Genomic DNA, 144,179 nt, shown 5'->3' on the forward strand with positions numbered 1-144,179 from the left:
AGATATACCCGGATGTCCACCTGTTGTCATGCTTCAAAGGTCACCTTACCTTCTAGTGAAACTTTGACTTCAACTTAATCTCTTTGGAGGAAATGTGCTGCCAGCAAGCAGTCATTCATAAATATCTCCAGAGAAGTATGCTGTGTTTGTGTGAAATCTATTGAAAGATTGATGTTACAGTAATAGCAAAAGCTTGCAATGTAACATAAAATAATGTGTCCTGGACAAGAGAAATTTTAGACAATTGTCTATATTTATGAAAGAATTTTGCAAAGTTATTGAATAAATTTATTGGTAAAGTAAAGTTTTAAAGCAACGCTCCAGCATTTTTTTATTTAGTTTTGGAGTAGTGCAAATAATCTAAATTCACTGCCGTTAGGTTTATACTTGCCAGCCACCGTCTTCAGCCCTTCCCAGGTCTGGTTCAGCACAGTAGCTGGACCCAGACCCCTTTCAGGCATTGGCTGTACGTACTACTTCCATCAGCCTTCACCTGCCTGTGCCTGATAACAGTAAGAGCAGGCGCCACACATGGGAGTATTCATCAGCTAGAGCTTGTGCTATAAAAATATAAACTGACAGCTGCAGGCTGCAACCATCAGCTGTTTGCCTTAACATGGCTAGCTACTAAGAATAAAAAAAACATGTGGAGTCCCCCCCATTATTGGCAACCAGCCAAGCTAAAGTAGACAGTTGAGGGCTGGTATTCTCAGGCTAGAAAGGAGCCATGGATATTGGCCCCCCTCAGCCTAAAAATTGCAGCCCGCAGCTGCCCCAGAAAAGCTACATCTATTAGATCTATTTGCCAGGCTCTTACCACTTGCCCTGTTGCGGTAGAAAGTGGGGTAATATTTGTGGGGTTGACATCAGCAGTTTTATTACCGCTGACATCAAGCCCACAAGTTAGTAATAGAGAGGCGTCTATAAGACGCCTCCTCATTATTAACCCCATAGCAAGTTTTGAAATAAACATACAGCCCAAATAAAGACCTTTAACTGAAATAAATGACAAAGACTCCTTTTATTTGTAATAATAAAAAACAAATTTATACTTACCATACACCCATTCAATTGAAGTCATCGTCACCTGTAGAAAGCAAATAATAATAAACAGCAAAAATACTCACCTTATGCCTAATCCACCGATGCTCATGTCTCCTGTAAAAAAAGAATAATAATAATAATAAGCAACTTTATGTCTCATCTGTCCAAAGTGCAGCTAATCCATACTATCCAACGACAATTCTGATAATTTGGAGAGCAATCACATTAGTGAACACTCTCCCCATCATCTGGTTTAGACTGGCAGGAGCGTAAGCACTCCTGCAGTGTACAGTGCGATGCTCCTGTGAGAGAGATCACCAAAGTTCATAGGTGAACCCTAGTGAACGCACTTAAGGCACCACTGCGTGATAACTTTTTCATGCAGTGAGCGGTGCCATAAGTAAATTCATTGAGATTCAGCTATGATCTCCGATGAACTTTCTCACTGTGGGAGCTCAGTGCTAGACCCTGACCAGAGCAATTACACTCCTGTCAGTATGTTCCGACTGGTGGAGAGAGCAGTCACTAATGTGACTGCTCTCCAAATCATCTAAATCATTGTAGGAAAGTATGACTAGCTGCACTTCAGATAGGTGAGGGATATGGCTGTCTATTATTCTTTTTTTTACAGGGGATATTGGCATCGATGGATTAGGTATAAGTTAAGTATCATGCTTATTTATTCCTTTTTTTTACAAGTGACAATGGCTTCAATGGAGTAGGCGTAAGGTGAGTATAACTGTGTTTGTTATTTTTAAATAACTTTGTTAAGCAGAGTCTGGATTTTTATTTCAAATAAAGGACTTTATTCTGGGTGTTTTCTTATTTACAATATGACTATGGGGTTAGTAATCGAAAGCCGTATTATAGATGCCTCTCAATTACTAACTCCTTGGCTTGATGTCACCTGACATTTTAAAGGTGACATCAACCCCACAAATAGGGGGAGCTGTTTGGTTTGGACTCCAAACTTTACTGTTTGGGTCTGCCCATCACTAGTCAACAATATTTGATTTATAGGGGTTTGAAATCTAGGCAAGCACCTTTTCACTTTCTTCTGGAAAACTAAACCAAAAATTGCAAAATATCAATTTTTTTTATACACACTACACTTAAAATGCTCTCAACTTATGTTCTTCTTTAGAAGTTACAACCAAGATAAGTTATAGCTTTTTGATCAGTAAGGATCTTACTGTTAGGAACGCCTCCAATTTTGAGAATGGGACTTTGCAGATTCCCATCTGAGTTTAGCCTTGACTGGAGATGTGTACCATCACTCCGTTCCTCCTCTATTGGAATACTGGAGATTGCTGAGTACATTATTCAATTTTTTGTCGGAATACCATAGAAAATGAATGGAGCAGTAATTTACATATTTGGCCACTGCTTGATTAAGGGAAAATTCTGCAAAAGCCCATTCTCAAAATGTGGGGGTCTCAGTGATCGTACCCCCAGAGATCAGCAAGTTATCAACTATTCTATGCACAGGTAGTCAATTCGAAATAATTAATAACCATTTCAATCCCTCTAATTAAGAATACTACTGTGTACATGACTACTTTAGCAGTTAAAAAAAATAATTAAGACAACTTTAGTTCCCAAGATTATTTTAAACAAATCCCTGGAATAAATGAATATTCTTATCTTAGAAATCTCTGACATTTTGCCAATATGACATAAAAATCTGATAAAAGGGGCCCCAATTTCAGGTTTTGCCTCTGGTTTGATAACATGGGTTAATCAATAGTATAACGTGGCACAGCTGTGGCGGTGCACAAAAGAAGGTTCCCACACCAGTATAGAATAATCAAAAAATTTTTGGCACTCAACTCGTTGCAAAGATGAAGAATTTTTATTTGCAGTCACAAATATAGACGTTTTGGCTGTATCAACTAGCCTTCATCAGTAAACAAGACTGCTCCTATCTCTATAATTTTCTGGACATTATTAGATCTGTGACTTTGAAAAGCTCCAAAGGTTGCACCAACCAGAAGTTGGCATAAACATCCTATGGCTATGCCTGAAGGGAATTGTCCCAAAGGGGATTACTTGTGGGATTGTTTCACATGTCTGTTGTTGGTGGGTGGCAGCAGGACCTGTGTGAACACGGCATCCACCGCTGGTGTGGCAGGTCTTCATCCAGCGGTGGATGCCGTGTTCACACAGGCCCTGCTTTCACCCACGAACAACAGACATTTGAAACTACAGCCAGCTGCTGTTCTTACAGCGTGAAATTGGGGTTTTCTATGAGTCACAGGATTTAACAATCCCACAAGTAATCCCCTTTGGGACAATTCCCTTCAGGCATAGCCGTAGGTTGTTTATGCCAACTTCTGGTTGGTGCAACCTTTGGAGCTTTTCAAAGTCACAGATCTAATAATGTCCAGAAAACTATAGAGATAGGAGCAGTCTTGTTTACTGATGAAGGCTAGTTGATACAGCCGAAACGTCTATATTTGTGACTGCAAATAAAAATTCTTCATCTTTGCAACGAGTTGAGTGCCAAAAATTTTTTGATTATGATAACATGGGTTGTCCCCATTAAGGACCGACTGGTCTGTAAGGCCACTGGCACATGTTGAGTATCTGGTGAGTTTTTTACTCAGTATTTGCAAGTCAAAACTAGGAGTGGGTGATAATACAGAAGTCGTGACGTGTTTCTATTATACTTTTCCTCTGATTGTTCCACTCCTGGTTTTGGCTTTCAAATACTGAAGTAACATAAACACCAAATCCTCAACTTGTGCACATGGCCCAAACTAATTTTTCTTTTCCTTATGTAGTTGCATTTCGTCATAATTGGTCCTCCATCTTCCCCCTTGTTTGTCATTGCACGTATTGATGCCTGGTAATTGCACATTTAGAAATAAAAACACAACTTTTTTTTTCTTCAATGCACAAGAAAAAAAAAGAAATATTGCTTAACATTTAGGCTGTGGGCCCACGTAGCGTTTTAAAACGCTCACTAAAAACCGCACTCCTTCCCAGAAATCGCGCGTTTTTTTCTGCGCGATTTCACCGCGATTTTAACGCGATTATGTTCGCGATTTTGCTGCGATTTTCACGTGCGATATTCAAGCACTTTCCAAGCTATTTGAAGCATCGCTTGGAAAGTGATTGACAGGTTGGTCACACTCGTCAAACATAGTGTTTGACGAGTGTGACCAGGTTTTTACTTTTGAGGCCCCCTATGCGGCATCAATAGTAAAAGATAGAATGTTAAAATGCTAAAAAAAAATAAAAAATCGGGGTATATCTACCTTCCGGCGTCCCGCGCTGCCATCCCGGGCCTCAGCGTTCCCAGTAATGCCTTGCGAGACCTGTGATGACGTAGTCTCGCGTTACTATAGCGATCTCGCGAGACCGCTAGAGTCATGCGAGACTACGTCATTACAGGGCCTTGCCGCAAGGCATTACTGGGAACGCTGAGGCCGGGATGGCAGCGCGGGACATCGGAAGGTAAATATACCCCGATTTTTTATTTTTTATTCTTTTTTTTACAGGGGTATGGTACCCAGGGCCTGGAGGACAGTCTCCTCTCCTCCACACCGTGGGTACCAACCGCACATGAGACGCTTAACTTCCCGCATGGTAGGCATAGCCACATGCGGGAAGTAAGCGGTTCTCATGCATTCCTATGGGTGCGGAATCGCGGCAATTCTTTGCGATTCCGCACAAAAGAATGAGCATGCTGCGATTTTTTCCGCGATGCGATTCCGCCGCGGAAAAAAGCACAGCATTAGCACAGCATGTGCGGAATGCCATAGGAATGCATGGGGGGGCGTTCTGTACATGATTTTTAAACGTTTTCGCGCTGAAAATCGCTGCAAAAAACGCTTAAAAATCGCTACGTGGGCACATAGCCTTAAGAATAAAGATGTATCGTCATGGTGACTTGGCTTCTCTCACTTTAAAATTACTCAGCAATGCATTGTAAATCTATTTAAATTAGAGGAAAAAATAAGTTTGAGGGTGAATAAAAACAATATCAGAAATGCAGACAATTAAAAATTGCATTATGGGACCGTATTTGTATTGTAAAGTAAAGGACAATGATTTATGTCAGTGGTTTCTTTTTGTTAAAGCAAGCTTGCCAGGTCTCTCAGGCCTCCATAATTATTTCCAGCTTTAATCCAGCAATACAATCATATCCTTGTTTTACAAGTAACATACAGCTGTATGGAGAAATGTCTTCTATTGCCCTTACTCACTTATGTGAATTACCTCTGACAAGTCCGGCAGGGCGTTGTTTTCACAGAACAGTTTGGAATCACTGTCACTAATTACACTCCCATAGGCTCCATCGACATTTTCCACGTGGCTCACATCATGTCTTAACTTGTCACTTTGGATAATGCCATTTACCTGCAGATGTTGGGTTAATACAGTATATCGGTAAATAGTATTAGAAAGGAGGTGCCTGGCCACTATACTGAAAGCGCATCTATCGGGAGAAAATGAACGTTATACCTCACGGTAGGTGCCAGATTTCAGTGTTACAGATGTGCAGGTGCGATTGCAGTCACTGCTCGCGGCACAGTGAGTGGCGGCTGTACGCACGCATTGGCACTTTGACTCACAGCCAATTCTACATTTATCAAGTTGTCAGTCAAAATCCCTGGTCATGCCAGTACAACTAAATGGCCATTTTTGCACATTCAGTATTTGGTCAGTATTGTGCATAATTATTTGTAAGCCAAAACCAGGAGTAAGTGATAAATACGGAAATGGTGACGTGTTGCTATTACACTTTACTTCTAATTGTTTTGCTGTTTTGCTCCTGGTTTTGAAATACTGATGTAAAATACTGACGAAATACTGAACGTGTAAAATGTGACATATGAATAAATGTTTGCAGCTCCCAGCAGGAAGAAGTTTAATTTCTACAGTACCGGTGCTTTCAGTAGAGTGGCCGGGCACCTTTCTATGGCTATTTACCTGCAGATTAACCCTAAATTTGGAGGTAAATAACACTATCCGATATGACAGGTTCCCTTTAAAGGGAATCTGTCACCCCTTTTTTGAGATATCATATAATGATATCATTCAATTGTGTGTCACATAAGGATTCCCTTAGTACTTTTGCTTCCCCCTGACCCCGCACCTTTCATACATAAATACCTTTCTTATATCGGTTCAGATGTATATAAACTGCCGCTGTCCGGTCCGCTGGGTGGAGCTTATTCACCTGCTCCCCCCCCCTGTCTTGCTGTTGGCATTTCTTCTTGTGTAGAGCAAGACATGGAGGGGGGAGCAGGTGAATAAGCCCGCCCATCGGACTGGATCACGGCAGTTTACATGCATCTGAACCGATATAAAAAAGGTATTTACGCATGAAAAGAGCGGGGTCAGGGGGAAGCAAAAGTACTAAGAGAATCCTTATGTGACACAAAATTGAATGATGTCATTATATGATATCTCAAAAAAGGGGTGACAGACTCCCTTTAAGACTTAATTTTTCCCGGGACAGATTAAATTAAGTAAGGTGCACTTTCTTCGGCGTACTGCATCTGATCCGAGTGAAGTCTTGTGAAAGCACAAGATTGAAATCAGCTGAGACATGAGGTGAGCCATGAGCACAATGTTAATCTCAGCTGGGGAGAGCGATTAGTGACTGTGATGAGGAAGCATTAATATTTTTCTTGGTTCTATATTTTATTTAATACTAGCTGAAGAGCCCGGTGCTGCCCGGGCATAGTAACTAACTGTGGATAGTTATAGCAAATTATAATTATCCTCCATCCCATAGTCCCGTGCCCATATACCCAACATACCTATCCTCCATCCCAAAGGCCCGTGCCCATATACCCATCATACATATTCTCCATCCCATAGTCCCATGCCCATCATACATATTCGCCATCCCATAGTCGAGTGCCATATACCCATCATACATCCTTCATCTCATAGTCCCATGCCCATATACCCATCATACATATCCTCCATCCCATAGTCCCATGCCCATATACCCATCATACATATCTTCCATCCCATAGTCGAGTGTCCATATACCCATCATACATCCTTCATCTCATAGTCCCATGCCCATATACCCATCATATATATCCTCCATCCCATAGTCCTATGCCCATATACCCATCATACATATCCTCCATCCCATAGTCCAGTGCCCATATACCCATCACACATCCTCCATCCCATAGTCCCATGCCCATATACCCATCACACATCCTCCATCCCATAGTCCCATGCCTATATACCCATCATACATATTCGCTATCCCATAGTCGAGTGCCCATATACCCATCACACATCCTTCATCTCATAGTCCCATGCCCATGTACCCATCATACATATCCTCTATCCCATAGTCCCATGCCCATACACCCAACATACATATCCACCATCCCATAGACTCGTGCCCATATACCCATCACACACATCCTCCATCCCATAGTCCTGTGCCCATATACCTATCATACATATCCACCATCCCATAGTCCTGTGCCCATATACCCATCATACATATCCACCATGCCATAGGCTCGTACCCATATACCAGTCATACATATCCTCCATCCCATAGTCCAGTTCCCATATACCCATCACACATCCTCCATCCCATAGTCAACCATTATGACATCATAATGAGCGGCAGGGCTTGCAACCTATGATGAATCAGCATCGCCATGGCAACCATTATGACATCATAATGAGGGGCGGGGCTTGATGCACACACACTTTTTCCCCATTATGTAGATAGGGGCAAAATTGTTTGGTGAATTGGAACGCGCGGGGTCACAACATAGCTTAGGACGCTCTCGGGGTCCAGACGTGTGACTGTGCCAAATTTTGTGGCTGTAGCTGCGACGGTGCGGATGCCTATCCCGGACATACACACACACATACACACATACACACACTTGAGCTTTATATATTAGATTAACTAGCCTTATGGTTTCATATTATGTTTAAGATTTTTCAAGGTTTAATATTTGGTCTAATATTTTCTTATCTCTTCCGCAATGTTCTGAGAAAACTGTGTTATGGGTAGAACACTGGGAAAGGCATGATAGCAAAAAAATTTAAGAAATCTTATCTTTTTGTCAACTTTGTGGAATCTAATAATAAAAAAATGTAGAGAAAAAAGGCACCAAAGTCAGAAAGCAAGAGTAAAACAGCAACTCTGTTTGTTAAGAAACTGTTTCTTTTGAGGAACAAGATCACTACATTAGGAATTAGATATAAGAAGGCGATAATCGAGAATCAGCAAGAAACTCATAAAATTAATATGAGTAAAACTGAGAACTGCCTTGGAGAGAAATAAGTACTTTCCTTTCCGTATTCCTTTAGTTAAAGCTGAATTATTTATTACAGTTGGATTGTATCTTTGCCGTTTTATTGCATTTTGCATTTGAAGCATTTATCAAACATTTGTTCTAGATCGCATAACAGGATTTCCCACTGGGACGCTAAACAGTTCTATTATGTGAGAAAGTTTGTTTAATTTCTTGTCTGGATTGTATCGTCCATGCAGTATGGCCGTACACTGGAATTCCTATATTGTGAGACAAAAGTCTTATTTGAAAAACATTTATTTAAATTGCTGCCCATGAACATTGAAGAGATTTTTTTCTTAGATTACAGAGGCATGTAAAAGTTTGGGCACCCCTTGTCAAAACTACTGTTATTGTGAACAATTAAATTAAGCAAGTTGAAATAATCTGTAAAATGGCTAAAGTTAAAGATAACACATTTCATTTGTATTTTAGGCAAAAAAAATATATATTTGCCATAGAACTTGAAGAATTTGCCAAGGAAGAATGTATGAAAATCCCTCAAACAAGTATTGAGTGACTCTTGTCTGGCTGCAAAAAGCATTTACAAGCTGTGATACTTGCAAAAGACTACGCTACTAGATGCTAATCATGCAAGATGCCCAAACTTTTACATCGGCCCATTTTCCTTTATGTAATTTTTAAAATGTAAAGAATAACAATGTATATTTTTTTTGCCGAAGATGCAAAGGAAATCTATCTACAAGGTGGGCCATTTATATGGATACATCTAAATAAAATGGGAATGGTTGGTGATATCAACTTCCTGTTTGTGGCACATTAGTATATGGGAGGGGGAAAGCTTTTCAAGATGGGTGGTGACCATGGCGGCCATTTTTGAAGTTGGCCATTTTGGATCCAACTTTATTTTTTCCAATGGGAAGAGGGTCATGTGAAACATCAAACTTATTGAGAATTTCACAAGAAAAACAACGGTGTGCTTGGTTTTAACGTAACTTTAGTCTTTCATGAGTTATTTACAAGTTTATGACCACTTATAAAATGTGTTCAAAGTGCTTCCCATTGTGTTGGATTGTCAATGCGACCCTCTTCTCCCACTCTTGACACACTGATCGCAACACTGCAGAAGAAATGCTAGTCTAAGGGGGTCAAATTCCTTGTAGGAATGCTCGGACTTGACACCCATAATGTGGAGTTGCACCATCTTGCTGGAAAAACTCAGGGAACGTGCCATCTTCAGTACATAAAGAGGGCAACACATCATCATGTAGCAATTTCAGATATCCAGTGGCATTGAGGTTTCCATTGATGAAGAATGGCCCCACTATCTTTGTACCCCGTATAAGACACCATACCATCAATTATGGGTGGCAGGTCCGAGCATTCCTACATGAACAGTTTGGATTGGTCATCGTGGGCCATTTGAAAGGCCACCAAGGTTTCCCGATCTGACCCCCATAGACTTTTGTCTTTGGGGTCATCTGAAGGCAATTGTCTATGCTGTGAAGATACGAGATGTGCAGCATCTGAAGCAAGGGATACTGGAAGCCTGTGCTAGCATTTATTGTGCAGTGTGGCTACCAGTGTGTCAAGAGTGGGAGAAGAGGGTTGCACTGACAATCCAACACAATGGGTAGCACTTTGAACACATTTTATAAGTGGTCATAAACTTGTAAATAACTCATGAAAAAATAAAGTTATGTTAAAACCAAGCTCACCATTGTTTTTCTTGTTTTCTTGGGAAATTCTCAATAAGTTTGATGTGTCACATGACCCTCTTCCCATTGGAAAAAATAAAGTTTGATCCAAAATGGCTGACTTCAAAATGGCCACCATTGTCACCATCTTGAAAAGTTTCCCCCCTCCCATATACTAATATGGCACAAACAGGAAGTTGATACTACCAACCATTCCCATTTTATTTAGGTGTATCCATATAAATGGTTCACCCTGTACTTTAACCCTTTTTGAGATCATTTTGTTCTCAACTTGCTTAACTGTTCATAATAACAGTAGTTTTGACCAGGAGTGCCCAAACTTTTACATTCCTCTGTACATTACAAACTCACATCTCATTGGCTTGTCAAGTGATTGCCCCATTTTGTGACTCCACAGGAAATGGGACAGATAGGTGGCATTATGTAAAAATTCATTATGATTGATCAATACCATTATCACTCTATAGACTAATTAAGGAAAATGCTCTGAAAATCCAAAAGAATGTATCATAACTTAATTTTAACTTAAAAAGTGCTGGTTACCTTCAACAAAGTTTAAATTTCTGGTATTTTAACTGCTTAGTGACCAAGCAAATATTAGCAATTCTGACCACTGTCACTTTATGAAGTTATAGCTCTGTAATGCTTCAACATATCTCACTGATTCTGAGTCTGTATTTTCAAGACGTATTGTACTTCATGTTAGTGGTAACACTTCTTTGATAAGACTTGTGCTTATTTATGAAATAAATGGAAATTTGGCAAAAATTGTGAACATTTTGCAATTTTCAAACTTGTAACTTTTGTGCTCTTAAATCAGAGTGATGCATCACACAAAACAGATAATTACATTTCCCACATGGCTTCTTTACATGAGCACAATTTTGGAAACATAATTTTTTTTGTTAAGAAGTTAGAAGAGTTAAAAGTTGACCAGCGATTTCTCATTTTTCCTACAAAACTTACAAACCTTTTTGTAGTGACCACATCACATTTGAAATCACTTTGAGGGGACAATATTACAGATGAGCGACTTTGCCTTTTTTAGGGTCGAGTCGGGTTTCATGAAATCCGACTTTCGCAAACGTCGGGTAGAACGAAATCGGCCGACTATATGGAAAAGTCAAACGCCGACTGAAACACGAAACCTAATGCAAGTCAATGGGGAACCAAAGTCGGCAGGGAGTGGAGGACAGTAAACACACCTACAATGCCCATTTCAATGCCAACGACATCAATTCTTATTACTGAAGCTTGTCAACCTTAATCTGCTTCATAATAATAGTTACGCATTGAAAACTGGTGGTTATTTGGCTAAAGTTGTGGGGGGGTAGGGCTGGCTCCAGGTTTTCGTGTGCCCTGGGCCGAAGAGTGTCAGTGTGCCCCTTTAACACATACAACAACTCATGATGCTCCGATACGGCACTGAAATATAGGTATAGTACAATGACAAATACTTCTCTACTTACATGAAATGACTGATCTATTTTAAATTGTACAGTAGCTCAAAAAAAGGACAGTATATTACTCCGTAAAGTATTATGGCCACCACATTGTGCGCCATACAGAATAATGAGCCTCATATATTTCTCCATACAAAATAATTGGTCACATATAATGTTCCATACAGTATGTGATGAGCTCCACATAATGCTACAATATATGATGATCCCCATGGATGATGCTCCAGTGTCTTATGGGCCCAAATAATGCTCCATATATAATGGGCTCCATTTCTAATGCTCCAGTGTATAATGGGCCCTGTAAATGCTGCTCCAGTGTCTGATGTCCCCCATTTGGAATGCTCCAGTATATGATGGGCCTCATGGATGATGCTCCAGTGTATGATGGGCCCTAATAATGCTCCATATATAATGGGCTCCATTTCTAATTTTCCAGTGTATAATGGGCCCTGTAAATGCTGCTCCAGTGTCTGATGTCCCCCATTTGGAATGCTCCAGTATATGATGGCCCTCATGGATGATGCTCCAGTGTATGATGGGCCCTAATAATGCTCCATACATAATAGGCTCCATTTCTAATTCTCCAGTGTATAATGGGTCCCATAAATGCTGCTCCAGTGTCTGATGTCCCCAATCTGGAATGCTCCAGTATATGATGGGCCTCATGGATGATGCTCCAGTGTATGATGGGCCCTAATAATGCTCCATATATAATGGGCTCCATTTCTAATTCTCCAGTGGATAATGGGCCCTGTAAATGCTGCTCCAGAGTCTGATGTTCCCCATTTGGAATGCTCCAGTATATGATAGGCCTCATGGATGATGCTCCAGTGTATGATGGGCTGCTCCATATATAATGGGCTCCATTTCTAATTCTCCAGTGTATAATGGGCCCTGTAAATACTGCTCCAGAGTCTGATGTCCCCCATTTGGAATGCTCCAGTATATGATGGACCTCATGAATGATGCTCCAGTGTATGATGGGCCCTAATAATGCTCCATATATAATGGGCCCCATTTCTAATGCTCCAGTGTATAATGGGCCCCGTAAATGCTGCTCCAGTGTCTGATGTCCCCAATCTGGAATGCTCCACTATATGATGGGCCTCATGGATGATGCTCCAGTGTATGATGGGCTCTAATAGTGCTCCATATATAATGGGCCCCATTTCTAATGCTCCAGTGTATAATGAGCCCCGTAGATGCTGCTCCAGTGTCTGATGTCCCTCATTTGGAATGCTTCAGTATATGATGGGCCTCATGGATGATGATCCAGTGTATGATGGGCCCAAATAATGCTCCATATATAGGGCTCCATTTCTAAATCTCAAGTGTATAATGGGCCCCATAAATGCTGCTTCAGTGTCTGATGTCCTCAATCTGGAATGCTCCAGTATATGATGGGCCTCATGGATGATGCACCAGTGTATGATGGGCCCTAATAATGCTCCATATATAATGGGCCCCATTTCTAATGATCCAGTGTATAATGGGCCCCGTAAATGCTGCTCCTTTGTCTGATGTCCTCAATTTGGAATGCTCCAGTATATGATGGGCCTCATGGATGATGCTCCAGTGTATGATGGGCCCTAATAATGCTCCATATATAATGGGCCCCATTTCTAATGCTCCAGTGTATAATGAGCCCCGTAAATGCTGCTCCAGTGTCTGATGTCCCCCATTTGGAATGCTCCAGTATATGATGGGTCTCATGGATGATACTCAAGTGTATGATGGGCCCTAATAATGCTCCATATATAATGGGCTCCATTTCTAATGCTCCACTGTATAGCGGGCCCCGTAAATGCTGCTCCAGGGCCTGATGTCCCCCATTTGGAATGCTCCAGTATATGATGGGCCCCATTTTTAATTAACCCAGGCATGGTATGTGAAAAGAGCTCCATGGAGTAATCTGATGTGTGTGCTGCCGCATCCTTCACTTTTGGTGTGGGTGAAGGACACAAGAAAAGGGGTTGCTCCTGACCAGAAGCCTGCACTGACGACTCAGTGCTTGCATTTTTTTAAACTTCAGAAGAGGAGGCAATAGAGCTGGAGGCTGTTTCAGTATTGTAAGCCAAAAACAGTTCCTGATGCTCCGGCTTTAAAAGCAGTCTACCTACTCCCAGAAAAGGGAACCTTACAGGCCTTCCAGATCTACACCATGATGCAGGCTCAACTACTCCTGCCTTAGCTGCTATTGTGTTTTTGGCACTACCAGCAGATGCACCACCACCACCATCAGTACCAGGTGGCCCCCCACACCCACGTCCGCATCCTCTTCCACCATACTTCCTCATATTTTGGAAAATGGACCCAAAATACCAGCAGATATATTTTACTGTATCAGAAGTGTACAGATCTATACAGTCTAGGGATAACAGTAAATCTCCGTATATATTTCATGAGTCATGCAGACGCTCACAGGCTCAGTATGGATTACACAGTAAAATAAAAAGTTGAAAAAGGGTACAGTATCACCAGATACAAGGTATATATAGTATAGTGAAAACATTATGAATCTCCGTATATATTTCAGGAGGCAGACTCAAAAGCTCTCCGGACCAGTATGGATTGCACAAGAATATGAAAAGCTGTAAATGGGTAATGTAACACAAGTGTACAGCTGTATACAGTGTTGGTGTAATCTTAAAGCTCCAAATATAATTCAGGAGTAACAGACAGACGTTCACAGGCTCATTATGGATTACACAAGAATCTAAATAGCAAAAAAGGTTACTGTATCAGAAGTGTTGGCGAAATTTGAAATTTCCGTATATATTTCCGGTGTCACCCTCAGACGCTCACTCAGTCTGGGTTTGACCATAATAAAAAATGTTGCAAAAAAGGTACTGGATAACACGATAGCAAGTATATATATTATAGGGTACAATTTAAATCTCCATATACATAGTCCCGTAGTCACTCTCAGACGCTCACTCAGTATGGATTTGACCATAATACTAAATGTCGAACAAAGGTACTGTATAACAAGATACAAGCTGTATCGAGTATAGGGTAAAAATTGGTATCTCCGATTCACCGTATATATAGAAGGCATAAACCACACATGCTCACTCACTATGGATGATACCGTAATAAAAAATTTTGAACAAATCAGCACATACCAGGTGTGTCCAGTCTAGGGGTAATTGTAAATTTCCGTCTATACTTCCAGAGTCAGACATAGACACTCACAGGCGCACTAAGTATTACACCAGAATTTAAAAAGTAGAAAAAGGGAAAGGTATTTGAAGCGTACAAAAGTATACAGTGTTGTGGTACTTTTAAATCTTCGTATATATTTCTATCTCGGTAAGCCAGTCCAGACTCTCCGCTACTGGAAACTACATGGATACAAGTACAGACGGAAAGTCGAGTGTTAGCAGAAATTTGGGAATTACTCATCGTGGGAAAACCTCCCGGTAGATGTTGCAGAGGCGATGCAGACCCTCAAATACTGTGTCTGTGGAGAAAGCAAAAAAGGTTCTTTGTGAAGAAAGGATTGCTTTATCGCACTAGCGTGGATCACATCACCGTTACTCGTCTCCATCAAATTGTGATCACATGGAGAGATGTAGACATGGTCCTCACAGCTTATCATGATGTGTCTGGTCATTTTTGAGTGCAAAAGACAGAAGCCAAAGGCCATAGGTGATTCTATTGGATTGGCATGAGAGGAGACATTGAAAAATGATGGCAGGAATGTCACATGTCTGTGACTATCACAACTGTGAAAGGTGATCATAAAGCACCACTGCATCAGCTTGTAAGTTGACGTCCATTACAAATGGTAGCCATTGGTCATCTGAAGGTAGAGGCTAGCAGGACAGGCCATAGCTACATCTTAACCATCATCAATCAATGCACCAAATTTCTAGTGGCCATCCCTGTGAAGGATTTAACTGGCCAGACTACAAAGCAGTGGAGCAGGGAGAGGTAAGTATTGCAACTTGCAAGTGCTCTGGCCATGACCCAGCATGGGGGCACAATCGTGGGCGACGGTACTGGCACAGGGCCCCTATAGTACGCTGGTGTGTCTGACAGTGAGTAGGCCCCCCCCACTGTATTGTACTATGAGTGGCCCTGTGCCAGTGCCGTCGTCCATCAGTGGGCCCATCCACCTGTTCAGAGCAGCGGCACTTGCCCGGGTGTGCCAGGTGTTGACCCCAGCCCTTGGGGGGTGGGCAGCCCAGTTAGGGATGTTTAAAAAATGGCATATGTGGATGTGTAGGCTGGACATTCAGTTGCTGCAAATGGCGGAATTGGGCAAGTCCGAGGAAGAGGAGGACAAAAGCGAGGCAGTTTTCTGGCAACCTCTGTGTCATCTGGGGAAGGTGGGACAAAATCCTTTGAAACCCATGCATGGCTCATTTTAATGAAGGTTAGATCATCAACATTTTGGGCTGACAGACGGGTCCTTTTTTCTGTCAGGATTGACCCAGCAGCACTGAAGACTCTTTCAGATAACACACTAGCAGCAGGGCAAGCGAGCTCCTGTAAGGCATAGTGTGCCAATTCAGGCTAGGTATCTAGTTTAGAGGCCCAATAGTCAAAGGGGAATGACCTGTGAGGGAGAACATCGATATGGGAGGAGAAGTAGTTTGTAACCATAGTTGACAACTGCTGTCTCCTGTCACTTGTAATCGATGCAGTATTAGCAGTCGTGTGAGCGGTACTTGAGAAATCATTCCACAACATAGTCATTAAACCCCTGTCTCCAACGCCACTTCAGCTGTGTGCACCATGAACACCTCTTCCATTGTGCCCACTACGGCTCGTGGAAGAACCAGCACTGCTGCTGTGTGCTGGGAAAGCCTCAAGCAAACGGTTTACCAGAGTTGCTTGTTTGTTAGCCAATATTATCTCTAGGTTCTCCTGTGGCATGATGCTGTGTAATTTGCCTTTGTAGCGTGGATCAAGGATGCTGGCCAGCCAGTAGTCGTCATTAGAGTTGAGCGAAACGGGTCGAAAAAATTCAAAAGTCGCCGACTTTTGGCAAAGTCGGGTTTCATGAAACGAAACCCGACCCTAGGATGAGGTTGGCCACGAGGCCGGCGACTTACGCGCCAAAGTCGCGTTTCAAAAGTTTGTTTTGCGCTCTTTTTCAGCCAATCAGGATCCACGGACACTGTGGGCAACGTGATGACATAGGCACGGGTCACCACCATCTTTCAGAAGGGCATGCAAGTGATTGGCTTGCTTTGGTGGGCGTCACAGGGGGTATAAAAGGGCGTGCACGCCGACCGCCATCTTACTTCTGCCGATTTTAGCATAGGGAGAGGTTGCTGCTGATTCTGTAGGGAGAGCGTTAGGCAGGGAAGAAGACAAAAAAACTGCTTCTGCTGCTAGCGATTTGGCCTGCACAACACACCAGTCACTGTGTGTGCAGTGCAAGGGGAGGCTATATAGTGGTGTATCAGTGGTGTTGGTTGTTGGGCTGCCTTCTAAGGCTTCCTGACAGGCTGGCATTGCTGTTTACCCACTGCTCCGCAAACTGCTTTTTTAAAAGCAATCCAATCTCCCTTATGCTCTAGTCACTTTGGTCACAGCTGCGCCATCGAGCCTGTCACATAGCGCTCAGATATTCATTGGGCCTCAAACTGCTTAAGCAATCCCAATTTTTTTTTTTGTCCTGCTGAGAAGAAAAAAAAACTGCTTCTGCTGCTGATAGCAATTTGGCCTGCACAACACACCAGTCACTGTGTGTCCAGTGCAAGGGGAGGCTATATAGTGGTGTATCAGTGGTGTTGGTTGTTGGGCTGCCTTTTAAGGCTTCCTGACAGGCTGGCATTGCTGTTTACCCACTGCTCCGCAAACTGCTTTTTTAAAAGCAATCCAATCTCCCTTATCCTCTAGTCACTTTGGTCACAGCTGTGCCATCGAGCCTGTCACATAGCGCTCAGATATTCATTGGGCCTCACACAATCCAAAAGTGTCCAGTGTCCAAAAGTGTGTGCAGACATTCAAAATCTCACTTATCCTCTAGTCACTTAGGTCACAGCTGTGCCATCGAGCCTGTCACATAGCGCTCAGATATTCATTGGGCCTCACACAATCCAAAAGTGTCCAGTGTCCAAAAGTGTGTGCAGACATTCAAAATCTCACTTATCCTCTAGTCACTTAGGTCACAGCTGTGCCATCAAGCCTGTCACATAGCGCTCAGATATTCATTGGGCCTCACACAATCCAAAAGTGTCCAGTGTCCAAAAGTGTGTGCAGACATTCAAAATCTCACTTATCCTCTAGTCACTTTGGTCACAGCTGTGCCATCGAACCTGTCACATAGCGCTCAGATATTCATTGGGCCTCACACAATCCAAAAGTGTCCAGTGTCCAAAAGTGTGTGCAGACATTCAAAATCTCACTTATCCTCTAGTCACTTAGGTCACAGCTGTGCCATCGAGCCTGTCACATAGCGCTCAGATATTCATTGGGCCTCACACAATCCAAAAGTGTCCAGTGTCCAAAAGTGTGTGCAGACATTCAAAATCTCACTTATCCTCTAGTCACTTAGGTCACAGCTGTGCCATCAAGCCTGTCACATAGCGCTCAGATATTCATTGGGCCTCACACAATCCAAAAGTGTCCAGTGTCCAAAAGTGTCTGCAGACATTCAAAATCTCACTTATCCTCTAGTCACTTTGGTCACAGCTGTGCCATCGAACCTGTCACATAGCGCTCAGATATTCATTGGGCCTCACACAATCCAAAAGTGTCCAGTGTCCAAAAGTGTGTGCAGACATTCAAAATCTCACTTATCCTCTAGTCACTTAGGTCACAGCTGTGCCATCGAGCCTGTCACATAGCGCTCAGATATTCATTGGGCCTCACACAATCCAAAAGTGTCCAGTGTCCAAAAGTGTGTGCAGACATTCAAAATCTCACTTATCCTCTAGTCACTTAGGTCACAGCTGTGCCATCGAGCCTGTCACATAGCGCTCAGATATTCATTAGGCCTCACACAGTCCAAAAGTGTCAAGTGTCCAAAAGTGTGTGCAGACATTCAAAATCTCACTTATCCTCTAGTCACTTAGGTCACAGCTGTGCCATCCAGCCTGTCACATAGCGCTCAGATATTCATTGGGCCTCACACAATCCAAAAGTGTCCAGTGTCCAAAAGTGTGTGCAGAGATTCCAAATCTCACTTATCCTCTAGTCACTTAGGTCACAGCTGTGCCATCGAGCCTGTCACATAGCGCTCAGATATTCATTGGGCCTCACACAATCCAAAAGTGTCCAGTGTCCAAAAGTGTGTGCAGAGATTCAAAATCTAACTTATCCTCTAGTCACTTAGGTCACAGCTGTGCCATCGAGCCTGTCACATAGCGCTCAGATATTCATTGGGCCTCACACAATCCAAAAGTGTCCAGTGTCCAAAAGTGTGTGCAGACATTCAAAATCTCCCCTGTCCTATAGACACCTTGTACCTTGTTTTACATACTATATAGTTTGTTGGATTTTGTCTACATTTCTACCAAAAATGAGGAAGGCTGGTGGAAGAGGCCGTGGAATTGGGCGGGGGTTGGCAGCTGGTAATGATGGTGTTGGTGGTGGATCTGATGGTAGTGGCAAGAGCAAAATAGGACCGAATGCAGGAGGTGTTGAGCCTGCATCATCGTCTGGCTACATAAGGCCTCGAACGCTTAGTTTTCTAGGAGTTGGCAAACCGCTTTTAAAGCCAGAGCATCTGGAAAAAGTTTTGTCTTACATTGCTGACTCAGCCTCCAGCTCTATCGCCTCCTCTTCTTCAGTTGTAAAAAGTAAAAGCACTGAGTCATCATTGGAGGCTCATGTTCATGAACCACACCTTTCCTTGTGTCCTTCACCCCAACCAAGATTGAAGGATGATGCAGGCCATACTACTGATTACTCCATGGAGCTGTTTTCACATACCATGCCTGGATTATCAAGTGAAATGGTGAATTACCCAGGCCAAGATGAATCTGACATGGAGTGCACTGATGCACAGCCGCTGATGGATGATTCTGCTGGTACATTCACTCAGAGCACTACATTGTCCTCGCAGTGTACAGAGCCAGATTCTGACCCTGATGAGACTCAGGTGCCCCTTCCCGCACACTATACCACCATGCACGGTGACACAGAGGAAGGTGCACATGACATAGAAGAGGAGGTGATGGATGACCCAGTTGTTGACCCAGATTGGCATCCATTGGGGGAAGAGGGTGCTGCTTCCAATAGCTCAGATGAGGAGCATCCACAGCAGACATCGACATCGCAACAGCTGTTATCTGGCAGGCCCGGAGCACTCCAAAGACAGGTTCCAAACATCAAAAGAGTTGCTGGACAGCTTGTCCAGAGGGTCAAAAGATCACAGCGTGCTAGGCCGCAATATGTCTGCCAAAGTAGGAAGAGTGCAGTGTGGCACTTTTTTGAACAAAATCCTCATGATCAGGCCAAGGTTATCTGTAAGAAGTGCGCAAAGACCTTTAGCCGAGGGAAAAATCTGAAAAATTTGAATACCAGTTGCATGCTTAGACATTTAACCAGCATGCACTTGCAAGCGTGGACACAACACCAAACCTCAAGTGCCACATGTGCAACTGATCACAACGAAGGTAGTCATCAACGCTACATTGTTTCCCCCACTGTAAGCCCACCGGTTAGCACAGCAGCAAATGTTGAGGTGTCGTTGCAAGGCGACAGCAGTCAGGGAATCCCACTGTTATATCAACGAAAGACTGATTCTAGGCCATCAGAAAGAACACCAACTCCATCACCATCATCAACCCTCTCTCAGTCCGCCCTGTCCACCGCTACTTCCACCATATGCAGCTCTCAAGTCCAGCTCACCCTCCCAGACACTATGAGTAGGTCAAGAAAGTACTCAGTCTCTCATCCGCGTACACTGGGTTTGAACGCCCACATTGCCAAACTAATCTCGTTTGAGATAATGCCCTTTCGGTTGGTGGAAAGCACAGCTTTCCGCGAACTCATGGCCTATGCAGTACCACGCTATGACCTACCCAGTCGCCACTTCTTCTCTCGCAAAGCCATCCCAGCCCTCCACCATCATGTGAAAAACCGCATTGTCCATGCACTCAAGCAGTCAGTGAGCGGAAAGGTGCACCTCACAACTGATGCATGGTCCAGTCGGCATGGCCAGGGCCGTTACGTGTCCATCACTGCGCACTGGGTTAATGTGGTGGATGCAGGGTCCACAGGGGACAGCGGTGGTGGGACAGTGCTGCCTAGCCCACGGTATAGGAAACAGTTGGCTGTAGGCGTTCCACCCTCCTCCTCCTCCTCCTCCTCCTCCAGAAGCGAAAGCTCGTCCACAGAGCGCAGTCGTACGAGCACTCCATCTGCAGCTGCCACTGTTGCACACGATGTGTCCCCCTATCGAGCAGCTAGTGGAAAGCGTCAGCAGGCTGTGTTGCAGATGATGTGTTTGGGCGACAGACATACCGCCGAGGTGCTGGCCGAGTACTTGAAGCGACAAACTGAGTCATGGCTGGGCAGTGTACATCTTGAGGCAGGCAAAGTAGTTAGTGATAACGCCCGTAATTTTGTGGCAGCCATAGCCCTTTCAAAACTCAGCCACATACCTTGCTTAGCTCACACCTTGAACCTGGTGGTGCAGTGCTTCCTCAAAAATTATCCGGAGTTAACAGCCCTGCTCCAGAAGGTGCGAAGACTGTGCGCGCACATCCGCCGGTCGCCTGTACATTCCGTTCGTATGCAGAAGCTGCAGCGATTGCTCCACCTTCCCAACCACCGCCTCATTATCGACATTGCAACAAGGTGGAACTCCACCCTGCACATGGTGGAGCGGCTGTGCGAGCAGTGGCAGGCCATAATGCATTTGTGGGAGGATACACGGCCAGGCACTTTGAGAGCAGACAAGGAGTTGACAGGTGTGCAGTGGTCGAAGCTGAAAGACCTTTGTAAAGTCCTTCAGTGTTTTGAGGAATGCACACGGCTGGAAAGCGCAGACGACGCCATCCTAAGCATGAGCATCCCACTTATGCGTCTGCTCATGCAAACTTTGACGCACCTTAAGGAGCAGGCGTCTGCAGCCAATGTTGATGAGGAGGAAGAGGAGGAGGGAATCCTTGATGACATTCAGCCATTGTCTGCTCAGGGACCTCTCCTGGACGAGGTGGAGGAAGAAGAGGAGGAGGAGGAGGATGATGGGGATGATTACTTAGGGGAGGAGGATGCATCTCGTGGGGCAAGTGAAAATGTTGGCGTGGCAAGGTCTGGTACAGGGTTTGTGCGTGACTGGAGGGATGTGGATTTGCCAGAAAGTGCTCCTCCACCCAGCACTCGCAGTGCATCATTGACACCGGGAACATTGGCCCACATGTCAGATTATGCCTTGCGGATCCTAAAAAGGGACCCCCGCATTGCCAAAATGATGAACGATGACGACTACTGGTTGGCCAGCATCCTGGATCCACGCTATAAAGGCAAATTAAAAAACATCATGCCACAGGAGAACCTTGACCTAATATTGGCTAATAAACAAGCAACTCTGGTAAATCGGTTGCTTGAGGCATTCCCAGCACACAGCAGCGGTGATGGTTCTCACACGAGCCGTACGGGCCGGGGGCAGCTTGGCAGAGGTGTTCGTGGTGCACACAGCAGAAGTGGCGTTGGAGACAGGGGTTTCATGACAATGTTGTGGACTGATTTTTCAAATACCGCTCACACAACTGGTAATACTGCATCGATGGAAAGTCACAGGAGACAGCAGTTGTCAACTATGGTTACAAACTACTTTTCCTCCCATATCGATGTTCTCCCACACAGGTCATTCCCCTTTGACTATTGGGCCGCTAAACTGGACACCTGGCCTGAATTGGCCAAATATGCCTTACAGGAGCTCGCTTGCCCAGCTGCAAGTGTGCTATCGGAAAGAGTCTTCAGTGCAGCTGGATCAATCCTGACAGAAAAAAGGACCCGTCTGTCAACCCAAAATGTGGATGATCTAACCTTCAGTAAAATGAACCACGCATGGGTTTCCAAGGATTTTGTCCCACCTTCCCCTGATGACACATAGGGTGACAGAAAAATGGCTTGCTTTGGTCCACCTCTTCCTGGTACTTCACCTATTTCGCCTTTTGCATCAGCTGAATGTCCAACATCAACATATGCCACTTTCTAAAACTCCCTAACTGTGCTGCCTCCCCCCCCATGGCCGGGGTCACCACCTAGCGCACGACACCGTGCGAGTGCCGTTGCCCTGGACAGGTGGGTAGGCCGACTCTTGGGCGCGGGCACTGGCACAGGGTCCCTCATAGTGCAATCAAGTGTCTCTGACTGTGGTGGTGCACACCCGCCGTCAAACACACCGCTGTACTATGAGGGGCCCAGTGCCAGTACCGACGCCCACGAGTGGGCCCCCCTTGCTTGGGCAGGGCCCCAGCATTTGCAATCTTTACCTCTCCCTGCTCCTCCGCTGTGTAATCTGGGCCGTCAAATCCATACTGTGCCTGACACCGTCTGAGCCTGCCTCCTGATGTATAGACATATATTTTGAATGTGTACGCTATCCATACATGTTATCCGGGGATACGGTACCCTTTCTAACCTTTGTGCAATCACGTGCAATCCATACTGGGCCTAACACCGTCTGAGCCTGCCTCATGCTGTATAGACATATATTTTGAATGTGTACGCTATCCATACATGTTATCCGGTGATACGGTACCCTTTCTAACCTTTGTGCAATCACGTGCAATCCATACTGGGCCTAACACCGTCTGAGCCTGCCTCATGCTGTATAGACATATATTTTGAATGTGTACGCTATCCATACATGTTATCCGGTGATACGGTACCCTTTCTAACCTTTGTGCAATCACGTGCAATCCATACTGGGCCTAACACCGTCTGAGCCTGCCTCCTGAGACATATATTTTGAATGTGTACGCTATCCATACATGTTATCCGGGGATACGGTACCCTTTCTAACCTTTGTGCAATCACGTGCAATCCATACTGGGCCTAACACCGTCTGAGCCTGCCTCATGCTGTATAGACATATATTTTGAATGTGTACGCTATCCATATGTGTTATCCGGGGATACTGTACCCTTTCTAACCTTTGTGCAATCACGTGCAATCCATACTGGGCCTAACACCGTCTGAGCCTGCCTCCTGAGACATATATTTTGAATGTGTACGCTATCCATACATGTTATCTGGGGATACAGTACCCTTTCTAACCTTTGTGCAATCACGTGCAATCCATACTGGGCCTAACACCGTCTGAGCCTGCCTCATGCTGTATAGACATATATTTTGAATGTGTACGCTATCCATACATGTTATCCGGTGATACGGTACCCTTTCTAACCTTTGTGCAATCACGTGCAATCCATACTGGGCCTAACACCGTCTGAGCCTGCCTCCTGAGACATATATTTTGAATGTGTACGCTATCCATACATGTTATCTGGGGATACGGTACCCTTTCTCACCTTTGTGCAATCACGTGTAATCCATACTGGGCGTGAGAACGGCTGGCGAGCTGTTAAGCAAGCTACAGCACCTGTCCAGACAAGTACAGGGATTCCCTAGCGAGGAGACTTATTTGATTGTTTTCAATGTTGGGACAGCAATTTTTGGGGAGCACTATACTCTGGAGAATGATAGATGGGGCCCACCATACACTGGAACATTCCAAAGGTGGACATCAGACACTGGAGCAGCATTTACAGGGCCCATTATACACTAGAGCATTAGAAATGGGGCCCATTATGTTTGGAGCATTATTTGGGCCCATAAGACAGTGGAGCTTCATCCATGGGGACCAACATATACTGTAGCATTATGTGGAGCTCATCATATACTGTTTCAAACATTATATGGGACCAACGATTCTGTATGGAGAAATAGATGGGCCTCGTCATCGGAGCATGATGAGTTGTGGTATGTGTTAAAGGGGCGCTCTTTCGCCCAGGGCACATGAAAACCTGGAGCCAGCCCTCCCCCCCACAGTTTGTAGCCAAATAACCCCCATTTTTCAGTGCGTAACTTGTATTATGAAGTTAATTAAGGTTGACAAGCTTAAGAAAGAAGAATTGATGCTTTTGGCATTCAAATGGGCACTGTAGGTGTGTTTCCTGTCCTCCTCTCACTGCCGACTTTTATTCCCCATTGACTTACATTGGGTTTCGTGTTTCGGGACGACCCCGACTTTTCCCTATAATCGGACGATCTTGCTCGACCCGACTTTTGGAAAGGTCGGGTTTCACGAAACGAAACGCGACCCTAAAAAACCAAAAGTCGCTCAACTCTAGTCATCATCCTTCATCATTTTGGCAATGCAGGGGTCCCTTTTTAGGATCCGCAAGGCATAATCGCACATGTGGGCCAATGCTCGAGGTGTCAATAATGCACTGCCACTGCTGAGTGGAGTAGCACTTTCTGGCAAATCCACATCCCTACAGTCACACACAAACACTGTACCTGACTTTGGAACGCCAACATTTTCTCTTGCCCTCTGAGAAGCATCCTCCTGCCCAAAATAATCATCCCCCTCATCCTCCTCCTCCTCTTCTTCCACCTTGTCCAGGACAGTTCCCTGACCAGACAATGGCTGACTGTCAGCAAGGCTTCCCTCCTCCTCCTCCTCCTCCTTTTGTTCCTCCTCCTCTGCTGCAGACACCAGATCCTTAATGTGCATCAAACTTTGCATGAGCAGACGCATAAGTGGGATGCTCATGCTTATGATGGCGTTGTTTGCACTTACCAGCCGTGTGCATTCCTCAAAACACTGAAGGACTTTACAGAGGTCTTTCAGCTTTGACCGCTGCACACCTGACAATTCCATGTGTTCCCTCAAACTGCCTGCCCGTGTATCCTCCCACAAATGCATTACAGCCTGCCTCTGTTCGCACAGCCTCTCAACCATGTGCAGGGTGGAGTTCCACCCTGTTGCAACGTCTACGATTAGGCGGTGCTTGGGGTGGTGGAGCAATCACTGTAGCTTCTGCATACGAGTGGAGTGGACATTTGAACGATGGATGTGCGAGCACAGTCTTCGAACCTTATGGAGCAGGGATGTTAACTCTGCATAATTAATAAGGAAGCACTTCACCACCAGGTTCAAAGTGTGAGCCAGGCAAGGTATGTGTGTGTGAGTTTTGCACGGGCTATGGCTGCCCCAAAATTACGGCCGTTATCACTGACTACCTTGCCTGGCTCAAGATGTAGAGTCCCCAGCTATGACTCAGTTTGTCGCTGCAAGTAGTCAGCTAGTACCTCCGTGGTGTGTCTGTTGTCGGTCAAAGACATAATCTTTAACACAGTGTGTCTGGAAAAATGGAAAATCTCCTCAGTTTGTTTTTCCAGAGTCACACACAGATAGCTTGTATTTGTCCATGATACCAGTCGGTACATGGTAGTGTGGGAGAAGCGTACACCGCTATACGGTGTCTGTAAGGAAAATTGTCAATCTCTGTCTGTTTTTATACGGATTGACTCACGCTGTCTCTGTATAGTTTTGACCGTGATCAAACAGCAGATATATGAAACTGTTTGAAAAGCGGACAGCTCTATAACGTTTAGGTCAGGAAAAATGGAAAGTCTCCTCGGTTTGTTTTTCCAGAGTCACACACAGATAGCTTGTATTTGTCCGTGATACCAGCTAGTACACGGTAGTGTGTGTGGAGAGTACACCGCTATACGGTGTGTGAAAAATGAATGCTCGGTAACTCACCAGGACAAAAGAATAAAAGTTGGAGTGCGTAGAAATAAGCAGTTTGAACAGCAGTGTGCACACAGCAATGCAGCTATCAGGTAGCCTTAAAAGGCAGCCTAATCACCACCAGCGCTGCTGCACACAGCAAAAATCCTCCCCTTTCACTGCACACTAACTGTACAGTGAAAAGCGCTACCAGCAGAAGCAATTTTTTTTTCTTCCCTGCCTAATGCTCTCCTTATTCAGAATCAGCAGCAGCACCTCTCCCTATTCTAAGATCGGCAGAAGTAAGATGGCGGTCGGCGGTCACGGCCTTTTATAGCCACTGTGACGCCACACAGAGCCAGCCAATCACTTCAATGCCCTTCTCTAAGATGGTGGTGGCCGCTGCCCATATCAGCGCGTTGCCCACAGTGTGCGAACTCCATCATTGGCTGAGAAAAGGCGCTGGAAGCATTATTTGAAACGCGACTTTGGTGCTCGGTGACCTCATGGCCGACCTTACGCTATAGTCGGGTTTCGATCGGCGAAACCCGACTTTAGCTAAAGTCGGCGATTTTTGAATTTGACTGACCCGTTTCGCTCAATTCTAGTCAATATGACAAAAAATACCCAAAAGTGACACCATTATAAAAACTGCACTCCTCGAGGTGCTCAAAATCACATTCAAAAAGTTTATTAACACTTCAGGTGCTTCACGAGCACTAAAGTAATGTTTAAGGAAAAAAAACATTTAATTTTTTTCACAAAAAATTTACTTTATACCCAAACTTTTTTATTTTCACAAGGATATCAGGAGAAAAAGGGCTACAAAATTTGTTGTGCAATTTCTCCAATACCCTATATGTGGGGGTAATCCACTATTTGGGCACATAGCAGGGCCTAGAAAGGAGGGAGTACAGTTTGACATTTTGAATGCAAAATTGTCTGGAATCGATGGTGGACACTATGTCTCACTTGGAGACCCCCTGATGTGCCTAAACAGTGGATTCACCCAATTTTTACTCCAAACCTAACACAGCCCTAAACACAACACTAACCCCAACGCACCCCTAACCGTAATCCCAACCCCAATATAACTCTAACCACAACACAATCCTAATCCTAACACAACCCTAACCCTTACCACAACCCCATCCCTAACACAACCCTAACCCCAGCTGTAACCCCAATCCTAACCCCAACACAACCCTAACCCTTACCACAACTCCATCCCTAACACAACCCTAACCCCAACCCTAACCCAACCCTAACCCCAGCTCTAACCCCAACCCTTGCCCTAACTCTAACTTCAAAGAATGGAAAAAATTATATATTTTTTATTTTATTATTTTTATCTAATTGAATTGGTGACAAAGGGGGGGGTTTGATTTACTATGTTTCTTTATTTTGCTCACTGTGATGGGGTCTATCACAGTGTTCAAAATGAACCAATAGGAAAAATCTCCTACTGTTGCTGAGTACCGTCTGGCAGCTTTTGGCAGGCGCTCTGCGCATGTGCCTGCTATTTTCTTCCAGGAAGATGACGCAGAGGACAGATCAGGAGAGTCCGAGGATGACCCAAGTACCGGGGGTGACTTGGGAGATCCCATTTCTCTCTCCTCTAGTATGCTAGATGATATCAGAGGAGAGAGAAATGAATGGATCTGACTTTTTTGTGTGATCGCCATTATTTAGTGAATAATGGCGATCACGTAAGAGGGGATGGTAAAAACTGACCCGAATTATGTTCTCCAAGACCCCGGAGATTTTCTGACACTGGAGGACACTATACACTTATTTCTCAGCACCGTTAAATAATGGCGCTGAGAAATAAGGCCCCTTAACTGCCACCGTTAAAAGGTATATTGGCTGTAGTTAGGGGGATAAGCCAAGTTTTCAAGTGGATCAAACATTCAAGCAATCAGTCAGGTCACAAACTGCTGGAGAACAACCAGAGCGGCGTTGATTATTTATGAAGATGGCAGCTTGTAAGTGTAAGACTAGGGGCAGGGAACTTAGATTAGTTGCACCATTCCTGCACTGAAATTAGAAAAAGCAACTCTGGATTGGTGCTTTAGAATCCAAGCATTTCTGCACAAAAAAAATGCACCATATCAGTGAAGCTTCAAATCTTCACCAAGCATGCAAAAAACACAGCAAAAGCGCAATAATCTGAGCAGATTGTTATTGCATGTTTTGTTGCACTTGCCACAAAAATGTAGTGGAAAAATATAATGTCTCTTCATATGGGAACATTGTCTTAATCTGTACAAAAGGGTTTACATTTTAAAATAGCTTTGTTTATATTTAACAACATTTTCTGTGGGGACTTTTAGTGGGATTTGTAGGTCAGAAATGGTACTTGCACACAATCAGAAAGAGCAGCATTTTGGATGTAGCTCACCCGTGCTGCGTCCAAAACACTGCATTCTATATTGGAATCCTAGTGGATGGTTTTTATAGAAATTCCATGCCCACTGTGCTTCTATAAAATGCTGTATAAACTCACCCGCGATTCAGGTTTACGAGCAGCAGCATGTCAATAATCTGCAGTGGAGACTTTAGTCTCCCTGCTTAGTCTCACCCATAGCCATTGATTAGATTAGGTGAATCAGCATGGTTCAGTGAAAAACATGTGGATTTAAATGAGTGAATAGAATGCAGTGTTTTGGATGCAGCAAAAATAGCCTGTGTCCATAATGCTGCTATTTCCTGATCTTGGGCACATAGCCAAAGAAAAACACTAAAATAAAAACACACTAATCAGAGAAAGTTTCAGTTAAACACAAAAAAAATACCGTTGTAACAGAAGAACACAAAAAAAAGAGAGAAATAAAATGCACTAAAGTGGCCTTTTATATTGTTCTATATTCTTCAGAAAAAGACCTGGCATTATATGAAAAGGTAATTAAAGGGATTCTGTTAGTTGGGTCAACACTCCTAAGCCATCCACATGTACAGTATATGCAAGTCAAATAAGTTCAGTACAATGATACCTTGATGTCTGCAGTCCGATACAGTCATATGTTAAAGTTTGGGCACCCCTATTAATGTTAACCTTTTTTCTTTAGAACAATTTTGTTTTTTGCAACAGCTATTTCAGTTTCATATATCTAATAACTGATGGACTCAGTTATATTTCTGGATTCAAATGAGGTTTATTGTACTAACAGAAAATGTGCAATCTGCATTTAAACAAAATTTGGCCGGTGCAAAAGTATGGGCACCCTTATCATTTTCTTGATTTGAACACTCCTAACTACTTTTTACTGACTTCCTGAAGCACTAAATTGGTTTTGTAACCTCATTGAGCTTTGAACTTCATAGCCAGGTGTATCAAATCATGAGAAAAGGTATTTAAGGTGGCCACTTGCAAGTAGTTCTCCTATTTGATTCTCCTATGAAGAGTGGCATCATGGGCTCCTCAAAACAACTCTCAAATGATCTGAAATCAAAGATTATTCAACATAGCTTTTCAGGGGAAGGATACAAAAAGTTGTCTCACAGATTTAACCTGTCAGTTTCCACTGTGAGGAACATAGTAAGGAAATGGAAGAACACACGTACAGTTCTTGTTAAGCCCAGAAGTGGCAGGCCAAGAAAAATATCAGAAAGGCAGAGAAGAAGAATGGTGAGAACAGTCAAGGACAATCCACAGACCACCTCCAAAGACCTGCAGCATCATCTTGCTGCAGATGGTGTCACTGTGCATCGGTCAACAATACAGCGCACTTTGCACAAGGAGAAGCTGTATGGGAGAGTGATGCGAAAGAAGCCGTTTCTGCAAGCACGCCACAAACAGAGTCGCCTGAGGTATGCAAAAGCACATTTGGACAAGCCAGTTACATTTTGGAAGAAGGTCCTGTGGACTGATGAAACAAAGATTGAGTTGTTTGGTCATACAAAAAGGCGTTATGCATGGAGGCTAAAAAACACAGCATTCCAAGAAAAACACTTGCTACCCACAGTAAAATTTGGTGGAGGTTCCATCATGCTTTGGGGCTGTGTGGCCAATGCCGGGGATCGGGAATCTTGTTAAAGTTGAGGGTCGCATGGATTCAACTCAGTATCAGCAGATTCGTGACAATAATGTGCAAGAATCAGTGACGAAGTTGAAGTTACGCAGGGGATGGATATTTCAGCAAGACAATGATCCAAAACACCGCTCCAAATCTACTCAGGTATTCATGCAGAGGAACAATTACAATGTTCTGGAATGGCCATCCCAGTCCCCAGACCTGAATATCATTGAACATCTGTGGGATGATTTGAAGCGGGCAGTCCATGCTCGGCGACCATCAAACTTAACTGAACTGGAATTGTTTTGTAAGCAGGAATGGTCACAAATACCTTCATCTAGGATCCAGGAACTCATTAATAGCTACAGGAAGCGACTAGAGGCTGTTATTTTTGCAAAAGGAGGATCTACGAAATATTAATGTCAATTTTATGTTGAGGTGGCCATACTTTTGCACCGGTCAAATTTTGTTTAAATGCAGATTGCACATTTTCTGTTAGTACAATAAACCTCATTTGAATCCAGAAATATAACTGAGTCCATCAGTTATTAGATATATGAAACTGAAATAGCTGTTGCAAAAACCAAAATTGTTATAAAGAAAAAAGGTTAACATTAATAGGGGTGCCCAAACTTTAACATATGACTGTATCTTATTCCAGAGAAATCCACATTTTACTAAGGCTACGTTCACACTTTAGTACCGGGGCTCTGCGGATGGCTGCGTACTTCCTCCCTGAAGCTCTGACCACTTCCGCACTTCTTATGTTTAGGTCCACCTACTTCTGCATGCATCCTGCGTACCTATCTTTAACATTGGGTATGCATGACATGCTGATGTATACAGATATATGTGGATGCATCATTTTGACATGCCCGCTGACCGCTAGGGAATGCAGCTTTTTGCCTTCCCGTGCGGTCGGCCGGGGTCATCAAAACGACGCATCAGCATAAATCTGCATGTCTTGCATGCCCAATGTTAAAGATAGGTATGAAGGACGCACGCAGAAGTAGGCAGATGTAAAAAGAAGAAGTGTGGAAGTGGGCGGAGCTTCAGAGAGGAAGTATGCAGTCGTCCACAGAGCCCCGGTACGCAAGTGTGAACTTAGCCTTAACATTTAAATAAAATGGTAAAATCTATGGGCCAGATCTCCCCGAGTATCTGCCTCCAGAGCTTATTCTAAATCACAGGGGGTTACAGTATGAGACAAGTAATGACTGACAGATTGCTCTCCTGCACTCATTCCAGAGATGGACTTTATCTCATTACAAACACATCTGCAGTTGTAGTTCTCATCTCACATTGCTGTCAGCATAACTACTTTCCCTCAAATATTACTAACCATAATAACTGTCAAAGTAGGTAACTCTTTAATTATACAACATCAATGTTGTTAATTAACAACTTCAATGTTTCCAAATGATGGTGTGGCACCCCCAGGAGTATGGTTGCCACAATGGCCTTGCTTCCCTCCAGGGAGAGTGATGTCATGCCTGGAAGCAGTGAAAGGATCTCTTTATCAGGTAATTCCAGCACACAAGACAGTTCCTACTCCAGGCCAGCATACGGAGCTCTGAACCTAACAGCTGGGGACTGGAGCTAAAGCAGAGCTCACCCCTAAGCTGAAGCGCATTGGCTGGACACCGGAGTCCGAGGCTGTGTGGATACTAACGGTTCCACAGCAGAAACCGGAGGAACAGAGACTGTAAATGCTCTGTGCCCAACTGAGACTCGACGACACAGTAGCAACGTGTGAGCCAGAGACGCCAATAAGGGCAGTTGATGAACACGGCTACAGCTACCTGTCATGCGAGTGGAGTTCTAAGTAACAGACAGAAAGAGGAACTTGTGTGGAGTTCAGAGCCGCAAGCACTTCAGAATAGCGCTAGAAAGGAGACCTCACAACCCGTCTGCATAGAGAGATTCCCAAATTGCTCCCAGGCTGATCAACTCCTGTACCATCTGTAATCTGAATCCTGGACTGTGCCTACAAAGCCCAGTAAAAGGTAAAAGAAACTTCACTCTGTTGTGTCCTTTGAATTCCTCCTGCATCACCTTCTCAGCACTGCTAGATCCTTGCTCCACACTACATCACCATCTAAATTCTTCAACATCTTTCACCTGCTCTGGAACTCAGCTCTGCCTGTGGGGAGCTTTACCAACTCTGCTGCATCATTATCAATCCCAGTGGTTATACATTGCTGCGCTGGTCCCTTCTGACCAGATACCACAGGTGGTGTCATGAAACCTATTCCAAAAATTCTTTATTTTTCCATTCCCTTGTAAATATATCCCTTTTATTGGACACCCAGAGCCACAGACCGGGTCACCGCTGCTGTGACACTGCCCCTTTAAGAAGCGGCCTGGTACCGAGCACCCCACTGCCCTGGCAGGCACTCAAACTTGGAATCACGAACAGAATATTGAAGCCCGGTGACTGTATTGGATTGTGCAATTACGGCCATTACCATGCCACATGGCATGCAGGAAGCAGAAAGGGGTGTGCCGTTGTGGGCGGAGCCTGAGAGAGTGTGAAAAGTGAAGGGCTGCGCGTGAAGATATCAGCTGGCGGGAAGCAAGGCGCTGAGGCCTGGAATCCCGGCGTGCACTGTTCATCCAGCCTGCGGAGCTATAGCCTGGTAAGCCAGAGGGAATTCAGAGCCTGGCTAAAGTTAATTAGGGGGGGGAAGAGAATGTCTAATGTGTTAGAAGATGCAGCGGTGGACACCGCCGTAGCCCCCTTAGCGCCGCAAGATGCAGGAACAGGTGCAGCTGCAGCCTCAATCGCTCAGCAGAATCCAGTGGCCAGCGCAGCTCCCAGAGCGCAGCAAGATCAAGCGACCACCGCCGCAGCCCCCATAATGCCGCTATCAATGACATAGATACCGGGAGTGGCCTGGCTACTGCAGTACTCAGGGGAGTCATATACCCTGAATGATTTCAAGGAGAGACTGTGCAGTTTTTGTGAAGTGTATCCTCTGTCTGAAATCAAAAAGTAAACATCCTTATTGGACAGCTAACTGGTGCAGCTCAAAGAGAAGTAAAGTACTAGCAGTACACTGATAAAGAGACTGTTAAGGCTGGATTCACACTTGCATTTTTTGCGCTGTGTTTTTGCGCAAAAAAATGCATGCATTTTTTTTCCTATACTTAACATGGGTGCGCATAGACATGCGATTGTACGCGTTTATATGCGCATGCGTTTTTTTGTAGTGTGCGCCCGGGTGCACAAAAAGCATCCTGTTGCATTTTTTGTGCGTCCGACCTGTCAAAAAAACGCATGTGCACGCAGTGCGCACAAAATTCACCCAAAAACACATTATCGTCTATGGGAGCGCTGACGTGCGCATGGTAATGCGCACGTCAGCGCAAAAAAAGCATGCATTTTTAAAAAAAAAAACCATGGGCAAAAAAAGCATACAAATGCATGATGCGTTTTTTATGTGCGTTTGCACTGCTCACGCAGTGCAGCGCAAAAAAAAGCAAGTGTGAAAGTAGCCTAAGAAAGTTCTGGCTAAGCTGAGGAGCACCTTTGACACCAGCACAGCAGCAAAGCAGGCCACATCTCAAGATTCTGTTATTTAAACGGGCAACCCCTGGGGCAGAGGGCCAACCCCCAGGAGTAGGACATGCAGGCCCAAAGAATTGGCAAGCCAAGTACGTTGGAGGGCGACCGGTCCTCCCGGTGGTGATTGATGGCATCCCCCTGAACACTTTACTGGACAACGGCTCTCAGGTGACTACTAGGACATATATTCTCTACCAATGGTATTAGGCTGATTCTGAACTTACTTGTGACCCAAGTGATGAGCTGACAGTAGTTGCCAGCAGTGGTCAGTCTTTGCCACAAGTGGGATGTAAAGAGATGACCATTAAGGTGGGGCGAGTGGAATTAAAATCTCATGGTCAGATAGTTGTAGAAATTGATCGACGAGAATGTAACTCAATGGTAACCTTAGGTACTAATGTAATAGAAAATTGTCTTGCCGAGGTTATTGTTATGTTGCAACAGGTCGCTGAGAATGCTGGTTCCAGTGAGCAACTAGTCCTGAAGAAGGAGATCAAGGCCCTGATGCAAAGACAGCAGGTAGAGCTATCTGGCGGAGAAGTTGGTTGTGTCAGAGTGAATGATTCATTCCCCATTGCAGTACCCCCAAGAAGTGAAATGTTGATTTGGTGTCGGGCAGCCATTGGCCTCAGAGGAAGAGATTACCAAGCCCTGGTAGAACCAGTGTACTCTGATAGCTGGCCCACTGTCCTGGCAGCAAGAGGGGTAGTTGATGTCCACAAGGGGAGAGTACCTGTACGCATCTTAAATTGTGGGGAGGAGGAGGCCACAATACCTCGGTATGCCACAGTTGCTAAGCTGTTCACCATCAATAACAACACAATTCAGACAGCAGAACCCTTGGTCTCATCCGACCAGGCAGAGGACAATGGCTCTGCAAAACAGCTGGAGTGGTGCCAGCAGCTACATGTGGGCACTGACTCCACCCCTTCACACCAAAAGGATGGGTGGCTCAAGAGTATGAATGAGTATTATTCAGCAAACATCCTCTAGACTTTGGGAAGGCAAAAGGGGTCCAACACCATATCCCCACTGGAAATCATCCACCCATTAAAGAGAGGTACCGGCCTATACCCCCAACACAATATAAATGAGCCTAGAGTATGTTGCGAGAGATGAAAGAAGCTGGGGTGATCAGAGATAGTTGTAGCCCCTGGGCAGCTCCAATAGTCTTTGTGAAAAAGAAAGATGGTACCATGAGAATGTGTGTTGATTACAGGAAAATTAACAGCATTACACATAAGGATGCCTATCCATTACCCAGAATTGAAGAGTCATTAGCTGCACTGAAAGCTGCTAACTTTTTTCCACCTTAGATCTCACTAGTGGGTATTGGCAGGTTCCCATAGCAGAGGCAGACAAAGAGAAAATAGCGTTTACTACACCACTGGGCCTCTGTGAGTTTACCTACATGCCGTTCGGGCTCACCACAGCCCCAGGGACATTTCAACGGTTAATGGAGTGCTGTCTTGGACACAAGACCTTCGAGACAGTTCTGTTGTACCTTGATGACGTCATTGTTTTCTCCAAGACTTATGAACACTAGAGTTGAGCGACTTTTGTTTTTTTAGGGTCGCGTTTCGTTTCGTGAAACCAGACTTTTCCAAAATTCGGGTCGAGCAAGATCGTTCGATTATAGGGAAAAGTCGGGGTCGTCCCGAAACACGAAACCCAATGTAAGTCAATGGGGAATAAAAGTCAGCAGTGAGAGGAGGACAGGAAACACACCAACAGTGCCCATTTGAATGCCAAAAGCATCAATTCTTCTTACTTAAGCTTGTCAACCTTAATTAACTTCATAATACAAGTTACGCACTGAAAAATGGGGGTTATTTGGCTACAGACTGTGGGGGGGGGAGGGCTGGCTCCAGGTTTTCATGTGCCCTGGACGAAAGAGCGCCCCTTTAACACATACCACAACTCATCATGCTCCGATACGGCAGAGAAATAGCGGTATAGTACAATGAAAAATACCTCACTTTTTACATCTCATGACGAGGCCCATCTATTTCTCCATACAGAATCATTGGTCCCATATAATGTTTGAAACAGTATATGATGAGCTCCACATAATGCTACAGTATATGTTGGTCCCCATGGATGAAGCTCTACTGTCTTATGGGCCCAAATAATGCTCCAAACATAATGGGCCCCATTTCTAATGATGTAGTGTATAATGGGCCCTGTAAATGCTGCTCCAGTGTCTGATGTCCACCTTTGGAATGTTCCAGTGTACGGTGGGCCCCATCTATCATTCTCAGACTGTGTTAGGCCCAGTATGGATTGCACGTGATTGCACAAAGGTTAGAAAGGGTACCGTATCCCCATATAACATGTATGGATAGCGTACACATTCAAAATATATGTCTCAGGAGGCAGGCTCAGACGGTGTTAGGCCCAGTATGGATTGCACGTGATTGCACAAAGGTTAGAAAGGGTACCGTATCCCCAGATAACATGTATGGATAGCGTACACATTCAAAATATATGTCTCAGGAGACAGGCTCAGACGGTGTTAGGCCCAGTATGGATTGCACGTGATTGCACAAAGGTTAGAAAGGGTACCGTATCCCCGGATAACATGTATGGATAGCGTACACATTCAAAATATATGTCTCAGGAGGCAGGCTCAGACGGTGTTAGGCCCAGTATGGATTGCACGTGATTGCACAAAGGTTAGAAAGGGTACCGTATCCCCAGATAACATGTATGGATAGCATACACATTCAAAATATATGTCTCAGGAGGCAGGCTCAGACGGTGTTAGGCCCAGTATGGATTGCACGTGATTGCACAAAGGTTAGAAAGGGTACCGTATCCCCAGATAACATGTATGGATAGCGTACACATTCAAAATATATGTCTCAGGAGGCAGGCTCAGACGGTGTTAGGCCCAGTATGGATTGCACGTGATTGCACAAAGGTTAGAAAGGGTACCGTATCCCCGGATAACATGTATGGATAGCGTACACATTCAAAATATATGTCTCAGGAGGCAGGCTCAGACGGTGTTAGGCCCAGTATGGATTGCACGTGATTGCACAAAGGTTAGAAAGGGTACCGTATCCCCGGATAACATGTATGGATAGCGTACACATTCAAAATATATGTCTCAGGAGGCAGGCTCAGACGGTGTTAGGCCCAGTATGGATTGCACGTGATTGCACAAAGGTTAGAAAGGGTACCGTATCCCCAGATAACATGTATGGATAGCGTACACATTCAAAATATATGTCTCAGGAGGCAGGCTCAGACGGTGTTAGGCCCAGTATGGATTGCACGTGATTGCACAAAGGTTCGTAAGGGTACCGTATCCCCGGATAACATGTATGGATAGCGTACACATTCAAAATATATGTCTCAGGAGGCAGGCTCAGACGGTGTTAGGCCCAGTATGGATTGCACGTGATTGCACAAAGGTTAGAAAGGGTACCGTATCCCCGGATAACATGTATGGATAGCGTACACATTCAAAATATATGTCTCAGGAGGCAGGCTCAGACGGTATTAGGCCCAGTATGGATTGCACGTGATTGCACAAAGGTTAGAAAGGGTACCGTATCCCCAGATAACATGTATGGATAGCGTACATATTCAAAATATATGTCTCAGGAGGCAGGCTCAGACGGTGTTAGGCCAAGTATGGATTGCACGTGATTGCACAAAGGTTAGAAAGGGTACCGTATCCCCGGATAACATGTATGGATAGATTACACATTCAAAATATATGTCTCAGGAGGCAGGCTCAGACGGTGTTAGGTCCAGTATGGATTGCACATGATTGCACAAAGGTTAGAAAGGGTACCGTATCCCCGGATAACATGTATGGATAGCGTACACATTCAAAATATATGTCTCAGGAGGCAGGCTCAGACGGTGTTAGGCCCAGTATGGATTGCACGTGATTGCACAAAGGTTAGAAAGGGTACCGTATCCCCAGATAACATGTATGGATAGCGTACACATTCAAAATATATGTCTCAGGAGGCAGGCTCAGACGGTGTTAGGCCCAGTATGGATTGCACGCGATTGCACAAAGGTTAGAAAGGGTACCGAATCCCCGGATAACATGTATGGATAGCGTACGCATTCAAAATATATGTCTCAGGAGGCAGGCTCAGACGGTGTTAGGCCCAGTATGGATTGCACGTGATTGCACAAAGGTTAGAAAGGGTACCGTATCCCCGGATAACATGTATGGATAGCGTACACATTCAAAATATATGTCTCAGGAGGCAGGCTCAGACGGTGTTAGGCCCAGTATGGATTGCACGTGATTGCTCAAAGGTTAGAAAGGGTACCGTATCCCCAGATAACATGTATGGATAGCGTACACATTCAAAATATATGTCTCAGGAGGCAGGCTCAGACGGTGTTAGGCCCAGTATGGATTGCACGTGATTGCACAAAGGTTAGAAAGGGTACCGTATCCCCGGATAACATGTATGGATAGCGTACACATTCAAAATATATGTCTCAGGAGGCAGGCTCAGACGGTGTTAGGCCCAGTATGGATTGCAAGTGATTGCACAAAGGTTAGAAAGGGTACCGTATCCCCAGATAACATTTATGGATAGCGTACACATTCAAAATATATGTCTCAGGAGGCAGGCTCAGACGGTGTCAGGCACAGTATGGATTTGACGGCCCAGATTACACAGTGGAGGAGCAGGGAGAGGTAAAGATTGCAAATGCTGGGGCCCTGCCCAAGCAAGGGGGGCCCACTCGTGGGCGTCGGTACTGGCACTGGGCCCCTCATAGTACAGCGGTGAGTCTGACGGCGGGTGTGCACCACCACCGTCAGAGACACTTGATTGCACTATGAGGGACCCTGTGCCAGTGCCCGCGCCCAAGAGTCGGCCTACCCACCTGTCCAGGGCAACGGCACTCGCACGGTGTCGTGCGCTAGGTGGTGACCCCGGCCATGGGGGGGGGGAGGCAGCACAGTTAGGGAGTTTTAGAAAGTGGCATATGTTGATGTTGGACATTCAGCTGATGCAAAAGGCGAAATAGGTGAAGTACCAGGAAGAGGTGGACCAAAGCAAGCCATTTTTCTGTCACCCTATGTGTCATCAGGGGAAGGTGGGACAAAATCCTTGGAAACCCATGCGTGGTTCATTTTAATGAAGGTTAGATCATCCACATTTTGGGTTGACAGACGGGTCCTTTTTTCTGTCAGGATTGATCCAGCTGCACTGAAGACTCTTTCCGATAGCACACTTGCAGCTGGGCAAGCGAGCTCCTGTAAGGCATATTGGGCCAATTCAGGCCAGGTGTCCAGTTTAGCGGCCCAATAGTCAAAGGGGAATGACCTGTGTGGGAGAACATCGATATGGGAGGAAAAGTAGTTTGTAACCATAGTTGACAACTGCTGTCTCCTGTCACTTTCCATCGATGCAGTATTACCAGTTGTGTGAGCGGTATTTGAAAAATCAGTCCACAACATTGTCATGAAACCCCTGTCTCCAACGCCACTTCTGCTGTGTGCACCACGAACACCTCTGCCAAGCTGCCCCCGGCCCGTACGGCTCGTGTGAGAACCATCACCGCTGCTGTGTGCTGGGAATGCCTCAAGCAACCGATTTACCAGAGTTGCTTGTTTATTAGCCAATATTAGGTCAAGGTTCTCCTGTGGCATGATGTTTTGTAATTTGCCTTTATAGCGTGGATCCAGGATGCTGGCCAACCAGTAGTCGTCATCGTTCATCATTTTGGCAATGCGGGGGTCCCTTTTTAGGATCCGCAAGGCATAATCTGACATGTGGGCCAATGTTCCCGGTGTCAATGATGCACTGCGAGTGCTGGGTGGAGGAGCACTTTCTGGCAAATTCACATCCCTCCAGTCACGCACAAACCCTGTACCAGACCTTGCCACTCCAACATTTTCACTTGCCCCACGAGATGCATCCTCCTCCCCTAAGTAATCATCCCCATCATCATCCTCCTCCTCCTCTTCTTCCTCCACCTCGTCCAGGAGAGGTCCCTGAGCAGACAATGGCTGAATGTCATCAAGGATTCCCTCCTCCTCTTCCTCCTCATCAACATTGGCTGCAGACGCCTGCTCCTTAAGGTGCGTCAAAGTTTGCATGAGCAGACGCATAAGTGGGATGCTCATGCTTAGGATGGCGTCGTCGGCGCTTACCAGCCATGTGCATTCCTCAAAACACTGAAGGACTTTACAAAGGTCTTTCAGCTTCGACCACTGCACACCTGTCAACTCCATGTCTGCTCTCAAAGTGCCTGGCCGTGTATCCTCCCACAAATGCATTATGGCCTGCCTCTGCTCGCACAGCCGCTCCACCATGTGCAGGGTGGAGTTCCACCTTGTTGCAATGTCGATAATGAGGCGGTGGTTGGGAAGGTGGAGCAATCGCTGCAGCTTCTGCATACGAACGGAGTGTACAGGCGACCGGCGGATGTGCACCCACAGTCTTCGCAACTTCTGGAGCAGGGCTGTTAACTCCGGATAATTTTTGAGGAAGCACTGCACCACCAGGTTCAAGGTGTGAGCCAAGAAAGGTATGTGGCTGAGTTTTGAAAGGGCTATGGCTGCCACAAAATTACGGCCGTTATCACTAACTACCTTGCCTGCCTCAAGATGTACACTGCCCAGCCATGACTCAGTTTGTCGCTTCAAGTACTCGGCCAGCACCTCGGCGGTGTGTCTGTCGCCCAAACACATCATCTGCAACACAGCCTGCTGACGCTTTCCACTAGCTGCTCGATAGGGGGACACATCGTGTGCAACAGTGGCAGCTGCAGATGGAGTGCTCGTACGACTGCGCTCTGTGGACGAGCTTTCGCTTCTGGAGGAGGAGGAGGAGGAGGAGGGTCGAACGCCTACAGCCAACTGTTTCCTATACCGTGGGCTAGGCAGCACTGTCCCACCACTGCTGTCCCCTGTGGACCCTGCATCCACCACATTAACCCAGTGCGCAGTGATGGACACGTAACGGCCCTGGCCATGCCGACTGGACCATGCATCAGTTGTGAGGTGCACCTTTCCGCTCACTGACTGCTTGAGTGCATGGACAATGCGGTCTTTCACATGATGGTGGAGGGCTGGGATGGCTTTGCGAGAGAAGAAGTGGCGACTGGGTAGGTCATAGCGTGGTACTGCATAGGCCATGAGTTCGCGGAAAGCTGTGCTTTCCACCAACCGAAAGGGCATCATCTCAAACGAGATTAGTTTGGCAATGTGGGCGTTCAAACCCAGTGTACGCGGATGAGAGACTGAGTACTTTCTTGACATACTCATAGTGTCTGGGAGGGTGAGCTGGACTTGAGAGCTGCATATGGTGGAAGTAGCGGTGGACAGGGCGGACTGAGAGAGGGTTGATGATGGTGATGGAGTTGGTGTTCTTTCTGATGGCCTAGAATCAGTCTTTCGTTGATATAACAGTGGGATTCCCTGACTGCTGTGGTCTTGCAACGACACCTCAACATTTGCTGCTGTGCTAACCGGTGGGCTTACAGTGGGGGAAACAATGTAGCGTTGCTGACTACCTTCGTTGTGATCAGTTGCACATGTGGCACTTGAGGTTTGGTGTTGTGTCCACGCTTGCAAGTGCATGCTGTTTAAATGTCTAAACATGCAACTGGTATTCAAATTTTTCAGATTTTTCCCTCGGCTAAAGGTCTTTGCGCACTTCTTACAGATAACCTTGGCCTGATCATGAGGATTTTGTTCAAAAAAGTGCCACACTGCACTCTTCCTACTTTGGCAGACATTTTGCGGCCTAGCACGCTGTGATCTTTTGACCCTCTGGACAAGCTGTCCAGCAACTCTTTTGATGTTTGGAACCTGTCTTTGGAGTGCTCCGGGCCTGCCAGATAACAGCTGTTGCGATGTCGATGTCTGCTGTGGATGCTCCTCATCTGAGCTATTGGAAGCAGCACCCTCTTCCCCCAATGGATGCCAATCTGGGTTTACAACTGGGTCATCCATCACCTCCTCTTCTATGTCATGTGCACCTTCCTCTGTGTCACCTTGTATGGTGGTATAGTGTGCGGGAAGAGGCACCTGAGTCACATCAGGGTCAGAATCTGGCTCTGTACACTGCGAGGACAATGTAGTGCTCTGATGAATGTACCAGCAGAATCATCCATCAGCGGCTGTGCATCAGTGCACTCCATGTCAGATTCATCTTGGCCTGGGTAATTCACCATTTCACTTGATAATCCAAGCATGGTATGTGAAAACAGCTCCATGGAGTAATCAGTAATATGGCCTGCGTCATCCTTCAATCTTGGTTGGGGTGAAGGACACAAGGAAAGGTGTGGTTCATGAACATGAGCCTCCAATGACGACTCAGTGCTTTTACTTTTTACAACTGAAGAAGAGGAGGTGATAGAGCTGGAGGCTGAGTCAGCAATGTAAGACAAAACTTTTTCCTGATGCTCTGGCTTTAAAAGCGGTTTGCCAACTCCTAGAAAACTAAGCGTTCGAGGCCTTATGTAGCCAGACGATGACGCAGGGTCAGCACCTCCTGCATTCGGTCCTATTTTGCTCTTGCCACTACCATCAGATCCACCACCAACACCATCATTACCAGCTGCCAACCCCCGCCCAATTCCACGGCCTCTTCCACCAGCCTTCCTCATTTTTGGTAGAAATGTAGACAAAATCCAACAAACTATATAGTAATGTAAAACAAGGTACAAGGTGTCTATAGGACAGGGGAGATTTTGAATTTCTGCAGACACTTGTGGACACTGGACACTTTTGGATTGTGTGAGGCCCACTGATATCTGAGCGCTATGTGACAGGCTCGATGGCACAGCTGTGACCAAAGTGACTAGAGGATAAGGGAGATTTTGAATCTCTGCACACACTTTTGGACACTGGACACTTTTGGATTGTGTGAGGCCCAATGAATATCTGAGCGCTATGTGACAGGCTTTGCGGAGCAGTGGGTAAACAGCAATGCAGGAATGTCAGGAAGCCTTAGAAGGCAGCCCAACAACCAATACCACTGATACACCACTATATAGCCTCCCCTTGCACTGCACACACAGTGACTGGTGTGTTGTGCAGGCCAAATTGCTAGCAGCAGAAGCAGTTTTTTTGTCTTCTCAGCAGGACAAAAAAAAAAATTGGGATTGCTTTTAAAAAAGCATTTTGCGGAGCAGTGGGTAAACAGCAATGCAGGAATGTCAGGAAGCCTTAGAAGGCAGCCCAACAACCAACACCACTGATACACCACTATATAGCCTCCCCTTCACTGCACACACAGTGACTGGTGTGTTGTGCAGGCCAAATCGCCAGCAGCAGAAGCAGTTTTTTTGTCTTCTTCCCTGCCTAACGCTCTCCCTACAGAATCAGCAGCAACCTCTCCCTATACTAAGATCGGCAGAAGTAAGATGGCGGTCGGCATGCACGCCCTTTTATACCCCCTGTGACGCCCACCAAAGCAAGCCAATCACTTGCATGCCCTTCTGAAAGATGGTGGTGACCCGTGCCTATGTCATCATGTTGCCCACAGTGTCCGTGGATCCTGATTGGCTGAAAAAGAGCGCAAAACAAACTTTTGAAACGCGACTTTTGGCGCGTAAGTCGCCGACCTCGTGGCCGACCTCATCCTAGGGTCGGGTTTCGTTTCATGAAACCCGACTTTGCCAAAAGTCGGCGACTTTTGAATTTTTTCGACTCGTTTCGCTCAACTCTAATGAACACCATTTGGAGCACCTGGCTGAGGTGTTTGAAGCCCTGTTTTGTCAAGCTTTGGCCTGAAAGTGAAGCCATCCAAATGCCACCTCCTGAAGTCCAAGGTGCAGTACATAGGCCTTGTAGTGAGCTCAGAAGGCGTGGCACTGGACCCTGACAAAGTCACTGTCATCCGGGACTGGCAGAAGCCCAGCAATGTCCTTGAGGTATGTCAATTCCTCGGGTTGGTGGGCTACTACCAAAGGTTCATCAACGGCTTCACTGAGATATCAGCACCTCTGCAAAACCTTCTCGTGGGCCAGCCCAAGAAAGTCAGAAAGAAGAGTCCTACATTTGAATGGAATGAGGAACTGGAAAGGTCCTTCACTCAATTGAAGTTGGCTCTCATAGGAGATGAAGTTCTTTCCTACCCAGGCTATGACCAACCATTTTTCCTTTATACTGATGCTAGCAACATGGGACTTGGAGCGGTACTGTCACAGGTACAAAATGGCAAAGAAAAGGTGATCTCCTTTGCCAGCAGGAAGCTTCATCCCACTGAAAGGAACCCTGACAATTACAGCTCCTTTAAACTGGAGTTCCTTGCCATAGTCTGGGCGGTAACTGAACGATTCAAGCACTACCTAGCTGCGGCCAAGTTTACCATCTTCACGGACAACAACTCATTGACTCACTTGGAAGCCGTAAAGCTGGGTGCGCTGGTGCAGAGATGGATGGTCCGGTTGTCTATCTACGAGTTTACCATCAAGTACCGAGCGGGGCACAAGAATGTCAATGCTGATGCACTGTCCAGAATGCCCAATCTGCCAGATGGGGGAGAAGATCCTGAAGCACTCGAAGAAATCTAGTTACCTGCCTTTCACCAGCCAATTGCAGCCCAACGCTCTCAAGGAGTGAAAAACAAGTGCTACATCGTGAAAGAGGCCACACTAAACCCATTGCCTCATCATGAGTGGGCAGATACTCAGGATAGTGATCCAGCTGTCTGCTTGTTAAAGGAGCTACTGACACAAGCTGACTCACGCCCGGTCCAGATGCTCCTGAAAAGACTCAACAGTTGTGGAAGGAAAGGGGCAGGCTGTTCATCTATGAAGGAAAGCTGTGTGAGAGGATTGTCAATGCCCGAACGCATGAGCTGATCTGGCAGGTGGTAGTCCCAAAGTGAGATGAATCAATGGTCTTGAAAGCATACCATGATGGAGCAGGACACTTCAGATGGAAAAGTTGGAGACCCTACTCCGAGAGAGATTTTACTGGGCTGGTATGAGGAAGGCCATTGAAAATTGATGCAGAGAGTGTGGAGCATGCAACCTGTGCAGGAAGGACCGTAACAGCCAGTAAGCTCCATTACAGCCAATAATAACCAAACAGCCACTTGAGTTGGTAGCCCTAGATCATGTGAAGTTGGTCCCAAGCCGTTCAGGCTATGTCTGTGCCCTCACCATCGTTGACCACTACTCAAGTTTCCTGTTATTTGTGCCTGTCAAGGATCAAACAGCCAAGACAGCAGCTAAAGCATTCCAACAACACTTTTGTTGCCCACACAGTTACCCTGAGTGAGAGCTTACAGATCAAGGCCCAGCCTTTGGGGCAGAAGTGTTCTAGGAGTTCTGTAACTTGCACGGCTGCAAGAAGATGAGGACAACGCTGTATCATCCACAGACCAATGGCATGTGTGAGAAGATGAACCAAGTGGTAATTGACCAATTGAAAACCTTGCCCTTGGAAGAAAGAAATCTGTGGCAGAGAAGTTGCTGGATTTAGTAGATCTCTACAGTCACATTCCTGTAAGCTCCACCAACTGTACTCCAGCCTACTTGATGAGAGCAAGATCTGGCAAATTACCAACTGATTTGGATATGGGAGTCCTGACACCTTAGGTGACATCACCAGATGCTGACTGGGATACAGAGCTGCAGCAACAGTACCGTAAAATGCAAGAGTGCATAGAGAAGAGTCTAGCTCAGGCAAGACAGAAGCAGGAAAAGAACTACAATCAGCATGCACCTGCAGTTCCCTTGTTGCCAGGAGAATAGGTCCTAAAGAGAAAGAGGAGAATGCACAAACTAAATGACCAATGGGAGGCTTAACCCTGCACCATACTACCTTCAAGTTTTGATAATACCAAGGTATACCTTATAAGTAAGGATGGGGGAGAAACCTCAGCAGCAGTCGAGGGATCATGTGAAGCTGTGCCCTGACCAACTAAAGGAAAGGATGGGAGAGCAAAACAACCTTCAGCCCATAGAAGAAAAAGAAAAAGTCTGCACTGTGCTCAGTGAATTCCCTGCAAATTAGGCAAGAGTGAATCAGGCCATAGTTGTGCCCGTTATGACATTTCCCCAACTGGTAATGCAAGAAGAAGATATGACTCAAGACCACCCTGAAAATCTACAAGTACAGGCAGCGGATGCCATACCAGCAGTAGAGCAAGAGAATCCTCATCCTGCCATTGGTGAATCTGCCGTGCCCACAGTGAGTAGAAGTGGTCCTAAGAAATCAGGTATCCCTGTGCTACATAGAGTCACCCGTAGCATAGCCAGTAAAGAGCGCACTACGCCAGTGGTAGTTAGCACAGAGAATCCTCTAAGGTCACCACCAATGCTTGTGCTACATAAGTCTACCCGTAGTGCTCAAGGTATACCACCCATGAGGTTCCATATATAAATAAGCTATGTAAATGGTAAATGTAAATATGAAATGTAAATACGTAACTTTCAAGAATATGTGCCTACAAAGTCTCTGTAAGAACTTTTGAGCAATCTTATTTTATGTTGATGGACAATTGGGCCACAGGACTATGGGTAGCCTGGACAATAATTGTATATAATTACCAATTTGCTCATGAGTGGACCATCGACAATGACACATGGACTACTCATCACACTGACTATTTTTGAGCTATGGTTTTTGTAATTTTTCATTTTTTAAATCTTGTAATAGCTATATTGTTCATTTGTTTATATGTTTGTTTATGTTTCCTCAGTCCGGGAGTACTGAGTTGCACTAGGGGGGAATTTGGTGCCCCCAGGAGTATGGTTGCCACAGTGGCCTTGCTTCCCTCCAGGGGGAGTGATGTCATGCCTGGGAGCAGTGAAAGGATCTCTTTATCAGGTAGTTCCAGCACACAACACAGTTCTTACTCCAGACCAGCAGAGGGAGCTTTGAAACTAACAGCTGAGGAGCTGCTCTCTGTGGTCAGGAATAGGAAGTTAGGTTAGTTAGAGTGTAGACAGGAAAGAGTGTGGACTTGTGGAGATGGGCTGGGGACTGGAAATAGAGCAGAGCTTACCCCTAAGCTGAAGCGCATTGGCCGGACGCCGGAGTCCGAGGCTGTGCGGATACTAACGGTCCCACAGCAGAAACCAGAGGAACAGAGACGGTAAATGTTCTGTTCCCAACTGAGACTCGACGACACAGTAGCAACGTGTGAACCAGAGACGCCATTAAGGGCAGTTCATCAAGAAGGCTACAGCTACCTGTCAAGCGAGTGGTGTTCTAAGTAACAGACAGAAAGAGGAACTTGTGTGGAGTTCAGAACTGCAAGTACTTCAGAATAGCACTAGAAAGGAGACCTCACAAGCCATCTGCATAGAGAAATTCCCAAATTGCTTCCAGGCTGATCAACTCCTGTACCATCTGTAATCTGAATCCTGGACTGTGCCTACAAAGCCCAGTAAAAGGTAAAAGAAACTTCACTCTGTTGTGTCCTTTGAATTCCTCCTGCATCACCTTCTCAGCACTGTTACATCCTTGCTCCACACTACATCACCATCTATATTCTTCAACATCTTTCACCTGCCCTGAGACTCAGCTATGCCTGTTGGGATCTTAACCAACTATGCTGCATCATCATCAGTCCCAGGGGATCTGCACTGCAGCGCTGGTCCCTTCTGACCAGATACCATAGGTGGCGTCATGAAACCTATTACACAAACTCTTTATTTTTCCATTCCCTTGTAAATGTATCCCTTTTATTGGACGCCCAGGATGACGTACCGCATCACCGCCGCTATGACACTGCCCCTTTAAGAAGCGGCCATGGACCGAGTTCCCCCCCTGCCCTGGCGGGCGCTCCAATGGCGAAACATATAGGTAGAGAGCTCAGCCAATTGTGAGGTTAATGATTGTACTGAACAGTATTAATAAAAAAGGGTTTTAGTCCTAATAACATGTCACCAACTCCTGTATTGTGCATTTGCTTCCACTCATAGATTTATGGATCTTACTGGTGTTACATTGCAACTTCTATTACATTGGAACCTTACACTAATATTTTAAAAACAACATGTCAGCCTCTGTAACTGGCCAAAATCTCTAGAGCATTTTTGGCAGTGAGGAGAATGTTAGTTGAAAGGGGAATATAAATCAATGTATAAATTATCAGTGGAAGCCATGGATGATTGGTTGCATTCTTATCAGTATACAGACAGTCATTAATGAAGCGCACGGTGAAGATGGATATGTACTCATTTATATGCTCAAGCCACATAATTTTGCTTGGATTCATGTTTTCGTTAACACATATGTACAGGAACAAAGGGAGAATGTCGGAAGTATCTCTAATTAATCACAGTAAGCGAAAGATGAGCAACGAGAAAGAAGTGCCCCAGCTAACAGCTTTCAGGAAAATCTATCTCTGTGACAAATGAGATCCAGTCCTTTGGAGCAAAGAGTTCTGCCTCAGCAGTACATTAGGCACAAACATTCATTGCTTGGATGGAAAGGATGAGACAGTGAGGCCAAGGAACCAGAAGAAGCAATTATTCATGTCATGAAGACCAAGAGCCATATGATGAAGTCAACTCTGGCAGAGCCACCATTTACAGCATGATGATATGTGAAGATTGCATATTTTCTGCTCTTCATGGAATATGATTTACCATCAGGTTACTGTCACCTTCTAATAATAGAATATATTCATTGTTGAGCAGAGTCTTCACAAGCAGGTGGCCAATACCCATGGATTTAAGCACCGAAGGCACCATACATCACAACCCAAACTTGACCTAAATAGCAAAATGCTACATTTTTCTATAGATATTATGGAAACGTTTGATGTAATGTTACAGAACATATAATGAAACTTATGTCTATCTATCTATCTATCTATCTATCTATCACTAGATTTCACAGTACAAGCTTCATACATTATTATATAGATCTATTACACCTGTTTAGACTGGTCTATTTGCTTGGAAAATGCTTGCCAGAATGGCAGTATAAGTTTTGATATTAAAACAAGCGTTTACCAGAATAGTAGCTATTGATTGAGAGAGCTCATGAGTCCAATGCTATCCATGATTTACCTGCTCATCCTGACTGATCTCTGCAGCTTATAATGAGTCATGTGAGATCTTAGCAGGGAAGAGGGGCATTAAGGAGCTGGCTATCAATCTAGATGGATGAAGGTTGAGTTTCAAGTTTCAAAACTCATAAGGTCATTCTAATATCAATTATCAATGTAAGAACACCAGACCTATTTGATAATGTTTGCAATATTTTAATAATTGACATAACAGATTTGTATTTCAAGCGGAGAGTCACTTTATCTTTATTTTATCAAATGTGTTTGGGAGATGTTTATACAGGTGTTTACCATATAAACCAAATCACACGGAGAAAAATCATTTCAGAACTTTTTCCACTCTTAATCCCATAATCTGTACAATTCAATTGAAAGAATAATTGGAATTTTTTCAGGTGAAAAAAGATAAATAACAAATAGAGATAAGTGAGTACTAAAATGAGCTGATGCTCGGTACTCAAACCGAGCAATTCATAATGTGCAGATACTCATTTCAAGTAAGAAGTATTATGGGAGTCAACTGGAAATTTGAGCATTTTTTCGGCAGACCCTACATGAAGGTTTGGGGGGGCAGTGAAAATGTTGAAATGAATGGAAAAAGTGCTGACTGGAAGGAGAACATCATGGGGAAGACCTCTGGAAGCACATCTGACTCCCAGATATCTTCTAAGAACAATGGTGCCACACTTATACTCCACTTTAACCCCTTTACCCTGGAGGGTAATTTGCACGTTAATGGCCAAGCCAATTTTTACAATTCTGTTGAAAGAATCCCAATGATTCTGAGATTATTTTCTTGTGATATATTGCACTTCATGATAGTGGTAAAATTTATTTGATCTGACTTGCGTTTATTTGTAAAAAAAAATAGAAATTTGGAAAAAAATGTGAAAATTTTGCAATTTCCAAACTTTTAATTTTTGTGCCATTAAATCTGAGTTTCATATCGCACAAAATAGTAAATAAATAACATTTCCCATATGTCTATCTTGCATCAGCACAATTTTGGAAACATTTTTTTTTTGTTAGGAAGTTATAAGGGTTAAAAGTTAATCAGCGTTTTCTCATTTTTACAACACCGTTTTTTTAGGGACCACATCACATTTGAAATCACTTTGAGGGGTCTATATGATAGAAAATACCCAAAAGTGACACCATTCTAAAAACTGCACCCCTGAAGGTGCTGAAAACCACATTCAAGAAGTTTATTAACCCTTCAGGTGCTTCACAGGAATTTTTGGAATGGTTATAAAAATGAACATTTAAAGGGAATCTGTCACCTACTTTTGGCGGGCTATTTAAATAAGGTTGGTCCGGTCCGATGGGCGGTGTTTCCGATCTTTGCCGCCTCCCCATCCTTGGCCAACGTCCGCAGTTTTTTCATGAATAGGAGTAGGTGTCTGCCATTTTTTGCGCGTGCGCTAAGCTTTCTTGGCTCGCGCATGCATAGTATGCTTTGCCCAACTGCGGGAAAAGCCGAAAAACCTTACTGGGCATGCGCCGGTTAACTAGGCCCCGGAACACAGCAAAATACTTCCGGGCCTTAGTTAACCGGCGCTTGCGCAGTCAGGCTTTTCGACTTTGATAAGGCAGTTTTATTTTTCGTGTCAGTACGAATACAGAGATACCTCATTTATATAGTTTTTTTACGTTTTGGCGCTTTTATACAATAAAAACTATTTTAAAAAAATGATTATTTTTGCAACTCTTTATTCTGAGAGCTATAACTTTTTTATTTTTTCGCTGATGATGCTGTATGGTGGCCTGTTTTTTGCGGGACAAGATGACATTTTCAGTGGTACCTCGTTTATTTATATCCGTTCTTTCACTTTTTATATCATTCCACTTTTTGGTTGGCGGTATCATGACAAAGCATTGTTTTTTGCCTTTCTTTTGGTGTTCATTAAAGGGGTTAACTAGTGGGACAGCTATATAGGTCAGGTTATTATGGATGCGGCAATACCAAATATGTGTACTTTTATAGTTAATATATTTTTTTCATTCAAATATTTATTTAGACATAGAATATATATTTTTTTTATTATTTTTTTTAAATATTTTTACAATTATTTACAAAATTTTGCTTTACTTTTTCCTAACTTTTTTACTTTGTCCCAATATTGGACAATCATTTTTCACAGGCTGATCGCTTCTATAGCATGGAGATGCAGCCACCTCCCCATACTATAGAAACTGTCAGTGCTGCACTGACAGAGAGACTTGCTGATCATGCACTGCGCATGATCAGCAAGTAGCTCTAGTGACCTGGATGTCGTCATGCTGACATTGGGTCACCATGGTAACGATCGGGATCCCATATCACTCCATGGGATCTCCAATCCAAAAACATAGGGGCTATCAGCCCTCTGCCTGCTACTTTAATGCTGCAATCGTGTTCGATCACAGCATTTCAGGAGTTAAAGTGCTGAGAGCGGTCTGTGGGAATCAGCTCACACATGGCGGCAATCAGGCACATGGACGGAATATTACGTCCGATGTCAGAAAGGGGTTAAAGACTGACAATAAAACATTCAAAATTGCTGAAAAATTGGAATGTACAGGAAAAAAGTCAAGAAACACTTTTTACTATATATTGACTTCTATATAAGGGAAAATTTAAAAAGCATTAAAAAAATTTAAATTAACCAAAATTTTAATTTTTATTAAAATATTGGAAATGTCAGTATAATTTATAAAAGAAGCAACTGCCAAAATATTATAGAAGAGCGACTCAGATAAATCCTATATTAGAGATAAAGGAGGGCCTCATACATATTCTGTTCAATTTTCATGTAGTGGTACTCCTGAACTCATAAAAGCTAAACCTGCCAAAAGTTACAAGCATGGTCATCCATACACCCTTGAAGGCACCAACTGTAGTACCTCATTCAAATATTGTGAACAAAGTGTAGTTGTAGTACTTCTGCACTCATAAATGCTCTGCACACAGTGAAAGTCTGCCAAAAATTAAAAGCAAAGTCATCTATACACCCTTTAAGGCACCAATTGGAGTGCCTCATAAAAAATTAAGAAAGTGTAGTTGTGGCACTTCTACACTCATAAGGGCCCTGCACAAAGCCATGAAAAGTTGATAAAAAAGGTAATTCAGTCATTCGTAAACCCTTGAAGGCAACAACTTGAGGCCTCATTAAAATATTTTGAACATGTAGTTGATGTACTCCTAGATCCATAAAAGCTTTGCAGAAAATGCACAGCCAGGAAAAAAATATAAGGAGGGTCATTCAGTCATCCATAAACCCTTCAAGACATCAACTGGCGGGTCTCAGTCAAATATTGAAGATTGAAAACACCTTATAAGCTGTTCTCATTTAGTGATGTTTTAAAGTAGGGTTAATCTAAGCTTTGTTCATTTTTATGAGAGTGAGCCTGTCAGCACTTTCTGCTGACATGCATAGGCATCTGTCTGTTATGACCCCTCCAGTGGCACTAAAAACTCACTCAGATAAGACACTAGCAGTAGGGCAGTACAACACCTCCAAGACATAGAGGGATAGCTCATGCCAGGTGTCCAGCTTTGAGACCCAATAATACAGCCGCAGGGGAGTTAGGGAGTACACTGGTTTGGTCGGCTAGGCATTGCTTGACCATTTATAAAAATGTTTCCCTCATTGTCAAAAATTTCCAATCATCAGGCCCTGGACGCTGAAATGGTATCATGAAATTGACCCAGATCTTTGACATTGTACCCCTGCCTCTGCTGTGTGTCTCCCTTGCCTCTATTCTTTGGTTGGGCAAGGAAGCTTGCCCCTTCCACTAGCATTATCCAATAGGAATTTCTTCAACATATTTTCCACAATGGCTTTCTGGTATAGCACCATTTTAGAAGGCCTCTGTGCTTCAGTAAGGAGAAATGCAAGGTTCTCCTAGCAGAGAGGGTCTAGCAGTGTGAACAACCAGCACTCTTTTTTTGGTCAAGATAAATATAATGTGAGGGTCATGGGAAAGACAGGAGTACATAAAGTTGGCCATATATGTCAAGTTTCCTACAGCCAGCACATCTCCATCTCCACCATGATGAGGACTCTTCTTCCTCCATATTCCTCTCCTCAGCCTAACCATGGAGAAGAAACAGGACGAAGATTGTATAGGTATTAGCCTCTGTTGTGTTAGCCAACAAATCCTCATCCTCCTCCTTTTCCTCAGCCTCCACCTCCTCATTGTTGTCCAATCTGTGCTGAGCAGATGAGATGGGGCTGGGCTAAATAGTATCTCTCTGTCACATGTATGCCTTTTTCTCCACCTGGTTCGCATGCAAGGCTTCATATTTAATTTTTAGCAGCAGCGTTTTAAGTAGGCATAGAAACGGGAATGTTGTGCTGATTAGGGCGTCTTTGCTGCTCACCATACTTATGGAGTCCTCAAAGTCTTGGAGAACCACAAAAGGTCAGAAATCCATGTCTTCTCTTCAGTTGTTAATTACAGAAGCTGACCCGAATACCAACAAGCATGTTGGAGCTGTTACTGAACAACTGTTCTTTGTTGCTCACAAAGCTTTGCCAGAATGTGCATGTGAAGTGTGGAGTTCCAGCACCTGGCACATTGCACACCAGTCGGTGAACTGGCAATTGTGTGCGCTGCTGAAGCAATGCCACAGTGGTGGCAGCCGTATCCGACTTCCATAAATAAACCCTGATGTGGTGTACCTTGACCAGAAGCTCTGACAAATCTGGGTATGTTTTCATAAACCACTGAACTACCAATTTGACCACGAACTATCAAGTTGAGCATGCAGGCCAAGCATGATATGTATGTGAGCTTGTCAAGATTCACAGCTGACTCAGGTTACGCCCATTATCACACAAGACCATGCCTGGTTGGAGGTTTTGTGGCATGGCCAAGCATGATATGTATGTGAGCTTGTCAAGATTCACAGCTGACTAAGGTTACGCCCATTATCACACAAGACCATGCCTGGTTGGAGGTTTTGTGGCAAAAAGCCACATATCTGTCTGGTCTGTTAATCTTTTAAGTAATTCTGATGCTGTGTGTAGTTTGTCTCCTTTACAAATTAGCTTCAGCAGAACCTGTTGCTGCTTCCCTGAGGCAGTGCTGCAGAGCTTCCAGCTTCCGGCTGATGTGGAAAATGTGCTCTGAGATAACAGATCAGACATGTATGAAGAGGAGGAGCAGGAGGGGGTGCAGGAACTGGTGTAGGAGGTGGAGGAAACCCTGATAAAAGTATAACCAGCTATCATCAGCGTCAAGAGCACATGTGCCCTGCCATCCTTCACAATATTCACCAAGTGTGCCGATCTTGTTCACGTGTAGGTCGTTAAGTGGACAATCAAAGTAACTGCGTTGGTATGGGAATGAGTGATGTTCCTGGACATGTGCTGGTACAAGGCTGGGACGTCACATGAGTAAATATGGTGGTTAGGGCCCTAGTACCGAGGGATGGTTGCTGCCATGAGTCGGCAAGTCCTCCATGTGAACAAACCAGAGCTGCAACATTTCCAATTCAAACAGCCTGGAAATGTGCCCTTTTAGTGATTAGGCCTATGGTGGATGGCTGGAAACAGCTGAACACTACGCTGGGACAAGGATTTGGAAATGCCTGATGATGGGGCATCAGAATTTGCAAGGACAGATGCAGGGCGGGAAGCATCTGCGCCAGTGTCATGGACACAGGATTGGGAAACATCTAGCACAGGGAAAGAGACAGTGGTGTCACCTGCTGGCACTAATAATGGACCAAGGCATTCGTCCCACCAAGTCGGGTGCTTAGATGACATGTGCCTGATTATGCAGGTGGTGGTTAGGCATTTAGTGGTCAGGCCTCTGCTGATCTTGACATGGCACAGTTTGCAAAAGACCATATTTTTTGTTTGTCTCTAAACTCTCTTTAAAAAAGTCAAAGACTGGGGAACACCTCACTCGTTGACAGAAAAATTCACAAGTGTTGGTGCTATGTGGAACAGCAGACCACCTTCTCCTTATGGTCACCACACTGCCTCTTCCTGCCTTTTTCAGTGATGTTGATCCCTTTCCCTTAACGCTGCTGACCTTGCTGTACATGCCAGATGCCCAGGTTGGGTTGTTGATTTCGCCATCCACCATCTAGTCTTCCACCACCGCACCCTTGTCTTCCTGACTTGGTGACTTAATAACAACCTGACTTATCAGCAACTGTGTCTCATTATCATTTTCCTCCTTAGATAAAATTATCCATTCCCCACCATCGTCTTCTATGGCTGTGGCTGGTCTAAGTTTTGTGCATCACTAAACTGCATGTCCTTCTGTCCCTCTTGGAACATACAGGTTGAGAGGCCACAATCAAGAAATAACATTTTAAAGAGTTTCTCTGAGAGTGCTAGTCTGGGATTACTAGTCTGCTGGGACTCAATGATGGGATGAAGGAGGAAAAGGTCCAGATTTTTGGCTGCTGTGACTGGATCATGTGGAAAACTGGGTGGTGCTGCCAAGCATGATGGACGCATTATCTGCTATCCAACCGACGACCTGTTCTCTTTGCTCTTGCATGAGAAGTGGTGTACTGTGGCTCCCTGCAAAGTGGGACAGGAGCCTATATGTCAAGGATGGGCATGTTTCTTGCTCTCCAGATACATGCACATCCATGACACATAGGTTCCATAGTCACATCCTCAGTGTCTGCGTGCACCATCATCAGCACTTCCACTTCCCTGTCCCTACCGCATGCCTAACACATTTTGCAATTGCTAGGTCTCTTAAAACCAAGTTTATTTTTAATAAGAAGAAAAATTGGTCTCCTGCATCAGTAAGCATTTTTTTTAGTTTAATATAACCGTAATGTAGCACGAACCACTTAAAAGTGTAAGGATGACAAATTTCAACCAGAAAAAAAATTTAACCCTTTTTTGTAGTCTTATATACCTCTGAAATGTACCACAAAGCACGAAGTACTCCATGGATGAGTAATTAAATCAGAAAAATGTTTGAATGCTTTTTGGCAGTGTTATATACACTTGAAATGTACCACAAAGCATGTAATACTCTATGGATGACAATATAGGCATTTTTTTCTCACCCAAAAAAAAGAATGTGGGTAACTGCACGCAGCAATATACAGTATTTAGCAATGGACAGCAAAGCCCTATGCCCAGCCTAGAAACTTTATTCAGACACTCTTAATATTGCTGCAACAGTCCCTTCTTAGGCTATGTGCACACGTTGCGGATTCCGCTGCGGTTTTTTCCGCGTGGAAACGCAGGTAAAACCGCAGGTAAAGTGACCTGCGGTTTTGCTGCGTTTTGGCCTGCGGTTTTGCCCTGCGGTTTCACACCTCTACTATGTTAAAGGTGTGAAACCGCTGCGGAAACCGCACAATTGACATGCTGCAGAAAAAAAACCGCAGCAAAACCGCGAGGAAAAAAACGCAGCGTGAGCACTGCGGTTTTGAAAACCCATAGGCTAACATGGTAAAGTACCATGTCTGCGGAACTGCTGCGGTTCCACAGGGCCAAAACCACAGCGGAACCGCAGCAAAAACCGCAGCGTGTACACACAGCCTTAGGCTAATTGCAGACTGTTTATGATACAAACAGGAAAGCATAAGATTTGCCCTTGGAAGGACTGTTAGTGTGATGCTTCAGCATCAGACCAGTATCAACAGTAACCATTAATCATTAAACTAACACTAATCATTAAACTGTGCACAAACAGGCCTGGAAAAGCACTCTCTTCCTCCAATGAGAACTGTCCCTGAGCTGTGCAATGATGTCAGTCTGCTGAGCTTGGTGGCGCCTGTCCTTTTATATCCCCTGATGATGTCCTACGGCCAGTCAATCACAGTAATGTAATGCCACTACCAAGATGGTCACAGCATTACAGTGACTCGCAGCTAATTATTGCATGCTTATTGACTGTGTAACAGATGCCAAACATGCAGGGCATGAATTTGACTTTCAAATTTCAGCACGGGCTAATGCTCGCTGAGTGTCGAGCATATCCGAACATCCAGATACTCCAGTGATATCCGAGTATCACCAAGCATGTTGGCTCATCTCTAATAATGAACTAGAATAATGTTGTCACAATCCATTTTTGGATCTGTGTCAAATCTAGGATTCTCATATACAAACTTTTTTCCTTTCAGACCATCGAGGGTCAACATCAGTCCCCCCCCCCCGGTGGCCACTGGTGTAACTGCATTGCTTGGTGAGTTTGCATATGCAGGTGGTGACCACTCCAAAATTCCTTTAAAAGGTCACCTGATGCTTCAGCTAACTGTTGGAGATACACTTCCTCTTTGGAGACCAACCAAGTAGGAGTCAGGAGCTGACTGAGTGCAGTGGAACTTCAGCGATTACAGTGATCTGGTGCCTACTCCGTTGTGCAGTGCTTTACAGCAGAAAGCTAAGTGTTGTTTGTTTTACCTTGTCTGTTATATCTTCTCTTGGTGTTGTATTAGTGCAGAGGTGGGACCAGTGTAGGATGCTAACCAAACCCCTGAGCATCCAGGCCATTGACGCTGTCCCACTTAGCCAGGGGAGGTTGACCCAAGTCATGGATAATATACATCTGCATATTATAGGGACTCATCATGAAGAGTCTATGTCATACTATGTCTTGGGTGGAATGCCAACACCCATCGTTTTAGGCCTCCCTTGGTTGAAAAGACACAACCCGGTGATATATTGGCGATCCAGGAAAGTAATCAGCTGGGGTCAGTCGTGTGAAAGCTGCTGCCTGGGGGCTACTGTCTCTGCCGTCTTTCTACAACCGTCCCCTTCTTCTCCAGAGGGGCAGCAGAGGTACTGCTAGGGAGTAGGGGCAAGTCTCAGCCCTCACCGTTAGCCAACCCTGAGAGTCGGAGTCCTTTTAGGAGGAGGGGTCAGGGGAGGGTGGTGTTTTTCTCTGAGAATTGTGGGAGTGTGAGTGTAGTGACACTGTTGACGGTTCTGTGAAGAGTTCACCATCTTGTGGCAAACGTGTGTGAGGCAATAAATGTTCAGGTCTGGACCTGTATGTGAATGAGTATGTATGGGTGTCCACCGAAAACAGCTGGTGGAAGTGTGCTGCTGGGGTCTGGAGTTCTCCAATGATCGGGTCGTATCTGGTGTTGGCCATTTTTGGCCCGGGGACTTACAAGTTGGAGTTACCCCAGTAATGCCCGTACACAACTCATTCCCCAGGTCGGCGCTCTTGAGATTTGTGGCGCCTCCGGAGCATACAATGTCACCTCCATCAGTCCACGTTTGCCATAAACCTGTGAGTCAGGTGATTGCCGAGGTGAACTCTGGTGGATCGAGGCACCTCATTGTAGGTTGTTTTCTGGTGAGGTGCAGTGTTGAGGGTACAGAGGCCCCTCATTGAAGGAGGGGTATGTCACGATCCATTTTTGAATCTGTGTCTGTGTGATCTAGGATTCTCATATATAAACTTTTTTTCTTTCAGGCCATCGGGGCTTAACATCAGTTTTCCCCCCCCGGTAAACGCTGGTGTAATTGCATTGCTAGGTGAGTTTTCAGATGCAGGTGGTGACCACTCCAAAATAGCTTTAAAAGGACATCTGATGCTTCAGCTAACTGTTGGTGATACACTTCCTCTTTGGAGACCAACCAAGCAGGAGTCAGGAGCTGGCTGAGTGCAGTGGAACTTCAGTGATTACAGTGATCTGGTGCCTACACTGCTGTGCTTTACAGCAGAAAGCTAAGTGTTGCTTGTTTTACCTTGTCTGTCATATCTTCCCTTGGTGTTGTATTAGTGCAGCAGTGGGATCAGTGTCCGCACTTGCCAATTCCCTACTGAGGGATAGGTGCAGGGCAAGTGAGGGCTGAGGTATCCTGCTCGGCGATGGTTTGAAAAAAGCCATATAGGGACATCAGGATAGTCCAGGACACAGCCTCAGGAGAGTGCAGGAGGTGTCCTTTTCCCTGTTCCCTATTGCAGGGCCTACCATTGTAATTGTGTCCTCGGTGTTCTCTTGTTTGTTTGCTGCTTGGCGACCGACCGATTGCTGGGTCATGTCGCACAGGGCCAGTCATTTCATGACCAATGTAGTTGCATAAATATCCTTTAACTAATACTTTGTTGAAGTATCCTTTGAATTTATGACAGCATTCATTCCTTTTGGAAATGAGTCTGTCATCATGGCACAATAGAATTATACATTTTTGCCGATTTTTCCTTGAAGTAGTGCTCCAAATCTGTCAGATTGTGAGGGCATATTCTGTATATTGCCCTCTTCAGTATAGCCCACAGATTTTCACTAGCATTCAGATCTTGGCTGTGGTAAGGCCATTCCAAAAATTTGATCTTCTAGCAAAGCCATTCTTTTGTTAATTAGGAGGAATAATTTGGGTCGTGCTGAAAAGTGAAATTTCACTTCATCTTCAGCTGTTTAGAAAAGGCCTGAAGGTTTTGTTGCAAAAGTGATTGATAGTTGGAACTGTTTATAATTTCCTCCATCCTAAATCCTCAGCTACAGCTGTCAAAAAACAGTCCCAAAGCATAATTTTGCCTCCACCAAGCCCTACTGTGGGCATAGTGTTCTTTTGATCATATGCAGTGTTGCCTCTGTGCCAAACATACATTTTGCAGCTACAGTGGGGAAAAAAGTATTTAGTCAGCTACCAATTGTGCAAGTTTGCCCACTTAAAAGGATTAGAGAGGCCTGTAATTGACATGATAGGTAGACCACAACTATGAGAATCAAAATGAGAAAATATATCCAGAAAATCACCTTGACTAATTTTGCAAGATTTGTTTTGCAAATTATGGTGGAAAATAAGTATTTGGTCACCTAAAGCCATGCAGTATTTCTGGCTCTCACAAGCCTGTAACTTCTTCTTTAAGAGACTCCCTCTGTCCTACACTTATTACCTGTAGTATTGGCAACTTCAAACATGCAAATAAAGTCTGTGGAGCCTTATTTAAGAGTAAAAAGAGCTGGATATTGACTTAAAGGGCCACTTAATATGGTGGTAATGGTGGTTTCCGAAAGGAGCCACCCCTTGGCTGGGTCCTTCCCTGGAGGAAGATCAGGCTATTCCCGTGTTTGAGACTCTTAAATGAGGCTCCACGGACTTTATTTGCATATTCGTATTTTCCAGGGAGCATTGCACCTAGGATTTCACTGATTGAACGCCTTTGCCGGCTGCCGCAGTGTTTTCTTTGACTTGTCTCCCTGAGGTCAGTGATTGTTTCATGATGTTGGTCTACTAGGCATTGCTCCCACCTAGCCAGAATCCTACACCACACTGATGAGGGGCAACACCCCGAAACAGCTGTCTGTGGATGGATACCTGGCCTTGGTATTTCCCTTGTCATATCTGTAAACTTGTAAAGAGCTGGATATTGACTTAAAGGGCCACTTAATATGGTGGTAATGGTGGTTTCCGAAAGGAGCCACCCCTTGGCAGGGTCCTTCCCTGGAGGAAGATCTGGCTAGTCCCGTGTTTGAGACTCTTAAATGAGGCTCCACAGACTTTATTTGTATATTCGTATTTCTCAGGGAGCATTGCACCTAGGATTTCACTGATTGATCGCCTTTGCCGGCTGCTGCAGTGTTTTCTTTGACTGGTCTCCCTGAGGTCAGTGATTGTTTTGTGATGCACAACTTCAAACAGTCACACTCCAAACTCCACTATAGTGAAGACCAAAGAGCTGTCGAAGGACACCAGAAACAAAATTGTAGTCCTGCATCAGGCTGGAAAGAATTAATCTCCAATAGGCAAGCAGCTTAGTGTGATGAAATCAACTGTGGGAGCAATAATAAGAAAATAGAAGACATACAAGACCACTAATAATCTTCCTCAATCTTGGGCTCCAGGGAAGATCTCACCTCATGGGGTCAAAATGATCACAAGAATGGTGAGCAAAATTCCCTGAACAACATAGGGGGACCTAGTGAATGACTTGCATAGAGATGGGACCACCATAACCAAGGCTACCATCAGTAACACACTACGCTGCCAGGGACTCAGATCCTGCAGTGCCAGACATGTTCCCCTGCTTAAGCCAGTACATATCTGGGCTCATCTGAAGTTTGCTAGAGAGCATTTGGAACATCCATAAGAATATCGGGAGAATTTCATATGGTCTGATGAAGCCAAAGTAGAACAGTTTGGTAGAAACAAAACTCATTGTGTTTGGAGGAGACAGAATGCTGAGTTGCATCCAAAGAACACCATACCTACTGTGAATCATGGAGGTGGAAACATCATGCTTTGGGGCTGTTTCTTTGCAAAGGGACCAGGATGACTGATCCATGTACATGAAAGAATGAATGAGGCCATGTATCATGAGATTTTGAGTGCAAACTTCCTTCCATCAGCAAGGGCATTGGATAAAACATAGATGGGTTTTTCATCATGATAATGATCCCAAGCACACCACCAGGGCAATGAAGAAGTGGCTTCATAAGGAGCATATGAAGGTCCTGGACTGGCCTAGCCAGTCTCCACATCTCAGCCCCATAGAAAACCTTTTGAGGGATTTGAAAATCTGTGTTGCCCAGTGACAGGCCCAAAACATCAATGCTCTAGTGGAGATCTGCATTGAGGAATGGGCCAACATACCACCAACAGTATGTCCCGACCCCCGGAGAGGGAGACTGGGAGTATGAAGCTTGTTACTACCTGAGCTGCTGCTTATCGCCCAGACCTGGAGGCCTCAGGAGGACACGACGAAGAGACCGGCGCTGCGGCCCGCAGCCTCGTACAGGCCCAGGTGGGAGGAGTCGGCCGAGGCGCACAGCAAGCAGCCGCCCAAGGCCTACAGAGGGCAGCGGGCATACAGGGAGTCTCCTCCCGGGAACCACCGCAAGAAATCCATCAGCCCGACCCGTTCCCCCAGCCCCAGCTACAGCGGGCACTGAGCAGGCCGCCGCTCCCCCAACTATGACCGGATGGACACGTCGTCCCCGCCCGGCGCCGCTCCCGCAGCCCATACAGCCCGGCCAGCAGGTGTAATGCAAGATCCTGGAGCAGAAATCCTTACAAAGCTCGACGGTCTCGCTCTCGAAGCCGTCATAGAGTTTTCCGGTCCAGAAGCAGGCAGTCTAGCATTTCACCAAGTACTCTCACCCTGAAGAGCAGTCTAGCTGCAGGACTAAACAAGAACAAAAAAGCTAGAGAAGCCAAGGCTGCCAGGGCCTTGGCAAAAGCTTCCAGCACTTCCTCTCCCACCAAAGGGCAATCAGATGCTGTCAGTAATGTCCAGCAGGCAAACCATGCCAAGGAGCCAAAGAAAACAAAAGTGGACAGTGCACCATCTCCTACTGCAAAAAGTGACAAAGTTAGAGTCAAAGCATTAGACCATACGTCAGCTGTGGAAAGTAACCCAAAGGCTGACGAAGCCAAGACCAGTGGAAAGTCAGGCAAAGCAAACTCCGGTAGAGAGGTTGCCTCTAGTCAAAAAGATAAAGGCAAAGTCCATAAAGCGGCCTCCACAAGCAATGAGAAAGCTAAAAGTTCTGGGTCACCACCAGCACTACCTCTTCCCATAGTCCTCTCCAATGACGCCAACAGTTTCAGAAGCTGTATCTCAGGAAAGTCTGTCAAGAAGGAAATGGAGAGAAAACTTCGGCACCTGCTGTCTGACTTGCCACTGCCGCCTGTCTATACTGCATGTGGAGACATGTCTTGTAGCCCAAAGGAGAAGAAAACGCAAGTGAAGAACATAAAGAGGCCCAAGATCTGTGGTCCTCGCTGTGGTGAAATCCATGAGGATGAAATAGACTCGGGCAAACGTTGTGTGGACAAATTTGATATTATTGGAATCATCGGGGAAGGTACCTATGGACAGGTGTACAAGGCCAGAGATAAAGACACCGGAGAAATGGTGGCTTTAAAGAAAGTACATTTGGACAATGAGAAAGAAGGATTCCCTGTCACAGCTATACGTGAAATTAAGCTTCTTCGGCAGCTCATACACCAGAGCATTATAAACATGAAGGAGATAGTCACAGACAAAGAAGATGCCATGGACTTCAAGAACAATAAAGGTGCATTTTACCTGGTGTTTAAGTATATGGACCATGACCTCATGGGCAGGGGTGAACCTAGCCTCTCTGCTGCCTGAGGTGAACAGCAAAATGACGCCCCCCACACACACACAAAGTAAATTTTCATATCTATCCTGTAAAACTGAGTACAATAGTGGACATTTTGATTAAGATAAATAGAAAAAAAAGGTGTCCAAACACAAGGATGTCAGCTCCATGACACGCACATACAAGAGCAACACAGAAGTATCCAGAACAAGGGTCATTAATGGCAATGGTAGGCCTGGCACAGAGCTGGACTGGGACAAAAAAGCAGCCCTACCACACAAATCCAACCAGCCCACAATCTATAACACTCATCAGCCCCAATCAGTGAATTTTTGCTATACTTTTTCGTCCCCTCATCACTCTCTTTATTTGAAGTTATTTGAAGAGCCACATGTGAATGGCACCACAGTGCGTATGATTGACCACAGCTCCATTTACATGGTGCTCTTCAAAGCTACGTTTCCCAGGATCATGGGGCTCCCAGTGGTCAGATCCACAACAAACATAAAGTCATCCTCTATCCCCACATAATTCTCCATACAGTATTATGGACCCCATATAATGCTCCACACAGTATAATGGGCCCCATATATTACTTCATACAATATATTAGGCCCCATGTATTGCTGCATACAGTATAATGGGCACCATATATTACTTCATACAGCTTAATGGGCCCCATTTATTACTCCATACAGCACAGTGGGCCCCATATATTACTTCATACAGTATAATGGGCCCCATATATTACTTCATACAGTATAATGGGCACCATATATTACTTCATACAGTGTAATAGGCCCCATATAATTCTTCTCACCATACCCCGCTGCTCTGGTCTCCTCAGTGTATTCTGGTCCTCCGCACTGCTTGGCACAGGAACATCATTAACTTTACGTATATAATTGTCCACTTGGACTGATAGTAATAGTGATTTTTTTGTACCCTGTTGTCTGGGGCTGGCCCACTTTATGGGGGTGCTCAGGGAATATGATTATACAACAGTAAAAAGTATGAAAGGATCAATGTGACCAGTGCCGAGAGAAAAAAGAAAACAAAGAGAGAAAGAAAGAAGAGAGAGAGAGAAAGAAAGAGGGGAAAGAAAGAACAGAGAGAGAAAGAAAGAAGAAAGAATGAAAGAAAGAAACAGAGAGAAAGAAAGAGGGGACAGAAAAAAAGAACAGACAGAGAGAGAGAGAGAAAGAAAGATGGGACAGAAAAAAAGAACAGAGAGAGAGAAAAAAGAAATATGGGAAAGAAAGAACAGAGGGAGAGAGAAAGAAAGAGGGGAAAGAAAGAACAGAGAGAGAAAGAAAAAGAAAGAAAGAGGGGAAAGAAAGAACATAGAGAGAGAAAGAAAGAGAAAGAGGGGAAAGAAAGAACATAGAGAGAAAGAAAGAAAGAGGGGAAAGAAAGAAAGAAACAACAGAGAGAGAAAGAAAGAAAGGGGAAAGAAATAACAGAGAGAAAGAAAGAGGGGACAGAAAAAGAACAGAGAGAGAGAAAAAAAGAAAGAGGGGAAAGAAAAACAGAGAGGGAGAAAGTAAGAGGGGAAAGAAAGAACAGAGAGAGAAAGAAAGAGGGGAAAGAAAGAACAGAGAGAGAGACAAAGAACAGAGAGAAAGAAAGGAAGAACAGAGAGAGAAAGAACAGGGAGAGAAAGAGATTAGAGAGAGAAGGAAAGATTACAGGAAGAAAGAGGGTATAGAAAGAGAAAGTAAGAAAGAACAGAGCAAAAGAAAGAACAGAGAGAAAGAGGGGAAAGAAAGAACAGAGAGTGAGAAAGAAAGAGGGGAAAGAAAGAAAGAACAGAGAAAGAAAAAAGAAAGAAAAAAACAGTGAGAAAAAGAGTGGGCAGAAAAAAAGTCTAGAGAGAGAGAAAAAAAAAGAAAGAGGAGAAAGAAAGAATGGAGAGGGAGAGAGAAAGAGAGGGGAAATAAATAAAAAACAGAAAGAAAGAAAGAAAGAAAGAAAGAAAGAACAGAGAGAGAAAGAAATAGGGGAAAGAAAGAGCAGAGAAAGAGAAAGGATGATGGGAAAGAAAGAGAACAGAGAGAGAGAAAGAGAGGAAAGAAAGAAGAGAGAGAAAGAATGAGGTGAAAGAAAGAGAACAGAGAGAGAAAGGTAGAACAGAGAGAGAAAGAACAGAGAGAGAAACAAAAAGCAGAGAGAAAAAGAAAGAAAGATTAGAGAGAAAGAAAGAGGGGAAAGAAAGAACATAGAGAGAGATAAAGGAAGAGGGGAAAGAAAGAAAGAACAGAGAGAAAGAAAGAAGAGAGAGAAAGAGAGGAAAGAAAGAAAAGAGAGAGAGACAGAAAAAAAGAAAGATTAGACAGAGAAAGAAAGAAAGATTCTATAAAGATACTATAGCAGCCTGGCTCCCATCGTAGTGCCCACCTGAGCCTCCCGATGCAGGACATATCATGATCCGCTCACATGGCCGGCATCCCCGAATCCAAGGCAATCCCGCTGTCCGCGCTGTCAGAGGACACAGTGATGGATCTGAAGCATTCCCTGAAGTGCCTCCATGGTTCCGTCACAATCTCCTCCTGAAATTACCTCATTTCTGGTCAGCTTCTAGCACGTCACTTCCGGTGGAGCGTCATGTGCAAATTTTAAAGTGCTCCTCGAGGCTCCGCCGTGTACTCCTGTGTCCACGGGAAAAGTAAGCTTCCGGCCGGGGCAGACTCTCAAAATCGGAACTGTCCCACTGGGAGGTATGGATGCTCCCCACCATACACCTTGTACACGTATGGCTCCACACACCTCATACACACATGGTTCCGCTCTGTGCACCTCGCACACACGGCTCCGCTCTGTACACCTCGCACACACGGCTCCATTCAGTACACACATGGCTCCACTCCGTAAACCTTGTACACATGCGGCTCTGCTCCATACACCTTTACACACGTGGTCACGCTCTGTATACCTTGTACACACATGGCTCCACTCCGTAAACCTTGTACACATGCGGCTTTGCTCCATACACCTCGTACATACGCGGTTCCACTCCATACACATGTGGCTCCACTCCGTACACACACGGCTCTGCTCCGCACACACACTGCTCCATTTTGTATGCCCCATACACACAGCTCCACTCCGTACAACCCTTACACACGTGGCTCCGCTCCATACACGCCGTACACACGTGGCTCCGCTCCGTACACCCCGTACACACGTGGCTCCGCTCCGTACAAATGGGGCTCCAGTCTGTACTCCTTGCACACACATGGCTCCACTCCATAAATCTCGTCCACATGCGGCTCTGCTCTGTACACCTTTTACAGACGTGGCCACGCTCTGTACTCCTTGTACAGACACAGCTCCGCTCCGTACACCCCTTACACACACGCGGCTCCGTACACACGTGGCTCCACTCAGTACACACATGGCTCCACTACGTAAACCTCTTACACATGGGTCTCTGCTCTGTACACCTTTTACACACGTGGCCATGCTCTGTACGCCCTGTACACACACGGCTCCGCTCCATAAGCCTTGCATACATGCGGCTTTGCTCCATACACCTCGCACACATGCGGCTCCGCTCCATATAAACACGGCTCCACTCCGTACACACGCTGCTCTGCTCCATACACACACGAGCCCGCTCTGTACACCTCGCACACAAACGGCTCCACTCAGTACACCTCGTACACATGTGGCTCTGCTCCGCACACCTTTTACACACGTGGCCACGCTCTGTACACCTTGTACACACATGGCTCCACTCAGTAAACCTTGTACACATGCGGCTTTGCTCTGTACACTTCGCACACACGCGGCTCCGCTCCATACACACGCGACTCCACTCCGTATACACATGGCTCTGCTCCGCTCCATACACACGGCTCAGCTCCATACACTTCGTACACACAGGGCTCTGTTTTGTATGCCCCATACACACACAGCTCCACTCCGTGCAACCTGTACACATGCGGCTCCGCTCCGCACACCTCGTACACATGCGGCTCCGCTCCATACACCTTGCACACGTGCGGCTTCGCTCCGTACACCTAGCACACGTGCGGCTCCACTCCGTACACCTCGTACACGTGCGACTCCGCTCCGTACACCTTGCACACGCGCGGCTCCGCTCCGTACACCTCGCACATGTGCGGCTCTGCTCCGAACACCTCATACACGTGCGGCTCTGCTCCGTACACCTCATACATGCGCGGCTCCGCTCCGTACACCTCGAACACACGCGACTCCACTCCTGGTACACACGCGGCTCCACTACGTACACCTGGTACACACCTGACTCTGCTCTGTACAATCCGTACACACGCGGCTCCACTACGTACAACCTGTACACACACGGCTCTGCTACATCCACCCTGTAAACTCCTCCTGACCTCACACAGAAACTTCCCTTCATCCAGCACGGCAGAGTCCTGCATACACTGAGAGGCCCCTGATCATGTGACCTCGACTCCTCCCCTCCTGTGACCTCATCACAGGTCCTGTGGCAGAATCGATACTCCCTGCTCTGCCACAGAATCAGATACAGTTACAGGCGGCAGCGTAGCCCTGGTGGGCCCCCTCAGAGCACGGGGCCTGGGGCGACCGCCCCCTCTGCCCCCCCCCGGTAGCTACGCTACTGCTTCACACTGTCACACAACACACAAACACAATGAGTGACTCACCGCAAACAGCATTGCAGGAGCATGGCGTCGGCACCACATTATCTGATTGCAGGGGACGGCGCCGCTCTGCCGCCCCCTGTCTTCAGAGACTGAGCGTCGCCTGAGCTAACTTCTCAGATTGACTCATGGATGATACGGCCCTTCTAAGGGTCTGCTGGAATCAGGACTAGTGCATTTCACCAACAGTATATGTCAACCTTGTGAAGACTTACAGAAAATGTTTGACCTCTGTCATTGCTAACAAAGGATATATAACAAAATATTGTGATGAACTTTTGTTTATGACCAAATCCTTATTTTCCACCATAATTTGCAAAATAAATCTTGCCTGGATTTGTTTTCTCATTTTGACTCTCATAGTTGTGGTCTACCTATGATGTCAATTACAGGCCTCTCTCATCTTTTTAAGTGGGAGAAGTTGCACAATTGGTGGCTGACTAAATACTTTTCTCCCCACTGTATAAGATTCCTTTGCTATGTTGTAAGCTATTTATGGAGTTATAAGAAAGAGTTATACAAACACATTATTTTAGTTCTTAATTTTTATTTTCCCCCTCAAATGATTTCAGTTTTTTTCTCATTGACAATGCACATAATATGGGCGACATTAAAGGTGGAAAAAAGTGTGAAATCATTCTTCTTGTTATGATTTTTACATACTAAAAAATGGTATGGAGAATGTTACATGCTTTACACAACCAATACTGGCCAGAAATTCTTGCAGCTTCTTTAACTTTGCTTTAGGACTCCTTGCAGCTTCCCTCACCAATTTTCTTTTTGTTTTTCATATATTTTTGAGAGACATCCAGTTCTAGCTAATATCACTATTGTGCCAAATTTAAGCCACTTCTTGATGACTATCGTCATAGTATTCATAGTATTTCATGGGACGCCTTGGAAAAATGTTTTTACCCTTCACGTGACCAATAACTTTCAACAAACAGATCCCCATGTTATAAGCTTTTTATGTATTGTGCCTTTTGCTATAAATTGCAATAAAGAAAATGTTTGAAGAATACAACTAGAGCAGATAAAATTCATATACCCTTAATGAGAATCCCTTTAAATGATGGCAGCTGTGAACTGACTTCAATTCAACATGAGATTAAATGTGATTTGCAAATTCTGTACACAACCACTTCTACAATTATAAGAAGGTGTTTACACATTTGCAACCCAATTGTTTTAGTTCTATATTTTTATTTTTCCTCTCTAAATGATTTCTGCTCTTTTCCCAATGTATTTATACCGATGGTTCATCAGACAGCACTCAGCCCAATATTATACTATGGGGCAGTACAGATCTGCAATTATTTTCTCATGCTGCTTCTTGAGAAAACAATCATAGCATGCTGCAAGTGGCTCTGATATTCCGATCGTGCGCACCCATGCATGTCTATGGATGCTTGTGAAACATCGGACTGTACTTTGGTTGAATAAATGTGATGCAAACTGACCGACTTGTGAGGCGCTGCCCTTATTTATTCTCTGGTATTTGGACGTGTTCCGAGAAGGACTCCTAGGATGTGACGTGCGCTCCACCTTTGGGTAAGGTTGACCCTATTGCTCCATGAGGTGCTGTGAGTCTAAGGTTATGTGACTAAGTGCACTTGGATGTCATCTGAGTGCAGTGCTATGCACGCTCAAAGAGACAATGGAGAAGATGGAGAAAATAAGGCTATGTGCCCATGTATGCAGAAAATTTCTGCATGAAAACCGGACTCCTTCCCAGAAAACTCGCATTTTTTCCCACGAGTTTTTTGTGCGTTTTTTGCGCAAAAAACGTGCGTTTTTGATGCGTTTTTTTTCGACGCGTCCCCAGTCTCATAGAAAATAGCTAAAAACGCGGACTGTTCCGCAAAATTAATGAGCATGCTGCGTTTTTTACTGCAATTCGTTTTTTTAGCGGAAAAAAACGCATCAATGTGCACAAAAAGTGCAGAATGCATTAAAATGAATGGGATACTTCTTTTAAGCGATTTTTAAGCTTTTTTGCTGGTAAAAATGCTTAAAAAACGCGAAAATAAACACGTGGTCACACAGCCTAAGTTCTCCATCTTCTCCTCACCTTTACTGCGAATATCTCATGCAAGAGAATCGGGTCACAGTTAGACGACACTTGGATCAAACTCTGACTGCTTAGCATAAGCAGCCGATTCTCTTGCATTAGCTAATCAATGCCAGTGTGAACGAACCCTTTGGGTGACAAAAAATGTGAAAAGAGTTCTAAAATGCTTATTCTTGGTATCATTTTTACATGACTTTTTAACAGGGGTCTGCAGATATTTTTTATCCACACAGCTGCACACACTGCACCCGACTCTCAATATTGTAGTTGATAGAGAAGTTTGTTACCAGACCTGTCCATCAACTTCATCCAATTGAAAAACAGCATTCCCAGTGTTCGCAGTGTTAGAAAACTAAGATAGATAGGTCTGGTCACTTGCTGCTTCAGCTGCCATTTTGAGAGCGGAACAGCTGTGTAGTCTGAGGAAGCCTACTCTAAGGCCGGCGTCACATACAACGATAAAAAAATCAGTCCAATTTTTACGGACCAACATCGGACAAATGTTTCATGAAGAGTGATCCGTCTGTCATCCGAATTTCCTGCGATGATCCGATTTTATTCTCATGTAAGCATCTGTTTGATATCCATCTGGCGATATTTTCTCGGAGGCTTGCAAAATGGACAAATAACGGTTTTTAGGCCAGAAACTAATTTAAATCATGATCCAGCCCTATATTTATGGGCTCTACAACAGGTGGGAGCCTGCTACCTTTGCCATAGAGTCAGTGCTTGGATTTGGTTTTCTCTGCTTTGTGCTAAACATGATAGACAGGCTGACTTTTAACACCACTGAGCGTGTTCTTTTCTATTGGGTTATATCCCGACGTTTTGGTGAGCCATACCCTGTGATTGCCGATCCAAGGAGGCATAGACGAATGTGGGTCCATCTGCTTTTGTTGCGCAGGATATCTAAAGGCCATTTCCACCGTCTCTATACACTCACTGGCCACTTTATTAGGTACACCATGCTAGTAACGGGTTGGACCCACTTTTGCCTTCAGAACTGCCTCAATTCTTCGTGGCAGAGATTCAACAAGGTGCTGGAAGCATTCCTCAGAGATTTTGGACCATATTGACATGATGGCATCACACAGTTGGCGCAGATTTGTCGGCTGCACATCCCTGATGCGAATCTCCCGTTCCACCACATCCCAAAGATGCTCTATTGGATTGAGATCTGGTGACTGAGGAGGCCATTTGAGTACAGTGAACTCATTGTCATGTTCAAGAAACCAATCTGAGATGATTCGAGCTTTATGACATGGCGCATTATCCTGCTGAAAGTAGCCATCAGATGCCTGTTCTTAGCTGAGAGGAGTGGTACCCAGTGTGGTCTTCTGCTGCTGTAGCCCATCTGCCTCAAAGTTCGACGCACTGTGCGTTCAGAGATGCTCTTCTGCCTACCTTGGTTGTAACGGGTGGCAATTTGAGTCACTGTTGCCTTTCTATCAGCTCGAACCAGTATGTCCATTCTCCTCTGACCTCTGGCATCAACAAGGCATTTCCGGCCACAGAACTGCCGCTCACTGGATTTTTTTTCTTTTTCGGACCATTCTCTGTAAACCCTAGAGATGGTTGTGCGTGAAAATCCCAGTAGATCAGCAGTTTCTGAAATACTCAGACCAGCCCTTCTGGCACCAACAATCATGCCACGTTCAAAGGCACTCAAATCACCTTTCTTCCCCATACTGATGCTCGGTTTGAACTGCAGGAGATTGTCTTGACCATGTCTACATGCCTAAATGCACTGAGTTGCCGCCATGTGATTGGCTGATTAGAAATTAAGTCTTAACACACAGTTGTCCGGGAAGGAACAACCACGGGAAGGGCAGTCTCCAATGAAGGAAACCACCTATGCCAAAACATGGTATCCATCCACATACAGCTGTTTCGGGGTATTGCCCCTCATCAGTGTGGAGTAGGAAACTGGCTGGTAGGAGCAATGCCTAGTAAAAAGACTATGAAGAGGAGGATGAATGAACTCATGGAGATCAACATCCGACACTGCGGAGACACCATCACGTGTTTCTCAACGCAGTGATTCTAGAGCACTGCCCCCATCCCTTATGGGAAATATGCAAAACATGCAAAACAGAAGCCGCGGAGACACCATCACGTGTTTCTCAACGCAAGCAATGACCAGCCAGGTCTTTGTCCGGGAAGGAACAACCACGGGAAGGGCAGTCTCCAATGAAGGAAACCACCTATGCCAAAACATGGTATCCATCCACATACAGCTGTTTCGGGGTATTGCCCCTCATCAGTGTGGAGTAGGAAACTGGCTGGTAGGAGCAATGCCTAGTAAAAAGACTATGAAGAGGAGGATGAATGAACTCATGGAGATCAACATCCGACACTGCGGAGACACCATCACGTGTTTCTCAACGCAGTGATTCTAGAGCACTGCCCCCATCCCTTATGGGAAATATGCAAAACATGCAAAACAGAAGCCGCGGAGACACCATCACGTGTTTCTCAACGCAAGCAATGACCAGCCAGGTCTTTGTCCGGGAAGGAACAACCACGGGAAGGGCAGTCTCCAATGAAGGAAACCACCTATGCCAAAACATGGTATCCATCCACATACAGCTGTTTTGGGGTATTGCCCCTCATCAGTGTGGAGTAGGAAACTGGCTGGTAGGAGCAATGCCTAGTAAAAAGACTATGAAGAGGAGGATGAATGAACTCATGGAGATCAACATCCGACACTGCGGAGACACCATCACGTGTTTCTCAACGCAGTGATTCTAGAGCACTGCCCCCATCCCTTATGGGAAATATGCAAAACATGCAAAACAGAAGCCGCGGAGACACCATCACGTGTTTCTCAACGCAAGCAATGACCAGCCAGGTCTTTGTCCGGGAAGGAACAACCACGGGAAGGGCAGTCTCCAATGAAGGAAACCACCTATGCCAAAACATGGTATCCATCCACATACAGCTGTTTCGGGGTATTGCCCCTCATCAGTGTGGAGTAGGAAACTGGCTGGTAGGAGCAATGCCTAGTAAAAAGACTATGAAGAGGAGGATGAATGAACTCATGGAGATCAACATCCGACACTGCGGAGACACCATCACGTGTTTCTCAACGCAGTGATTCTAGAGCAGTGCCCCCATCCCTTATGGGAAATATGCAAAACATGCAAAACAGAAGCCGCGGAGACACCATCACGTGTTTCTCAACGCAAGCAATGACCAGCATAGGTCATTTTGGCATAGGTGGTTTCCTTCATTGGAGACTGCCCTTCCCGTGGTTGTTCCTTCCCGGACAAAGACCTGGCTGGTCATTGCTTGCGTTGAGAAACACGTGATGGTGTCTCCGCAGCTTCTGTTTTGCATGTTTTGCATATTTCCCATAAGGGATGGGGGCAGTGCTCTAGAATCACTGCGTTGAGAAACACGTGATGGTGTCTCCGCAGTGTCGGATGTTGATCTCCATGAGTTCATTCATCCTCCTCTTCATAGTCTTTTTACTAGGCATTGCTCCTACCAGCTAGTTTCCTACTCCACACTGATGAGGGGCAATACCCCGAAACAGCTGTATGTGGATGGATACCATGTTTTGGCATAGGTGGTTTCCTTCATTGGAGACTGCCCTTCCCGTGGTTGTTCCTTCCCGGACAAAGACCTGGCTGGTCATTGCTTGCGTTGAGAAACACGTGATGGTGTCTCCGCGGCTTCTGTTTTGCATGTTTTGCATATTTCCCATAAGGGATGGGGGCAGTGCTCTAGAATCACTGCGTTGAGAAACACGTGATGGTGTCTCCGCAGTGTCGGATGTTGATCTCCATGAGTTCATTCATCCTCCTCTTCATAGTCTTTTTACTAGGCATTGCTCCTACCAGCCAGTTTCCTACTCCACACTGATGAGGGGCAATACCCCAAAACAGCTGTATGTGGATGGATACCATGTTTTGGCATAGGTGGTTTCCTTCATTGGAGACTGCCCTTCCCGTGGTTGTTCCTTCCCGGACAAAGACCTGGCTGGTCATTGCTTGCGTTGAGAAACACGTGATGGTGTCTCCGCGGCTTCTGTTTTGCATGTTTTGCATATTTCCCATAAGGGATGGGGGCAGTGCTCTAGAATCACTGCGTTGAGAAACACGTGATGGTGTCTCCGCAGTGTCGGATGTTGATCTCCATGAGTTCATTCATCCTCCTCTTCATAGTCTTTTTACTAGGCATTGCTCCTACCAGCCAGTTTCCTACTCCACACTGATGAGGGGCAATACCCCGAAACAGCTGTATGTGGATGGATACCATGTTTTGGCATAGGTGGTTTCCTTCATTGGAGACTGCCCTTCCCGTGGTTGTTCCTTCCCGGACAAAGACCTGGCTGGTCATTGCTTGCGTTGAGAAACACGTGATGGTGTCTCCGCGGCTTCTGTTTTGCATGTTTTGCATATTTCCCATAAGGGATGGGGGCAGTGCTCTAGAATCACTGCGTTGAGAAATACGTGATGGTGTCTCCGCAGTGTCGGATGTTGATCTCCATGAGTTCATTCATCCTCCTCTTCATAGTCTTTTTACTAGGCATTGCTCCTACCAGCCAGTTTCCTACTCCACACTGATGAGGGGCAATACCCCGAAACAGCTGTATGTGGATGGATACCATGTTTTGGCATAGGTGGTTTCCTTCATTGGAGACTGCCCTTCCCGTGGTTGTTCCTTCCCGGACAAAGACCTGGCTGGTCATTGCTTGCGTTGAGAAACACGTGATGGTGTCTCCGCGGCTTCTGTTTTGCATGTTTTGCATATTTCCCATAAGGGATGGGGGCAGTGCTCTAGAATCACTGCGTTGAGAAACACGTGATGGTGTCTCCGCAGTGTCGGATGTTGATCTCCATGAGTTCATTCATCCTCCTCTTCATAGTCTTTTTACTAGGCATTGCTCCTACCAGCCAGTTTCCTACTCCACACTGATGAGGGGCAATACCCCGAAACAGCTGTATGTGGATGGATACCATGTTTTGGCATAGGTGGTTTCCTTCATTGGAGACTGCCCTTCCCGTGGTTGTTCCTTCCCGGACAAAGACCTGGCTGGTCATTGCTTGCGTTGAGAAACACGTGATGGTGTCTCCGCGGCTTCTGTTTTGCATGTTTTGCATATTTCCCATAAGGGATGGGGGCAGTGCTCTAGAATCACTGCGTTGAGAAACACGTGATGGTGTCTCCGCAGTGTCGGATGTTGATCTCCATGAGTTCATTCATCCTCCTCTTCATAGTCTTTTTACTAGGCATTGCTCCTACCAGCCAGTTTCCTACTCCACACTGATGAGGGGCAATACCCCGAAACAGCTGTATGTGGATGGATACCATGTTTTGGCATAGGTGGTTTCCTTCATTGGAGACTGCCCTTCCCGTGGTTGTTCCTTCCCGGACAAAGACCTGGCTGGTCATTGCTTGCGTTGAGAAACACGTGATGGTGTCTCCGCGGCTTCTGTTTTGCATGTTTTGCATATTTCCCATAAGGGATGGGGGCAGTGCTCTAGAATCACTGCGTTGAGAAACACGTGATGGTGTCTCCGCAGTGTCGGATGTTGATCTCCATGAGTTCATTCATCCTCCTCTTCATAGTCTTTTTACTAGGCATTGCTCCTACCAGCCAGTTTCCTACTCCACACTGATGAGGGGCAATACCCCGAAACAGCTGTATGTGGATGGATACCATGTTTTGGCATAGGTGGTTTCCTTCATTGGAGACTGCCCTTCCCGTGGTTGTTCCTTCCCGGACAAAGACCTGGCTGGTCATTGCTTGCGTTGAGAAACACGTGATGGTGTCTCCGCGGCTTCTGTTTTGCATGTTTTGCATATTTCCCATAAGGGATGGGGGCAGTGCTCTAGAATCACTGCGTTGAGAAACACGTGATGGTGTCTCCGCAGTGTCGGATGTTGATCTCCATGAGTTCATTCATCCTCCTCTTCATTAACACACAGTTGGACAGGTGTACCTAATAAAGTGGCCAGTGAGTGTACATCTCTGCATAGCCATCTGTGTTGTGAGTTCATTTTTCCCTTCACCATTGAGGTCTGATGAACTCCCTCCTCTGGTGAAGGAAGGTAGTGAGGCTGATTACTAAACACCTGGGCAGCTAGATGATGACTGGGTGGCTGGAATTGAGGACTGGATATAAGGCTGCCGACGCCCTTCTTCCTGGCTGGTGATTTTCCTGCTGGATTCTTGGAGAACAGTCTGATTCCTGCATCTCAAAGCTAAGTTTTTCTGCTCTGCTTTGTACTCTTCAGTTTTGTTTTTGTTTTGCCTTGTTTTTTGGGAGTTCTGCCATCCCCGGCTTGGGGTGAGCTGAATTCCATTTTTGTCTCTGATCTGTTGATCTTTTGCTCTGTCTTCAGAATATACCTGAGTGCTGATATAGTCTTTTGAAGCCTAGCGACTTCAGGGCCTGTTTTTCCTATCAGTCGGTTGGCTCATTTTGATAGGGTTTTTGCGGATGGCAGACAGCAGCTTTCCTATCCTGTCCTATGTAGTTAGCTTGGGCCCCATCATTTGCTCAACCTATCTTTCTATCTGTGTTAGTGTTTTCATCTTGCTTCACCGTCATTATATGTTGGGGGCTGCCTATTGCTTTGGGGTCTGCTCTGAGGCAGTTTAGTTTTTCCCCTTTCTGTCTTTAGGCTATGTAGTTCTCCGGCTGTGATTGAGGGGTCTAGGGCACCGTAGGAACCCCTCACGGCTACTGCTAGTTGTTGTGGATAGGTCCAGGGGTCTGCAATCCGATAGCTGCCAACCTCTCTGGTTTTCCTGGACTTAGCTGGTATTTTGTTTTTTCCTCCTTCGGTGACTCAACATAACAGAATCACCAGCCATACCGCAGATCCTAGGGTACTCAATAGCAGGAGAGAATTGTAAAAAAAAATAAAAAAAAAAAAGTGTCAGAATTTTTTTTTTTGTGTGCATATTTTTTCCTCTATATCTCTGAGGCCGTAGGGGGAATTTTTCTCTCAATAGAGATGAAGCAATTGTCTGATCATGTGGAGCAGATCGCTGCTGAAGTGCGGGGAATTTCCGCCTATCTTGCTCATTCACATGCTGCTGAACCAAAGATTCCCACTCCTGATGTGTTTTTTGAGGATCGGTCTAAATTCTTGAATTTCAAGAATAATTGTAAATTATTTTTTGCCTTGAAGCGTAACTCGTCGGGGAACTCCGCGCAGCAGGTTAAAATTGTCATCTCTTTGCTGCGCGGCAATCCCCAGGATTGGGCATTTTCTTTGAAACCTGATGATCCTATTCTGAATAATGTGAACGCATTTTTTCAAGCCTTGGGGTTGTTGTATGATAAACCTAATGCTATTGATCAGGCTGAAAAGACCCTGTTGGCATTAAGCCAGGGTCGGGATTCGGCACAGTTGTACTGTGAAAAATTCCGAAAGTGGGCAGTCCTTACTACCTGGAATGATGGTGCCTTGGCAGCCCTCTTTCGGAAGGGTTTGTCAGAAACTGTAAAAGATACTATGGTGGGATTTCCTGTTCCCTCTGGTCTTGACGATTCTATGTCATTAGCCATTCAGGTGGATCGGCGTTTACGTGAACGCAAAACTACACGAGAGATGTTGCCACCTGTTGAACAAATGTCTGAACCTATGCAATGTGATAGAGTTTTGTCTAGGGCGCAACGTCAGGAGTTCAGAAGGCGTAATAAGCTGTGTTTTTTTTGTGGAGATGCCTCGCATATTATTTCTGTCTGCCCTAAACGAGAGAAACGTTGTGCACACATGTTTTCTGTGGGTGGTGTTCAACCTAAGTTTCTTCTGGCAATTACTCTGATCTGCTCCCTGTCCACATTTTCCGCCAAGGCTTTTGTGGATTCAGGAGCAGCTCTTAACCTGATGGACTTGGATTTAGCTAAACGTTGTGGATTTCCTATGACACCTCTGCGGACGCCTATCCCTTTGAGGGGTATTGATGCTACTCCTTTGGCGAAGAATAAACCTCAGTTTTGGACCCAGGTGGTAATGCGGGTCGCCCCAGTCCATCAAGAAAATTGCAGATTTTTGGTGTTGCATAATTTGCATGATACCATTTTTCTGGGGTTTCCCTGGTTGCAAATCCATAATCCAGTTCTGGATTGGAAATCTTTGTCTGTGGTGAGTTGGGGTTGTCGGTGTGCCCTTAGTGATGCTCCTGTTTTCTCCACCTCTCCCCAGTCGCATGATGTTCCTGACTATTTGTCTGACTTTTATGATGTATTTAGTGAGAATGAGTCTGTGTCTTTGCCTCCTCATCAGAGTTATGACTGTGCAATTGAGCTGAACCCGGGGTGTAAATTCCCCAAGGGTCGGCTTTTCAATTTATCTGTACCCGAGCACGAGGCTATGCGATCCTATATTAAGGAGGCATTGGAGAAGGGTCATATTAGACCATCCTCTTCACCCTTAAGTGCTTGTTTTTTTTTTGTGGCTAAAAAGGATGGTTCATTAAGGCCTTGTATTGACTATCGTGCCCTCAACAAAATTACTGTTAAATATCAGTATCCGTTACCCCTGATTTCTGATCTATTCTCCAGAGTTAAAGGTGGTTGCTGGTTTACCAAGCTTGACCTCAGGGGGCATATAATCTTATTCACATTAAGCATGGGGATGAATGGAAGATGGCGTTTAATACTCCGGAGGGACATTTTGAGTACCTGGTGATGCCTTTTGGGCTCACTAATGCCCCTTCTGTCTTCCAGTGCTTCATGAACGATATATTCCAAGACTTTGTGGATACATTTTTGATTATCTATCTGGATGATATTTTGATCTTCTCCAAGAATTGGGACTCTCATGTGGAACATGTTTGGACTGTGTTCCGGATTTTGAGGGAGAATTCCCTGTATGTCAAGGGATCGAAATGCCTTTTTGGGGTACAGAGGATTTCATTTTTGGGGTTTATTTTGTCTCCGTCAACTATTGAAATGGACCCGGCCAAGGTACAGGCCATTTATGATTGGGTTCAGCCCACTTCTTTGAAGGCCCTCCAGAAGCTTTTGGGTTTTGCTAATTTTTATCGGAAATCTATAGCTAATTTTTCTGGTATTGCCAAGCCATTGACGGATTTGACTAGGAAGGGTGCTGATGTGCTGAATTGGTCTCCGGAGGCTGTTTCTTCCTTTCAGGAGCTGAAGCGAAGATTCACTTCTGCTCCGGTTTTGCGGCAACCTGATGTCTCACTCCCGTTTCAGGTGGAGGTGGACGCTTCTGAGATTGGTGCAGGAGCGGTGTTGTCCCAAAAAGATCCTGTGACATCTAAAATGAATCCTTGTGCTTTCTTTTCCCGAAAGTTCCCCCCATCCGAACGTAACTATGATGTGGGGAATCGGGAACTGTTGGCCATGAAATGGGCATTTGAGGAGTGGAGACACAAGAATTTGATTTACCTGGAGTCGGCCAAGCGCTTGAATCCTAGACAGGCTTGGTGGGCCTTCTTTTTCACACGTTTTGATTTTGTGGTCTCTTTTCTTCCGGGCACTAAGAATGTCAAGGCAGACGCCCTCTCTAGGAGTTTCCTTGCTAATTCTCCTGTTGTGACTAAGCCTGCTACCATCTTAGGCGAGGGGGTAGTTCTTTCTGCCATCTCGCCCGATTTGAGATGTGCTCTGCAAGAGTTTCAGGAGGACAAACCTGAGCGTTGTCCCGGTGGAAAGTTGTATGTTCCTGACCAGTGGAGGAAGAGAGTGATGTCTGAAGTTCATTGCTCTGCATTGGCTGGTCATCCAGGTATTTTTGGTAATAGAGATCTGGTGAGTCGGTCTTTTTGGTGGCCCGCCTTGTCTCATGATGTCAGGAATTTTGTGCAGTCCTGTGGGTCTAAACCTTGTTCTCGCTCTAGTGGCTTGTTGATGCCTTTGCCGGTGCCCAGGAGGCCATGGAAACATATTTCAATGGATTTTATCTCTGATATGCCTGTCTCTCAGAGAATGACTGTTATTTGGGTGATTTGTGATAGATTCTCTAAGATGGTCCATCTTGTACCACTCCCTAAGTTGCCATCTTCCTCTGAGTTGGTGCCCTTGTTTTTGCAACAGGTGGTTCGCTTGCACGGGATTCCTGAGAACATTGTATCTGACAGAGGAGTTCAATTTGTGTCTAGATTTTGGAGAACTTTCTGTTCCAAGCTGGGAATTCAGTTGTCCTTCTCCTCTGTGTTTCACCCTTAGACCAATGGGCAGACGGAGAGAACAAACCAGACTTTGGAGTCGTATTTGAGATGTTTTATTTCTGCCGATCAGGATGATTGGGTTTCATTTTTGCCCTTGGCCGAATTTGCTTTAAATAATAGAGCTAGTTCTGCAACTTTGATGTCACCTTTTTTTTTGTAACTTTGGTTTTCACCCTTGATTTTCTTCAGGGCAGGTGGAGCCTTCTGCCTGCCCAGGTGTTGACACTGTGGTGGAGAGAATGCACCAGATCTGGGACCAAGTAGTGAATAAGTTGTCCCTCTCCCAGGAAAAGGCCCAGCGGTTTTCCAACCAGAGTAGGACCATTGGTCCCCAGTTTAAGGTGGGTGATATAGTTTGGTTGTCATCAAAAAATATCGCTATGAAGGTGGCTTCTCCTAAGTTTAAGCCTAGATTTATTGGACCTTACAAGATTTTGGAGATTATTAATCCGGTCTCTTTTCGGTTGGCTCTTCCTGTCACATTTAAAATTCATAATGTGTTTCATAAGTCCTTGTTGAAGAGGTTTCTTGAACCAGTAGTTCCTGTGGTGGCACCTCCTGACCCTATATTGGTTGAAGGTAACATGGAATATGAGGTAGAGAAGATACTGGATTCCCGTCTGGCTAGACGGAGACTCCAGTATTTGGTTAAGTGGAAGGGTTATGGTCAGGAGGATAATTCCTGGGTCTCTGCCTCTGATATTCATGCCGAAAGATTGGTGCGTGCCTTTCATCGGGCTCACCCGGATCGCCCTGGTGGCATGGATGAGGGTTCGGTGACCCCTCCTCAAGGGGGAGGCACTGTTGTGAGTTCATTTTTCCCTTCACCATTGGGGTCTGATGAACTCCCTCCTCTGGTAAAGGAAGGTAATGAGGCTGATTACCAAACACCTGGGCAGCTAGATGATGACTGGGTGGCTGGAATTGAGGACTGGATATAAGGCTGCCGACGCCCTTCTTCCTGGCTGGTGATTTTCCTGCTGGATTCTTGGAGACCAGTCTGATTCCTGCATCTCAAAGCTAAGTTTTTCTGCTCTGCTTTGTACTCTTCAGTTTTGTTTTTGTTTTGCCTTGTTTTTTGGGAGTTCTGCCATCCCCGGCTGGGGGTGAGCTGAATTCCATTTTTGTCTCTGATCTGTTGATCTTTTGCTCTGTCTTCAGAATATACCTGAGTGCTGATATAGTCTTTTGAAGCCTAGCGACTTCAGGGCCTGTTTTTCCTATCAGTCGGTTGGCTCATTTTGATAGGGTTTTTGCGGATGGCAGACAGCAGCTTTCCTATCCTGTCCTATGTAGTTAGCTTGGGCCCCTTCATTTGCTCAACCTATCTTTCTATCTGTGTTAGTGTTTTCATCTTGCTTCACCGTCATTATATGTTGGGGGCTGCCTATTGCTTTGGGGTCTGCTCTGGGGCAGTTTAGTTTTTCCCCTTTCTGTCTTTAGGCTATGTAGTTCTCCGGCTGTGATCGAGGGGTCTAGGGCACCGTAGGAACCCCCCACGGCTACTGCTAGTTGTTGTGGATAGGTCCAGGGGTCTGCAATCCGATAGCTGCCAACCTCTCTTGTTTTCCTGGACTTAGCTGGTATTTTGTTTTTTCCTCCTTCGGTGACTCATCATAACACATCTGGAGAAGTTTTTTCAATATTGTCGGATGAGCCTTGCTACATTTGATCTTTTACTGGAGATTGTGCTCCCTGGGACCACGTTTCAGGACACAAGGAAGAGCAAAGAAATTTCTGCAGAGGAGCGGCTTCTCCTCACCTTACGGTATGTCGTAAAGCAATATGTTGATGATGTGTGAAGCAGCATATTTCATTTCCAGACCTTGAATATTATAGATTTTTGTCCTTTAATATTATATATTTCCAAGCACATTTTCCAAGATACATTATATGCTTGTGTATTACTGAACCAAGCCATAGCATGTCATTTAATGTTGACCATGCATACTCTAGAATTGATACACTATATCTTTGATTAAAGCTTTATCTGTTGTTTGTTGGGCTGTGTACTCATGTTTTTTTTTCTTTGGCTTTTAGCTTCCTTTCAGCTGGCCTTTCATATGCTGGTCTGCATTTAGAATTTTTAATCGGGAAATCCACAATATCTGGCATTGTCCAGTCTACCTGCTCAGAAATCTGGTCCAGACTCCACCATGTGATAATGCCGGAGCCCAAAATGGCAGACTGCTTGCGTATCTCCCATGGATTTGAGGCCACGTGCCAGTTTCCACAATGTATTGGAGCCCTGGATTGGAAGCACATCCGTGTGTGTAAGCCGCCGAATTCATGGTCCCAATTCTATAATTATAAACAATATTTTTCTGTAGTATTGTTGGCCCTGGTCGACACTCACTACAGGTTTATAATTGTAGATATTGGGGCCTATGGAAGAACTGGAGACTCCAGAGTCTTCAATTCTTCCATTATGGGTCGGCGGCTGCGTAATAATCAGCTGGACCTACTACCACCACGTCAGCTTCCAGACTCAAATCTGGAACTGGTGCCTTATGTTCTTGTAGCAGATGAGGTGTTTCAATTGAGAAGACATGTAATGAGGCCATATCCACAACGAAACCTTGACCACCAGCGTCGAGTATTTAACTTGTGCCTATCACGTGCTCGGCGACTGGTGGAGTGCGCATTTGGTATTCTTTCGACCAAATGGAGGGTCCTACAGTCCGCCATTCAGCTGAGTGAAGCTAATGTAAATGAAGTTATTAAAGCCTGTGTGGTCCTACATAACTTCACACGAATTCATGATTGCCCCTCCCATGATGATGCTGAAGTTGAGTCTGGCAATGTCTGTAGGCCTAGGCCACTTGTGAACCCACCCCGTCCAATCTTGGGACTCAAAGTACGTAATGTGTTCACTACTTATTTTCTTACACCTCAGGGTGCTACTCCCTGGCAAGATGATGCCTTATCTATGTAGTGGTTTGGTTGTGTTGTGTTTTCATAAAGATTTTTTGCTTGACATTTTGTGTGTTTTTGTGACTAGTTTAGTGATTTTTTGCTTGACATTTTGTGTGTTTTTGTGACTAGTTTAGTGTTTTAGATGTATCTAACACATTACAGAACATGTCCGAAAATGAGCAAGCACACAATGTGAATTTTAACACATTTATTACTTGCTTTTTTTCTGAATGCCAAAAGAAAATAACCATATTAGTAACATATGGCATAATGTTAGGAGCACATTATGATGTCAAAATCTGACCCAAAAATATACATTCTGTATAAGGCTACTTTCACACATCAGGTTTTCGGCGTCAGGCGCGATCCGGCGTCGTGCCGGAACGCCGGATCCGGCAAATGTTTAGTAAAACCGGATGTGACGGATACGGTTTTCTGCCGGATCCGTCTTTTTCTTGACAGACAAAACCGGATCCGTCTCATCCGGTTCATCCGTTTTTCTATCCGTTTTTCGACGGATTACGCCGGATCCGGTTTTTAAAATTGACCCTTGTGGCCTTCCGAACGGGATTGGCTACTGGAAAACTAGATATAGCATGTTCCTACAGCCCTTCTTTGACAGGTTGTAGAGAAGAAAGTGCAGGTTGGAGAGAAGAGCAAGTTACTGGCGAAGATGGATGTTGTCATTGGAAATATTACCACTAGAAGTTCTGTGACGGTTTCAGGGACAATTTTCCACTATACTTTATGTCACCTCAAGGCAGAGTACACTGGGATGACAGAGTGTGAGAGATTTTTGCCCTAAACTTGTGTACCTTCTGGACCAACAGTATATACCTTTGCCAACCAAAGTTGGCTATCTTGTCATGGTCTTACTATTTTTACCTTTAGGCCACAGGTGTGTACCTGGTTGTGTTTTATGCAAAGTATTTCACCTTTTAACAAAAGTTGTGTACATTGGTAGGAAATCACCAACAATAAACACAACTTTTTAAGTGAAATACTTTGCTTCAAACACAACCAGGAACACAACTGTGGCAAAAAGCTAAAATTTACCCACAGTTATACCTGGTTTTGAATACCTTTTTACCTTTGAAATACCCTGTATTTAACCTTTTTTTAAAACATAGTTCGCCGCAGAAAGAAATGACAGACAACCATTGTGAAACGATAATTTAACTTTTATTTAAATTTTTTTTTTTTTTGTAAAATGTTTTTAAAGTGCAAAAAAACTTTTTTAGAAAGGTTTTAAACCCAATGGGCATTTTTATTACAAAAAACACACATTACAATTCTGTGTACTGTGGGGTGGAAATACTGCTGGAGGGGCTGCGGGACACTTCGACACTGGGTGTGTGGAGAGAGGACTGGGATCTTGGTGGGGAAGGAACAGTTAGAGGTGAAGGTGTGGAAAAAACTACAGAATGGGTGGACATGTGGGAAGCAGAAGAGGTGGTGGGTGGTGGAGTGGAGGGTTGGGCAGGGACTGTAGGAGCAGATGATGTTGATGAAAAGTTGTATGGGGAAGGAGTTTGGTACGGGGAAGGAGTTTGGTACGGGGAAGGAGTTTGGTACGGGGCAGGTTGCTGGAAGTGGGGAAATGACTGGTACTGGGGAGGTTGCTGGTACTGGGGAGGTTGCTGGTATGTAGTAGGAGGGGGAGGATGAAAAGTGGCTGGAGGGGGTGCAGATGTAATAGGAGGGGGAGGATGGAAAGTGGCTGGAGGGGGTGCAGGTGGAGGAACTACAGTGGTGGGAGGTGGAGGTTGGGAGGTAACCTGCTGTAGAGCACCGTGGCACGAATGCATTACATGCATCTGCTGGGCAGGAGAGAGCGTTTCCATGCGCTCCACAACAGACCTGAAAAAGGTGTGGTTTGGCGAAGATCTTGCTTCTGAATGCATGGTTTGCAGAAGTGTCTTCACCTCCAGAATGCTGGAGTTGATCTGCTGAAAGCCTGCGGAGATTTGCTCTGACAAGACTTTGAGACAGTTCTGGAAAGATGCATTCAGATGCAATAACTCTTGCGCATAACTCTTTTCCTGACCCCTCTGCCGCTGTCGCCCAGTACCCGCAGGTATACTAGAGGCGGCAGGGGCAGAAGGGTGGGGTAAAGGGAAAGCGATCTCCTCACCAGCAGCTTCATGTAATGTAGGCGGCCACGATGCTCCTGTGCTGGTGGATGGGACAGATGGGTCGAATGTGTGGGAAGGCAGGGAAGGTGCAGATGTACCGGGGCGGTCGAAGTGTCCCTCGGTGCCGGTCTCCTCAGGGATCGCCTCAGAAGGGTCCAATCGTGCAGGCTCCCGAGTGCTGCTCACCGTGCTGTGGAATAAAGAGAAAAAAAAACAATTAAAATACTGACATGGTATGGCCCTGGCTGAAAAAAAAAAGTTACATCTAACATTTTTTTCACATGTGGTGTGTAATATTTACCTTCTGGTGAGCATTGTTTCCCGGAGGAACGACAGGGCTTGTGCTTACTTGTACTTGCTCCTGCGTCCTCCAGATCCACTCGGGGCCCGCATCTCTTTATTGAACTCCTTCTTGAAACGATCCCTCACAGACCGCCACCGATTCACAATTCTGTTCCCTGAAACGAGAAAGGAGTGGTTAGTATACAACATCAGTGTTTCACAAACTCCAGTCCTCATGGTCCCCAGGGGTCATGTTTTCAGGATTTCAATAGTAAATAGAAATCCTGAACACATGATCCGTGGGGACCACGAGGACTGGAGTTCGGGAAACACTGGTTTACATCAAGCAACCGTTACTGTATATACTTACGCTCTTTAATCTGGTCCCGAGCTTCGAGGTCCTCCCAGCGGCCCACAAGGAGAGAACAGATTTCCTCCCAGAGTCGTCGGGTAATGATCAGGTCAGCGTGGCGGCGGTCAGCCATATTCCAGAGCGGCTCCCTTTCTCTGACGAGATCGATGAGGCGGTCCACATCAATCCCTCCATCCTCACCGTCAGAGTCGGGAGCACGCTGTGAAGGCTGTTAAAGAAAAAGACAAAAATAACATAATTAGCCTCCACAAAAGAAATGAAATAAAAAGTGCAAAAAAACAAAGCAAAAATATTTATACTTACACGCTGGTGACCGCCGCGTTGCTGTCGCCGACGACCCTGGGAGGCACTGCGAGGACCTCTTGGCCGAGCACCAGATTGGGAAGACTAGAGAAGAAAACAAAAAATGTTATGAGTTTGGATGTAGGCATTTGTTTGCTGTGTGTGGTCTGCAGAACATTGTTTTCTATGTGTTGTGTGTAGTGTGATGTTGTGTTTCTGCGTTTGATGCAAAAAACTTACGAATTGTGAGCCCACTCCAAGCGTCTGTCCACCCCTTCCTTCTTCTTCTGGGAGCTCCTCTTCATCTTGTGATTCCTGTTTTGAAATAAAAGGCAATGAATAGACATATATTACAGAGATGATGGATTTTGGAAATAAAAACTTACCGTCAAACGCTGACGATGCGAGGGAGGGCTCCCAGAAGAAGATGTGCTGTCCTGTTGATGGCCAGACTCCATGGCTGTGGGTATTGCTGCTGCCAGTGATGCCATTTCTGCTGCTGCTGCTGCTGCTGCATCTCTTTGGCGGCTGTTGAATAAAGAGAAACAAAGGGCCAATGAATATCTTGATATTCCATGGCCCTAGTTTGGAGGAATGGGGAATTTGATAATTACCGTCTCTCATCTGCTTCTGGACTCCCCTCCCGTTCAGCATGCTGCTCCATTTGGGGTGGTGCTGATGGTGCTGCTGCTGCATCTCTTTGGCGGCTGTTGAATAAAGAGAAACAAAGGGCCAATGAATATCTTGATATTCCATGGCCCTAGTTTGGAGGAATGGGGGATTTGATAATTACCGTCTCTCATCTGCTGCTGGCCTCCCCTCCTCAGCATGTTCTATTTGCTGCTCCATTTGGGGTGGTGGTGGTGCTGATGGTGCTGCAGTGGTCTCCTGCCTTCTCCTGCTTCGCTTGGTTGCTTTCTTGGGTGGCATGTTGGGTGTGGCTGTGGGTCCCACTGTCTTGCTTTTATATATGTCTTGTGGGCAGAGCTACTGAGCATGCTCAGACCAAAAAACCGGATCCGGCGCATTGCGGCGCTCATAGGCTTTCATTGTGTGAAAAAGCCGGACGCGCCGGATCCGGCGTGTCCGGCTTTTTCGCCGGAGACAAAAAACGTTACAGTAGACATTTTTTCCAGACGCCGGATCGCGACACATTGCGACACATTGCCGGATCCGGCGAAAACCGGATGAAACGCATGGCCATCCGGCGCGATCCGGCGCAAATGCAAGTCAATGTGGGTGAAACCGGATCCGGCATTGCATTTCGCCGGATCCGGTTTCTGTCAAAAGCGCCGGATCGCGCCTGATGGCGAAAACCTGATGTGTGAAAGAGGCCTAAACCCCCTCCCCCCCAAAAAAATGAGCAACAAAGGCAAACCTACAAGTTATGGTAGGTTGGGGGTGGTGAAGGTGGGGGTCCTGCTTGGACATTTGGCCTTGGTTGCTGGGCCAAATCACTGTCCCCCTGTGCGCTGCCAGTTAGCTCTGGCATCTGGTGCATCCTGGCAGGAGCAATTTGTGGGTCTGGGTAGGGGTAATTAGGAAATTGGTGGGGGTAGTCCTGATGGTAGGGCTGCCCAAATTGCCCATATCCCCCAATATGGCCATGTCTAACATACCCATGTTGGGGGACCCTCCAACATTGGGTAAGTTAAAGTGGCCATATTGTGCATGTGCACACTGGCCCATATATTGGACCTGTGGAGCTACATTCTGCATGTGTGCAGGCTGAGGCAGAGGTGTTGGCACCCGTGGCAGAGGTGTTGGCACCCATGGCGTAGGAGGAAGAGGTTCCAAGGATGCTTGAGTTGACACTTCATGTCCACCCAGCCTGTGTATTTGATTTTCTGCCGAGAGCTGCCACCTTTCCAAAAATTGAAAGACAGTGCTGGGATTATTGGGTGGTATGCTTGCATCAAGAACTATTTGGAGAGCCCCTCTGGTACGCAGCCTGTCCCCCCGGGGAATTGCCCTGATGTACTGTGCCAGACTGCGCCCATAAGCCTCCTCCCCATCATCATGAGCAGCTGTGGACAAGTAGGCCAAGACACCTCGGTCCACCTGCCTCCTTGTTCCCAAAGCTGCTCCTTCTCTCCTACGCTGGCCTTGTCATGGTAGGGCAGAAGGCTGTGGCAAGGTATCCAGTGGCATGGTGGGGCTGCTACTGTTGCCCTGGTTCTCATGTTGTGCTGGCTGGCTTTCAGATTCTGGTGGTGGTGGTGATCTTGGTGGTGGGGGTGTGGCTCTTGATAGTTCTGCAGATGGGTCAGACCCTGCAGCAACATCAGACACTGGATCTATCACCACCTCAGAGTCGGAACCCGTCTCCCTCTCTGTCTCTCTGTAAGGTTTGACTCGGTGCTACAATGTAAAAAACAAAAAAATACTTAATATTTTTGCTTTTACAAATAAAAAATTAAAAATTAAACCCTGCACTTTTGGTCTCAGATCCATCACAGGAGCAAGGAAATCTAGGTGGTCGAAGTAGAGGTATTTACTCTTGGTGGTTGCGGCCACTCCACTACGGGCCCTCAGCTGTCTCTCCCTCCTATATGTGTCCCGACAGCTGTGCCAACACCTCATCACATCAGTAACTGCAATGTAAACCAAAACACAAGTGTTCAGACAACACATATGGCTACGTTATCAACAGTTTAAATGTGCTTATGCAACCATATTTAAAATAATAGGAATTCTATTTCTGATGGCTCTACACCAATACTGCAAAGAGGAATAACGGTTGCAGGCCTACTACAAAGGACCTTCTAACCAACATACTTTAAACAAAAATTTAAAAAAACATGAGGTAATTATGTATGGATGCGACCAAAAAAGCAAAAACAAGATATATACTGGCTAAGATAGGGACCAAAAGACAAAGAGAAAAGCACTGCATTTGTTGTGAGAACAATTAGCTATGGATTGCAATATTTGTCAGAAAATATTAATGGGCCCACCAGTCAGGGATGTGTAATTTAGATTGGGAGAATATGCAGACATTAATGGCGTAGTACTTTCATAAGGATAATTGCCCAAGGAGGCCACATATTGTAACTTACATAGACCATATTACATTTGCCTTTTTAATTATGGGTCCACATTTTTACAGTGCAATTTAGATTTTTGGAGAAGGTTGAACTTACTAATTTGCTCCTGCTCCTCCCGAGGTCTGCCTGCATAACCAGTGAACATCTGGGAACAGATTTTTCTCCACACTGCCTCCTTGCGTGCCCGGTCAGCATAGTGGGGATCTCTCAGGTCCCATAGTTCTGGCCTCTCCTGGACCAGAACTATGAGCATTTCAGCATTCACATAAGTAGACATGCTGGAGGAATCCATGGAGGCGTTCTTCCTGGGTTTTTTTATGGTGCCAGTGAAATTTGCATGCCAAAGCTTCCTGCCAATGCCTGATGCTATTTCCTGTTGACATGGAGAAGTCTTGTGATTTTATCGCAAGTCACACTTGTGGTCCATTTGTAATCCGATTTTTTTATCGCACCCATAGACTTGCATTGGCGATTCCGATCCGAAAATCGGTGACAATCGCAGCATGCTGCGATTGTCTCGGTTCGAGGAAAGATCCGAAAAAAAAATTGGATGTTGGGAGCGACACCATAGAATAATATTGGAACGCTTGCAATGCAATTTTTTTAATCGCATTGCATTCGTCCGATTTTTTCGCTAGTGTGACTCCGGCCTAACAAGTAGGCAGCAATTCACAAAGGAGGAGGAGCAGTAATACTTAGGTGGTATTTCAATTCCTTTAAATGCCATGAAATTAATGGATAAAGCAACTTGTGAGAAGTGTATATGATGGGGGGAAAAAAGTGTACAAAAGAAATATGCAGCTGCAAACTGAATTTCCGCTGTTTATTGCTGGCAGATAACGTTGCATGCATAGACTACACTAGTATCATATATGCTATTGCAATAACAACCTGCATTTGTACATTTAGTGTTCTTGCATTAAACATTTGTGGACAGTGATTGCTTCTATGTCGGCTGAGCAATTCTCCCATCTGTCCAAAATGTCCCCAAGTTTTGCTAATTTATTTATGGGGCTATTCGAGTCCTCATCGCCAATCACCCAATGTGATTATGTTAACCATATAATCCTATACTGTCGCTTTATAGACGATCTGATCAATTTTTGGAGGGGAAGTCAGGAGAAAGCAGAGCAGTTCATCAGTGAGATGAATGCGAATCAGTGGGGAATAACATTCACTGCTAAGATAAGTAATGAAAAAATAGACTTCCTAGATTTGGAATTGTCTCATAATAAGGAAATTATTAGTAAAACTTTTTTAAAAAAAAAACTGACAGTAATGGCTTCCTACATTATAACAGTGCGCATTATAAAAATTGGAAAACAAATATTACCTTCAGTCAATTTCATAGAATTAGAAAAAAATAATACAAATACAGATGACTACATTGAACAGTCCAAAATTTAAATTAAAAAATTTTATGATAAAAAATATCCGAAAAAATTAATTCTGAGTGCCTATGAAACAATTTTGAAAAAAACGCAGTTCGAATGTTTATTTAAACGAAAGGATGAAATATATCAAAACAATAATGGAATTAAGAAAAATAATAATGGCAATACAATTTTATAACATCATACAATCGGAACAATAACGATATTAGGAGGATACTCAATAAATATTGGTATCTATTGAAAAAAGATGTATATCTGAAAGAAATTCTACCAGAAAAACCTAATATCACGTTCCACAGGGCACAAACTATAAGAGGCATTATTGCCCCCTGCCACTTAAAACAATTATCACAGGGGGGACAGAAAATTAATCTAACAAAAAATGGATAAAATGAATAAAAATAACAGCAAAAAACTGGTGTTTTGTGATGTAATTCAAAAACGTGCTGTTGCTGTAAAATCATAGATCGCAATGCGACTGGGATTCATTGTAACAGCACGGGAGAATTTTTCCCAACTAGGCTGGTTTCACATTGGCATTTCACAGACCTGCGTCGGTCTGTGCACGGCCGCCGCCAAGTTCCGCCCCCTGTCGTGCCTCCTCCGGTTAGCTCCACCTATGGGCGCAGGACACTGCCTGCAACCTGCGTCCCCTATCTTTAGCATTGGGGACTCAGGCCATGCACGGGTATGCGTTTGGCGGCGCATGCGTCCTTTTGACGGTGCGCCAAACGCAACCTGTTGCATTTTGGTGCGCTCAGCACACCGTCAAAAGGACGCATGCTCCGCCAAACACATACCTGTGAATGTTCTGCATCTCCAATGCTAAAGATAGGGGATGCAGGTCGCATGCTGCGTCCTGCGCCCATAGGTGGAGCTAACCGGAGGAGGCGCAGCAGGGGGCGGAGCTTAGCCATGCACAGACCGATGCAGGTCTGTGAAATGCCAATGTGAAACCAGCCTTACACAGAAATTATCCTGCGACAGCCATTTTGTGGTATATGTTATTACATGTGCCTGTGGTGTTCAATACGTGGGACGTACTACACAGTCCCTGCGAACACGTATGAATGGCCACAGGCACAATGCAAAAAATAGCTTCATGAAACATAGCTTGTCTCAACATTTATGTTTGAAGCACAACAAACAATTCAACATAAAAGTTACACCAGTTGAGCAAATTCTGGAGAACTGCTCTAGCTGCACTGATAAATTAAATTACAAAGAATCCTAAGGGTATGTGCACACATAGTTTTTGTCTCTGCGGATTTTGTAGAGAAAACCGCAGGTAAATCCGCAGGACAAAGTCCTGCGGTTTATCTGCGGTTTTGCCCTGCGGTTTTACACCTCATAATGGATGAGGTGTAAAACTGCAGCGTTTCTGCACCAAACAATTGACATGCTGCGTTTTGAAAACCGCAGCAAAACCGTGCGGAAAAAAACGCAGCATGTGCACAGATTTTTTTTATTTCCATAGGAAATAAAGGTACTGTACAATGCAGCAGAATCTGCTGCGTTTCTGCAGAGCCAAAAACGCTGCGGAAACGCAGCAGAAACCGCAAAGTGTGCACATACCCTAATGGATTTTTAAAATGGGGACTTTACATCCGGACGGATTAAATGAAGCCATTGAGGGAGTATAAAAAAAGTGCTTTCCATAACTCCAATTAGCACTGCTTTTATAATCTATGTGTTTTAAATGTATTTTAGTCACATATAACCATTTAAATTCGCTATATAATTATATTGTAATTTTATGATATTCATCAACATATTTTATATATTATCTGTTGCTATCTAATTTTATCTTGTTTTTTATATATTTATATAATGCATTTGCTTTTACTATCATTATGTCCTCTTGTAGATTTCTAACTTGTTCAGCAGCTATATAATGGGTGTGTTAGGAACTCACTTCAGTGGTCCACACCCTATTTAGCATAATACTACTTCTTATAAACCTATCCACAATTTTGGAACACTTCTCACGATATACCTGAGGAAGACATTTTATACTGTCGAAAGACGTTGTATGTGCTTTTTCTGGAGAAATATTAAAAACCTTTTTTGGATAATAAGAAGCCTTGGATCCTACATCTACGGGAGCGCAAATAGCCTAGTATAAAATGTATTGGATAACATTCCTATGGTTACTTGGTCTGAGTGACTTACTAGCTACCAGGCATTTGCAGCACACTGACCACAGAAGAAATCCACCTTTGAACACCTAATGGTTCAGAGTGACCTATATGCAAGATATCAAGATTTATAAAAGGTGAGTGACACCTCTATTCACCTACGATCTAATTATACATTTACATTTAGATCGGTGCGCTTTCTTTCTTTCCTACCATTTTACCAAAACCTGTCCAAAATGATTTGCAATTAGAGCTGGATCTTATAGTACCTACCTTATAAATTCTTAGGCCTAAACCTTATTTGCAATAAAACATTATATTGTGGTATTATGCTAGACAGAAAAATCGATGTAAATACTTTTATGCCCAAAAAAATGACAAAAATATTCTCTGAGTGATTCCTTTATTGGCTAACCTGAAAAAAATGTATTTCCAAGCTTTCAGAGCACAGGGGCTCCTTCTTCAGGCTGGCTTAGAAATGAAAACTTACTAATTAATTTGTAAACCTGCCTGAAGGAGCCCCTGTGCTCTGAAAGCTTGAAAAAATACTTTTGTCATTTTTGGGCATAAAAGTATTTATATCAGCCTAGACCCAGAAGAAATAATTGTGTTAAAGTTTCCATCTAATGAAGTCATCTTGTGACTGGCCGAAGGGCTCACACAACTTGGTCAAAATTTGCAGTAAGAAGTAAAGTCCATATAGCAGTTATGTAGTCTAAAGTTCATATAATCAATGTTTAACCCCTTTACTCCCAAGGGTGGTTTGCATGTTAATGCCCAGGCCAATTTTTACAATTCTGACCACTTTCCCTTTATGAGGTAATAACTCTGGAACGCTTCCATGGATCACGGTGATTCTGACATAGTTTTCTCGTGACATATTGTACTTCATGACAGTGGCAAAATTTCATTCATAAAACTTGCGTTTATTTGTGAAAAAAATGGAAATTTGGCAAAAATTTTGAAAATTTCACAATTTTCCAAATTTGAATTTTTATGCCATTAAATCACAGAGATACGGCACACAAAAAACTTAATAAATAACATTTCCCACATGTTTACTTTACATCAGCACAATTTGGGAACCAAATTTTATTTTTTTGTTAGGAAGTTATAAGGGTTAAAAGTTGACCAGCGATTTCTCATTTTTACAGCACCATTTTATTTTTACGGACCACATCACATTTGAAGCCACTTTGAGGGATCTATACGATAGAAAATACCCAAAATGACACCATTCTAAAAACTGCACCCCCTCAAGGTGCTCAAAACCACATTCAAGAAGTTTATTAACCCTTCAGGTGCTTCACAGGAATTTTTTGAATGTTTAAAAAAATGAACATTTAACTTTTTTTCACAAAAAAAATTACTTCAGGTTCAATTTTTTTATTTTACCATGGGTAACAGGAGAAATTGGACTGGAAAAGTTATTGTGCAATTTGTCCTGAGTACGCGGATACCTGATATGTGGGGGGAACCACTGTTTGGGCGCATGGCAAGGAACTTATCTAGATAGTGGTCAGCACTTTGAACCCCCAAGGACTTCACAGAAGTTTATAACGTACAGCTGTACAATTAAAACATCATATTTTTTCCACAAAAATGATCTTTTCACCCCCAATTGTTATTTTCCCATGAGTATCAGGACCCCAAAAGTTATTGTGCAATTTGTTCTGAGTACGCTGATACCTCATATGTGGGGGTAAACCACTATTTGGGCGCATGGCAGAGCTCGGAAGGGAAGCAGCGCCATTTGACTTTTTTGGCTGGAATTGAGATCGGACGCCATGTCGCGTTTGGAAAGCCCCTGATGTGCCAAAACCGTGGAAACCCCCCAATTCTAACTCCAACCCTAACTCTAGCTCTAGCCCTAATGGGAAAATGGAAATAAATACCTTTTTTTTATTTTATTATTTTTCCCTATCTAAGGGGGTGATAACGGGGGGTTTGATTTACTATTTATGGCGAGTTTTATGTTTGGCAGCTGTCGCACGCTAAAAGACGCTTTTATTGTAAAAATAGTTTTTGCATCACCACATTTTGAGAGCTATAATTTTTCCATATTTTGACCCACCGAGTCATGTGAGGTCTTATTTTTTGCGAGACGAGTTGCTGTTTTTATTGGTACCATTTTCGGGCACGTGACTTTTTTTGATCGTTTTTTATTCCGATTTTTGTGATGCAGAATGAACAAAACCAGTGTTTCATGAATTTCTTTTGGTGGAGTGCGTTTACACCGTTCCACATGCAGTAAAATTGATAAAGTGGTTTTATTCTTCGGGTCAGTACGGTTACAGCGATACCCCATTTACGCTAGACATACTATTCCGTCCTTGGGACTTAGGTCCCGGGTCATATGGACGGAATAGTATGTCTAATGTAGGAAAGGGGTTAAGTACAGTATGCCTTGTGTTCAGGGTGCGATTGCATCTGGATGTGATTGCCAACATGTACTCAGTTAAAAACGGGTTGGTTTAGAATGCTGGAGCAATAGTTTTCTTGGTGTAAAAAAGGATTATGACTAGTGATGAGCGAGTATACTCGTTGCTCGGGTTTTCCCTAGCATGCTCGGGTGATCACTGAGTATTTTAGCGTGCTCGGAGATTTAGTGTTTGTCAACGCAGCTGCTAGACAGCCTGAATACTTATGGGGAATTCCTAACAGGCAACCCCCACATGTATTCAGGCTGTCTAGCAGCCGTAAATCATGCAGCTGCGTGGACAAACCCTAAATCTCTGAGCACGCCAAAATACTCGGAGACCACCCAAGCATGCTCTGGAAAACTGGAGCAATGAGTATACTTGCTCATCACTAAGTGTGACTAATCCAAAAGAGCAAGAAGACACAATGCCACATTTTAAAAAAAACATGATATCTAGAAATAACCAATGTTGCCTAAAAAAATTGTGAAAATAATAAAATTTCTAAGCAATTCTTAGCTCATGGTTTAATCTTCTTACAATAACTATAAATAAGACACAGAATATTGTCTGCTCTCATAATGCTTTCCAAATGCCAAATCAAACATAATAAAGCAAGTAATACAATAATATCACCAAAGTACAGGCTATTAAAATGAAAAGCATTAGTAAATGTCTGACTTTCTGAGCAAGTGAAAATGCGCAGACTGAATTCATTTTGCTATTCTGTTATTTTAGAATTATTGGTCGGCAAACATTTCAGCTCTGCTGCTAATGGCTCTATTAAAGGATTGATAGAAATGGCTGAGTGAGAATGGCCGGTGTACTTGACCTCTTCTTAATTTTAGTCATAGAATCTGTATCTGTGGATTACACCACAATAATACTGCAGTGTAAAGTGTATGCTGTACATGGAACACTTGTAAAAAAAAAAAGAGAATTTGTAAGCACTGAGCTTTGCATAGTTTTTTGTTCAGCGTTTTATATCATAGTACATACTTCTCGAATAAATCTAGTCACCCAAATCCTGCTGCACATGTAAGGACAGGTGAATGAGGATCTCTTTCGATCCCATGGCATTGCCAGGCTTAAAGGGGTTGTCTGGTCAAAACGGATAAGTCTGCAATCACTCTGTGTGACTGCAGACTTGTGAATCCCCCAGCGCACACACTGTGCGCTGCAGGGATTTTCCGGTTTCAGACCCGGGATTGGAGGGTATGTATGAGTAAGGGCACATGCACACAGAGTATTTGGTGAGTTTTTTTACCCCAGTATTTGTAAGCCAAAACCAGGAGTGGGTGATAAATGCAGAAGGGGTGAAAATGTTTCTATTATGCTTCTCCTCTGACTCTTCCACTCTTGGTTTTGGCTTACAAATACTGGGGTAAAAATTTCACCAAATACTGAATGTGTGCATGTGGCCTTATACATACTCCTGGCCGGTGGGCGTGGCCTCAGTCCATATACTTGTATTGAGTTGAGGCCGCTCCCTGTCTAGTGATGCTGGCGGCCAGTGGTCGTGTCCGACTAGAGGGCATTTCTATGGAGTGACGCCGCACCCACTGGCCGGGGATATTTTTAACTCATACATACCCTCTGGTCCCAGGTCTGAAACCGATGAATCCTCCCAGCGCATAGTGGAGTAAATGCAGACTTATCAGTTTTGAACGGAAAACCCCTTTAATGTTACATCACATGCTTGAATTCACTAAGGCACCTTGATTTACCGTTATGTCAAGCTCATTGCCGGTACTACCTCGAATACACAGATGCATGCCCACTGCGACTGCTGAGATCAGTGTTTTACCTATTCATAGCAATTATCACGTTAGCGTAATTATCCTTTTTTTAAAGGGAATCTCTCAGCAGGCTTTCTCTATTTAATCAAAGAGCATAATGATGTAGGGGCATATACCCGGATTCCTTTGATGTGTCACTTACTTGGCTGCTTGCTGTAGCTTTCATAAAAATCAGTATTTTATTAGTAGAAGATTAACGATAAAGGAATAGTTGTCTCATGTCACCTAATCCTCGTGCTCTGTGTAATCCGCAGCAAGCAGAGTAATAACTGATACATAGCAGAAATAAAGGTCTCTGACCCTACATAAAGCTGCACTCAGATTACAGAACAAAAGTGGTGTGACTGATTCCCTTTCATTTCTTCCAAAGAACTTCCCTAATATAACCCTATTATTTGGTATATTTCATTATCAGTGAGTTTCATGCAGTGTAACGCTGCTGCTATTTAGGGTGCTAGTGCATGTCACAGTACCCTAAAGTGAGGCATGCTGTGTCTGGAAGTACACTATCAAATACTTTGTCCTCACTAAAGATACTCCCCTTCTTTCAGCTTCATCGAGCATTACGCCCGTTATTATGACTGTGAAAAGAGTTCCAGGCTTTCTCATCTAAATGCCCATTACAGTACACCAGGGGTATACAACTTTAATATTAATCTGTTATCTGATTCATGCTGTGCTGACCACAGCAGAGCAAGACTGCAGCCCGGTATTTTTTCTCTGAATCACTCCCGCATTTCTAAGAAATTAAACTTTAAAAATTCAGCCAGGAGCAAAAGTCAGAGATGAGACTAGTCCAGCTCCACCCCTGATCGGTTCTTCCCAGCACTTATGCAGGTGATGTACAGGGCTCTATGTACATATGAGGGAGAGACCTGTCAATCGCAGATCTGAATTGAAATGGGTGTTTGTCTGCATAGATGGGAGACCCCTATATACAGTTGTGCTCAAAAGTTTACATACCCTCTCATAATTTTTGCTTTCTTGGCCTTTTTTCAGAGAAAATGAATGAGTGGTTGAGTGAAGCCATTTATTATCAAACCCACAAATAGCATCAGCTGAAATACTGGACGCTCTGAAAGCTAGCAGTGTGGCTGTTTCAAGATACATAATAAGGAGGCACTTGAAGAAAAATGGCCTGCATGGTCGAGTCGCCAGAAGAAAGCCATTACTGCACAAATGCCACAAAGTATCTCGCCTACAATACGCACAACAGCACAGAGACAAGCCTCAAAACTACTGGAACAAGGTAATTTGTAGTTATGAGACCAAAATTAAACTTTTAAGCCACAATCATAAACATTACATTTGGAAAGAGGTCAACAAGGCCTATGTTGAAAGGAACACCATTCCTACTGTAAAGCACAGAGGTGGATCATTGATATTTTTGGTATGTGTGAGCTTCAAAGGCAAAGGAAACTTGGACAAAGTGGAAGGAAAGATGAATGTACCATGTTATCAGAAAATACTGGAGGCAAATTTGCAATCATCAGCCCGGAAGCTGCGCATGGGAGGTACTTGGGCATTCCAGCATGACAACGATCCAAAACACAAGGCGAAGTCGACCTGTCATTGGCTACAGCAGAAGAAAGTTAAGGTTCTATAGCGGCCATCTCAGTCTCCTGACCTCAGTATCATTGAGTTACTCTGGGGAGATCTCAAGCATGCAGTTCCTGCTAGACATCCCCGGAATTTACAGGAACTGTAGGCTTTTTGCCAAGAAGAGTGGGTAGCTTTACCATCTGAGAAAATAAAGATCCTCATCCACAACTAACATAAAAGACTTCAAGCTGTCATTAATGTTAGAGGGGGCAATACACGGTATTAAGAAATGAGGTATGTGAACTTTTAACCAGAGTCATTTGGATGTTTTGGGTTGTCATTTTGATTTAAAAAAATAAAACACAGTAGTTTGACAGTAAATGGCTTCACCCAACCACTAACCATGAGAGGAGAAAAAGTTTTGGTGTTATCATTCATATTCTCTGAAAAGAGGCCAAGAAAGCAAAAATTCTGCTGGGATATGTACATTTTTTAGCACAACTGTATTAGATATCACATTCTGAAGAAAACAAGGATTACGTGGCACCAGGATTTTTTATCGCAGGCAAGGAGTAAGCAAGGACTCAGTGAAATAAGGATTCCTATCTCAGGCAAGCAGTTCTAAAGCAAATGATTATCTATAGTAGATAAGAATCGAGAATGTCAACATGCTGAGTTCTCCTACAGGAAACTGAAGATGCAGTGTACTGGTATGTAGTGTAGTTTACCTGAGTGCATGGATTGTTGGGGAAACAGATGAAAGAAGGGAAAGGATTCTCAGGAAAAATGTATGAAGATGGAAACTAAGACAAGCTGGACTAGTGATGTGATCTGATAGGTCACATATCTCATAATCCTCGCCTTCCAAACGCTTCCTATTTTTACGGAACTGGGAGAAAATTGCATTAAAACTCCAAAAGTTACAAAATGTTTGCTCAAAAATGTAGCAATTTTTTTAAAGAAATTTGAGCCAGAATTCAGGAGAAAGTACTTTGATGTTATATGACGTAATATCTTTGGCTATACTCATGAATTATTGGTCTCCAACAAGACTTATATCTAGTAAACGACTCAATTTTAATTTGTAAGCAAAAATAAGAAATAAGCATTTTTTTTACCTCTTGAATCTCCCACAGCTCCAGCATTGCCAGATTAGTGTTCATCACCAGTCCTTCATTACTAAAATTCCATACAGAGTTCACCTGATTAATGCACTCAGTCATTGGTCTCAACAGCCATGTGCTCAAAATGCAGATGTCACCTTAGAGGCCAGTGATGAGCTCCAGTATTTAGTTGACTGATGGACAGGATGTCATCACTAATGAAAGAAATACAGAAGGCAAGTACCGGTAATTGTTATTTCTTTATTTTATAAAGCGTGTAAGTACATTTTTGTAAAATTGATAAAAAAATTGCTAAGCATGCCATGCCATGTGAAGAAAGAGTGAGTAAGACTGTATTTAGACTTTCATAGGAAATGTTGATGTGCTGTCCAATTTTTATCTGACAGCACACGGACCCGTTGAGTATGTCCTTTTCTAATCTTCAAAACTGGATCAAAATAGTACCTGCTCTGAGTTTCAAGGATCTCATTCTCGGATCTCTGATTTTTATGGATGTCTGAATGCATCCATTCAACTCAATAGGTCCGAGTTCTATGGCAGCATACGGTCATTTCACACAGAAGGGTGAATGTAGCTTTAGATCGGCATTTTTTTTGTCCCCTTTAAGTTAGAGTAGAGGTAGAATTTCTATGTCGCATCATTTACAGCAGTTATTTTCCCAATTTCTCTTTGCATAGCTCTCTGTGGGCTCTCAATAAAATAAAAAAACTTCCCTAAACATAAAGTCGCCATTGAATTATTTTATGTGCTGTGAACGCCCAGACGTAACTATCCTTGTTATTGTTCTTCTGTGGCTCATTACAGACCATCTATTACCTGTATCCTTATATAAATAAGCCTAAAGTGAAGATTCTCCTTCAATTAACATTGAATCTGTTGTCATTAAATGTAAAATGTTGCATTTTTCTATACATTGTCATCACTTTTTGGGGGCTACTTTTAAAGCTGAAAAATGGAGAAAAAAATGTCATGTTGCTAAATGGAAACCACCAACAAGTTGTTGTCAACTTAGCAATTATAATACTTGTCCCATTAACACCTGATAATCCTATGTAATTTACAGGTCAAAATATACAATCATTTTCACATATTTGGTACAATTTATCCTATATAATAATCGTCTAATTCTGTCTGTCTGTAATGGAAATCCTGCGGCGCTGATTGGTCGCGCCAGACCGGCCACGACTAATCAGCTCATTCGAATGACGCACGCCTCCGTCGGGAGATCTGTGGCGTGGAGAGAGAGATTCTAGAATACCCAATGCATTAAAATCGGGCCACCATCTAGTATTAAATAAAAGTGATGCTTGTTTGCATGAACTTTGGAATTTCTAGGGTCAGATACCAAGACAGTAAGGTCAGGGTCCAATGACAGAATTCCAGGTAGGTAGCAGATCAGGAGAATGGGGCTAGGCATACAGATGATCAAAGACAAATCCAAAGTCGGGCAACAAAGATCAGAATATAAGAACTAAGAGAACAAAGCAAATGCACACTACTTGAGCTAAGCTACAACTTACAGTAATTTGAGGCAGAAAACCAGCTAAATAGACAAGTAATCACTCCAAACAGGAGACACATGGAGGAAACCCCGCATGCCCCAAGCCCTGACAGCATAACATGCCGAAACTCTAGATTGCAAATCTCAAAAAACTGACCGTCACATCCAAACACAGACTAAGTGTGAACAGGTGCTTACCTAGAGTAACTAACTCATATACACTGCTCAAAAAAATAAAGAGAACTCCTAAAAGACAGAATATAACTGCAAGTAAATCAAACTTCTGTGAAATCAAACTGTCCACTTAGGAAGCAACACTGATTGACAATCAATTTCACATTGCTGTTGTGCAAATGGAATAGACAACAGATGGAAATTATTGGCAACTATCAAGACACCCTCAATAAAGGAGTTGTTCTGCAGGTGGGGACCACAGACCACATCTCAGTACCAATGCATTCTGGCTGATGCTTTGGTCACTTTTGAATGTTGGTTGTGCTTTCACTCTCGTGGTAGCATGAGATGGACTCTACAACCCACACAAGTGGCCTAGGTAGTGCAGCTCATCCAGGATGGCACATTAATGTGAGCTGTGGCAAGAAGGTTTGCTGTTTCTGTCAGCGTAGTGTCGAGAGGCTGGAGGCGCTACCAGGAGACAGGCCAGTACACCAGGAGATGTGGAGGAGGCATAGGAGGGACACAACACAGCAGCAGGACCGCTACCTCAGCCTTTGTGCAAGGAGGAACAGGAGGAGCACTGCCAGAGCCTTGTAAAATGACCTCCAGCAGGCCACAAATGTGCATGGGTCTGCACAAAAGGTTAGAAACCGACTCCATGAGGATGGTCTGTGTACCCGATGTCCACAGATGGGGGTTGTGCTCACAGTCCAACACCATGCAGGACACTTGACATCTGCCACAGAACACCAGGATTGGCAAATTCACCACTGGAGCCCTGCGCTCTTCACAGATGAAAGCAGGTTCACACTGAGCACATGTCACAGACGTGACAGAGTCTGGTGAAGCCGTGGAGAGCGATCTGCTGCCTGCAACATCCTTCCGCATGACCGGTTTGGCAGTGGGTGAGTAATCATGTGGGGGTGGCATTTCTTTGGAGGACCGCATGGTGTTGGGCTTTGAGCACAGCCCCATCTGTGGATGAATAGTGATCAGTGCGAATTCAGATCAGGGGGAAAAATTAGAATATCATAAAGGTATACTACAATAAATCTTCCAACACAATTAGAAAATATATCGTTCATAAAGTTTTGAAAAAATTGCTGGTGCATTTTTTAGCCCAAAAGGCATGATGAGATTTTCAAATAGGCTCTCAGAGGTTAAAGACCAAGTTTTCTACTCATCACCCTTCTGGATGCATATCAAATTATAAGCCCCTCTAAAATGAAGTTTAGAAAATCATTCATCTCTGTAAGCTGATTACATAGATTGGGGATAAATGGATGTGGGTAAGCATTATTAATTGTATTTTTGTTAAATTCACAAAAATAGAGGCAATTAAACATAAATACATGGCGCTACGTTCAGTATCCATTAAATTATACAGGCGAGCTTTTGTTAATTGGGCATTAGGGATAAGATAAATAGCACAGTCATAAGGATTATGCAGAGGTAATATTTCTGCCTCTTTTTCCGAGAACATATCTCCAAAGTCTGTTAGGTACCTCTCCAGACACTCCATACTAGTCGAGCAAATTTGTACAGAACTCAGACATCTCTTATGACAATATTCACCAGTAGTGTTGAGCATTCCGATACCGCAAGTATCGGAATTCCGATACCGACTTCCGATATTTTTTCAATATCGGAATTCGGCATCGGAATCGGAAGTTCAAAGTTGATTGACAGACTGACGTCATCATGATGCGCGGTGTGTGCGCATCATGATGCGCCGTCATTTCGGGCCTTCCGGGGGTCTCTGCCGGCCTGCCGGGGGGCTGTGTGGACTGCCCGGGGTCTGTACCGGCCTGCCGGGGGGCTGTGCCGGCCTGCCGGGGGGCTGTGTGGACTGCCCGGGGTCTGTACCGGCCTGCCGGGGGGCTGTGCCGGCCTGCCGGTGGTCTGTGCACCCTGTGGGGGTCTGTACCGGCCTGCCGGGGGGCTGTGCCGGCCTGCCGGGGGGCTGTGCTGATGTCCGGGGGTCTGTGCAAGCATCGTCCGATGGGACTACAAGTCCCATCTGGCAATGCCTGCTACCATGACAGTGATTGACACATTAGCCAATGATGGGACAGTAGTAGTCCCATCATCCGGCTAATGTGTTAAATGTTAAAAAAAAAAAAAAAAAAAAAATACTACATACATACTACATGCATGCTACATACATACTACATGCTACATACATACTACATATATACTACATACATACTACATACATGCTACATACATACTGCATGCTACATACATACTACATGCATGCTACATACTACATGCATGCTACATACATACTACATATATACTAAATACATACTACATACATGCTACATACATACTGCATGCTACATACATACTACATACATACTACATGCATGCTACATACATACTACATGCATGCTACATACATACTACATGCATGCTACATGCATGCTACATACATACTACATGCTACATACATACCACATACATACTACATACATACTACATACTACATATATACTACATGCATGCTACATACATACTACATGCTACATACATACTACATACATACTACATACATACTACATACATGCTACATACTACATACATACTACATACATGCTACATACATACTACATGCATGCTACATACATACTACATGCCACATACATACCACATACATACCACATACATACTACATACATACTACATACATACTACATGCTACATACATACTACATATATACTATATATATGCCTTGACTACTGCAACCTCATGCTCTGCGGCCTCCCCTCAAACACTCTCGCACCCCTCCAATCTATTCTAAACTCTGCTGCCCGACTAATCCACCTGTCCCCCCGCTATTCCCCAGCTTCTCCCCTCTGTCAATCCCTTCACTGGCTCCCAATTGCCCAGAGACTCCATTACAAAACCCTAACCATGACATGCAAAGCCATCCACAACTTGTCTCCTCCATACATCTGTGACCTCGTCTCCTGGTACTTTCCTGCACGCAACCTCCGATCCTCACAAGATCTCCTTCTCTACTCCCCTCTTATCTCCTCTTCCCACAATCGCATACAAGATTTCTCTCGCGCATCACCCCTACTCTGGAACTCTCTACCACAACATATCAGACTCTCACCTACCATCGAAACCTTCAAAAAGAGCCTGAAGACCCACCTCTTCCGACAAGCCTATAACCTGCAGTAACCACCGATCGACCAAACCGCTGCACGACCAGCTCTACCCTCGCCTACTGTATTATCACCCATCCCTTGAAGATTGTGAGCCCTCGCGGGCAGGGTCCTCTCTCCTCCTGTACCAGTTATGACTTGTATTGTTTAAGATTATTGTACTTGTTTTTATGTATACCCCCCTCACATGTAAAGCGCCATGGAATAAATGGCGCTATAACAATAAATAATAATAATAATAATACTACATGCATGCTACATACATACTACATGCTACATACATACCACATACATACTACATACATGCTACATATATACTACATGCATGCTACATACATACTACATATATACTACATGCATGCTACATACATACTACATGCTACATGCATGCTACATACATACTACATGCTACATACATACCACATATATACTACATACATACAATACATTCATACAATACATACATAGACATACAGTACATATAACATAGAGTAACATACTTACCAATACTTGTCACATTGTTCCCCGAAGCCATTGTCTTTTCCGGAATAAATATTAACATAACAAACCACAAAAATACTCACCCACGATCCGAAGCAGTCCACGAGTGTGTCCCACGACGATCTTGGGTAGAGAACTGCAGCATCAGCTGTTGCTGCCGTTCTCTACGGGCTGCAGGAATCCAATGACGGAAGGTAGGTATCCTTCCGCACTGTATTCCTCCGCCACTTAAAAAAAAAAAAAAGTCCCTAGTCTCACTTTATGCCATTGCTGCGTGGGAAATTCCCACACAGCAATGGCATAAAGTGAGACTAGGGACTTTTTTTTTTAAGTGGCGGAGGAATACAGTGCGGAAGGATACCTACCTTCCGTCATTGGATTCCTGCAGCCCGTAGAGAACGGCAGCATCAGCTGATGCTGAAGTTCTCTACCCAAGATCATTGTGGGACACACTCGTGGACTGCTTCGGATCGTGGGTGAGTATTTTTGTGGTTTGTTATGTTAATATTTATTCCGGAAAAGACAATGGCTTCGGGGAACAATGTGACAAGTATTGGTAAGTATGTTACTCTATGTTATATGTACTGTATGTCTATGTATGTATTGTATGAATGTATTGTATGTATGTAGTATATATGTGGTATGTATGTAGCATGTAGTATGTATGTAGTATGTATGTAGCATGCATGTAGCATGCAGTATGTATGTAGCATGCATGTAGTATATATGTAGTATGTATGTGGTATGTATGTAGCATGTAGTATGTATGTAGCATGCATGTAGTATGTATGTAGCATGCATGTAGTATGTATGTAGCATGTAGTATGTAGCATGCATGTAGTATATATGTAGTATGTATGTAGCATGCATGTAGTATATATGTAGCATGTAGTATGTATGCAGCATGCATGTAGTATGTATGTAGCATGCATGTAGTATGTATGTAGCATGCATGTAGTATGTATATGGTATGTATGTAGCATGTAGTATGTATGTAGCATGCATGTAGTATGTATGTAGTATGTAGTATGTATGTAGCATGCATGTAGTATATATGTAGTATGTAGCATGTAGTATGTATGTAGCATGCATGTAGTATATATGTAGTATGTAGCATGTAGCATGCATGTAGTATATACAGTATGTGTTATGTATGTAGCATGCAGTATGTATGTAGCATGCATGTAGTATGTATGTTGCATGTAGTATTTATGTAGTATGAATGTAGCATGTATGTAGTATGCATGTTGTATGTATGTAGCATGTAATTTTTTTTTTTTTTTTTTTACATTTAACACATTAGCCGGATGATGGGACTACTACTGTCCCATCATTGGCTAATGTGTCAATCACTGTCATGGTAGCAGGCATCGCCCGATGGGACTTGTAGTCCCATCGGACGATGCCTGCACAGACCCCCGGAGCCTGCACAGCCCCCCGGCAGGCCGGCACAGCCCCCCGGCAGGCCGGCACAGCCCCCCGGAGCCTGCACAGACCACCGGCAGGCCGGCACAGACCACCGGAGCCTGCACAGACCCCCTGGCAGGCCGGCACAGCCCCCCGAAAGGCCCGTACAGACCCCAGAGAGGCTGTACAAGGGCAGGAAAGGGTTTTTCTTATTCCGATACCGGAAGTCCCATAGACTTGAATGGGACTTCCGGTATCGGAATCGGCGATACCGATACTTTTTTTAAAGATCGGCCGATACCATCCGATACGATACTTTGAAGTATTGGACGGTATCGCTCAACTCTATTCACCAGTCAATAACAGGATTGTGAATTTCCAGCCATAGAAACCCCAAAACCTGCCCAGCAGGTAAATTATCCAAAACATAGCACAACAAAATGTGGGGTAATATCAGTATATTTGAGTTTATAGAATATACAGAATGCCAGCAAAAAATAAACTAACCAAATAATCAATAACACATTTCATCTTTATTAAGTAATGTGCAGCAAATCTATAAGAACTGGAATAAAAGCGGGTATATTTTAAGAGACAGAAGTGGTAATCAATCATATATACATTTAAAATGGGTACAGTACACCACAAAAACTGGATGCTACCAATATATGCAGTACAGACCAAAAGTTTGGACACACCTTCTCATTCAAAGAGTTTTCTTTATTTTCATGACTATGAAAATTGTAGATTCACTCTGAAGGCATCAAAACTATGAATTAACACATGTGGAATTATATAATTAACGAAAAAGTGTGAAACAACTGAAAATATGTCTTATATTCTAGGTTCTTCAAAGTAGCCACCTTTTGCTTTGATTACTGCTTTGCACACTCTTGGCATTCTGTTGATGAGCTTCAAGAGGTAGTCACCAAAAATGGTCTTCCAACAGTCTTGAAGGAGTTCTCAGAGATTCTTAGCACTTGTTGGCCCTTTTGCCTTCACTCTGCGGTCCAGCTCACCCCAAACCATCTCGATTGGGTTCAAGTCTGGTGACTGTGGAGGCCAGGTCATCTGGCATAGCACCCCATCACTCTCATTCTTGGTCAAATAGCCTTTACACAGTCTTGAGGTGTGCTTGGGGTCATTGTCCTATTGAAAAATAAATGATGATCCAACTAAACGCAAACCGGATGGAATAGCATGCCGCTGCAAGATGCTGTGGTAGCCATGCTGGTTCAGTATGCCTTCAATTTTGAATAAATCCCCAACAGTGTCACCAGCAAAGCACCCCCACACCATCACACCTCCTCCTCCATGCTTCACGGTGGGAACCAGGCATGTACAGTCCATCCGTTCACCTTTTCTGCGTCGCACAAGGACACGGTTGTTGGAACAAAAGAGCTCAAATTTGGACTCATCAGACCAAAGCACAGATTTCCACTGGTCTAATGTCCATTACTTGTCTTCTTTAGCCCAAACAAGTCTCTTCTGCTTGTTGCCTGTCCTTAGCAGAGGTTTCCTAGCAGCTATTTTACCAACTAGGGGGTCTGCAATACCAAGACAGGTTATTACACTTGGGGTTATTTAGTTTGGAGAATCGAAGGCTTAGGGGTGATCTTATTACAATGTATAAATATATATGGGGACAATACAAAGACCTTTCTAATGATCTTTTTACTCTTAGACCTGTGACGGGGACAAGGGGGCATCCTCTACGTCTGGAGAAAAGAAGGTTTAAGCATACTCACAGACGCGGATTCTTTACTGTAAGAGCAGTGAGACTATGGAACTCTCTGCCATATGATGTTGTAATGAGTGATTCACTACTAAAATTTAAGAAGGGACTGGATGCCTTTCTTGAAAAGTATAATATTACAGGGTATATACACTAGTCTCCTTAATATTGTGTTGATCCAGGGAGCTAGTCTGATTGCCGTATGTGGAGTCGGGAAGGAATTTTTTTCCCCCAATGTGAAGCTTACTGTTGCCACATGGGTTTTTTTTGCCTTCCTCTGGATCAACATGTTAGGGCAAGTTAGGATAGGCTATGGGTTGAACTAGATGGACTTAAAGTCTCCCTTCAACCTTAATAACTATGTTACTATGTTACTATGTTACTATGAATGCCTGTGATAAGGAGAGAGTTAAATTAACCCTTCACGGTTGAGCCAGTGATTTCCAAATTATTCCAGTGTTGCTAGCAACTCAAATGACCACACGGAGACGGGGTCTCTGTACGGGAGGATCACGGCAGATCACTAAGCCCCTTTATTTTAGTCACATCTTTTATAATCTTTTGCTAATTTATGCAAGGTTCTCAAGTACCAATAGCATCATTTTACTTTTAAGCCAATAATATTGCAAGAAAACCGGAAACTACATATATGTCCGTACCTAGATAGCGTAGAAAGTAGTATAATGGCATATTCAGAGCAATACACTCCCCCCCCCCCCCGAGCCCCTTATCTTGCACCTGATGGAAACAGTCTGGTTTCATGATAGCCCATGCCAATTATAAAAAATTATCTTACAACAACAAAAACGGAGAAACGAAACCTTACATTGAATGGATAAAACGAAACTTCAACTCTGATTTTAGTATTAACCCTTAACATTCCCCCCTAGATAAATTTTTTTAACACATATGCAGCATCAGAGGTGCTATCCCAAGCTAACAGCTTGAGGGGTACTGGTCTTCACATGACTGATGCCGTGTTACCAGTCATGGCTGTCGCGGCGCAACCGTCCCCCCTGCATACTGCAGTTCACAAATAACAATTTTTGATGACGGTGGTGGAGATCTTTTGTAGGTAGCCATGCGCTTGGCTTCAACATCTTCATCAAGTAGCCTTTTGAGATCGGTGTAGAGAAAAGCAGAGGCAACGACACCTTTGGTATCATCATTAGCTGTCTTAGTGCAGAATTTCCTAATACATACAGAAATACACCAAAGAACAAGTTTTATTAGGCAGCAATGTGTAACAAGCTTTGTAAGATCCCAGCTATCCAGCCCCCAATTCCCTTAAACCAATTGGCTGAATTGAAAAAGGAGAAGGTGTCTGAACAACCAACTGTCCTTATTACGATCATTGTCTTTATCGTATTAATCTCTGAGTCATTGAATATCTTCTAACTTTAACCTTTAACTTCTACCAATAATAATATGAAAAATGCGGAAAACCAAAACATTATGCCCCTTCATTTGCTATTGGCTTGTTGGGTGATGAGGAGAACTTGATAGGGACCGTCATACAAGGGTTCTAGTCCATGCTTCCTGACATGCCTTTTCACGACTACCAAATCGCCAGGCTTCAGGTTATAACAGGTATCGGTTTCTGCTGAATCTGGAAAGGAAAAGAAAACTAGAACATAGGTGTTAGCAAGATTTTTACTAAGCAGAATAACATATTGAACAACACGGTCAGTCTCTTCTGATAACTGCTGAGGCTGGAAATTTGCAACTGGGGGCCTAGCCCCAAACAATATCTCATATGGGGACAGGCCATATTTTGTAATAGGGGTAGTACGGATGTGGTATAGCACAATGGGTAGGCGCTCTGGCCATGGAGCCGTAGTCTCCTGCCTCATTTTGGTCAATTGTCCATTCAGTGTGCCATTCAACCTCTCAACTTTCCCACTGGATTGTGGGTGGTACGGAGTATGGAGGGCTACAGTGGATGCAAGCATTGTCAGAACTTCTTGGTACATATGAGAAGAAAAGGCCGGGCCTTGATCACTTTCAACAACTTCTGGAACCCCATATCTGCATATAACTTCCATCACCAGTTTCTTCGATGTGGTCTTTACAGTCATGTTGGTAACAGGGAATGCTTCCGGCCAACTGGAGAACCGGGGCCCAGTAGAATTTTTGCACCAGTGCGAGGGCCTGATTCTTTCCTCGATGTGTAGGTCCATGTGCCCATATGGCAATAGCAGGGTACATCCGCTTAGGGAGACACACAAGTCTGTCCTTTTTCCAGAGACCATTATCCATTCGTGCCCCATCAGTCTTCCATTGCTTCACCTCTTCCTTTGGAGACATTCTCTGCATCGTCATTAAGCGGTCTCGCAGGGTCCAACAGAAAACTTCAGTCTGTTGTAGATCATCAGGTTCTTGTAGGGTCAATGCTTCTTGTAACTGTTTACGCTGAGAGCGTGTGGTCACCATAGTTGGTATGGTTGGTTCAACGGATAAGAGAGCGGCGGCTTTTGCTTGCATATCCGCAAATGTGTTGCCAACAGTCTGTGGACTGTTCCTAGGACCGTGCGCCTTAACTTTGATAATAGCCACCTGAGTAGGTAATTTGATCGAGTCCATGAGGGCTTTAACAGCTTCAGCATTTTTCACTGGGGTTCCGGCAGTAGTAATAAACGCTCGATTGGACCCATAGAGCCCCAAAATCGTGAGCAATACCAAATGCATACCGTGAGTCCGTGTATATATTAGCCCGTCTGTTCTTGGCCAAAGTACATGCATTAGACAGAGCCTGAAGTTCTGCTTCTTGTGCTGACTGTGAGGGCGGGAGTGCAGCTGCGTGCACTACAGTGTCCTCTGTGGTAACAGCATATCCCGTGTGGAATCTACCAAACTCGTCAGCATATCTTGAACCGTCCGTGTATAACACCAGATCAGGATTTGGGAGTGGGTTCTCACTGACATTTGGTGGAGTAGCTGTTTCTTCAGTCAAAAGTTGGGAACAATCATATTGGAGGTAATCCTCATCACTGCCATCTTTCCTTATAGTTCATTATACCGTCTTTCAAGGCGTTGTAAAGGGGTTGCATTATGCGGGATGCATCCGGTATCCACTGACAACAATAAGTGCATAGTCCAAGAAAACGCTGGAGTTCAGTTTCATCTTTTGGGAAAGGAAGGGAGCTGACAGCTATTTTTCTTTCTTCTGCGAGGTGTCTGACACCCTGAAGGAGACAGTGACCCAAGAATATCACTTGACCAAGGCAGAACTGAAGTCTCGAGGCCGAAACCTGACAGTTCAGTGCTGCCAGATACTTAAGGAGGCTAACAGTGGCAGAAATGGCAAAAGACACCTGCTCATATTTTTTTTGCAAACTGGTTGGGACTGTTTTGGGCCCCTTGTGACATAGCAGGGACGACAGTTAATATGGACAGTTAAGTGAATACAAATAGAAACTGGCAGTCTGGGTATAACGGAATGCTAAAGAAGGCATTGGTAAGATCAATAACTGTAAACCAAGCAGCATCCTGGGGTATTTGGGACAAAAAAGTATGAGGATTAGGCACCAGGTTTCTACAGGCATTTTCCCTATATCATTTGGCCCTTTTGACAGGAGTTTAGATAGTATCTCTGAGAGGTATGGGGTGAGTCATTGATCCTCAGGCAATATTGGGGGTGGATCTGGGCCTATCAGGGCCATCATAACTGTAGGAAGGGCATGCAAAATACAGATTTTCTCACTGTCTTCATCTACATAGGGATTATATAACAAAAAAAAACCATCTGACCATCATCTTGGAATTGTATTCAGGAGCGGAACTGCGATAATAAATCTCTCCCTAGTAAATTTACAGGGCATGTGGGAGAGATTACAAACTGGGCAGTAACTTCGGGGAAGGGTCCCACAGAAATAGGGTTTATAAAAGTATATTAATTGGGTCTACCATCTACTCCGATCAAAACAGCAGGGGAATGACAATCTCTGATAGTGCTCGAGTCTGGCGCATCGCCAGAATTAGCAGGGAGGGACTGAGGAGCAGGATTCCCAGTAGCTGAAGTCTGAGGGAGGGGGGGCCAGAGTTTGCTGTGTGCTCCAGTGATAAGAGATTGGCTGTGCACTCGCAGCTGCAGTGGGGGCGAAGGGGGATATGGTGTGGGCTAAGATGGGAGGGGGTACTGAAGCAGCTGCAGCTGTTAGCTTGCTTTTTTTTTTTCTTATTTTTCAAATCATCACTTTTAACTATTTCCCTGACACATTAACCTCGATCTCAGTGTCGTCTCCGTTAATCACATTCTTAATTCTCTCCTGTACCACAACACTTTCTGTCTTTTTCACAGTGTTAGACAATTTTCCTTTTTCCACATAGCAATAAAAACAGAATTCACTTCCTCTGTTCTTCCTAACACCTTCGTCACACAATTCATGTGCAACAAGTTCCACCCAAACATCACTCACCCTCAACTCTTCAAAATCCCAAATCCATTTTCTAGAACCTACAGTCAAGCTCTAAGGTACATTCAGATCTGTTCAGACAATGAGGATAGAAAACTACAACTACTATCACGCCTATCCTCAAAAAGCCCTCTCTTGACCCATCCTCTGTATCCAGCTATCGCCCTATATCACTTCTCCCCTATGCCTCCAAGCTACTGGAACAACACGTCTACCTTGAACTGTCCTCCCATCTCTCTTCTTGCTCCTTCTTCGACCGCATACAATCTGGCTTCCGGTCACACCACTCCACTGAAACTGCCCTTACTAAGGTCACCAATGACCTCTTAACCGCCAAGAGCAAGCGACACTACTCTGTCCTCCTCCTCCTGGACCTGTCGGCTGCCTTTGACACAGTGGACCATTCCCTATTACTACAGACCCTCTCATCTCTTGGCATCACAGACTTGGCCCTATCCTGGATCTCATCATACCTAACAGACCGGACATTCAGCGTCTCCCACTCACACACCACCTCCTCACCTCAGAGACCTCTGCTTTCTCTCCTCACCTCGCCCCCTATCCGTCGGAGTCCCGCAAGGTTCAGTCCTTGGACCCCTGCTCTTCTCCATCTATACCTTCGGCTTGGGACAGCTCATAGAATCTCATGGCTTTCAGTATCACCTCTGTGCTGATGACACACAGATCTACATCTCTGGACCAGATATCACCTCCCTACTAACCAGAATCCCTCAATGTCTGACTGCTATTACATCCTTCTTCTCCGCTAGATTTCTGAAACTTAACATGGACAAAACAGAATTCATCATCTTTGCCCCATCTCATGTGACCCCCCCAACGAACCTATCCATTACAGTAAATGGCTGCCCACTCTCCCCAGTCCCACAAGCTCGCTGCCTCGGAGTAATCCTTAACGCTGATCTCTCCTTCAAACCACATATCCAAGCCCTTTCCACTTCCTGCCGACTTCAACTCAAAAATATTTCACGAATCCGTTCATTCCTCAACCAAGAATCTGCAAAAACCCTATTCCATGCCCTCATCATCTCTCGCCTTGACTACTGCAAACTCCTGCTCTGTGGCCTCCCCTCAAACACTCTCGCACCCCTCCAATCTATTCTAAACTCTGCTGCCCGACTAATCCACCTGTCCCCCTGCTATTCCCCAGCTTCTCCCCTCTGTCAATCCCTTCACTGGCTCCCCATAACCCAAAGACTCCAGTTCAAAACCCTAACCATGACATACAAAGCCATCCACAACCTGTCTCCTCCATACATCTGTGACCTCGTCTCCCGGTACTTTCCTGCACGCAACCTCCGATCCTCACAAGATCTCCTTCTCTAGTCCCCTCTTATCTCCTCTTCCCACAATCGCATACAAGATTTCTCTCGCGCATCACCCTACTCTGGAACTCTCTACCACAACAAATCAGACTCTCACCTACCATCGAAACCTTCAAAAAGAGCCTGAAGACCCACCTCTTCCGACAAGCCTACAACCTGCAGTAACCACCGACCGACCAAACCGCTGCACGACCAGCTCTACCCTCGCCTACTGTATTCTCACCCATCCCTTGTAAATTGTGAGCCTTCGCGGGCAGGGTCCTCTCTCCTCCTGTACCAGTTATGACTTGTATTGTTAACATTATTGTACTTGTTTTTATTATGTATACCCCTCCTCACATGTAAAGCGCCATGGAATAAATGGCGCTATAACAATAAATAATAATAATAATAATAATAATCACTCAGAAAAACATCGCAGACCTCCAACCCATATTCCACAGAGACCACAGACTGAAAGCAATATTCCCGGAACTGCCACTTCTTTCCTACAAACAGCCTCCCAACCTAAGGAATATCCTTGTCAGAAGTACCCTCACATCACCTTCAGAGACAGGCACAGTCCCTGTAACAGTAAGAAATGCAAGACCTGCCCCCACATATCACCAACAGATAAAGTCCCCATACCCAACACAAATCAGGACTATAAGATCATGGACTCTTCTTCATGTACATCCTTCAATGTCGTGTACATGACACAGTGTACAAGGTGCAATGCAGGGACATACATCGGGGAAACTAAGCAAAAGCTACAAACAAGGATGAATCTGCACAGACATACGATAAAGACTGAGCTGGACACACCTGTAGGGATACACTTCTCTAGACCTGGACACAGCTTGGCAGATCTAAAAGTCCCAATATTGAAAGGTCATTTTAATAGTGACAGAGAAAGGAAGATTTGGGAGTGTAACTTTATAAATATGTTCCAGTCGCTAACAATAGGACTGAATTTGACACCTGGGTTCATGACTCATTACATGAACACAGTTCACACCTCCACAAGAAGGTCTTCAGATCTCTAATAGAACACTTGGTCCTCATCTGCATGTGTAACAAAAACCTTAATTTGATTTCCTTGGCATGTCTATAGCTAGCATCATCTCATGTCCTGTTGTAATTCCTATTTAAATGTTGCCATCTTTTCTCAGTGATTCACTTGTAATCTAGCCTGATGAAGGGGCCGCCTGAGCCCTGAAAGCTTGCTTGCAAATATAATTTCTCTGGTTAGCCAATAAAGGTATCACACCTTGAATCATTACATCTATTTTTCTGGCTAACACGGTACCACAATTTTATTTTGTATTATACATGTGCCATGCCACAAAATTCTTCTTTTCCTTCCACAGATTCTCTCATTTACAGCTAAATATCCTTACTTCAATTGTGCACAATACTGGAGCGGCCGTCTCAGTTTGTTCCACCGGGTCAATAATCCCCCTCTGGGATTGCCCAAAATTCGTGGTACTCAGTGAAAGGAGGAGGGCGTCTCAGACTCTCCCTCCGGACACCTCTGGTTATATATATATATATATATATATATATATATATATATATATATATCTATATATACCTGAGTTACGTATCCTACCCATCTTCGATCACATGACCACCCTGATTACTAACAGTGAATTCAGGAATTCAGGATATTTTGACTATAAAGAGAGCCACAATCACTGGTCAATCCGGGGTGTCCGTCCCTTATGAGGTACGGTTCGAGCACTGGGCCCCCAACGGGACTACACCTCTATATGATTCCACCCATGAATCACTCCACCACAGGGACAAACCTCAGATCCTCTTTGCAGCAACAAGCACAGGAAAACCACACCAACGGTCAGTCTGAACAGTATAACTGCCAACTTACCCTGATTGTGGGGGGGGTGATCAGTCCCAATTTTCCAGCACCTGTGTCCGCTCCGAGGGTCCTTTGTCTTGTTGTCCTCCGGGGGGGGCAGAGGCGTCCCTATTCAGGGGCCCCACGTTGCGCGCCAAGCTGATAAGGAGAGAGTTAAATTAACCCTTCACGGTTGAGCCAATGATTTCCAAATTATTCCAGTGTTGCTAGCAACTCAAATGACCACACGGAGACGGGGTCTCTGTACGGGAGGATCGAGGCAGATCACTAAGCCCCTTTATTTTAGTCACATCTTTTATAATCTTTTGCTAATTTATGCAAGGTTCTCAAGTACCAATAGCATCATTTTACTTTTAAGCCAATAATATTGCAAGAAAACCGGAAACTACATATATGTCCATACCTAGATAGCGTAGAAAGTAGTATAATGGCATATTCAGAGCAATACACTCCGCCCCCCCGAGCCCCTTATCTTGCACCTGATGGAAACAGTCTGGTTTCATGACAGCCCATGCCAATTATAAAAAATTATCTTACAACAACAAAAACGGAGAAACGAAACCTTACATTGAATGGATAAAATGAAACTTCAACTCTGATTTTAGTATTAACCCTTAACACCTGCTGCACAAATTCTCCTCTTAACAGTTGTTGTAGAGATGTGTCTGCTGCTAGAACTGTGTGGCATTGACCTGGTCTCTAATCTGAGCTGCTGTTAACCTGCGATTTCTGAGGCTGGTGACTTGGATGAACTTATCCTCCGCAGCAGAGGTGACTCTTGTTCTTCCTTTCCTGGGGCGGTTCTCATGTGAGCTAGTTTCTTTGTAGCGCTTGATGGTTTTTGCCACTGCACTTGGGGACACTTTCAAAGTTTTCCCAATTTTTCTGACTGACTGACCTTCATTTCTTAAAGTAATGATGGCCACTCATTTTTCTTTACTTGGTTGCTTTTTTCTTGCCATAATACAATTTCTAACAGTCTATTCAGTAGGACTATCAGCTGTGTATCCACCAGACTTCTGCACAACACAACTGATGGTCCCAACCCCATTTATAAGGCAAGAAATCCCACTTATTAAACCTGACAGGGCACACCTGTGAAGTGAAAACCATTACCGGTAACTACCTCTTGAAGCTCATCAACAGAATGCCAAGAGTGTGCAAAGTAGTGATCAAAGCAAAAGGTGGGTACTTTGAAGAACATAGAATATAAGACACATTTTCAGATGTTTCACACTTTTTTGTTAATTATATAATACCACATGAGTTAGGCTAGCTTCACACTAGCGTTTTGGGCCGCAGCGCATGGCCGCCGCTAAGCCCCGCCCCCTCCGGTCCTTTCCACCTAGTATCGCACACGGCTGCATGCGATCTGCACACCCTATCTTTAACATAGGGGGCGCAGACCATGCGCTGACCGTGCGCTAGTAGAATTTTGCATGCGCTGCGCCCTTTTGATGGTGCGCTGGTGTGCGCCGAACGCACCATGTTGCATTTTGGTGCACCGTCAAAAGGGCGCAGCGCACGCAAAATTCTACTAGCGCACGATCAGCTCACGGTCTGCGCACCCTATGCTAAAGATAGGGTGTGCAGATCACATGCAGCCGTGTGCGATACTAGGCGGAGATGACCGGAGGGGGCGGGGCTTAGCGGCGGCTGTGCGCTAGCCTTAATTCATAGTTTTGATGCCTTCAGAGTGAATCTACAATTTTCATAGTCATGAAAATAAAGAAAACTCTTTGAATGAGAAGGTGTTCCCAAACTTTTGGACTGTACTGTGTGTGTGTGTGTATATATATATATATATATATATATATATATCACACAGAACTCAATGGTTCATCGTTCACAGAATTAATGTGCAAACTGCAAAAATAAGTATCATATATACTTGAGTATAAGCCGACCCGAGTATAAGCCGATCCCCTAATTATGCCACAAAAAAACTGGGACAACTTATTGACTCTAGTATAAGCCTAGGGTGGAAAATGCAGCAGCTACTGGTAAATTTCAAAAATGAAAATAGATGCGAATAAAAGTAAAATTAATTGAGACATCAGTAGGTTAAATGTTTTTGAATATCCATATTGAATCAGGAGCCCCATATAATGCTCCATACAGTTCATGATGGGCCCCATAAGATGCTCCATACAAAATACACCCCATATAATGTTGCACAAAGGTTAATAATGGCCCCATAAGATGCTCCATAGAATAATATTCCCCATATGCTGCTCCATAAAGGTTATGGCCCCATAAGATGTTCCATAGATTATGCTCCATAGATTATGCCCCCATATGCTGCCCCCATAAGATGCTCCATAGATTATGCCCCCATATACTGCTCCATAGATTATGGTAATTAAAGTGATCAGGCAATTGTCAGATGCTGAAGCTTCACCTAGTGGTTATAGGTAATATCATCCTAAGGAAGTTTTTTTTGGGAGTCAAAGGTGCAGTCAATGAAAAAATTATTTGATCCCTTGCTGATTTTGTAACTTTTCCCACATGAACAGTCTATAATTTTAAGCATAGGTTAATTTTAATATTGAGAGATAGAATATCAAAATTAAAATCCAGAAAATCACATTGTATAAATTATAAATATTTATTTGCATTTTAAAGTGAGAAATACCGTATTTTTCGGACTATAAGATGCACCGGACTATAAAACGCACCCCAAATTTTCAGAAGGAAAATAGGGAAAAAAATTAATGTGTCAAATTGAAGTCCCTCTTACAGTCCGAATCCAGCTTACTAGGGGAAATCAGTAGCACTGGTGGAGCATGGTCATAGGGGGTGTTTGGTGGGCCAATGATATGACTCCCATCCCAGACTGGTGTGACAGGTTTTGTGGTTCTCATGGTGTGAGGGCTCCACTAACATTTTCTGAAAGCCCATAGCTCCCACACATCCATTGCTGTGAAGCGGTGGCCTCTGGGAAATCCCATCCCAGGCTGATGCGGCAGGCTTGTGTGTGCTCAGTGTTGCAGGGCTGTGCCAACATTTTGTTAAAACCCTGAGTCCCGCACATCCCCACTGCTATGTTGTGGTGGCCTCTGGGAAAATTGCCGCCAGGTCGGTGCATGCACAGATTGAGATCTCGGCACCGAGATCTCGTCTCACGAGATCTCAGGACGAGAACCGTTGCAGAGATCTCAATCTGCAAAACCGCCACTTTCACAGCAATGGAAGTTCGTGGGCTCCATGCTTTCAGAAAATGTCGATGGAGCATTGCACCACTGCACACAGCCAAAATACCTGGAAGTGAGTGTGATCATCACCCTGCAGTGTCAGACCGCCGCAGAATCACCCAACTCCTGCCGCCACACTACCTGTAAGTATATTCTGACTATAAGACGCACCCCATTTTCCCTCAAAATTTTTGGGGGAAAAAGTGCATCTTATAGTCTGAAAAATATGGTAAGTATTTGATCCCCTACCAACCAGTCAGACTCTGGTCTCTCCCATGTTGTAGAGGTTAAAAGGCTTTCTAAGGATGTCAGGGACAAAACCATAGACCTGCACAAAACTGGAATTAGCTACAAAACCATACATAAGGTGCTGGGTGAGAAGGAGACAACTTTTGGTGCAATATTAAGAAAATGGAAGAAATACAAAATGACTGTCAATCGACATCGATCTTGGTCACCATGCAAAATTTCACTTCGTAGGCTATCCTTAATCATGAGTAAGGTGAGTGATCTGCCTAAAACTACAAAGGGATCTTGTTTATGATTTCTAAGCAGCTGGGACTAGTCACCAAGAAAACCACTGGTAACACATTATGCTGTAAAGGTTTAAACTCCTGCAGTGCCCACATGGTCCCCCTGCTCAAGAAGGCCCATGTGCAGGCTCATCTGAAGTTTGCCAATGAACACTTGGATGATTCTGAGAATGATTGGGAGAAGGTGCTGTGATGGGACAAAAATTGAGGTCTTTGGCATTAACTCAACTCGCCGTGTTTGAAGGAATGGAAATACTGCCCATGACCCAAAGAACACTGTCCCCACAGCCAAGTATGGAGGTGGAAAGATTATGTTTTTTGGGGTTTTCTGCTAAGGGAAAATGACTACTTCATCACATCAATGGGAGAACAGATGGAGCCATGTACTGTAAAATCCTGAGGTACAACCTCCTTCCCTACGCCAGGACATTTAAGATGGGTTGTGGCTGGGACTTCCAGCAAGACAATAACCCGAAACATACTGCCAAGGCAACAATGAAGTGGCTCAAAAGAAGCACATTAAGGTCATGCAGTGGCCTAGCCATTATCCTGTACCAGTCGTGACTTGTATTGTTTAAGATTACTGTACTTGTATTTATGTATACCCCTCCTCACATGTAAAGCGCCATGGATTAAATGGCGCTATAATAACTAATAATAATAATAATCCCATAGACAACTTATGGAGCGAGTTGAAGCTCTGAGTTGCCAAGCGACAGCCTCAAAAGATTAGTGATTTAGTGATAATCTGCAAAGAGGAGTGGACCAAAATTCCTCCTGTCTAGAGTTAAGCGTGAGGTCGGCCATGAGGTCGCCGATCAGAGCGCCAAAGTCGCGTTTCAAATAATGCTTCCAGCCAATGATGGAGGATGCACACTGTGGGCAACACGATGTCATGGGCAGCGGCTACAACCATCTTAGAGAAGGGCATTGAAGGATTGGCTGTCTTTGTGTGGCGTCACAGTGGGTATAAAAGGCTGTGACCGCCGACCGCCATCTTACTTCTGCCGATCTTACAATAGGGAGAGGTGAGGCTGATGATGATTCTGAATAGGGAGAGCGTTAGGCAGGGAAGAAGAAAAAAAAACTGCTTCTGCTGAAAGCACTTTTCACTGTACTGTTAGTGTGCAGTGAAAGGGGAGGATTTTTCTTGTGTGCAGCAGCGCTGGTGGTGATTAGGCTGCCTTTTAAGGCTACCTGCTAGCTGCATTGCTGTGTGCACACTGTTACTGAGCATTCATTTTTTCACACACCGTATAGCGGTGTACGCTCCTCACACACTACCGTGTACCGGCTGGTATCACGGACAAATAGAAGCTATCTGTGTGTGACTCTGGAAAAAAAAGCCGAGGAGTTTTTCCAGACCTACACCTTTTGAGTGCTGCCTGCTTTTCAAACAGTTTTGTATATCTGCTGTTTGATTACGGTCAAAACTAGACAGAGACAGTGGCGAGCGCATTGCAAATGCCATGAGGCCATATCCGGGCCATGCGCCCCCCCCGGGAGAAAGCAGAGGGGCCTGAGCGCTGTGCCAGGCAGCACTACGGGAGATCATACCTGCGACAAGGGGTGCGGACGTGTGCGTGGGGGTTACTGTCCGGCGGCCACTGCATAACCACTTCCAGCGGCATTCCCAGGCAGAAGGCGACCCGGAAGTGGTAGGACAACTTCCGGGGTCAACACAGGATCGAGGCGGCGATCGCGGGGAAACGCCCGCGCATGCGCAGATGGGGCAAAAAAAAAAATGGTGGAGCATCAGTAAGAAAAACCTATAAAGAGAAGCCACGAGCATAGCGCCAATGCGCAGTCATGTCATCCATAGATGACCCAGCTTCGCTCCCGTTAAATCAGCCAGTGGAATCCCCACATGGCAGCAGACAAAGCGGTACTACAAGGAGAAGTAGTAGCACCAGAAGAAGTGGCAGCTCCAGGAAGGAATCTAGCGGACCTTCCAGACAAGACGAGCCCTTAGAGAAAAAACGTAAAGAGAAGAAACCGTCCCACGCCTCGCCTAAGTCTGAGTCGCGGACCCCGCAGCCGGTAGTTTACTGACGAAACTCGCGGGTGAGTGTTTTTAGTCAGAATAAATAACTGATGTCCGTTTTTTCTGGTCCGCACCCCCCCTTTTTTAGGCCAAAAGAACGGAGAAGGTGAAAAATAGAGAGTGTGCCTTATGTTCTCAGCCCCTCCCAGACGGCCACCCTAAAAGATGATGTCAGTCGTGTATTGAGGAGGCCTTACAGGATGAATCCTCGCGGAAGAAGGAGGATATCCGAGCGATAATTAGAGAAGAGCTACGGGCCTTAGGCAGCTCCAGTAGTTTGGGGGGTCACTCCTCCGTGAGAGAAATAGGTTCACCAAGAAGGGGAGCTTCGCCGGCGTCAAACTCACCATCAGAAACCGGGGATCTAGACTCTGATAGATCCCAGGAATACCCTTCCTCAGAGGATGAGGAGCAGACGTGTTTCCCTACAGACAGCGTCAGTAACTTGGTTAAGTCGGTCCGGAATACCATGGGGCTACCAGAGAGTAGGGACCCCAAGACTCCGCAAGACATAATGTTTGCAATCATTTCCCGTAAAAAGGTCCGAGCATTCCCAGTGGTCCCAGCTATAAAAGAGCTAGTAAAAAGGGAGTGGGAGAAACAGGGGCAAAGAACCTTCCTCCCCTTAACATCAAAGCGTAAATATCCTTTTGACGACGAGGAATTGACGGCTTGGTCGAGAGCCCCCAAGGTGGATGCGGCAGTGGCCTCTACCTCTCGTAGATCCTCCCTGCCGGAAGAGGATTCAGGAACGTTGGCTGACTCATTGGATCGTAAGACCGATACACTCCTTAAACGGTCCTGGGAAGCATGTACGGCAGCTTTTAAGCCCGCAATTGCAGCCACGTGCATGGCAAGGTCAATGTTGGTGTGGCTGAATGACCTAGAGGACAATATTAAGAATGGAGTGGCCAGGAGTAAACTCCTGTCCTCTATGCCCCTCATTAAAAGAGCAGCTGCCTTCCTCTCCGATTCCTCAGCGGACTTTCTCCGTTTATCCGCTAGAGCAGCAGGACTAACCAATGCAGGCCGGCGGGCCTTATGGTTGAAGGGGTGGAAAGGAGACACGCAAACAAAAGCTAAACTGTGTGCTATACCCTGCCAGGGTAAGTACTTATTCGGTACGGAACTGGACGAGATCTTAACGAAAGCGGGGGAGAGAAAAAGAGGTTTTCCTAACCCGTATATTCCCTTTAATAGGAGGGCCTACAGAAAACCGCCGTTTGGCAAAAAGACTTTAAACCCCAGGATCGCTGGGGAAATAAGGACCCCAAACAAAGGGGCAATCTATTCGGAAAACGTCCCTTCAGAGGAGACAGGTTCCGCTAATACCAGTACACCAGTAGGTGGCAGACTACTGAAATTCAGCCACCAATGGAGGAAGGTAACATCAAACCCATGGGCCATTGATATTGTCTCATCGGGCCTAAAACTAGAATTCATTCGGCATCCACCGAACCTCTTCCTATTGACTTCCATGAAATCTCAGATACAGCAGGAAGCACTAGAGATGGAGATTGCAGTACTGCTAACTAAACAGGTCCTGATAGAGGTCCCAGGGGACGAAAGAGGAATGGGCTTTTATTCTCCTCTATTTTTAATCCCAAAACCAGATGGCTCTTTCAGGACTATAATAAATTTAAAGAAGCTTAATACCTTCTTGAGACTGAGGCCATTTAAGATGGAGTCAATAAATTCTGCAATAAAACTTTTGTTTCCCAGGTGTTATATGTAAGATAAATCCAATGATCATAGTGGGTATATAGTAGAGTACAAATAGAATTTACCAAAATTTCACACCCACAATAAGTACAGACAGAAGAGAACAACTGTAATACTAAGATCATAGACAAAGGGCAAACACAGTCATAAGGTCAAGGATAAAAACTAGAGAAATTTTATTAATACAAAAATACATACAGACAGACAAATGGAGGTGGGGGCTGGAGGATGTAAAGGTCATTCAGACCGCATATATGAGGCCCAGGGTAGGTTTGTAGGAAGGCAGATATATCATAATATAACACAGAAATCATATGTGCACAGTGGCAAAAGAGAAATGAACCGCAGGTACATGACATCATCATCCAATTCAAGAAACCAGCACAGCAACCATATGTGCATAATAGCGCAAAGAGAAGCCTGACATGAGTAGAATCAGGACGCCGAAACACGCGTCGGGGCGGGTGGGACGTGGAGGAAGGCAGCCATTCTATTTGCAGGTACTTGAGCTTTTATTATGTTTCTCTAAGCACATTTATTTGTCACTCATGTGCCTGGCGTATATGGCCATAGCCAGGCCCTGCTGATTCTACTCATGTCAGGCTTCTCTTTGCGCTATTATGCACATATGGTTGCTGTGCTGGTTTCTTGAATTAGATGATGATGTCATGTACCTGCGGTTCATTTCTCTTTTGCCACTGTGCACATATGATTTCTGTGTTATGATATTATGATATATCTGCTTTCCTACAAACCTACCCTGGGCCTCATATATGCGGTCTGAATGACCTTTACATCCTCCAGCCCCCACCTCCATTTGTCTGTCTGTATGTATTTTTGTATTAATAAAATTTCTCTAGTTTTTATCCTTGACCTTATGACTGTGTTTGCCCTTTGTCTATGATCAGGTGTTATATGGCAGTCTTGGACCTAAAGGATGCCTATTACCATCTCCCCATATTCCGAGAGCACCAGAAGTTCCTGCGGGTAGCGGTCTGGTTCAAGGGTCGGATTCAGCATTTCCAGTTTGCAGCAATGCCATTTGGGCTATCCATGGCTCCTCGGGTATTTACCAAATTGATGCTGGAGGTGATGTCGTATGTAAGACTGAATGACACCCTAGTGATCCCTTACTTGGACGACCTACTTGTAGTGGGAAATTCTGTTTCTCAGTGTAAAACAAGAATGGCTAAGATTATCTCATCCTTACAAACACTGGGCTGGCTAATTAACTGGGAGAAATCCAGGCTAGAACCAGTGACCTGTCAGAGGTTCCTAGGCCTGCAAGTAGATTCCGTAAGCCAAAAATGCTTTCTACCAGACGCTAAAGCGGTGGCTATAATCAATAAGATACAAAATACTATAGGAAGACCCGTAATATCATTGAGACAGGGTATGTCCTTGCTGGGATCCCTGATATCGTGCATCCCGGCGGTGCAATGGGCTCAATTCCACTCCAGAAAGCTACAATGGGCTATTCTGCAGGAAACAGACTGCAGGGACGGTTGGAAGGGAAGATATCCCTATCGCCGGAAGTGGTTAATTCCCTAGAGTGGTGGTTGAATCCTACCAATTTGTCAAAAGGAGTGCAATGGTGGGTAACTCCCTCCAAGGTGCTCACCACAGATGCTAGCCCCTTAGGTTGGGGGGCCCACCTGGAGGAGCACATGATGCAAGGCCGGTGGCGTAAACATGAAATAGAAACCTCCTCTAATGTAAAGGAGCTAAAAGCAATATACTATGCGATGTCTCAATTTTTCCCGCAGTTAAGAGGAACCCACATGAGGGTCCAGACAGACAATACCACCGCATTGGCCTATATAAACCGACAAGGAGGTACGCGATCGGTACCGTTGATGTCTATCACGGAAAAGATCCTAGAGGTGGCCGAGGTACATCTTCACTCCTTGTCGGTGCTCCACATAAGAGGAGTGGACAACTCTCAAGCAGACTATCTCAGTCGCCAGGTCCTATATCAGGGCGAGTGGGTCCTCAGCAGGCACGTCTTCAAGATGATAGCGTCAGAATGGGGCAGACCAGAGATAGACCTGTTCGCGACCAGAGCCAACAGACGCATAAAAAGGTTTGCTTCGCTCTACAGGTCAGACAACCCAGACATTCTAGATGCCCTCCAAGCACCCTGGACATTCCAGCTAGCCTATGCCTTCCCTCCAATGGTTCTGCTGCCAACAGTAGTCAGGAAAATAAGACAAGAGAGGGCGAGGGTCATCTTGATAGCCCCGTTTTGGCCCAAGAGGCCGTGGTTTTCATGGCTGAGAGCCATGTCAATAACCGACCCGTGGATCCTGCCGCTGCACCAGGATCTTCTCTCGCAGGGACGTTGCTACCATCCACAGGTCAAAGCACTACACCTAGCGGCCTGGAATTTGAAAGAGAACTATTAAAGCAGAAAGGCTTTTCGAAAAACCTAATTAATACCCTGCTACAAAGTAGAAAAGAATCTACAACAAGGATATACGCCAAGGTGTGGAGGAAATTCCTGACCTTTCACCCAGCAGGGCTAGCCGGTGAACCACCCATTACGGCCATCTTAGAGTTTCTTCAAAGAGGCAGAGAATTGGGCCTCTCAGTAAATACGCTTAAAGTCCATATATCGGCCTTAGGAGCCCTATTTAACTATAATGTGGCAGCAAATAGATGGGTGACCCGTTTTGTTTCAGCCTGTCAACGATCAGAACCGGTGCATATTCCTCGGCTTCCGGCATGGGACCTTACTCTGGTCTTGGATACCTTTACTCAGGCCCCGTTTGAACCCATAGATTCAGCATCAGTGAAGTGCCTCTCATTGAAAACTGCTACACTAGTGGCTTTAGTATCAGCTAGAAGAGTAGGTGATCTTCATGCTCTATCAATAGACCCTCCGTTCTTGTCAATAACACGAGACAGACTGATTTTGAAGACAGATCCGTCCTACCTTCACAAACGGGTAACTAAATTTCATAGGTCTCAGGAGATATGCCTACCTTCCTTCTACGAAAACCCGTCAAACCAGGACGAGGTGAAATATCACACCTTAGATGTGAGGAGAGCTGTACTAGCCTACCTTGATAGGACCAGTCCCTGGAGGCAGAGTAGGTCTCTTTTTGTCTTCTTCCAAGGCAACAGAAAGGGGTCTGGAGTTACAACAGGCACATTATCCAGGTGGATTAGAGATGCGATCACAATGGCATATTTGGCTAAAGGAAAAGAACCTCCGCTGGGGATTAAGGCGCACTCTACTAGAGCCATATCATCCTCCTGGGCCGAGAGGGCAAACGTCCCAATTGAACAAATATGTAAGGCTGCAACCTGGTCTTCTCCATCTACCTTTTATAGTCACTATAGACTAGATTTATCCTCTACCGAGGATTTGTCTTTCGGTAGATCAGTCCTTAACACGGTGTGCCCTCCCAAGTGATTATCTCTGGAAATCTCTCAGTGGGTGCTGTCGTGGCGAAGAGGAAAAACCGGATTACTTACCGGTAATACTCTTTTGTAGAGTCCACGACAGCACCCGCTCGCTTCCCTCCCGTAAAACTTTTTTCACATGGGTCTCCTTGGTGGCGGAGATTGTAAAATTTTATACGTGGTTAAACTTAGCAAAAACGATGTAGGCGTAAGATAGATGAATCGCCCAAACAAATTGACTAAAACATGTATGGCGGTTCCTCCATTGTTCTCGGTAACACAAACTGAGGGAGCGAGGGGGACGGCCCCATTTATCTCTCTGTAGGTTTCCTGTTCCGGGGGCGGATCCCCTCTCTCAGCAGGTGCTGTCGTGGACTCTACAAAAGAGTATTACCGGTAAGTAATCCGGTTTTTCCATAGACACACCGTATAGAGCTGTTCGATTCTCAAACAGTATTGTATATCTGCCGTTCGCATTACAGTCACATATATACAGAGTCAGTGTGTGTGTGTGTGTGTGTGACACTCCATAAATACATATACGGAGATTTTTAGTTACACAAAAAACGTATACAGCTGTACACTTCTGATACAGTTCCGTATATCTGCTTGTTGGATTACGGTCAAATACATACTGTGAGAGCATCTGTGACTAACAAAATATACGCGTAGATTTAATTTTTTTAATACACCTTACATAGCTGGACGCACCTCATACAGTACCATCTCTCTGCTGGTATCTTTGGTATATTTTCAGAAAGGAAGTATGGTGGAAGAGGCCGCGGACGTGGGCAGGGGGGCGCAGCTGGTACTGATGGTGGTGGTGCATCGGCTGGTTCTGGCAAAAGCACAATAGCAGCTAAGGAAGGAGGTGTTGAACCTGCGTCATTGTCTGGCCCAAGAAGGCCTGTAAGGTTGCCTTTTCTTGGAGTAGGAAAACCGCTTTTAAAGCTTGAGCATCAGGAACAGGTTTTGGTGTATACTGCCGAAAAAGCCACCAGCTCTATTGCCTCCTCTTCTTCTGAACGTTCGAAACCTGCAAGCACGGAGGCGTCAGTGCAGGGTTCTGGTCAGGAAAAACACCTTTCCTTGTGTCCTTCACCCCCACCAAAAGTTAAGGAAGCGGCTGCCCACACTTCAGATTACTCTATGGAGCTCTTTTCATATACCATACCTGGTTTATCCAGTCAAATCTAGAACTCCCCAGTCCAAGATGAATATGACATGTAGTGCACTGATGCACAGCCACTGCTAGATGATTCTGCTAGTACATCGACCCAGAGCACTACATTGCCCTCGCAGTCTATTGAGCCAGAATCTGACCCTGATGAAACTCTGGTGCCCCTTCCCACATACTATACCACCTTCCACGGTGACACAGAGGAAGGTAAAGAGGAAGGTGCAGATGACTTTGAAGAGGAGGTGATGGATGACCCAGTTCTTGACCCGGATTGGCATCCATTGGGGCAGGAGGGTGGCGCTGGTAATAGTTCAGATAAGGAGAAGGATCCGCAGCAGGCATTGACATCGCAGCAGCGGTTATCTGCCATGCCTGTAGCTGTTCAAAAACGTGGAACAAAAACTAAAAGAGTTGCAGGACAGCTTGGCCAGACGGTCAACTTAGCACAGCGTGCAAGGCCAGAAAATGTATACCATAGTAGGAAGAGTGCAGTGTGGCACTTCTTTGTCCAAAATCCTACTGATGAGGCAGAGGTTACCTGTAAGAAGTGTGGAAGGACCTTTAGCCGAGGTAAACAACTCAGAAATTTGAATACCAGTTGCATGCTGAGACATTTAATCAACATGCACTTGCAAGCGTGGACTGACTACAAAACCTCAGGTAGCACATGTGCACCTGCTCCGACTGAAGGTAGCCAGCAACGCTCCATCGCTTCCCCGACTGTAAGACCACCGCCACCATTAAGCACACCATCAGCACTAAATGTGGAGATGTCATCGCAAGGCCAAAGCACTCAGGGAATCACAATGGTTTTGCAGCACAACACTGAATCTAGGCCATCACCACCAATACCATCACCAACCCCCTCTCACTCCGTCCGGTCCACCGCTACTTCCCCCATATGCAGCTCTTCAGTCCAGCTCACCCTACCACACACTCTGAGTAGGACAAGAAAGTACTCATCCTCTCATCCGTGTACACTTTGTTTAAACGCCTACATTGCCAAACTAATTTCATTACAGATGATACCCTACCGTTTGGTTGAAAGCGAAGCTTTCCGCAACCTCATGGCCTATGCTGTCCCACGCTATGACCTACCCAGTCAGCACTTCTTTTCTTGAAAAGCCATCCCTGCCCTCCACCGGCTTGTGAAAGACCACATTGTCCATGCACTAAAACAGTCAGTGAGTGGAAAGGTGCCCCTCACTACAGATGCATGGACCAGTAGGCATGGCCAGGGGTGTTATGTGTCCATCACTGTGCACTGGGTTAATGTGGTGGATGCAGGCTCCCATGGGGACTCCGGCAGTGGAACAGTGCTGCCTAGCCCATGGTATAGGAAACAGTTGGCTGTAGGCTTTCGATACTCCTCCTCCTCCTCCTCTATAAGCAAATTCTCGTCCAGAGCGTAGTCGCACGAGCACTCCATCCGCAGCTGGCAGTGTTGCACACGAGGTGTCCCACTATCGAACAGCTAGTGGTAAACATCAGCAGGCTGTGTTAAAGATGATGTCTTTGGGCGACAACAGACACACCGCAAAGGTCCTGGCTGACTACTTGCAGCAACAAACTGAGTCATGGCTGGGCAGTCTACATTTTGAGGCAGGCAAGGTGGTCAGTGATAACGGCCGTAATTTTGTGGCAGCCATAGCCCATTCAAAACTCACACACATACCTTGCCTGGCTCACACTTTGAACCTGGTGGTGCAGTGTGTGAGGAACTGAAATACTTTCCCAGCACAGATGACTAGTTACCTCAGTTTATGTTGTATTTACATGCAATGACCTTATCTGGTGGGGGAATATGTGCCTTTCTTTCTCTCGGCAGGGGGGCCACTTGGGTCCACACCACTCCAGACTGGCCGGAGACTTCACTGGCTGTGAATTCAATGTACATTGGTTAGGGTGTTGGGAGTAGAGTTGAGAGACTTGATGGGGGAGTGCAGTTGTGTCTGGGGATCTGAAGCGAAAGGAGCAGAGTTAAGGCCGCTCCTGGAACCCATGAATGGACTATCGAACTTGGAACTAAGTTTTCTCGGGCTTCGGTCATGAGATCTATATTCCCCTAGGAATTATCCCATGGACTATTTTTACTGACTTGTTGCTGATCCTGTGGACTGGGGGCATTACATTGGGGTCATCTACCTGGACTTACTGAAATGCTTGTATGGATACAAATAAAACTTGTTGCATCGTTAACCTGCCTAGGTGATTACTAACACCCACAACTCTAGATCTTCACAAGTGGTGGCAGCAGTGGGATCACCTATCTCTGAACAGCGTAACAGAGAAAGTTACTGATGGTGACTTGGCGGAAGAGATGGCAGACTCCATCTACAAGAGACTCAAGTAGGAGCATCTGAGAGCCCTGTGCTCTGGGAGAGAGCTGGAGTGGTCGATGGCGGACAACCGGATGGCCCTAATACAACGCTTGGACGAGTGGGATCGAGAACACCCACAGGAGGAGATCAGTCCAGATGTAGAAGAGGACAGCCCAGGGGACGGACAACAGCCGCGGGCAATCATTCCGATGGCAGAGGATCGATTGACCGAGTTGGGGCGGGTGCTGGTTGTGCAAGAAGAGCGGGCCACAGAAAGAGAACGGGTGGCTGTGATAAGCAAATATCTGGGTGTCCATGTAGCCGTAACCCCACCACCCTCTGCGCAGATGACAGTGGATAACAGGAGAGAGGGACCCGCATCTTTGAGGTACCGGGACATACCACAGTTTAATGAAGACACCACGGGTATTGATGACCATCTTCGATTATTTGAGAACCTCTGCCTGCTTCATGAGGTGTCCATTGAGGACTGGCCGAGATTTTTGAGTGTTGGCCTGACCGGGAAAGCCAGAGAAGCTTTTAATAACTTGTCTTCTGGGGATCAGAGGTGTTACGCTACCATTCGCAGCACATTACTGGAGAGGTATGCCGTCACACCTGAAACCTACCGGAGGAAGTTTCGGGAGACTGAAAAGCCCAATGCACATACGCACCGGGAGTTTGCCAACACATTACGTACAGCATGTGCTCGGTGGATCGAAGGACTGGGAGCTCGGGAAGCTGAACATGTCTTGGATATATTCATGCGGGAGCAATTTATGTCCAAGCTCCCACGTGACATAAAGGAATGGGTGGCGGATAGAAAACCACGGAGTCTGGAGGAGGCTGCAAGATTGGCTGATGATTGGTCTGCCAATCGTCCAGGGTGGTGTGGGAGAACAGCTCTGGCAAGTCGGGAACATGGACTTCCCGAGAGGCCAGAGAGACCCATGGTCCAGCGAGAGGAGGAACTGCGAGGATTTCGTACTCTACAAAGAGGGGGAGATCTCCAAAAACCCCACGTACGGCCAGCATCAGGGCGAGGGGGATTAAGCTGCCATAGCTGTGGACGCATGAGACACTTCGCCAGGGAATGCCGGGCCCATTCGGGTCCACGTCATCCGCATTTCCAACCTGTGAACAGTGTACTGCAATGGGGCTGGAATGCTGGGGGCGAGAAAAGAGGGGGAGGTCCCCCAAAACCCCAAGTATGGCCCACATCAGGGCGAGGTGGATTAAGCTGCCATAACTGCGGACGCAGGGGACACTTCGCCAGGGAATGCCGGGCACATTCGAGTCCATGTAGCTGGAGGAGAATCTCTGAACATTCGGACAGCCCGACTACATTTAGACTGGGGACACAGCAAGGGAATGGTGGATGTGGGGGTAGTGCGACATCTACCTGTGGATGTGTTGCTGGGCAACAACTTAGGAGCAGGGTTGGTGTGCCACTGGACCAGTGTCGCAACCCGAAGCCAAGAACTCATTCCCGCTGCCTCAGAAGACCTCGACATGCCAAATAACCTCCCGCCAGTGTGGGAGAGACCACGGCAATGCTGATGGACTATCGAGACAGACTGAGGAAGCCACAAACTCTAGTAATTGTCGTCAGAAGAAGGATAGTCAATTTCATGAATTGGAGCCCAATACTTGCCGTGCTGGAAAAGTGGGGGAGGAATGTGAGGAACTGAAATACTTTCCCAGCACAGATGACTAGTTACCTCAGTTTATGTTGCATTTACATGCAATGACCTTATCTGGTGGGGGAATATGTGCCTTTCTTTCTCTCGGCAGGGGGGCCACTTGGGTCCACACCACTCCAGACTGGCCGGAGACTTCACTGGCTGTGAATTCAATGTACATTGGTTAGGGTGTTGGGAGTAGAGTTGAGAGACTTGATGGGGGAGTGCAGTTGTGTCTGGGGATCTGAAGTGAAAGGAGCAGAGTTAAGGCCGCTCCTGGAACCCATGAATGGACTATCGAACTTGGAACTAAGTTTTCTCGGGCTTCGGTCGCGAGTAGAGTTGAGCGACTTTTGGTTTTTTATGGTCGAGTTTCGTTTAGTGAAACCCGACTTTTCCAAAAGTCGGGTCGAGCAAGATCGGCCGATTATAGGGAAAAGTCGGGGTCATCCCGAAACACGAAACCCAATGTAAGTCAATGGGGAATAAAAGTCGGCAGTGAGAGGACAGGAAACACACCTATAGTGCTCATTTGAATGCCAAAAGCATCAATTCTTCTTACTTAAGCTGGTCAACCTTAATTAACTTCATAATACAAGTTACGCACTGAAAAATGGGGGTTATTTGGCTAAAGTTGTGGGAGGGTAGGGCTGGCTCCAGGTTTTCATGTGCCCTGGGCGAAAGAGCGCCCCTTTAACACATAATACCACAACTCATCATGCTCCGATACGGCAGAGAAATAGCGGTATAGTACAATGAAAAATACTTCACTTTTTACATCTCATGACGAGGCCCATCTATTTCTCCATACAGAATCATTGGTCCCATATAATGTTTGAAACAGTATATGATGAGCTCCACATAATGCTACAGTATATGTTGGTCCCCATGGATGAAGCTCCACTGTCTTATGGGCCCAAATAATGCTCCAAACATAATGGGCCCCATTTCTAATGCTCTAGTGTATAATGGGCCCTGTAAATGCTGCTCCAGTGTCTGATGTCCACCTTTGAAATGTTCCAGTGTATGGTGGGCCCCATCAATCATTCTCCAGAGTATAGTGCTCCCCAAAAATTGCTGTCCCAACATTGAAAACAATGAAATAAGTCTCCTCGCTAGGGAATCCCTGTACTAGTCTGGACTCCTCGTCGTCCCCATCTTCCATCTCACTGCACAGTATTTCAACTTTGCAAGTGCTGTGATCCTGAGCAAGCAGGGGGGGCCCACTCGTTGGCGACGGCACTGGCACAGGGCCCCTGATAGTACGGTGGTGTGTCTGATGGCGGGTGGGCCGAACCTGCACTTTCATCTGCAGCTTCCTCTTTGTCACCGTGTAAGATGGAACTGTATATGGGAAGGGTAACCTGAGTTTCATCAGGGTCAGATTCAGGCCGGGTAGCGTGCGAGGGGAATGTAGTGGTCTGGGTCAATGTACCAGCAGATTCATTGAGCAGTGGCTGGGCATCAGTGCACTTGTGTCGCCCCCAGGAGTACGGTCGCCACAGTGTCATTACCTTCCTCCTAGGGAGTGTGATGTCATGCTTGGGAGCAATGAAGGATCTCTCTAGCAGGTTAACTGATTGGGCGGCGTTATTCCCACGAGTCATGACCCTCCAAACAGCATTCATGAAGGCAAAGTGTTTGTTTTACGTGGGCAGTATGGTTGCAAAGCTGAACCTTAAAGGAATGTCCAGAAGGGCACCACCAGGAGTGGAGCCTATGGCGTAATTTGACTCAACACGGGCAACCTCAACCATGCCAGCTACAGAACAGATGCACACATTGCAAGCTTAATTCCGTTAACGAATGAGACTCCGTCATGCCCAACGGTCCGAGTCCGGCTTACTAGAGGGACACGTGAGGCTCTGGCACATGAGATTGGCCTATAACTGATGTGTCATGCCTTTACATGTCCGTGGCTGCATGTGCGCTACACTGAAAAGGCCAGCGTTTGTCGCTTACAGGTGCAGATAACCCGCTGAACAACGTTAGTGATGGGGATCACTGATTACAATTATTACTCGCGAACGATGATTTTCCAGTAAGTGCAGGTCAACCGCAGTTCCGGAATTAGGCCTAACCGTCATTCCTGAAAAAAATGAAAAACTTACGTGTGCAAACCACAGGTGCTGTAGCTTGCTTAACAGCTCGCCAGCCGTTCTCATGCCCAGTATGGGTTACACGTGATTGCACAAAGGTGAGAAAGGGTACCGTATCCCCGGATAACATGTATGGATAGCGTACACATTCAAAAGATATGTCTATACATCAGGAGGCAGGCTCAGACGGTTTTAGGCCCAGTATGGCTTGCAAGTGATTGCACAAAGGTGAGAAAGGGTACCGTATCCCCGGATAACATGTATGGATAGCGTACACATTCAAAAGATATGTCTATACATCAGGAGGCAAGCTCAGACGGTGTAAGGCCCAGTATGGCTTGCAAGTGATTGCACAAAGGTGAGAAAGGGTACCGTATCCCCGGATAACATGTATGGATAGCGTACACATTCAAAAGATATGTCTATACATCAGGAGGCAGGCTCAGATGGTGTAAGGCCCAGTATGGCTTGCAAGTGATTGCACAAAGGTGAGAAAGGGTACCGTATCCCTGGATAACATGTATGGATAGCGTACACATTCAAAAGATATGTCTATACATCAGGAGGCAGGCTCAGACGGTGTTAGGCCCAGTATGGCTTGCACGTGATTGCACAAAGGTGAGAAAGGGTACCGTATCCCCGGATAACATGTATGGATAGCGTACACATTCAAAAGATATGTCTATACATCAGGAGGCAGGCTCAGACGGTGTAAGGCCCAGTATGGCTTGCACGTGATTGCACAAAGGTGAGAAAGGGTATCGTATCCCCGGATAACATGTATGGATAGCGTACACATTCAAAATATATGTCTATACATCAGGAGGCAGGCTCAGACGGTGTCAGGCACAGTATGGATTTGACGGCCCAGACTACACAGCGGAGGAGCAGGGAGAGGTAAAGATTGCAAATGCTGGGGCCCTGCCCAAGCAAGGGGGTCCGTACTGGCACTGGGCCCCTCATAGTACGGCGGTGTGTCTGACGGCGGGTGTGCACCACCACCGTCAGAGACACTTGATTGCACTATGAGGGACCCTGTGCCAGTGCCCTCGCCCAAGAGTCGGCCTACCCACCTGTCCAGGGCAACGGCACTCGCACGGTGTCGTGCGCTAGGTGGTGACCCCGGCCATGGGGGGGGGAGGCAGCACTGTTAGGGAGTTTTAGAAAGTGGCATATGTTGATGTTGGACATTCAGCTGATGCAAAAGGCGAAATAGGTCAAGTCCCAGGAAGAGGTGGACCAAAGCAAGCCATTTTTCTGTCACCCTATGTGTCATCAGGGGAAGGTGGGACAAAATCCTTGGAAACCCATGCATGGTTCATTTTAATGAAGGTTAGATCATCCACATTTTGGGTTGACAGACGGGTCTTTTTTTCTGTCAGGATTGATCCAGCTGCACTGAAGACTCTTTCCGATAGCACACTTGCAGCTGGGCAAGCGAGCTCCTGTAAGGCATATTGTGCCAATTCAGGCCAGGTGTCCAGTTTAGCAGCCCAATAGTCAAAGGGGAATGACCTGTGTGGGAGAACATCGATATGGGAGGAAAAGTAGTTTGTAACCATAGTTGACAACTGCTGTCTCCTGTCACTTTCCATCGATGCTGTATTACCAGTTGTGTGAGCGGTACTTGAAAAATCAGTCCACAACATTGTCATGAAACCCCTGTCCTCCAATGCCACTTCTGCTGTGTGCACCATGAACACCTCTGCCAAGCTGCCCCCGGCCCGTACGGCTCGTGTGAGAACCATCACCGCTGCTGTGTGCTGGGAATGCCTCAAGCAACCAATTTACCAGAGTTGCTTGTTTATTAGCCAATATTAGGTCAAGGTTCTCCTGTGGCATGATGTTTAGTAATTTGCCTTTATAGCGTGGATCCAGGATGCTGGCCAACCAGTAGTCGTCATCGTTCATCATTTTGGCAATGCGGGGGTCCCTTTTTAGGATCCGCAAGGCATAATCTGACATGTGGGCCAATGTTCCCGGTGTCAATGATGCACTGCGAGTGCTGGTTGGAGGAGCACTTTCTGGCAAATCCACATCCCTCCAGTCACGCACAAACTCTGTACCAGACCTTGCCACGCCAACATTTTCACTTGCCCCATGAGATGCATCCTCCTCCCCTAAGTAATCATCCCCATCATCATCCTCCTCCTCCTCTTCTTCCTCCAACTCGTCCAGGAGAGGTCCCTGAGCAGACAATGGCTGAATGTCATCAAGGATTCCCTCCACCTCTTCCTCCTCGTCAACATTGGCTGCAGACGCCTGCTCCTTAAGGTGCGTCAAAGTTTGCATGAGCAGACGCATAAGTGGGATGCTCATGCTTAGGATGGCGTCGTCTGCTCTTACCAGCCGTGTGCATTCCTCAAAACACTGAAGGACTTTACAGAGGACTTTCAGCTTCGACCACTGCACACCTGTCAACTCCATGTCTGCTCTCAAAGTGCCTGGCCGTGTATCCTCCCACAAATGCATTATGGCCTGCCTCTGCTCGCACAGCCGCTCCACCATGTGCAGGGTGGAGTTCCACCTTGTTGCAATGTCGATAATGAGGCGGTGGTTGGGAAGGTGGAGCAATCGCTGCAGCTTCTGCATACGAACGGAGTGTACATGCGACCGGCGGATGTGCGCTCACAGTCTTCGCACCTTCTGGAGCAGGGCTGTTAACTCCGGATAATTTTTGAGGAAGCACTGCACCACCAGGTTCAAGGTGTGAGCCAAGCAAGGTATGTGGCTGAGTTTTGAAAGGGCTATGGCTGCCTCAAAATTACGGCCATTATCACTATCTACCTTGCCTGCCTCAAGATGTACACTGCCCAGCCATGACTCAGTTTGTCGCTTCAAGTACTCGGCCAGCACCTCGGCGGTGTGTCTGTCGCCCAAACACATCATCTGCAACAGAGCCTGCTGACGCTTTCCACTAGCTGCTCGATAGGGGGACACCTCATGTGCAACAGTGGCAGCTGCAGATGGAGTGCTCGTACGACTGCGCTCTGTGGACGAGCTTTCGCTTCTGGAGGAGGAGGAGGAGGAGGAGGAGGGTGGAACGCCTACAGCCAACTGTTTCCTATACCGTGAGCTAGGCAGCACTGTCCCACCACCGCTGTCCCCTGTGGACCCTGCATCCACCACATTAACCCAGTGCGCAGTGATGGACACGTAACGGCCCTGGCCATGCCGACTGGACCATGCATCAGTTGTGATGTGCACCTTTCCACTCACTGACAGCTTGAGTGCATGGACAATGCGGTCTTTCACATGATGGTGGAGGGCTGGGATGGCTTTGCGAGAGAAGAAGTGGCGACTGGGTAGGTCATAGCGTGGTACTGCATAGGCCATGAGTTCGCGGAAAGCTGCGCTTTCCACCAACCGATAGGGCATCATCTCAAACGAGATTAGTTTGGCAATGTGGGCGTTCAAACCCAGTGTACGCGGATGAGAGACTGAGTACTTTTTTGACCTACTCATAGTGTCTGGGAGGGTGAGCTGGACTTGAGAGCTGCATATGGTGGAAGTAGCGGTGGACAGGGCGGACTGAGAGAGGGTTGATGATGGTGATGGAGTTGGTGTTCTTTCTGATGGCCTAGATTCAGTATTTCGTTGATATAACAGTGGGATTCCCTGACTGCTGTGGCCTTGCAACGACACCTCAACATTTGCTGCTGTACTAACCGGTGGGCTTACAGTGGGGGAAACAATGTAGCGTTGCTGACTACCTTCTTTGTGATCAGTTGCACATGTGGCACTTGAGGTTTGGTGTTGTGTCCACGCTTGCAAGTGCATGCTGGTTAAATGTCTAAACATGCAACTGGTATTCAAATTTTTCAGATTTTTCCCTCGGCTAAAGGTCTTTGCGCACTTCTTACAGATAACCTTGGCCTGATCATGAGGATTTTGTTCAAAAAAGTGCCACACTGCACTCTTCCTACTTTGGCAGACATTTTGCGGCCTAGCACGCTGTGATGTTTTGACCCTCTGGACAAGTTGTCCAGCAACTCTTTTGATTTTTGGAACCTGTCTTTGGAGTGCTCCGGGCCTGCCAGATAACAGCTGTTGCGATGTTGATGTCTGCTGTGGATGCTCCTCATCTGAGCTATTGGAAGCAGCACCCTCTTCCCCCAATGGATGCCAATCTGGGTCAACAACTGGGTCATCCATCACCTCCTCTTCAATGTCATGTGCACCTTCCTCTGTGTCACCGTGTATGGTGGTATAGTGTGCGGGAAGGGGCACCTGAGTCTCATCAGGGTCAGAATCTGGCTCTGTACACTGCAAGGACAATGTAGTGCTCTGAGTGAATGTACCAGCAGAATCATCTATCAGCGGCTGTGCATCAGTGCACTCCATGTCAGATTCATCTTGGCCTGGGTAATTCACCATTTCACTTGATAATCCAGGCATGGTATGTGAAAACAGCTCCATGGAGTAATCAGTAGTATGGCCTGCGTCATCCTTCAATCTTGGTTGTGGTGAAGGACACAAGGAAAGGTGTGGTTCATGAACATGAGCCTCCAATGACGACTCAGTGCTTTTACTTTTTACAACTTCAGAAGAGGCGGCGATAGAGCTGGAGGCTGAGTCATCAATGTAAGACAAAACTTTTTCCTGATGCTCTGGCGTTAAAGCGGTTTGCCAACTCCTAGAAAACTAAGCCTTCGAAGCCTTATGGAGCCAGACGATGACGCAGGCTCAACACCTCCTGCATTCGGTCCTATTTTGCTTTTGCCACTACCATCAGATCCACCACCAACACCATCATTACCAGCTGCCATCCCCCGCCCAATTCCACGGCCTCTTCCACCAGCCTTCCTCATTTTTGGTAGAAATGTAGACAAAATCCTACAAACTATATAGTAATGTAAAACAACGTACAAGGTGTCTATAGGACAGGGGAGATTTAGATTTTCTGCAGACACTTGTGGACACTGGACACTTGGATTGTGTGAGGCCCACTGAATATCACAGCGCTATGTCACAGGCTCGATGGCACAGGTGTGAAAAAAGTGACTACAGGATAAGGGAGATTTTGAATTTCTGGGAGATTTTGAATTTCTGCAGACACTTGTGGACACTGGACACTTGGATTGTGTGAGGCCCACTGAATATCATAGCGCTATGTCACAGGCTCGATGGCACAGGTGTGAAAAAAGTGACTACAGGATAAGGGAGATTTTGAATTTCTGCAGACACTTGTGGACACTGGACACTTGGATTGTGTGAGGCCCACTGAATATCACAGTGCTATGTCACAGGCTCGATGGCACAGGTGTGAAAAAAGTGACTACAGGATAAGGGAGATTTTAAATTTCTGCAGACACTTGTGGACACTGGACACTTGGATTGTGTGAGGCCCACTGAATATCACAGCGCTATGTCACAGGCTCGATGGCACAGGTGTGAAAACAGTGACTACAGGATAAGGGAGATTTTGAATTTCTGCAGACACTTGTGGACACTGGATACTTTTGGATTTTGTGAGGCCCAATGAATATCAGTGCGCTATGTCACAGGCTCGATGCAGCAGGTGTGAAAAAAGTGACTACAGGATAAGGGAGATTTTGAATTTCTGCAGACACTGGACACTTTTGGATTGTGTGAGGCCCACTGAATATCAGAGCGCTATGTCACAGGCTCGATGGCACAGGTGTGAAAAAAGTGAATTGTAGAATTTGGCAGAATAGGAATCTCCCTAGAGTGTAGGTCTGTAAGAACGGAACAAGTCCTCCACTTATCCTTCCACAGTGACACACAGCTTCACTGTGGCTGTGATAACAGCCGTTACACGGTACTGTGTGAGGAGTGTACACCGCTGTATGGTGTGAATAAATGCACGCTCAGTACCTTAGCAGGACAAAAAAAAAATTGGGATTGCTTTTAAAAAAGCAGTTTGCAGAGCAGTGGGGAAACAGCAATGCAGCTGTCAGGAAGCCTTAGAAGGCAGCCTAACAACCAACACTGCTGATCCACCACAATATAGCCTCCCCTTGCACTTCACACACAGTGACTGGTGTGTTGCACAGGCAAAATCGCTAGCAGCAGAAGCAGTTTTTTTGTCTTCTTCCCTGCCTAACGCTCTCCCTACAGAATCAGCAACCTCTCCCTATGCTAAGATCGGCAGAAGTAAGATGGCGGTCGGCGTGCACGCCCTTTTATAACCCCTGTGACGCCCACCAAAGCAAGCCAATCACTTGCATGCCCTTCTGAAAGATGGTGGCGACCCCTGCCTATGTCATCACGTTGCCCACAGTGTCCGTTGATCCTGATTGGCTGAAAAAGAGCGCTAAACAAACTTTTGAAACGTGACTTTGGCGCGTAAGTCGCCGACCTCGTGGCCGACCTCATCCTAGGGTCGGATTTCGTTTCATGAAACCCGACTTTGCCAAAAGTCGGCGACTTTTGAAATTGTTCGACCCGTTTCGCTCAACTCTAGTCGTGAGATCTATATTCCCCTAGGAATTATCCCATGGACTATTTTTACTGACTTGTTGCTGATCCTGTGGACTGGGGGCATTACATTGGGGTCATCTACCTGGACTTACTGAAATGCTTGTATGGATACAAATAAAACTTGTTGCATCGTTAACCTGCCTAGGTGATTACTAACACCAACAACTCTAGATCTTCACACAGTGCTTCCTTAATAATTATCCAGAGTTTACATCCCTGATCCATAAGGTGCAAAGACTGTGCTCGCACATCCATCGCTCAAACATCCACTCCACTTGTATGCAGAAGCTGCAGCAATTGCTCCATCTCCCCAAGCATCGCCTAATCATAGACGTTGCAACAAGGTGGAACTCCACCCTGCACATGGTTGAGAGGCTGTGCGAACAGAGGCCGGCTTTAATGCATTTGTGGGAGGATACAGGAGCAGGCAGTTTGAGGGAAGACATGGAATTGTCGGGTGTGCAGTGGTCAAAGCTGAAAGACCTCTGTAAAGTACATCAGTGTTTTGAGGAATGCATATGGCTGGTAAGCGCAGATGACGCCATCATAAGCATGAGCAGCCCACTTATGCGTCTCCTCATGCAAAGTTTGATGCACATTAAGGATCAGGCGTCTGCAGCAGAGGAGGAGGAGGGAAGCCTTGATGACAGTCAGCCATTGTCTGGTCAGGGAACTGTCCTGGACGAGGTGGAGGAAGAAGAGTAGGAGGGGGATGGTTATTTTGGGCAGGAGGATGCTTCTCAGGGGCAAGAGAAAATGTTGGCGCTCCAAGGTCAGGTACAGTGTTTGTGCGCAACTGTAGGGATGTGGATTTGCCAGAAAGTGCTCCTCCACCCACCACTGACAGTGCATCATTAACACCTGGAACATTGGCCCACATGTGATTATGCCTTGCGGATCCTAAAAAGGGACCCCCGCATTGCCAAAATGATGAGGGATGATGACTACTGGCTGGCCAGCATCCTCGATCCATGCTACAAAGGCAAATTACACGACATCATGCCACAGGAGAACCTAGAGATAATATTGGCTAACAAACAAGTAACTCTGGTAAACCGTTTGTTTGAGGCTTTCCAAGCACAGAGCAGTGGTGATGGTTCTCCCACGAGCCGTAGTGGGCACAATGGAAGAGGTGTTTGTGGTGCACACAGCTGAAGTAGTGTTGGAGACAGGGGTTTAATGACCATGTTATGGAATGATTTCTCAAGTACCGCTCACACGACTGCTAATACTGCATCGATTAAAAGTGACAGGAGACAACAGTTGTCAACTATGGTTACAAACTACTTCTCCTCCCACATCGATGTTCTCCCTCACTGGTCATTCCCCTTTGACTATTGGGCCTCTAAACTGGACGCATGACCTGAATTGGCACAATATGCCTTACAAGCGCTCGCTTGCCCTGCTGCTAATGTGTTATCTGAAAGAGTCTTCAGTGCTGCTGGTTCAATCCTGACAGAAAAAAGGCCCCATCTGTCAACCAAAAATGTTAATGATCTAACCTTCATTAAAATGAACCATGCATGGGTTTCAAAGGATTTTGTCCCACCTTCCCCTGATGACACATAGGTTGCCAGAAAACGGCCTCGCTTTTGTCCTCTTCCTTGGACTTGCCAAAATCTTCCCTTTGCAGCAGCTGAATGTCCAGCCAACACATCAACATATGCCATTTTTTAAGCCTCCCTAAGTGGGTTGCCCACCGCCCCCCCCAATGGCTGGGGTCAACACCTGGCGCACCCGGGCAAGTGCTGTTGCTCTGAACAGATGGATGGGCCCACAGATGGCCGACGGCACTGGCACAGGGCCCCTCATAGTACAATACAGTGTCTCTGACGGTAGGGTGCCCACTCGCCGTCAGACACACCAGCCTACTATGAGGGGCCCTGTGCCAGTACCGTCGACCACGAGTGTGCCCCCCCTGCTTGGTCAAGGCCACAGCACTTGCAAGTTGCAATACTTGCCTCTCCCTGCTCCACCGCTGTGTAGTCTGGGCAGTTAAATCCTTCACAGGGACGGCCACTGGAAATTTGGTGTATTGATCAATGATGGTTAAGATGTAGCTATGCCCTGTCCTGCTGGCGTCTACCTTCAGATGATCAATGGCTACCATTTGTAATGGACGTCAACTTACAAGCTGATGCAGTGGTGCTTTATTATCTCCTTTCACAGTTGTGATAGTCACAAACGTGTGACATTCCTGCCACCCTTTTTCAAAGTCTCCTCTCATGCCAATCCAATAGAATCACCTACGGTCTGTCTTCTGTCTTTTGCACTTCAAAATGACCAGACACATCATGATAGGCAATGAGGACCATGTCTACATCTCTCCCTTTGATCACAATTTGATGGAGATGAGTAACGGTGATGTGATCCACGCTACTGCGATAAAGCAATCCTTTCTTCAGCAAAGAACCGTTTTCACTGTCTCCACAGACACAGTGTTATGATCCAGGACGGGGGTTCGCTTTGGCCCGTCCTGGTCACACAGGGGATTAATTGTTTCTGCCTCTCTCTCGCAGAGGGTGGCTATTTAATGCTCACTGGACCTAGGTCCCGTGTCAGTTATACTCCTCCCCTCGGCTGAGTTATTTGACCTCTTGTATACGTGTGCCTTGTGCCTGACAACTTGTTGCTTGTTTGGTTTTGATCCGGTTCTGTCCCTGTTATGAGTTCTGCCTGTCCCTCTTGTACCGCACCGCTCTCTCGTGTTTGACTCTCTGCTTGTGACTTGACTATTCTCTGCTCGTCCCTTTGGTACCGCACCGCCCTCTCATGTATGACCTCTGCTTGTCTGACCTGCTTTTTCCTCTCCTACAGTATTCCTGCAGTAAGTACATTACATCATCTGCAGTAGTAGGAAGCTAAGCCCCGCCCCCTGCAGTCACATGATCGTAGGTCCTGGTGCCTCAGGTCCTGTCTGCTTAAACCTTCACTACCGTATTGGGCCCCGTGCTCTCCCGCAGTGTGGGTAAGTCACCCTGCTCAGCCGTGGCAGTTGCCGACGCTAACAGGATCCTGACACACAGTAATTTAGGGTCTGCATCGCCTCTGCAACATCTACCGGGAGGTTTTCCCGCGATGAGTAATTACCAAATTTCTGCTAATACTCGACTTTCCGTCTGTACTTGTATCCATTTAGTTTCCAGTAGTGAAGAGTCTGGACTGGCTTACTGAGATTGAAATATATACGAAGATTTAAAAGTACCACAACACTGTATACTGTTGCACGCTTCGACTACCTTTCCCTTTTTCTAATTGTTAAATTCTGGTGTAATACATACTGAGCCTGTGAGTTTCTGTGTCTGACTCCGGAAGTATAGACAGAAATTTACAATTACCCCTAGACTGGATACACCTGGTATGTGCTGATACAGTACCTTTGTTCAAAATTTTGCATTACGGTATCATCCATACTAAGAGAGCGTGTGTGGTTAACGCCTTCTAGATATACTGTGACTCGAAGATACCAATTTTTACCCTATACTCGATACAGCTTGTATCTTGTTATGCAGTACCTTTGTTCAACATTTAGTATTAGTCAAATCCATACTGAGTGAGCGTCTGAGGCTGACTACGGGACTATGTATACGGAAATTTCAATTGTACCCTATAATATATATATATATACTTGCTTTCTTGTTATCCAGTACCTTTTTTACAACATTTTTTATTATGGTCAAACCCAGACTGAGTGAGCGTCTGAGGGTGACTCCGGAAATATATATCGAGATTTCAAATTTGGCCAACACTGTATACAGCTGTACGCTTGTGTTTACATTACCCATTTACAGCTTTTCATATTCTTGTGTAATCCATACTGGGCCTGAGAGCATTTGTGTCTGCCTCCTGAAATGTATACGGAGATTAAGAATGTTTACACTATACTATATATACCTTGTATTTGGTGATACTGTACCCTTTTTCACCTTTTTATTTTATTGGGTAATCCATACTGAGCCTGTGAGCATCTGTGTATGACTCATGAAATATATACAGCGATTTACTGTTATCCCTAGACTGTACGCTTCTGATACAGTACCATATATCTGCTGGTATTTTGGGTTAATTTTCAAAAACATGAGGAAGTATGGTGGAAGAGGATGCGGGCGTGGGGGGCCACCTGATACTGATTGTGGTGGTGGTGGTGTATCTGCTGGTAGTGCCAAAAACACAATAGCAGCTAAGGCAGGAGGTGTTGAGCCTGCATCATGGTGTAGCTCTGGAAGGCCTGCAAGGCTCCATTTTCTGGGAGTAGGTAGACTGCTTTTAAAGCCGGAGCATCAGGAACTGTTTTTGGCTTACATTGCTGAAACAGCCTCCATCTCTATCGCCTCCTTCTGAAGTTTAAAAAAATGCAAGCACTGAGTCGTCAGTGGAGGCTTCTGGTCAGGAGCACCCACTTTCCT

The 144,179-nt window shown here is 45.2% G+C and overlaps 1 pseudogene; it reads left to right on the forward strand.

Annotated features, from left to right (window-relative positions):
* Nucleotides 1-34,024: 34,024 nt before the first annotated feature.
* On the forward strand, nt 34,025-62,727 carry LOC141091199 (cyclin-dependent kinase 13-like; annotated as a pseudogene).
* The last annotated feature ends 81,452 nt before the right edge of the window (nt 62,728-144,179 follow it).

This window comes from Dendrobates tinctorius, unplaced genomic scaffold (genome assembly GCF_039654945.1).
Source record: "Dendrobates tinctorius isolate UK_male_01 unplaced genomic scaffold, ASM3965494v1 ptg000049l, whole genome shotgun sequence".
In the NCBI taxonomy this organism is placed as follows: domain Eukaryota; kingdom Metazoa; phylum Chordata; class Amphibia; order Anura; family Dendrobatidae; genus Dendrobates; species Dendrobates tinctorius.